General features: G+C 37.0%; 1 pseudogene across 1 annotated transcript; it reads right to left on the bottom strand.

The window, feature by feature from the left end:
- Positions 1-47,821: 47,821 nt before the first annotated feature.
- On the bottom strand, positions 47,822-112,897 carry LOC149194045 (ras-related protein RHN1-like; annotated as a pseudogene). Its single transcript, XR_016254493.1, has 7 exons — positions 112,630-112,897; positions 106,076-106,153; positions 105,803-105,970; positions 103,337-103,385; positions 102,693-102,766; positions 72,682-72,775; positions 47,822-48,103 (listed from the first exon to the last, which is right to left on the bottom strand). The product of XR_016254493.1 is annotated as a ras-related protein RHN1-like (transcript).
- Between the last annotated feature and the right edge of the window lie 31,282 nt (positions 112,898-144,179).

The raw sequence follows: 144,179 nt of genomic DNA, 5'->3' as shown, positions 1-144,179 counted from the left end.
TACAAATCCTTACCTGGGGTAAGGAATGTGGTCACAAGTATGATCGAGTTCAACATTAATCATGAAGGTGTTTGTCAGGTTTGTGCAACTGGAAAACTTAAAAAGGGACCATTCCCTTGTAGTGAAAGAAAGACTACCAATATTCTTCAATTAGTCCATTTTGATTTGTCTAGTATGTTGCCCGTAACATCGTTGGGAGGACAATTATATTCTGAAATCTATGTGGATGACTACTCTCGTAAATTATGGATCTATTTATTAAAGGGGAAGGATGAAGCATTCAAATGATTTTGTTCCTTCAAATCATTGGTGGAAAATCAAACAGGAAAGAAGATCAAGATATTGAGGACTGACAATGGAACCAAATATGAATCAAATGAATTCAATAACTTTTTCGGAGATGTTGGAATTAAGAGGAAGAAAATTGTTCCATGCACTCTTGAGCAGAATGGCATTGCTGAAAGAAAGAATCAAACAATCATGGAAGCCACCCATGCCATGCTCCATGATTAAGGCCTACCAAATTTCTTATGGGGATAATTTTCCAACACTACCATGTATGTTCAAAATAGAAGCCCGCATCAAGCATTGGATTTCAAGACATCTGAGGAGGTATTCACTAGTAAGAAACCTGATGTTTCTCATTTTAGAATATTTGGTTGTCTCGTGTATTTTCATGTGCCTAAAGAGAAAAGAAACAAGTTGGGAGCATCTGGGAAGAAGGGTATATTCGTTGGCTGTAGTGAAAATTCAAAGGCATATAGAATCTATGTGCTTGGTAAAAGAGAGGTGGACGTGGGTCATGATGTTACCTTTGATGAAGACATTTCCCTTGGGAAAGCAAGATGTCTCCCTATCCCAAGGAAGGGCAATGATGATGGTGTGGAAAAACAAGATGAACCTCCGACGGATGAGCCTATGCCTAATGTTGATAGCCCGATGGATCCTGTTGATCCACCTCCTTGTGATTCTTCCACCTCAAGGAAAAGACCTTTATGGCTCAAAGATACTCTCGAAGATGTTGAAAGACATTCATGCAATAAGGAGACTTCGTGAAAGTAAGAAGTCGAACAGGTATCAAGGGTACTTGGTTGCTATGAGTACTCTTGTTCAAGTTGAACCATGCACATTCGAAGAAGTTGTAAAGCACCAAGTTTGGAAAGATGCGATGAATGAGGAGTATGAGTCAATCATGAATAATGATGTTTGGGACGTGGTGCCTAGACCCAAGGACAATTTTGTGGTCACTTCTAAATGGATTTACAAAATTAAACATGGAGTTGATGGGAGTGTTGAAAAATATAAGGTCAGTTTGTTTCTCGAGGCTTCTCTCAAAAGGAAGGATTGGACTATGACAATATATTTGCACCATGTTAGGGTATTAGGTTTTTTTACGTCAAATGTATTTTCCTTGTCCATTGATTTTTAGTTTTTGAAGCAGTTGAGCCTATGACAACAGTTGTTGTCATAGTCTCGATATAATTGTCTGACATCCTTGAATTTATTCCATATAGAGTTCATCTAAAGCATGAAAGAGTGTCAAGTCGGTGGGATTCATGAGGTCACACATGTTTATACATTCAAGTCAAAAGGGGTTATATGTCAGTGGTTCATCGATCAAAACCATCCAAAATGAAGTTTTGTCAGTCTAAAGTTCTGATGGTCATGAGGTTTGGTCATTAAATATGTTTTAAATTCTTGTCCCCTATTCCTATCTACCCCATGTTTCCCTATTTCCTACCCTATTTCCCCATTTCCCTTTATACATACCTTCATATATCATCTACATCCTATCCCCTTTTCACATATCATTTACATCTTATTCACATTACATTTCCTTTCCCCCCCTTCGTTCTAAACCTATCCCCATAACACCACTACCACTTCCCTATACTCATCACATGTACAACCCTCATACATAATACACAACCCCCATACCTAAGAAACATCATACCCCTAAAAATTTAATGATTCCCCATACCTTTATACTCATATCAAGTCAAGAGTGCTAAAAGTAATCAATTCAAATGTTGCACTACAAGACAAAAGACAAGGGGTAATTCAAATTTTTATGTCGCCTTATTCTCATGCCACTGTACACTCATGCAAACTCTGCCTAATCTGAGCACATAGAATCCCTACAGGAGACCACAGACCGATTCTGAGCTAACAGTTGTGGAAAATTTGTTGTGCACAAGTGCTACCCAACCTGGTCGTTGCGCAAGTGGGTATCAACCATTTAGGAGGTTTGCATGAGTTGGATAATCTACTTAAATATTTCTACACCATCACACATACATTTCAATACTACCCATTTGATCCATTTTCCCAGAGGATGTGTGCAACCATACAGAGCATGGAGGGCTACTTGGACTTGCTACACAACTGTTGCGCAAAATACCTTGTTTTAGTCATCATTTTGAAACATTTTTTCCAACCACATGGAGGAAAATTTCAAAAACATGAAAGACATTTTTCTCAAGAAAAGACCAAAGAACAATAAACTCCTTTAGTTTTTGAACAGGTGTCATAGATCGGGATATTCGAATGCATCTTTAAAGCATATTTTTCGGACTGTGTAATTTCTTGTTTTAGCCATGATTTTGGGGAACCTATTTAGAGGATCTGGGGAATAATTTGAATAAACAGAGAGAGGTTTATCTCCAAGACAAGTTCACATACAAAAACCTATCTCAGTGTTTACACAGGAGTTACTGTTTGGGATCTACCGTTGTCGCTTGGAGACCCTTTTTCGCAATTTCTATTAACAAAATTCTACAATTTTTGGAATTCAATTTGTGGATGAGGAGAATTCAGCATACATTCTTGTAGTTTTGGATGTTTTTGGTATATCACAAAACCTTAGATGATTTTCAGTCACTATTTTGTTTGGTTTGGGGTAGGAAGACATGGTGCAACCACAGATTCAAAATTATGTTGCACAACCGATGTGCAACACAAGCTCTTTGTTGTTTCTACTTTTATCTGGAATATGGAACTACATTATCATGATCGAGAAGGATCTTAGTGGATAAGGCTGTTATCTAGATAGGATTAGCGGGATGTTATCTAGATAGGATAGAATAAAATATTTTATTTTTTTCTAAAAAGACAAACTATAGCTTTTATGATTAGCTTTATTTAGTTTTGGTTTAAAAAACAATATGTGGATAATTTTGAATTGATTCGATCCACTTAGTGGATAAATGATACATTGTATCTAGTCTTTTAGTTTCCATGCAGTGAATTCGATGACCTAGTGGTAATTTTGAATTCCTTATTGTATTTAAGGAGGATAAGACATGAAAAATGGTTTGGTTGGGTTGAGAGTGTTAGAGGCTAGACTACTTTTCTGTAAGTTTTGTATCTTTGTTGAATGAATTGAAGAAGGAAGGTGCATATTTATATAGTGATACATGTGTCTGGCTTATTGGTATCTTGTTCCTCTTGTTACTTGATATGTATTATTTTTAGATCTGCTTATAGTTTTTAATTTCATATAGTAATTTTCTTCATGTTCATGTTTGAAATATTTCTCAAAATTCAATAATTTGCTCTGACAAATTTCAGTTGATCACTATATTTGTGTTGTTTCCTTCCATGGAAAGTTGAATTCATCCTTGTATGGATTCTCAAGTTGTCATTTTTCCCTTTCCTCCCATTCATACTATTACTACAACGAAATTGATTGTTCACCCATAGGTCTGCCTACCTTTCCACTGTGTGAATTGCACCATATCCCTGATTCATTCAAACCTATAACAATGCTATGATCTAAGTAGTCTTTCCCTTTGCACCCACCTTAAACAAATAAAAATCAAAACATCCTCCGATCATCATAACCAACCTAAAATCTAAACCATGTCAGTTATTTAGTTGATAGATAGAAAAAACCTAGCGAGAGAGCCCTCTCCAAGGCTAGGGGAGTTCGACCTTAACCTTAAAAGAAGTTTTTGGTTACCTATGGTATTTATCTCCCCAGCCTAGAGAAATTTACAAAGTGCTAACACACTGATTTCCTAATATACCGCTATATGATCTATTATTTCTCTTGTTGCCACTCAAGGATGGAGCCTACATCAAATGGATGTTAAGATTGCTTTCTTTCATGGCTCGCTTAAGGAGGAAGTCTAATTGGAACAACCTCAAGGATTCGAAGTACAAGATTGAAGGACACATGCATGCAAGTTGAAGAAAACCCTCTATAGGTTGAACCAAGCCCCTAGGGCTTGGTATTAGAGTATATATAACTATATTATGACGCTGGGATTTACAAGGAGCTATTCTGATTCAAACCTATACTTCAAGGTTGAAAAGGACATGCCTCTCATTTTGGTCCTTTATGTTAATGATCTCTTTCTGACTGGTGAGGACCCTCTCATTTGTCAATGTAAGAGGGAGTTTACTTCCGAGTTCAATATGAAGGACCTATATTTGATGCATTACTTCCTAGGCCTAGAGATCTAGCAAAAGTCAAGTGAGATTTTCCTTTCTAAATAAAAATACATTTTGAAGTTGCTAGAGAGATGTGGGATGTTCGATTGCAAGTATGTGTCTACTCTGATGGAACTCAACTTCAAGAAGCTAGGTGGAAGTGTTGTTGGGCCTGAATTGGAAAACCCTTATGAATATAGAAAACTTGTTGGGGGCCTAATTTTCTTGGTAAACTCCCTATCGGACATATATTTCGTTATGAATATGTTGAGTCAATTTATGGTTGATTCTCTTCACATACATTGGATTTTTGCTAAGGATCTCTTAAGATATCTATGTGGCACAATCAACTATGGTTTGAGATACACTATCAGAAATTTGAGGCTACATGAATATATTGGTGCTAACTACTCTGGTAGTGTGGTGGATAAAAAAAGCATGTTAGGATGTTGCTTCTCATTGGGATTTTCTTCAATTTCATGGATGAGTGGGAAGAAGAAATTAGTTGCTTTAATCACCGTCGTGGCCAAATATATTGCTGCTAGAATGGCTTGTTGTGACGTTGCCTGGTTGAGGAAGCTTGTCAGTGAATTATTTGAGCACATTTTGGATACCACCATGATCTATTGCAACAACAGAGTGGGATTCGCCTTTCATAAAATCTCGTGTTCCATGACTGCTCCAAGCACATTGATATCATGTACCACTTTATCTGGGATATGGTGCAACAGGGAGCAATAAGGCTCTAACACATCAGGACTAATGAGCGAGCTGCAGGCATCCTCATGAAGCCCTTAGGGAAGGTAAAATTCTTAGCCTTCTAATAGAGACTTGGAACCGTGGAAAGACCCTCCCATAAGGGTCTCGCTTGAATTGGAAATCAATATTTTGGATTTCTTGGGGGCTTGGGGTACTTCTTGGAGCTATGAGCGACCATAGGGTGAATGGTTCACCTTCCCCTATAGGTACGTTGTGTACAGGGTCAGTGGTTCACCTTCCCCTATGATACCCCATGATGGTTGACTTGTGCATAAGGTGAGTGGTTCACCTTCCCCTATGATACCCCATGATGGTTGACTTGTGCATAGGGTGAGTGGTTCACCTTCCCCTATGATTGATGACACGTGTGTAGGGTGGGTGTTTCACCTTCCCATATGATTGATGATATATGCATAGGATGAGTGGTTCACCTTCTCTTGCGGATGCCTCAACATACATCCTACCCATGTAGTCTGAGACTCATGGGAAGTACCTCTCATCTAGCCAATGAGTTGGGAAAAGTGGATAGGGACTTGTTGAAGGCTCAAAATTCTTTGTCTCAACGTTATAAGGGAGACCACCCTATCGGGAACTTAAAGCAACTTCTTTTCCATTTGGATGGTGGTTACAACTAGTTAAACTAGGTCCAGTTACCTTCTCTCTATCTTTACTAGCTTAAAGTATGTATTTTTCTTACCAATAGAGAAGAGCCATTAGATGATCCCTCTTGTTGAGCTCAGGCAAGAAAGTGATCCTTAAGCTGATCTAGGGATCAATGAAGCCACAACTAAAGTTTGCCTCTTTTAGAAAAGGAATTCTAGAATGCAAGATTTAATCTAAATGCAAGTAAAAGGAAAATTATGCAAATACTATCTTGATGGAAAGAAGGATTAGTCCTTCTTTCTACCAAGAGCAAGATATTAACATAATTTAGATTTTAACATGTCTTTCTTAAGATGAATATGTAGCTAATGAAATAGTTCAATTAACTAATATTATAATTACCAAACATGTGTTTCAAAGATCTGGACCACCCGATCTAAAACTTAAAGCAACTCCTTTTCCATTTGTGATGGTGGTTACAACTGGTTAAACTAGGTCCAGTTACCTTCTCTCTATCTTTACTGGCTTAAAGTATTCTTTTTCTTACCAATAGAGAAGAGCCATTAGATGATTTCTCTTGTTGAGCTCAGGCAAGAAAGTGATCCTTAAGCTGATCTAAGGCTTAGTGAAGTCACAACTAAAGTTTGCCTCTTTTAGAAAAGGAACTCTAGAATGCAAGATTTAATCTAAATGCAAGTAAAAGGAAAACTATGCTAAGACTATCTTGATGGAAAGAAGGATTAGTCCTTCTTTCTACCAAGAGAAAGATATTAACATAATTTGGATTTTAACATGTCTTGCTTAAGATGAATATGTAGCTATTGAAATAGTTCAATTAACTAATATTATAATTACCAAACATGTTTTTCAGAGAACTATTAACAATGAATGATGAACCAATAACATTAGGAAGCAGTTCACAAAATACCAATGGAAATTAAATCAGAAATAGATGGAAAATTTCTGAATAAATAGTTACTCGAAAATTTGGTTTTAATATATTAGAGCAAAAGATACAATTAACGCCAAATTCATGAGACAAACAAATTAGATAACTAATTTGTAAGACAATAATTCAAATCGACAATAGTGCAAAATATAAAACCAATCAACATAATTCTAACATCAAGAATGAAATTCACATTAAAAATAATAGTATTTCCAATATAGCTTTATTTGAACCTGTTCTCCTGCTCTAGTCTTTAAATTTGATCTCATACAATCTCCTCCAAAGCATAAACTCTGCTGCTAAAAGCAAGAGTTGCAATAATGCAATCTTTGTCTCTCATACATAGTTCATAATGAAAAGAGACAAAACCCAATAATTCTCATATCTGAGATTGATCCTCTCTACCTACAACATGAAACCCCTATTACAATAGTGCTTTCAGAATTACGAAAATTGTATGAGAAGCCATGTGACTCCATTCTCCAAACTACTATTTATAATTACAAAATGTATTCAAAATAGGAGAGTTGTTGAAGAACAAATATGCTCCAACAATTTTCATTAGTCCATATTCATTTTCTTTTCCTCATCTCTTCAACATTTCTCCTTCCAAAACCAATCAAAATTTAATTAAAATACAATTTAAAATCAAAAATACCAAATCTGGAAAATAAAACATCTTCCAATCAAAACTTAGTTAAATAAATAAATAAAAGGAAATATGAGTTTTTCATTAATCTTTGTAAAGATATTATTCGTCAAAGAGAAAATAGTCGAATGGATCTGCCCTCAGTAGATGCTATGAGCAAATGAAAATGCAAAAAATTAAGCTCAGAAAATTAATTTTGTTTATGAATTCAAAGCTTAATCTTCTGATAAATTTTAGACTCGTTAAATTACTGAATTTGGTCATGCAACCATCCATAAATATTCTTCGTGATTTTATCTATCCAATGATCTATCTTGGGCATCATTTGGCCAAGTAAAACTCAACTTATGAGCTTCCAAAGTTGAAATGTTAGAATTGCCAAAATTCTGGAAAATTTGTTGCCTGGGCTAAAATTAAGAAATTTTAATTAAAATATAATCCTATATTAAATTACAATTATTTCTTAAATAGTATAATATAATTGTAATTACAAAATTAAACTTAAATTAATTACAAACTAATTATATATAATTAAAATAAAAATTAATTAAAAATTAAAATGGATTAAAAGTTAATTATAAGTATAATTATATTATATTATGTTATATAAAAATTATAATTAAAATATAATATGTTATAATATTAATATAATATATATTATAAAAATAAACTCAATATAACAAATCCACTTGACTTTAAGATTCACAAGTGAATGGAAATGAATGGAGGAGAGGCGGGAGGTATAAGGAGACCGACTTTAGGTCAAAAATAAATAGTCACAAAATAATTCATTATCAGATATCGGAACTTAATGGTTTCTTAAGTGCGCACAAACTAAAAACTTGATATCGAAATAAAAATATAATAAAATATCCCTGATCGGGGTGAAGGAAAGGACTCCGGGTAGCCTAATGATAATGGGTAGGGCTTGTCAGTACAAGCCTCACTTTTGGGCAATCATAATAAAGGATGTGAAGGGAGATCACTGCGAGGAGAGCACCCCGAGACATGGCTCCAAGATCATCATGGCAGTAGAAGGGATGGGAAACGGCGGCGATCAGGCGGTAGTGGACAGAAGAGGTGGCAATAATTTAAAGGGAGCAGCAGTAGACATTGATGCTAAGAATTTAAGGACATGCAAGGTGGCGAGGGCGGTGGATACTTGGAGTAAATTTCCTGGAAACAGTTTTCGTAAAGAGCAAGAGACTATGGCTGAGGGTGGCAGGCAGGCTAGAGTATATAGCGAAGAGGGTGGCAGAAGGAAGAGGACGACGAGGCAGCAGAGGATACAGGAGGAAGATAGCTCTCAGGGGACTGATAACCACCAGAACGTAAAGGAAAGCGAGGAGAGGTTCAGGAGGAAGGACCAGGAGGTGACGGCAGAAGAGGGAATATACAGAGAAGGAGAGATGAGGAATATGCAGGAGGAATGCAGGGGGAGAGGGAGGTTCGAGGTCGGACAAGGCAGCCAGGGTATCATCCGTGGTCGGCCTTCTAGGAGAGGCAAGGGCAGAGGAAGCAGGGGACGAGGAAATACCGGGCATGCTGGGGACTATGATTCTGAATCTCAGTCTCCCAACCAACGGAAAAGAGGTTGCCGCACCATGAACCAGATGGCCAGAGATGCGGAGCGCGTGTACAACAATGAGGGCAATGTGGAGATAAGAAGAATTATAGAGAATTTGGAAGAGAGAGTCCTGGAGGAGGCCTCGGACCCTGAGATGAATGAATGGAGCCCTCTTATGCCGGATCCTGGTAACACCAGGGGTCGCCTCTCCCAGTATAAACAGGCCCTGCATATATATTGGGTGATGAAGTGTCTGCTGGCCAAAGCAATGGAACAGATTGCGGAAGAAATGACTGAGATTGCGCAAGGGTACCCGAGCCTGAAAGAGGAAATGAAGAGTCTGCAAGTCGCAATTCTGAAACAGGATAGAAAATTGGAGGATATCCAAAACACTCTGAAGCTGATAACCAAGGAGCACCGCGAGGAAGAGGTGAAACCGGAGATTATGGATGATTGATATGTCTTTGTTTTGCTTTCAAATTTCACCTGATAGGACCAATAGTATCAGTTTTGGCATAGGATGTGGAATGCATAAGATGATAGGGTAATAGTTCCTGCTGGTAGGTAGACTGAAGGTTTTGTTTTAAACTTGTTTATGTATTGTCTCAGCTTTATGTTGAAAACTTCTGACTTGTGGTGGCCCTCCTTCCCGGTTTCCCTTCGGGGCGGGAGGAGGATCCCTGTTTTTGTATATAGTTTCGTTGGTTGATGTTAATAGAAAAGGCCCTACCATAGTTTACAAAAAAAAAATATAATAAAATAAATAAATAATTATATATATATCTCAGGAATATTTTTACATATTGGACATTTTTTTATTGGAGATATTTATATTGAAATTTTTATTGGATATCAGATATCAAGATTTTTATCGGATATCGGATTTTTGTGAAAGAAAGGAGGAGGAAAGGTAAAGTGGGGCCCACTTGCAGTGGAACTCCTCCATTATAAACTACAACCACTTTGGTAATTACACGTGGCTGGAAGCCCTATGATGTGTTGCACATTCTCTAGCGTGGGAGTAATCTCCTCCATAGGTGTAAAGAATGTGTGATGTGTGGGGTCCCAGTAACTCAACAACTCTCTCTGCTGTACATAGCACGATGTGATCTTATTGATCTACATAGCATCTAGCAGCCCACACCATCTCATAAGGCTTACATCAAAATTACGGATTCACTCAACTTCATGTGAGCTATGTGTAATGGGTTTACTTCTATTCACTAAGCAGTTGATTATCGTTAGTTAATTGTCAATCTGTTGTTACTTCCATTTACTTCTATTTACTTCTATTGAACTACAACCACTTTGTAATTTTGAGATTTTGGGTCTCGTAATTTCTTTTAAAATTAGGAATTGAAATCGATTACCAAGATCACGAAAACGCATAATTTTAATTGTTCTACAATTTAGTTGGGTGATTTTGTAGGACCATTAGTGAAAAATGAAAAATTTAGTCAAAATTAACTAAGAATTCATATTTAAAATGAATTACTAATTTACGTACAAAAATTAAAATAATATACATTTTGTACATTTTTTAACCCACACGGTAAAAATTATCGAACTTCGGATGAACACCATTTCTAAACTGTGTAACCAAATGAGATGAAACAAGCACCGATGGAAAGTTGGCCTGAACTCAATGAAGCAATCAAAATAGAAATCCAACGAAAATGAAAAAATAGCAAAATTGTAGGACACTTAATCAAAAGAAAATATTAAAAGGTGATTTAGCCAAAAAATTATAGAAAGGGTCACCATTATTTGAAATAAATAAGTCATAAATGGGGGTGTTGAGTTTTCACTACAGCATGACCATAGCACTACAAATGGATGCATCATGTACTACAGTACTCCCTATGTCTAGGATGCATAGTGTTCAAAAACTTGATCTAGGATCAAAACTGATTAAGGTTCTACCACTGGACTAAATTTTGTAAGTAGAGAGTGGCAAGATCTTGTGACTCATTCTTGATCAATTCCTCTTCACCGTTACATCAATGTTTAGCAGAGTAGATACAAGATGCAGATGACAACATGGTATGATGATGGATGGATTAGTAGGTGGAATTCTCCCGAGTTGAGAGGGAGTGTTAAAATTGGAAACTATGGCCAAATTCCACTTTGGACAACTCATTTGATAGAGATGATGATTGCATTAAATTCCTCTTTTTGAGAGGACCAAAATCGATCTAAAGATCATCAAATTTGGACAAGGGAAAATATATTTTTGAGGTCAAACCCACATGTGAAAATTGTTAAGGTCGGCGACATCATCATGTATGCTCATGAAGCGCAATGGACATGTCACTTCACCCTCAACGGCTTGTATAAATATGAAATATCTCAAACCTCATCTGGCATCATCTCATCTCACACATTCTTCTTTCTCCTCATCTAATTGGTTCATACAACTATTGGGTAGTCGAATTCTTCTCACACACGGCTGGAAAAGAGGATGAATTACAAAGTCGAATTGCAGGACTGTTGCAAGGTCTGGCCAACATTGACCGAGGGGTATTTGACCAATTTTGACTTTTATTTTTGGGTCAAATTTTTGGTTTTGGAGAGTTTCATCTATTGGCACAGAAATCGAGGTATTCTAAGCACTTTGACCAGGGTTGACTACAGGGATGACCGCAGGGTTGACCATAGAGTTTTTACCAAATTTGACAGTTTTTTTCATGACTATTTTGGGTTGAATTTTACCACCTAATGAGGCTGAGTTTGACTAGGTATAATTGAGCTGCATTTTGGATGATTTGTTGTTGTTTTGAACAACATTGACTTTTTGGTTAGGGTCGTTGATTGCTGCAGAAAAATTACAGATTTGACAGGGTTGTTTTGACTTCGATTTGGCAAGTCAATTTTGACTTTTGTACTCTCTCTATCTATGTTGAACATTTGATATAATAATAAGAAGAATTGATCAAGGGTTTTCCCCATCTTGGGGTATTTCATAGACATCCGCCAAATCTGGGGTCTTCTTGTCAATATCTTCTGCATTTTTTTTATTCATGTTTTATCTACAGTTACTAACAATGTGATTTATGGTTAATGTGATTTCTACTGGGATGCTAAATTGGAAATTGTCATTGTGATGCTAAAGAACATTGAAGTAATTGTGCTAAGCATAGAAGATACCATTGTTAACTAAAATTAACACATCCAAATTATAAATTCTAAACAATTTTAATTTAATGTCGCAGAAGAAGAAAAAATCATTTTCTCATGCAAAATTGCAGGGGTCACAATTCAAAGAGGCTCCCACGGAGGAATACTTAAATCTTGCTTTCAAGAATGACTATCAAGTTGTGGTTGAACGTAGGACAAGCTTGGCATCTTCACAGTGTTCCAGCACCCAACCTAACACTCAATCAAATAAAAGCAACGAATAGTATTTATAAATTATTACTTGTACAATCTATTGGTTATTATTTTTGTCATAAAGTAATGTGTTTGATTGTAAAAAGTAGGAAAGCAATGTAGATACAACACATGAGACTACCGACGGTGGAGTGTCTCTTGAGATTGATGTTCAACTCAGTACTGGAGGTATTTCATTTGTTATAAAAAAATTGTAGTATGGAATACAATTAAAAATATTTAGTTGCAAATGGTGCATTAATTATAATCTTTCTTATTTCTATACCAAAGCATGTACAAAATGAAGCTAGAGAAAAATAATATATGGTCACATCCGAAAGTATTTCGCTTCCCTCCACTACCAAAGCGGGTAAAGAACACTTTGCTACTATTTTTATTAATAAAACATTTGTAATAATAATAACTATAAATATGAATTTAACATTTTTCTCTTACTGCAGTTGATTTTTTTCCCCACTTGTAGCAGCATACTCGTAAGACTCAGTCAGCAGCAAGACATACACTAGAGCCCATAACAACTGAAGGGGGCCAAGATCAAGGACTCCTTGCTAACTACATATTTAAAAGGATATAGAAACCTGATAAAAAATGACTACACTTGTTTATTTAGAGTATGAATCTTTTAGTACCACATTTTTTACTGAGAAGTTGAATGTCTCATGGCATCTGCACATGTAACTTTTGACTGTCTTAATAAAAAGTTGTGATTTTTCTGTTGGAAAAAATTAGAACAACCTTGTGATAAAATATTTTGAGATCAATTATTTTTTGGATGTACGAATAAATGATGCCACCCTTTAAGGCATCATATATTTGTGATCTTTCTTCATCAAACTCTGTTATGAGGTTATGATTAAATTATAATGCAAGGAATTGTTTATAAAGGTTCAACCAAAACGCTTGTACATTGAATAAAGGGAAAGGTCTAGGAGACGCATTCTAATATTTTGTCTCATATAAACTTTGTGGATTTTAAACGTTTTGGTATACAAGTCATTTTCAAATATGTACAACCATTATGACTACTAGGCAAACCAAGGAATCTTTCATAGGTTATAACACTAGTTTCCATAAGATTTATAATTAGAACTACCATGCATTGAACTTGTTTCTAACATACCAACATTTTTTAAATCAACCACCCATTTTAGTCTTGGGGATGAGATACTTATAAACATTTCCCTAGTGAAGGATTTGAGTAACTCCAATTCTAAGTTTGTGGACTAATGGATTATTATAGTGCAATATACATGACCTTTAGGATTTTCCATCCACAATATTGTGTTACAATACTTCTAACATTCTTGTTAATAAAAGAGTTGATGCCTTCATTTGTTTGAATAATACCCTTCCCTTAGTTGTGATGCCTCAATCAACCTTCCAAATGAATAGTTAAGGGTTTAATCCTCTAAGTTTCAGTGATTGAATTGTTCATCTTCATGTGCCCCTTTCAATTACATAATCATTTCAACTCATGTGATAATTAACTCAACTATCCATTTGAAAAGATCATGATCCATGAAAGGCAAGCTTTTGATTGAAATATACCATTGACTTGCTTAGTACTACTAACTAAGCTTCCTAATCTACAACTAATCCAAGTCAATTCAATTAAAAAATATTGTAGCCCATTGTCGAGTCACCTCGCGATGGTTCTCAGCCAAATGATGCCCATTCCAATTGAGCTAACTCATTAAATTGGAATTCTTTATTGATCTAAAATGTTTCATCAAAATCAAATCTTTGAAAGTTTGTAGCTAAGGATGGTGGAATAAAATTATAAATTACGCATATTTGATAAACATGGTGATAAGGGGAAGACACCATCCTCAGATAAATCTACAGATGTTGTTGAGGAAGTGCTTAGTGATCCTGATTGGTTTGATGATGATGAGTTGTACATGTCTCCTAACCCAATCGTAACAGTCAATAAGCTTGTGGTTAGAACGAATGAAGAACTTTCTCGTTTGATTCGCATTAGAAATAAAAGTCTTGATATTAAAGATAGGATCAACATGTTCAACCAACATCTTCAGAGATATCAGGTAATAACCATATTTTAAAGTGATTTTTTTAATGTCATAAGTTCAATTATGAATGTTTGTTTTTAACTTTTACATTGTCTAATCGAAAAAACATTTTCTTTCTTATATAGGATTTTTTGGCAGAGTTCACACCACAACATACAGACACCATGAGCCAGATTTCAATGGAAAAGAGTGTCATACATGAGGATCATGTACCATAAAAGGAGCATAAGGAAACCATTCCAATAATGTCGACTAGTGCACGAAAACTCTAATGTTGTTTTTATTAATGAATAATAACAAAAAATATCAATTTAACATTTCTTTTCTTCTTACAACTAATTATCCACCCCTCTTGCAGCAACCTTGAAAACGTCATGAGTACACAATGAGGATTTCAAAAAAAAAAATATGATTGTACTAGTTATATCATTAGAAACATCACGTACCATATTATGAAAACATATTTTTGATGATAAACTTTTTTGAGATTAAGTATTTTGTGTCTATGATTAATGAATGAATGAATATTATATGTTAATGAATATTTTTTATATGTTTCTTTATATACACGACCTTGTTTCATATTATGTAAACATATTTTTTATGATAAAATTTATTGAGATGAAATATTTTGTGGATTTACGAATGAATGAATCTTTGCTATTTGCTTTTTTTGTATATTAATGTCTTGCTTTCAATTGTTTCATATATAGTAGATAGATTGGGTACTGAGGAATTGAAAGCGATGTGAAGGGGGCGAGGGGCCATGAGAGCTTCCACCTTCACATTGTTGGCCCTATTCAGTAGAGAATAAATTAGGATTTGGATAATCTTGGAGCAAAACACCCTTGATCCAATAGAGATACACAAAGTCAATGTTGACTTCATTGTTGCTTTGTCAAGTGGAGGGAGGTTTGCTCCAATATTAAACTACTCCAACAATTTATTCTCGAAACCAAGAGGAGCTCATTCAGGTATTCATGCACTCAAGTCCTTTTAATTATTATTTATTCATGCAATTAAATTTAATATTTGGTCAAATTTAATCTAAGTTTGCCTCATTGGTCTCATGAATATGTGTAGGAAAACTAGTATCAATTCGGATGTTGAAGTCGGACAACTATCTGCAGAAAACAGCTGAAGATAGTAAGGGTTTAAGTGAGACAACAAAATTTGTTTGATATTTGTGTTGTACGTCTTGGTCGAGTGGGAGTTACATAAAGGTTTATAATAAATAAGAAACTTTTCCATGAAAAAAATCATGTAGTATTTGTCTTTCTTTGACCATTGTGTTTGTATTTGAGTGAAAGACCACAAACTCTCATTTTTCATGCAGGGTAGTAAGAGAAACTATTTCTCTATTAATCGAGCATAAGGCAGTAGTATGATTTCTCTTTTATTTTATTAATTATTTATTTCATCTAAATTTTCCTCCTTCCTTTGTTTTGAAAGTACTTTCATTCGCATATATGGTTTTGAAATATTAACTAAGGTTGGAGTCATATACGTGAAAAAAGTATCATCCAAGTACTACTCAAGTTTAGCCCACCAAGTGTTTGGCTACCAGGTGCGTGATTTAGTTTCGCGTTGCATTTGATTTCCAGCAATTTTTTATTTCTACATTACAAATATTCCAAGACCATAGACCCAACTTTTATCCTTATCAACTTCAAATGAGATTTCCAAGACCATAGACCTAAAGACCAACACACCATGATCAGATCAACCACCCAACCAAGAGATTTGCTTCATCAAAGTCAATTGCTATCTTCTGCTCCTTTAGAACTATGGAGACCCTAGAGAATTCACACTTCAAAGGAGAGTGACATCCTTTTACTTTCTCGCTATACTTCCTAGACTTACCAAGAGGATTTGTAAGAATGTCAGTAACCTACTCATCCGACCTGAAATGATGGAGCTTGATTTCTCCCCACTGTACCATATTCAAATAAAGTGGTACCTGATGTCAATATGCTTGGAGCGATTTTGAAACGTGGATTCCCTAAAATGAAATTCCCATTCTAATTATTGTAATATATAACGGTGGTTTCCAGAACGTTCTCAGATATCTCATTAAATACATTCCTCGACCAAATGGCTTCACAATAAGCCATGCTCGCTACTTTTTGTGTGTGTGTATATATATAGATTCAGCCTCAGTGATGCTCCCAGAGCAACAAACTTTTTTCTTTCACCCACGAAATAGAAGTGGATCCCAAGAGATATAGCACCTATATGTGATCTTTCCATCCACCACACTCCCAGCCCAGCCAACATCGGAATATCCATGGAATCTTAGATTCTAGATAGTGTACCTCATACCATAGTTAATCGTATCATAGATATATCTCAACAAGCAGTGATCCAATGAATGATGATTAACCATAAATTGTCTCAATGTATTCATAGAAAGGCATATGTCCGGTTGGGTGTTTACCAAGAACATGAAGGCCCCCACAAGTTTTCTATATCTTGACCAACATCTTTTCCATTTTTTTCCATACCTTTAAGCCTAGGAAGTAGTGCATGAGGGCTAGGTCTTTCATCTTGACTTTAGAATTCAACTCCCTATTACCTCGATAAATGAGAGGATCAACGTTCGTTAGACATATATCATCAATAGTTGCATCTTCCCAAACTAATCACCATATCTCAACCATAGCTCCCTTTGAATATCGGGAAAGTGACCTTGCCAAAACATGACCACCGAGCTATCTGCAACCTGCTACATTTTCTATCATTAATCCATGTGCCAAATACATCCAATCATAATCATATAAATTCCATGCATCTTCTTAGGTAGCAGAGATATATTGAATCATCAGAGTTAAACATCAGAGTCATCAGATCATAATGAGTTGTCATGTCTTTCCTTCATCAACATCCTTTGTCATGGACTTCCTTCATGTAATAAACATCAAGCTATTATTTCAAGGATTCTATAGGTCCCTCTGAATTCTTACTTCAGTTGGTCATCTAGCCTTCATCAATTTTCTCCTCATTCAAAGGATGAGATTCTATCATGTTGCAATTGTATCAGCAAACTTCTAGGAAGCTTGCTTCAAATGAAAGAGAAAAACTCTTAAATATCATCATGGTCCTTCTTCAACCAGAGTGAAGAAATCCTCCCATGAGATTATCCAAAACCAACTACTTTATTTCTCCATTACTAGATGACTTCTACCAATGCATCAATTTTCCCAATCCATTATTCATAAGGAGGTCCTTCTCATCTAGGAATCCATATCCATACGATCATTCTTCAGAAAAATATGGATTTATGCATCAAAGTATCCAAGGATCCAACCAAGATACCAAATTCAGGGTCCTCATAATTCCCTCTCTTTGTTATGTTTTCCAAAACATAGGATCTGCCTCCTTCCAATGATTTCTTCATGAGGCACCTACAATGATCAATGTCAAGCACTACCAAGCACAATATGTGATAATAAAACCATGATGTCAATATAACAATATATGGTTTCTGTGCAACAATGGAGGATAGAATCCTGAGGTTTCCAAATGAAAACCCTAGATCTAGATAGAAATCTAACCATCATCCTCATTAATCATGCCCTAAATTCTCCACAAACGCTAGAAATCAAGGAGTAGGGTTTTCATGAGGGAACTAGCAAAAAAGGGTTTCAGAACCTTTGACTATATATACGTCCCTCAAGGTTTCCATACCTTTGTCCTTCATGATCAAAATCGTTGTTATAAGACCCGCAACAAGATGTCATGCTCTTCTTATTGCTTGTCTTCAAGAATAAAGACCTCAAGGGTAATGCAAACCTTATCCAATATGCCAAAATCAAACAGTGTTGCATTTTATTCAAGACATCTTTCTTGCATACTTCTCTTGCCAATGAAGTGTGTATTCTGACTTCTGGACAAACATTCCTTGCTTCAAGCTTGCTTTAAATAATACAATTGTTATTCTTGACTTATATGAGAGACAACTATAGGACTTCAGGGAGGTCTTCTATTGTTCCTTTTCAAGGATCTTCTTCACCCATAAACAAGTTTGATGTCCTTCAAGGAGATTGATCTTTCTCAACCTCAGAGACACGATTACATCCGCTACTAGATGTTTGTAGTTTCTCACTATCTTCATTGTAAGAGAATATTCTTACTACCTTTGTCCTCAAAATTGACCTTAAGGAACTTGAGATGACCCTTTAGTTAGGGCTTTCAAAAACAATGATATGTGAGCTCAGACTTTAAAATAAATATATATAAATATTCTTAGAACAACAATGCAAGAGAACCCTCATATACTCAGAACTACTTCACAATATTGTTCTCTCTCCAAAGTCGGCTTCAATGGGATTGTTCAAACTTGGCACAATAATATATATGAGTTCCTTAGGACTGTATCTTTTCTCCACAAGTTCTTGGCCTCTTTACAAAGATATAGAACTACAAAATGCACCTTTATGAATTCTCTTGCAAGGTAGTGCTAATGTACCTCCAATCAACTCGTTCTAGGATTTTTATGCGAACATGACTAAAGAAGGGATTTCAACTCCTTTGAGAATGATAACTACTTCTATTTATATAAATTACTTAAGATGCTCCACGGGTCGGCTCTTTTATTTCTTTGTTCGAGCTTGAATTCACATATATATGTGGCCTTAGAACTATTATACTTCTTGTCTTTTATGGCACCACACAGGACTGCAAAACATACCTTAATTAAGGTGACTATAGTCACTCTTTTATCCTTCCATCAAACTTTCAAGGATCTTCAAAGTGATTTGATCCTCTTTTATTACCAAGAGATTTTCTCATTGGACTAGGAAGACTTTCTTGTTCACAAAAACTTAGATATTTATATGCACAAGTGACTATTTGGAAAGAAGTATAGGTCTCTTATGTATTATATCTTCTAGCAACTCGGGCTAGGTCTCTTAGATGCATAGGACAGTAGCATGGGATTTGATCCTTTTTCAAAATGACTGAGGCTATCAATCAAAAACTTTAAATTTATTTTATGCCTAGAACTTAAGGAAGATTTGGCTTCCTTTGTAGCTTCACTACGGAACTCCCAACTAGGAATTAAATTGGATCTTCTAATTCGATTACATAGTGCTTGGATTTATGAGGTGGCTCAGAATTAAAACCTCTGGAGAACTTATTAAACAATGAGATATAGTTTTGGCTTGTTAATGCTCTAAGATGGAGACTGGACATCCATATAGAATTTAGATCTTTTGAAAACTTTGATCACTTCAAGGAGTAATTTTAGACCTTGAAAATCATATTGAAACTATATTCCTTTTGATAAGATGCTTGACCTTGTATGGGCTATTGTGCTAGCTCCCTAGCTTTCTAACACAGAGTTCATGGGTTCTTTATTTTCATCCACAAGACTGTGACCTAATCACTTATTAGAGCTTCAATAATTCAATTTCTTCTCCTTCTAAGAGCTTGGTCCTAGATGACCTGCTTCCTCTCTCTTTATCTTGAAGATTTAGAGACCTTCTCTTCATAATCATTGAAACAAGGGTTTGCAAAATATGCCCACACAATCCAATACTTGAAGTGGAAACCATTTGACAACAAATTCCTTGGTGATTTCTTTTCTTCTCTTTCTCACGTGGGCTCTGATACCATGTTAATTTTAGTTAACATGTTCTTTTCTTATAACAATTACTTCAATGTTCCATATTAGCCCAATTACAATTTCATTTCATTTCCAATATAAATCACATAAACCATTATCACATTGATAGTAACTAAAGAAAGAACAATAAACACAAATGCAGAAGACAAGCCAAGACAAGAGGACACTGAGATTTAGGCTTGAAGCCAAGGAAAAACCCCACAAGGGGAAAACCCACATATATTTTATTCTTGATAATATAAAATGTTTAGAGAAAAATCCAAAAGAGCACAATGATACAAAGTCAAAGTCAATAGTCAAATTAACTTGCTAATATGATGATCCAATAACACTACTCATAGTCAAATAGATGGCCCGGTCAAACTCTGAAATTCTACCCTCATTCAGCAGTAGTCAAACTCTGCCCTAACCAAAAAGTCAAAGTCTAGTCAAACTCTTCCAAAACAACTCGATCAAAAGGGAGAGGAACTCAGCCTCTCGTGATAGTCAAACAGAAGAAAAACAGTCAACTTTGGAGAGGTCAACGTTGCGGTCAACGCAAGTCAGACCTACCCATATTTCCTTGATTCATGTTCCATTCAATGTGGCCTAGTCAAACAGAGTCAACCCTCTAAAAATCACAGTCAAAATAGGTCAAATGAACCTCGGTCAAAGTTGGTCAATGTTGGCTGAAAGAGGAAGTCATCGTAGAGATAAAATGCCTAGTCAAACTCTCGCATGTGTGAAGAGAATAGCTGCCCGTGGAGGCCGAATCAATCAGAAGGGGAGAGAGAAAGATGTTTGATGTGAAGATGCCAAAATGAAGTTTCCTTAACCTTGTATTTGACTAACCTCAAATACAATGAGGGTGTAGAATACCATATATTAGATAAATTTGTGGTATAAGTCAATTAACTATGTTAGGAACACCAAGATCCTATAATTAGATTTTTGTGTTAAACTAATCCTTTACACAATTCGTGCCCATGATAATTCAACCATCTACTACTTTGTATACCTATCCCACTCGACCATACACTACCACATTCCTAATTTAGGTGTTATCTACTCCTGCGTCAATGCATAATCACAACAATTTGTGAATATGATGACAATTTAAGTACATATATGTGTAATTTCCATGATGCGATGTATGAATTATCCTCCCCACGTTCCCCATCAATGATTATAATCTTCAATGGGCTAGCACTGGTCAACCTTATCATCTAAAAATGACCCGAGTTGAAAATTTACAATTGATGTCATCGTCACTTTACACTATCTCATAGATGACCCTTTCTATAGATTATATGCATGAATTTGTGGAAGGCCATCCCCTCTACCTATCTTATGATTGATTCTGACAGTAAGTGAATAAAGGACAATTGATGGATCTTTATTAACAAGATCCCTTACTTTTAAATTGTCCTATATTCACTTATTGTCACAATAAATCATAAGCTAGGTAGAGGTGATGGCCTACCAGAAATTCATGCATATAATCTGTAGAAGGGGTTATCTATGAGATAGTGTGAAGTTATGATGACAAACATGATCTGTCAGGTCATTTTGAGATGATGATGATAGACCAGTGCTAGCCCATTTAAGGTTATAATCATTGATGGGCAATGTGGGGAGGACAATTCATACATCCCATCATGGACATTACACTCATATGTACTTAAATTTTCATCATAATCACAAACTGTTATGAATTGACAACTAATATATGTTAGAATTTTGTTAGACTAATCTATATTAGAAAATGCCACCAATATATAGATTAGTTACAACAAATATAGTAGAAAATATGGGATGTGTGAGCATTGAAGTTTCCCATTGCACTAGCTAGTGCAAATCCAGTTATGTTCCTGAGCTTGTTCAGCTTCAAAAAAAACTTGAACAATTGCCTTCAAAACCTTGATAACAACTTCCTTTGTGATGATAACATCACACACGATTGATTTTCCATGCCCTTCAATCCAGTTCACTGTTTTGGGTTTCTTGTTTACATAGAAATTGCAAGAAATACTCATTAACATCCATGTCATGCAACTCACTTTGAAGGAAATCCAAAACATTATTCACACCCTTGGATATCATATTCATCACTATAGCATCCTTGGTAAAGAAATTTGGTCAAAGAATCTATGTAAATCCTTTGTTTATTTCCAATGTGGCCTAAGAACTTGCTATTAAAAATATCATTTTATAGGATTGAAATCAATTCTATAAAATATGTCTTTTAAATTTATATTTGAATTTAAATCTAACAATATAAATATTGAAATACTATATGTTATAAGCCATTTTAATCTATGGGTGGTCATCTATTTATTAGAATCCTACATTATTAGACACCCGCTCCCCCCAACCCTCCTAATCTGTCTTTACTAACCATTAAGCTTCATAAATATGGTTGTTCAAAGTTACATTAGCTTTAGTATCATTTTCGATGGTTTTATTAGATTGATATATTTCTAAACTTCTAATTTAATGATAATGTTAGTTTTAATATTAATATTGTTAATATCTTTTTATGTATATGTTGTGAGATGTTTTTGGGTTATTTTTAGTGTTTATGTGATGTTGCAAACTATCTTAACACAACATTATGAGTTATTTTTGTTAGGATATTCCGACACATAGGAAATAATTAAGTACAACTTGGTCTAATGTATAATTAGGAAAAGTATGTTTCTTTAGTATGTACTTTTTGTAATTTACAATCTGACGGTCATGATACGTTCTAGACATGAAGTGATCTGACGGTTCATTCTCTCCTCGGTATTACCGACACTTGATGTGTGGCTTAACACCCTGTTATCACTGAAAAAAATTCAAAAAAAAATTGGACAACTGGTTTGGTTCCAAATTTTTATGATTAGTCCTGGTCAAAGTCATTTTTATTGTTTTGTTTAAGGAGTCTATAATATAGAGTGGAGCCTTAACACAATTTTGGTTAGAACATTACCTTTTTGAAGAATTTGTTTATGGATGAATTATGTCAAAGATATGTGGCCTATTAGCATAAGATGAAGCTTTGAATAAATCCCAAGAAGGATAATTTTGAGAAAAAACTGTGTTTTTTGATTCACACAGCAGTGTTGTAGCGCTCTACGAAACTGTTGTAGTTGCAGTTTTGTTTTTGAATTAATCTTCAAAGGAAAAAGGAGATTATTTTGAAAAGGGTGTTGCTGCAGAGATATAAGAAGACCACTTAAGAAGGTTTGAACCCTAAACAAAGGTAGATTCAAGAAATGAAAGACATATACTCATACCAAACCTTGCGCTACGAAATCACTAAAGCAACCTTTTTCAGCAGAAAAATTGTTTTAAGTAGTCAACTTCCAGGAGGTTTTTTGAGCAACTGAAAGAATATTTTGGAAAACTGAAAGAGGTTCTTATTCCTAACATACTGAAATACAAAAACCTCTTTCAGTTTCTTCAAATTCATTATGATCTGGGAGAAGTTGATGACTCAACTTGCGCTATGAAACTATTGTAGGAGCAATTTTTCACAAATCTGAATTTTCCAGTTTACACCTGATATTCAAAGACAGTTTTTGGGCAGTAGGAAAGGTATTGAAAAAAACCAAGAGAGGATTTTTTTTAGCACCGAGTGGTCTACAAAAGCCTCCTTCAGTTTTTCAAAATACATTTTTGATGAGGAGATACGAGCTCTGTCCCAACACCTATTTTTCAGCCAGAACAGAGCAGGGAACAGTCTCCTAGTTTTCAGGACAGATGAAGGAGAAGTTATTAAAGGCTAGCTGGAGGGTTATGGGCATCATCAAATTTGAATTCATGGAGTTATAGGTGTCAAAAGGAATTTTTAATTCCTAGATAAGGTTTTTTTAATCATAATAAAGAGTTACACTCCTAGTTGTATTAGGTCTCTAGGACTGCTAGTTAGCAGCTAGTTGTAATTAATAGTTTATTTAAAGATCAATAGGTGTCGGGTCTAGAGAAATTAAAATCCCCTTCATGCTGGAGGAAGGAATTCAAGCTTGTACGTAAACTCTATATATGACAAGAGATGTAATGCACTAAGGGTTGGAAATTTTTCAAAGAATACTCATACTGTGCTTTTGTGTAAGACTGTGTTTTAATGTAATACAATAATTTGGCTTTGCTCCTCGAGATTCAGAAAGAGTTCAATGTTTAAATTGTCCTATGGTTGTCTTCATTTCATTGCTTGCAGTAGTATGAATTCATGATTACTTAGAACTCATTGGCTATGCTCTAACTTCCTTCATGTATTTGTAGACTGTGTCTTCCTACATATTTCTGATGTGTTACTGATATCTTGAACTCCAGATGCCCTGACTTCCATGTAAAGTTAATATTATTTTCATACTGAAGCATTTCTTGACTCCATAAGCCCAATGGATGTTTATTGACTGTGTTTCAACCATTTACACTTCTTCATTTGTTTCATAGAGTTAGCCATCTAATCCATTATCAAAATCTTTAACCTAGTGAGAGAGCCCTCTCAGGTTGAGGAGGCTAAGCCTTAGCCAAAAGTTGGTTTGAAAGAGTTACACAAGGTCTTCCTGGTCAACAGCCTATCAGGGTTTGGAATTTGTGATAACAATTTGGTGCATCTACCAAGAGTCTGAAGATTATTCATTCCCGAAATCAAGAACGTTGAACTTCTGAAGGTAACAGGAGCTCAGAAAGTTTTCGAGGTTGCAATCTACCTTGGCGACTCCACACATCAAATAAAAAATTAGAAGGTGACTCCACTACTAGAAGATCAATAGCTTGATGAAGTTTCAAGATGATTTCCATTACAATAATGAATGCCAAGTATGCCCCTATGAATCGGTCTCATATCCCTAGTTTTCCAAATCCCATGCCAAAGGTTGATTGGTTAGATGATCTTCCAATATTCAAAGATGAAAAGAAAGACAATGTTGCTCTTCATTTGGTTAGGTTCGATATGCATGTACACAGTCTTAAGGTACATTTCCCTGAAGATTGTCTCATGAAGACGTTTATGACCACTTTAGAAGGAAAAGCATGGTCTTGGTATAAAATTTTGGAAAATTGTTCAATATATTCGCTTGCTAATTTTCATGATGAATTCTATGAGATGTATAAAGAATGTCATCCTTCCTTATTGCTGGTCAAATATTGTTGTAAACATTCTTTGAGTCTTATTCAGTATTTGGAGGATTGTTATGATGATGATGAATTTATGGATGAAGAAATTTTAGAGGCTCTTCATAACAATACATTTCAACAACTAGAAGAAAGGATAACATCCCATGAAATGCAGCATAGAAATCAGCAAGAGTATACCTATGAAAATCATCTTACGTCCTCTGAGATTGATGTAGAGATGCAGCAGACTTGTCAATCTTCGAATCATAATGAAGATGAAAATAATTGCAAACACCAAGAAGAAGTACTGGAAGATAGCTTTTATAACCCTCAGGCAGAGGAAAAGGTTTATTTTTTATGTCATACTTTGCAGCAGCTTACGTCAATGAATGATCTTAATAATGAGGAAAATTACATTGTTTGTGGGAATCATTCAGAAAAGCAGTTGGATAGCATATCAAAGAAATCGTGTGTGGCTGAGAATCAGTTGTCTGAAGATGTAGAATGTTATGATGATCATCAAAATAACCATGTCCTCTTTGACCCTATAAATGAATACATGGCAAAGCTTTGCACACCAGTATTTCATTTTCATTTGCATTATGAAGATCAGGTACATTATAAGTTGATTTGGTCATCTCACTATCATGGTTATTTTGAGGTCGAATGCAGTCAAGAGCCTCAAATATCAGAAAAGACAATTGATTGGCTTTATTGGAAATATCATGTTGTCGAACCTAAAGTGGAAATTGCAGCTGAAGGGTAGGTAGGATGTGAAAATTAGCTCAGGGTAGGTTGACTGAGCATTTGTTGAGTCCCTCTTGCGGAAATCATTAAAGCTTGGAAAGCAGATTGGGCAGCATTTCAAGATTCTATTCTAAAAGATGGATAGCAGCACTGAAACTGCAGGTTCTTAGTGTACCACAAGGACACACTATCCCAAGTGGAGCCACTCTTATCACTGGAAAAAATTTAAAAAAAAATTGGACAACTGGTTTGGTTCCAAAGTTTTATGATTAGTCCTGGTCAACGTCATTTTTATTGTTTTGTTTAAGGAGTCTAGAACATAATGTGGAGCCTTAACACAATTTTGGTTATAACATTACCTTTTTGAAGATGTTTATGGATGAATTATGTCAAAGATATGTGGCCTATTAGCATAAGATGAAGCTATGAAGAAATCCCAAGAAGGATAATTTTTGAGAAAAAACTGTGTTTTTTGATTCACACAGCAGTTTTGTAGCGCGCTACGAAACTGCTATAGCTGCAATTTTGTTTTTGAATTAATCTTCAAAGGAAAAAGGAGATTATTTTGAAAAGGGTGCTGCTACAGAGATATAAGAAGACCACTTAAGAAGGTTTGAACCCTACTCATACCAAACCTTGTGCTATGAAATCACTGAAGCAACCTTTTTTTCAGCAAAAAAATTGTTTTAAGTAGTCAACTTCCAAGAGTTTTTTTGAGCAACTGAAAGAGGTTCTTATTCCTAACATACTAAAATACAAAAACCTCTTTCAGTTTCTTCAAATTAATTATGAGCTAGGAGAAGTTGATGACTCAACTTCCATTATGAAATTGTTGTAGGAGCAGTTTTTCACAAATCTGAATTTTCCAGTTTACACTTGATATTCAAAGACAGTTTATGGGTAGTAAGAAAGGTATTGCAAAAACCCAAGAGAGGATTTTGTTCAGCACGGAGTGTTCTAAAAAATCCGCCTTCAGTTTTTTAAAATACATTTTTGATGAGGAGATACGAGCTCTGTCCCAACACCTATTTTTCAGCTAGAACAGAGCAGGGAACAGTCTCCTAGTTTTCAGGACAGATGAAGGAGAAGTTATTAAAGGTCAGCTGGAGGGTTATGGGCATCATCAAATTCGAATTCATGGAGTTATAGGTGTCAAAAGGAATTTTTAATTCCTAGATAAGGTTGTTTTAATCATAATAAGGAGTTACACTCCTAGTTGTATTAGGTCTCTAGGACTGTTAGTTAACAGCTAGTTGTAATTAATAGTTTGTTTAAAGATCAGTAGGTGTCAGGTCTAGAGAAATTCGAATTCCCCTCATGCTGGAGGAAGGAATTCAAGCTTGTAAGGAAACTCTATATATGACAAGAGATGTAATGCACTAAGGGTTGGAAATTTTTCAAAGAACACTCATACTATGCTTTTGTGTAAGACTGTGTTTTAATGTAATACAATGATTTGGCTTTGCTCCTCAGGATTCAGAAAGAGTTCAATGTTTAAATTTTCCTATGGTTGTCTTCATTTCATTGCTTGTAGTAGTATGAATGCATGATTACTTAGAACTCATTGGCTATGCTCTAACTTCCTTCATGTATTTGTAGACTGTGTCTTCCTACATATTTCTGATGTGTTACTGATATGTTGAACTCCAGATGCCCTGACTTCCATGTAAAGTTAATATTATTGTCATACTGAAGCATTTCTTGACTCCATAAGCCCAATGGATGTTTATTGACTGTGTTTCAACCATTTACACTTCTTCATTTGTTTCATAGAGTTAGCCATCTAATCCATTATCAAAATCTTTAACCTAGTGAGAGAGCCCTCTCAGGTTGACGAGGCTAAGCCTCAACCAAAAGTTGGTTTGAAAGAGTTACATAAGGTCTTCCTGGTCAGCAGCCTATCAGGGTTTGGAATTTGAGATAACACACCCGATTGGTCCATGGAGGTTCATTTGTTAGGTGACAGTTCATGAGAGAAGCTTATGTAAATTTTCATTCTTTTACATTAATAAATTTCATGAAGTGGTCGCGTTGGCTCAGGCCATAAATTGTTTCCCTCTGAGGTTTTTAACCACGTCGAGAATATTGGTGTACTGATCTGTGATCTGTTTGTGAGCGGTGTCCTTTGGTGTTATATCTAAGGAACTTACCATGTAAATTCCTATATGGTATCGGAGCTATTCGAGGGCTGCATCTGTTGGTGATCCAAATCCGAAGCGGTATAACTGCATCTGACTGCCTTTTCCTAGATCTACTATTTTTTATTGCTTTCGGGCTAATAGGACTATTGTATTGTGTTAGGAGCATCTGTTGCAATGAGGAACCCTTTTAGTTTCATGCGAAAAAGTTTCTGGTAGCCCTAGCTACGTCATTTTTAAGATCTAGAGGTATACAGTCTTTATTTGCGATTATAGTTATTTATCTCTCTGTTTATTTCGGTTTATAGTCCTCTATAATTTTTTTTATTACCAAATTACCTTTCATTTCTACGTATGCTATTTGCCCCATGACTCTGTGCGATCTGGACAAATAAAAAACAGAAAGAAATGATTTTTCTTGTGTGTATGCTATTTTCCACTACGCCTTAGTGTGATCTCGGAAAATCAGAAACATTGAGGGAAGATATATAGTTTTCAGCAAAATCTAACTTTACGTCGTAAGGCTTGGATTACTTTTGCGTGTACGTTTTGGTTTGTATGGTTTTTTTGTTTTGTAGGCAAAAAGGGGTTTTTCAAGTAAGTACGCACTCCAAAGCTTCAGTGAGCAAAAAAAAAACCTTTCTTTTTTTCCAAAAATTACTAACTTTTTAAACTAGCTCACTTGGTCCAAAGTTACTTTATGAGAATAGGGGTCTTGGGTTCAAGTCTTTCTTTTTGTTGAGTTACTTTTTCAAAAAGTACATGTAACTTATGTTTTAAAGTTACTTTACGTAAAAATGTTCTCACTCATTATAAAAAGTGAGTCACTTCTAATTCTAAAGTCACTTTATTTAAGTTTCAATTTAGTGGATATTTCATAAAGTACGATTGTAAAAGTGACTTGCAATTATTTTTAAAAGTGGGTTACATAATAAATGAAAAAAAAAATGTGGAGGAATTTATTTAAATATAGCATTGTCATTCACTTCCCAATATTCATGTGATTTGTCAGCATCTTCAACAATGTATCTTCAAAAAGCCATAACTTCTTCATCCGAAATCCATTGTCAAAGCCATTTTTTTAATTAGTCTAACTTTTTGAGATCTTTCCATTGGAACACTTGGTTTCAACATCTACAGCTTCAGTTTTTTTTAAATGGAAATTCCATGCCTAGTTATTCTTAACAGCACCAACTACTTCCATTGGTTATCCTACATTGTGGATTTACTTAGAAGTAAAGGTATTTATAGAATAGCCTCAGGCCAAGAGTCTAAACCTAGAGATGAAGATAAGCAAGCCAAATGGGAAAATAAGCAAGATCAGGCATGTGGGTTGATAGGGATGTCTATTTCTCCGAACCTTAGATTCCATATCACAGAATTTGATACCTCCGATGAAGCAATGAAACAGCTCCAAAAAGTTTTTGGATTTAAAAATGAAATTAGAGCCCATCAACTTGAAAATGAGTTGCTTATGTTGGACCCCAATAATTTTTCTTCCATTTAATATTTTTTGTCCAAGTTCAAGACCCTTAGACTTCTCTTGGAAGGTTTTAAGGTTAAGAAAGAAGATGGTGACCTTATCTATTCCATTCTTACTAAGTTATGATCAGTCTACTATGTGTTTGTTTCTACCTTCCATTCTATTAGAGAAACCTTTATTTCTCAAGAACAAGACTACAAGTCCCCCTCTTTTGATGTCTTTTGTGATTCTTTAATAAGAGAACAAGAAAAACTTTTACATATTGGTCTTTTTAATACTAGAAACTCTTCTAAGAAAGCCTTAGCAGCCCAACAACAACTAAGTTGAAAGAATCCTAAGAAGCAGCATCCTAAAAAGAATGGTCCTAAACCAAAGAAGGGTCCTAAGCAATTTCAGTCTCACAACGAAAAATCAACTTAACAAAATGATAAGGCACTAAAAACAAAGGGAAGAACACTGATAGAAATTGCAACTTTTGTAATCGTGATGGCCACTTAGAATCCAAACGCTTTAAAAAGATGGAAGCCTTACAAGCAGCAATGAAGAAGCATAACATCCATTTGGAGCACTCTTCAACTTCAACTTCATCTTCAGGAATAGCATTTTCTGCGTGTGCTTTTCAAGCATCTCGGTCTGGTTATGCACTAAATGTATCTTCTTCTTCTCATTCTCATGAGTGGCTCATTGATTATGGGGCTTCTTATCACATGGTCAAAAATAAAGCCATGTTTTCTTCTTTAAATGATTGTAACACAAAAAATATATATGTTGGTGATGATAGATCTCTTAGCGTTGTAGGGACTGGAACTATTCATCTAGACAATGGTCAATTTAATGATGTATTATGTGTTCCTACCTTATCATGTAACCTTCTATTTGTATATCAGATAACTCATTCAGGTGAAGATAAAATCGTAGAATTTTCACCTCATGATATTGTAATTAAGGACCTAAGAGATCCTAGACATATTTTAGCTACTGGAATTGTTGATGATTCTACAAGGTTGTATAAGTTTTAACAACTTTGGTTCATCAACTCTTCCCTCGGTATTTTTTGCTCATAATGATGAAGTGAGAAAACTTGGGCATGAGCGATTTGGTCATTTAAACTATCGCTCCCTTCAAAATCTATATAAAGAAAATATGGTGACAGGTCTTCCTATGGTATCTCGCAGAGATGGCGTTTGTTCCGGATGTGTACTCGGAAAACATCATCGGGATAGTTTTGAAAAATGTGCCTCTTGGCATGCCTCAGCCCCTTTATAGATTGTGCATAGTGATTTATGTGGTCCACTTCCAATTGTTTCATTCTCTGGCTACAAGTATTTCTTAACTTTCATTGAAGATTTCTCTAGATGCACTTGGGTATACTTCTTAAAACTCAAGAGTGAAGTTTTTAACATGTTCTTGGCCTTTAAGGCCTTTGTTGAGAAACAATCTAGACATCAAATTCTTAAGCTAAGATCTGATAATGGCGGAAAATATGTTAACGACAAATTCATCAAATTTTGCACTGAGCATGGAATTCAATTGCAACACATTGTTCCATATACTCCACAACAAAATGGTGTATCTGAAAGGAAGAATCGCACCTTAAATGAAATGGTTAATTGTATGCTTCAATCTAAAGGACTTAGTCTTAACTTTTGGGCAGAAGCAATTAATTGTGCAAATTACATAGTAAATCTCACTCCTACTAAGGTTTTAAAGAATATTACTCCAGAAGAAGCATGGAGTTCAATTAAACCAGATGTAAGTCACTTTTGTGTTTTTGGAAGTGAAGCATGGCCCCATATTCCAGATGAGAAACATAAAGCCTTAAAACCTAAAAGTGAAAAATGTATTTTTGTTGGATATTCTAAAGATGTCAAAGGATATAGGCTTATTCAACCTAAATCCAAAAATGTTATCATTAGAAGAGATGTAAAGTTTGTAAAAAATATATCAGCCTACGAGCCTATTTCGACGAATGTGCCACCTCTCTCTATCCCTTATACTTCTGAAAATATTTCTTCTTCGAATGATGACAGTGAGGATGAAAATCCTCCCCAACATTCTCTAGATCCTCCTTCAGCTCCTCAACTTCCAAAATGGGTCTGTGCTACTCGGGATGTAGCAAGTGCTCTTGCAGGTGGTCCTACAAATCAATGTCGTACCTGTTCTCAGTTTGATAGAGCCTCTTCTCTATTGGATCAAGCTTCAACAAATTATGATCCTAACACCTTTGCAGAAGCTTTAGGCCATCCAGATTGGAACATAGCTATGAATGAAGAATATTGTTCATTATTGGCAAATGATACATGGGACCTTGTTCCTCTTCCAAAGGGACGAACACTTGTTAGATGCAAATGGGTTTGCAGAACCAAGTTTGGACCAGATGGAAAAGTTGATGAACGTAAGGTTCGTCTTGTTGCTAAGGGTTTTTCACAAGTTGAAGGCATTTACTATAATGAAACCTTTTCCCCTGTTGCCAAAATTAACTCCACCCGCCTTGTTTTTTTCCCTTGCCGCCTCTTTCAAATGGGAAGTCCATCAGATGGATGTTAAATCTGCCTTCTTGCATGGGGACTTGCATGAAGAAATCTATATGGAACAACCTCTTGGCTTTTTACAAACAAACTCCAACCTTGTATTTCGGCTTAAGAAATCCCTTTATGGTCTCAAGCAAGCCCCTCGGGCTTGGTATTCCAAAATGGATAGCTTTCTTTTAGACACTGGTTTATACTGTCTACACCAAGAAAGTGGGTAAGTCTCTTATCATTCTTGTTCTTTATGTTGATGATCTTATCCTTACTAGTAGTGATCCCAACCTTATAAACCATGTGAAGCCTAGCCTTAAACAACAGTTTGAAATCACAAACTTAGGACACTTGCATTATTTTCTTGGTCTTTAAGTCTTGCAATCCAAAGAAGGCATTTCTCTTTCCCAATCCAAGTATGCATGTGATCTTCTACGCCACTTTCACATGGAAGACTATAAGCCAACCATTTCTCCCTTTCAATCTAGAGCCGAACTTTCAGTCACTTGTACTTCCCCTAAAGTTGATGTTACCTTATACCTTCATCTTGTTGGAAAACTTTTGTATCTGACCCATACTCGTCCTCACCTTTCTTTTGTTGTTGGCCTTATTGCACGGTTTATGAAAAACCCACATGAAAGTCATTGGAAAGCAGCTAAAAGAATAATTTGTTATGTTCGACGTATAGTTCAGTTTGGGATTCATTACAGTGCAGAAGCATCTCCTCTATTAGTTGGTTTCACTGATTCTGATTAGGTTGGTGACCCTGATGATCGGAAGTCTACTATAGGTTATGTCTTCACTCTTGGTTCTAAACCTATTACATGGGCTTGCAAGAAACAACGTGCCATTTCTCTTTCTTCAGCAGAAGCAGACTATCGTGGCGTCGTTGAAGCTAGTAAGGAAGCCATGTGGCTTCGTCAGATCTTGTTAGAGTTCGGTTTTCAGCAACATCCGACTACACTTTGATGTGATAATCAAAGTGCCATTCAACTATGAAAAGATCCAGTCCAACATCAGCGCAGAAAACACATTGAACTACACATGAACTTCATCAGAAAGCTCATTCATGACCATGTTCTTGAAGTGCAATATTGTTAAACCGATGATCAAGTTGTAGACATCTTTACAAAGGCTCTCACAGAGGCGAAGTTTACTAAACTTCGATTTATGATTGGAGTTTAGGAATTTGTCAGTAAACGGGGACAGGATCTAATGCCTCCTTCCTTCTCCTATTGTGTCATCTTTGTACATCCTTCAATCCTATCGCAAGTTGTTCTTAAGGGGGAATGTTAGGATATTCCGACACATAGGAAATAATTAAGTACAACTTGGTCTAGTGTATAGTTAGGTAAAGTGTGTTTCTTTAGTATGTACTTTTTGTAACTTACAATATGACGGTCACGATATGTTCTAGACATGAAATGATCTGATGGTTTATTATCTCCTCGGCATGACCAACACTTGATACATGGCTTAACACCCGATTGGTCCATGATCTCTATTTAAAGAGCATGGAGGGTCATTTGTTAGGTGACCGTTCATGAGAGAATCTTATGTAAATTTTCTTTCTTTTACATTAATAAATTGCCTGAAGTGACCACGTTGGCTCAGGTCGTGGACTGTTTCCCTCTTTGAGGGTTTTAACCACATCAAGCATACTAGTGTACCGATCTGTGATCTGTTTGTGAGCGGTGTCCTTTGGTGTTCTATCTAAGGAACTTACCTTGTAAATTCCTACAGTTTTTGAGTTATGGTCAATGTTTATGTGATGTTGCAAATTATCTTATCACAACAACATGTGCCTAATCATTTGGTGATATTAAATATTCAAGTTTTACATATTGAGAATTGTTTTGAGATAGTGAAGCATGCACAAAAATATTTGTTAATTTGAAATTGACCTTCTAGGTGTTAGATTCTTTCCACATTAATAATCCCTACATCGCAAATTAATAATTTTCCCTCTCCTAACTCTTTGATGGTATCAAGCCATAAAGCATCACATATTATGGTTTGTTTTGGCCTAACAAAGCATACATCAAAAACTTTGTTCAATTGAAGTTCATTATAGATTGTAGGTTTGATTTAGCACATATATATGTGAGCTATGTGATATTATCCTCTCTCATTATAAAATTAGCATTGCAATACTTACACTTCTAATCACATCTATTAGGAACCTATGTGCTTATTATTGAAAGGTTAAAATGAGTCACTTCCCAAACTCTTAAATGCAAAAGGAAGAGTATTAGTGTGGAACAAAATTCATATCATTACAATGGTATATTATCTCTACACCTACCAACCATTAAAGAAAACTCTAAACATCCTTGTGGTATATTAATGCATCCATTAGACATGCAAACTACTTATGTGCCTTAGAGAAGCTCATAACTCTAGTTCCATAGAGAAAACTATGAAGAATAGTACAAGAGAACATTATGCATGTAGATATCATGGACAAAAATAAGAGTAATGAATTGCATACCTAATTAAGAATTGGGATTGTATTGCAGAGGAAGGCTTCACAATTTGTGTTATAGAGACCATTTCAACTCTTGGTTTTTAAGCCACTTTAGAAATCTAGCAAAAAGTTTCTAAATTTTTCGATCTAGAGCATTGCTTAATCACTTGAAACTTTGAGTTTGATGACTATCCAAACTTACTCAAAGTGGCAAAATTTCCTTCCATGTTAACATGATTTATTTTGAGGGCATCAAGACATAGCAGATATCACCTCATTTTTGTGGACTTTGTCGTTTAAGTGAGTGTGTTATGTATAATTTTAGATATATAACAATTATGATATAGGGATGAGTCATAAGGGATTTATCATTGTTTGTCAATTCAAAAGTTGGCTTTGGGGTGCAAATCTAAAAAATGATGAGATATCATTCTCTCACTCTAATAATAATAACACGAAAATTACATTGTTGTATATTGTGACTAATTTTGATTCATGGATTATTGATCATAGTGGTTGAATTATTGAATAGAGATGTTGGTCTTTCACCTTTGGAATGAATATGATGGAGCCATGGAGAAAGCAAGAAAACCTCATGTAAAGCCATCAATTTTTTTCAATGCACAAACACCCATCGGATATTCGACAATACATGGAAGTTATCACATATCCGACTCTTATCCGACGGGGCAACCGTCAAATATCTAACGGAAGAAAGCATTAGACATATAACACTCTAGTCGGACAAAATTGTTATTGCGTCGAATATGCGACACTAAACCATTGGACTTGCTACTCCATACTGACATAACGATGCGTCTGAGATATAAAACTCTCATCGAACTAATTTAATATAACATCGATTATCTGACATTGAAACATCGAACTTATTGCTCCATACCGATGGAAGGAAGCGTGGGAGAGCACACTCTCGTCGCACAGTCTTGTTCTACCATAGATTATCTGAAACCACACTATTGGATGTTCCTATTGGACTAGACTAACAAATCGTTGAATATATGACGGCAAAGTGTCGCAATTTTTGGCTTCCAGGGCAACGAAACAAACCGTGGGTCTCGTCGAATATTAGACACATGTGAGAGTCTCTACTGACATTGTTTCCATCAGATATTTGACAGATGTGAACGTCATAAAACCGACTTCAAAGCATCAGATTTTTAATGACAATTTAATCCATTTTGGGCGTCGGATAATCGATGTCAGTCCCGTCGAATATCTGAAGCTTAATAAAGTGTCAACTATTCGACACAATGTCAGCGACGAGTTGCTCAGCTCCAATTTGTTAGGTAGCCGACGCTAATAAGTCGCATATCCGACGAATAGCCATCATATTTTGGCCCCATTTATACTAGTGTGCCCATACATCAACTCCTAGTTCTTGCAATAACGATCCCATTCTGTCCTTCCAAAACATAAAGTTAGTTCCATTAAATAAAAGTGGCTTGGTGGAAAATACTCCCTCTTGACTACTCATCTTGATAGATCTCCCTTTAAGCGATCAAGTTTCTTCCAAGGAACCTACTCTGATACCAATTAATAGGAAAAATACTAAGAGGGGGGTGAATCAGTGTTTCTTAATTCACTTTAACTTTCAAATTCATATTGAGAATTATGTACACTACTTTTATTCAAACAAACCACGTGTGTACGCGCCTTCAGTGAATTAAACCCACATATATCCAGATTACTAATTTTTCATAATTTTCATAAGTGATTTAACTTAATCATTGCATCATTATTTATTTAGTCATTCATTATGTAGTATCCATGAGAAGTAAATAGTAGATAAATCATCAACACATAAGAAACACATCAACACATATAAACGTCGAGATTTTAGATGGAAACCCAATTTAGGAGAAAACCACCATTGTTGTCATCTTTGTCTTCTTTCTTATTATATAAAGAAATATTCATTACATTTTGTACCAGCGCAAACTCCTACCAGCATGGAAACACCGACCTATAGGAGGCTACAACCTCCACTTGTTCTCTAGCACCCACTAGAAGGGAGCTACAATCCCCTGATCTCATTTACCAACTCCTACCAGAAGGGAGCTCCTACCCCCTCACTAAAGGCTACAATCCTCAGCACCTTGTGGACCATGTTTCAGAATGTTTCACACTGGACCCACACTAGCAATAAGCCCAACTAAGATACCAAATAGAATAACAAAATCTGAATATAATCATTGAATCACCACTAAATGTAAATCATTAATAAATTGAATCACTAAAGTAGTTGAATCACTGAACCAATCCCAAGTTACGAATCAACCAATAATTGATCAAATAGAGGCCAATCAACCATTCAAGCTAATATCCAATCATTCATTGATTAATCACACTGTTAGATACCAGGTCGTCATTACGGAAGCAATGTGCAGTGATTGCAAACCCTGATCAAATTTACTTCATAATATATACGCAATTGTTCTAACAAAAACCCATGTATATATGTGCTTATTGTGCACAAAACATACGTACAGATCTCAACTCACCCAATATTGAATGCATACCAATTGAATCACTGAACCATTGAATCACTAAGTACAAATTCTAAATCACTACAACATCCAGTCACATATATACTAATACTAAATCATTAAATACCCAATCACAAGTTTGCAATATTATTACTAATCAACATACCGAACCAGAACGAGATCAATCAAATCCACACTGTCAAATACAAACCATTTTGATCAAGACATCATTGAGGAACAACAACAAATAAAACAAAATTCATTAATTGCTATCATCACATAGCAATTCAAACCCTGGAATATATACGAGACTTCAATTAACTAGATCTAGGTATATATGCACTTATTATGCATAAGACCCAAGTATGTATTTCAAAATTCTGAATACCAAAACCCAAATTAGGCAGTAATCTAAAACAAATTATTTCAGAATATATATGTGACTACTGTGAGGCATATCTGTGTATGTACGCAATTATCCAAAAGCAAAACTACGTACATATCTTTAAATTATTGAATCAAAACTTCGCTGCAAAACCCAAATCTATGTGCACACACTGTCAAAAGCCATAAGTTAGCAATTATATATATCCATGATCATAGTTCTATCATAATCATAGATCTTGGATTGTTAGTCATTTAAACATTCTTCAACAAGCGAACCAATCAAGCATATATTCAATACAACTTCATATATTTCAGATGTGAGCCTTCTCTTTGCTCCCTAGTGCACACGTGTTCCAAATCAGATCACACAAGAATAAATCATTACATTGCACCCATAACTCCTTGATCTCCTTCTCCTTATATAGTTTGTCTTTGTCAATACCACAAGCAAATCCCTTGGTAATGGTGTTATTATTTGTTGACGGAATCAAATAAACATTGTCGACACAATATTATGGATAATTACTATGGCAATGGCCCCAGGTATCCAGTTTTCCATGGTTTGGATTATGTACGTGACTCTTATTCACTTAACTTGCATATATACGCAACTCTTCTTCATAGGGGTCGTGTATACTTTTTCAAACTTCGCATTTTCATATTCTCTCAAGTGAAACTTGTAACAAGGTTGCCAACACACTTCCTGTACCAAAATTCATGTTACATGCATTAGTCATATTATAACCAATTTGACATCAAGGACTTATATGTCAAGTCAGTTGCCATCAAGGACAACACATTAGCCATAATGCCAACATACGTGAGGAGTCTCATGTCTGCAAATTGAAAAAGGCTTTATATAGACTCAAGCAGGCACCTCGAGCTTGATATTCTCAGATTGATGGATCCCTTATGAGTCTTAGTTTCACCAAGAGTGTTACCGAGCCCAATCTTTACTACAAGGTTGTTAAAAGTGAGCTTGTGATGTTGTTATTATATGTTGATGACGTGTTTCTGACGGGAGAAAAAGGACTTGCCCACGTGACAAAAAGAACAATAGTGGCAAGAGGATGTGCTTTCGTGATAGAGGAAGAAATCATGATTACCACAAGAAGCCCTGCTTCAATGTCAAAGGGAGTTGACCTCTAAGTTCGAGATGAAGGATCTAGGTTTGATGCATTACTTCTTGGGATTAGAAGTATGGCAGAAACCGAATGAAATCTCCCTTGGTCAAGGGAAGTATATTATTACAATCCTTCAGAGATTATGGATGATGGATTGCAAGTCCATGGCCACTCCCATTGTGACCAATCTAAAGAAGTTGAGAGGCTCTGATGACAATTGATTGAATTGTTGATATATCTGGTTAATACCAGACTTGATATTTGCTTTATAGTGAACACTCTGAGCCAATTCATGGTGGAACCTAGGAATGTACATTGGATTGTAGCAAAGCATATGTTGAGATATCAACATGGTGGAGTCAGTTATGGATTGAGATATGTCTCAAATGGTGAAGTATAGCTACAGGAATACATGGATTCTAATTGGGCGGGAAGTGTCGAATACAGGAAGAGCACATCAAGATGTTGCTTCAATTTTGGTTCTGCTATGATATCATGGATGAACCAGAAGCAGATTGTTGTCGTATTCAGCATTACAGAGGTTAAGTATATTGGAGCTAGTTTGTTGAGTTATGAAGCAATGTGGCTTCAGAAGTTGCTCACGGGATTGTTTGAATAGGCGTTGGAGACAACCATGATACATTGTGAAAATCAAAGTTGTGTGAAGCTTTCGGAAAATCCAATTTTCCATGCCAGGTTGAAGCACATTGAGATCAAATACCACTACACCCGAGACATGGTACAAAAGGTAGAAGTGAGGCTCCAAAACATTTCAACAGACGAGTAAGTTGTTGACATTCTCACAAAGCCTCTGTCCTGAATCAAGTTTGTATACTTCAAGAAATCCAATTTTCCATGACAAGTTGAACCACATTGAGATCAAGTACCACTACATCCGAGACAGGGTACATAAGGGAGCAATAAGGTTCTAATACATTTCTATGGACAAGATAGTTGTTGACATTCTCATAAAGCATTTGTCTCAAAAGAAGTTTGTATACTGCGGGGACAAGCTTGGAGTGGTTAAGAATGCCCCCCTCGTTGAGAGGAATTGTTAATGTTTAAGCATCAAGGCAAACATTCTCCCTAGGTCAAGGGTATTGATCGAGTGCCATGTAATGTGGCTCGAGATAATGGCTCAGATATCATTAAGGCTCAAAGTGCTCCCACAGTCAGAAGGTTATGACCATATTGCCAAGGGTTAATTGGCTAGTGGGTAGAGTGAGTGCCTCAAAGCATCGGGCAAGTATTTTTACCATTCAAATGCTATGTGACGACATGGGGGAATGGTAAATGGGCCCAAGGTTTCACAACTGTTCAAGGAAAATTGACCTGGTTCCAAGTGATGACTTGGTTAGTTGGTGACTGGGCCTAGTTTTGTTTTTTACCCCGATCATGGGGTACCTGACCATATCGCCAAAGGGTATTTGGTTAGTGGGTGACTATATCCTTTTCATAATGTTGATGCAATATGTTTTCCATGTGGTTATGGAATGGAGCATGAAGTGGATGGACACATTAACATAGTGGGTTCATTCAATCTTTTCTTGTGATGGAGAAATTTTTTGGCTAAGTAGACATTTGGAGGAAATCAAGGTGAATACCTCCCTAGCTAAGAGGTAGTGTTGATTTTTGGCTAGTTGTGGGAGGTATTCCCCAGTTACACAAGTTAAAAGAAAGAAAGAATAAATTTTAAATTAAAAACAAAACAAAACAAAACAAAAATTTAATTTAATTTTCGAAGTGGTGTGCCTCTTGAGCACCCTAAAATCACTATAAAGACACTTGAACTTCTCATTTTCATACACACTCATTGCTCACTCATCATTCACATTTTCTCTCTCCTTAACACATGGGAAGTTATTTGAGGAAGAGGCTAAAGTTTCTAAGGAGTTCAATTTCTAAGACAGGCAATGTTTGACTAGTTGAATTTTCTATGTAATTACATAATGATATTCTAGAGTGTTTTAAAGTAATATCATATTTTGGAAGTAGTCATTGGTGGTAGAAAATTGTGTTTACCTAATTAGCACTATAAGATGAACAACAAACACTATGTGTCGTGATTTTCCCTGTTTATTTGATTAAGATTGATTAACTTAGACTCAAGATGAGAATTTTCAACAATTATTCTTTTGATGGCTAAATTATGTCTAGTTGAAACTATATTATTATGTTTTAAAAGTACAAATTTATATGATGAGGTGTTTAATGAATGTTATGCAACCAGCTCACAAAATAGAAGAAAAAATAGATAAACGATTTCAAAATCAATCTCTTTGAGGGGGAAACCTCCTTTACATTACACAAATGAGCAATTCTCCGATGATTCAAATGACAAAACCTCATTTCTATATATAGGGATCTAAGGGGTCACAATATAACCAGAGCCGACATAACAATAATAATGTAAGGTCACAACAATAACAATAGTGGGCTTCTATGGGGCACAACAATAACAATAAGGGGTCTACACTAATACCAATGAGGGAATACACTAGTATTATAGGGACCTAACATGCCCCTCTCCTTCAAAAAAAGTGTTGTCCTCAACGCTTGAGTAGTTATGGATGCTTATGTATAAAATGTTATGCAACCAATTCACAAAATAAAATAAAAAATAGATCAACGACTTCAAAATCAGCCTCTTCGAGGAGGCAACCTCCTTTACATTACACATATGAACAATTCTTTGATGATTCAAATGACAAAACCTCATTTCTATATGTAAGAGTCTTAAGAGATCACAATATAATCAGAGCCGACATAACACTAATAATGTAAGGACACAACAATAACAATAAGGGGGCTACATTAATAACAATGAGGGAATACACCAGTATTATAAAGACCTAACAATGAGTTATGCACAAAAGTAACCAAATCAATGTAAATAGTATTGATAACAATGATAATATGTCTCTTTGTGATGACATACAAATTTATAGAATTTCCTTCTACACAAGATTATTTATTTTCTAAACAAAAATGATGATATAATTACAATGACCGAAAGAGAGCCAATTTATTCAATGAATTCATGTAAAGCAAATTTATTTGATAAAGGGTGGTATCTCGTAAATTGATGAATCATGACAAGAATGTTTATGAGAATTGTGGGTTTGTTCTCTCTATATGATGTGTGCTTATGTATGATTTGGGTCCCCATATGTCGAAAGACCAATTAAGGGACAAGATAACATGAGGTGGTCCCTTCATGCCCCAAATCTCAATACTAGCCTGTAAAAATTTTGTTATCTTTGATCCCCACTATGTCAAAAAATCGATGAAGGGACGAGAAAACATTAGGTGGTCCTCTCATGCCCCGAACCTCAGTACTAGTCTATAAAAATATGTTCTCTCCATGTGATAAGTGTTTGTGTTTGATTCAAGTCTCATATGTCGAAAGACCAATCAAGGGATGAGATAACATAAGGAGGCCCCCTCATGCCTCGAATCTCAATATTTACTCATGAGAATTATGATATCATGTGATTTCATTTATTATGTTGATATGTCTCTAATATAGATGCAATGACATTATAATATTATGATGATATTTCATTATATGATGGTATGGGGACAACTCAATCTACTATGGTCATTATTTCATATGCCTTAAAGTCGTGATGCCAAGTTTAAAAAGAAGAAAATATATGTCAACCACATGTTTTCTTTGGTGGCAGGTGATGTTCCTCTCTTGGTGATAGATGCCTAAGATGATATTCTTGTCTTGGTGATAGATGCATGCCTTTGTGGCAGATGATATTCATGTCTTGGTGACAGATGTCTGCAGATGATATTCATGTCTTGGTGACAGATGCCTACAAATGATATTCATGTCTTGGTGACAGATGCCTAACTTGGTGGTAGATGATACCACTGTCTTGGCGACAAATGCCTACAGAGCATATACATGTCTTGGCAACAAATCCCTGCATAGGTGGCAGATGACATTCCTATCTTGGTGATAGATGTCTTCCTTAGTGGTAGATGATGTTCTTGTCTTGGTAAGATATTCCGCCTTGGTGGCAAATGATGTCTTTGTCATGGTTATAGATGTCTGCAAATGATGTTCCTATCTTGGTGACAAATGTCTACCTTTGTAGCAGATGGTATTAAGGAATGATGAAGTGCATGATTAAGTTAACTTCGGGACAATGTTCTTTGAAGTGGGAAAGTATGCCATGCCCCAAATCAATTAAAATAACAAACTACACAAAAAAATAAAGACATAGGGAAAGAAAATTCATGATAAAAGATAATTATGACAAGCAGAATCTTGGAATTGAATCCTTTATAATGGAAGGACTCTATATAAGAAAGGGGGGAGTAAGAAAAAGGCATATTTTAAGGCAAAGAGGAAATAGACTATTAATTTTGGCAAAAAGTATAATAAGGCTAGAGGGTGGTCAGTTGTTGAGATGAGCCTACAGTTGGGAGCAAAGTTATCCCCCATACCTTCATTGTGAAGTTGTTGAAGCGGAGTTAAGAAGAAGAGGAGTTGTTGAAGCAAAATCAAGAAAGAGTTGGGAATTGCAACAGTTCCAAGTAGGATCCATTCATCAAATAAAGGTATGTAACTTCACCTATTCTGCTATGATTTCAGAGAAACCATAAAAGAATAGGTAAAGGTACATAACTTTATCTGAAAAATGGATCATACTTTTGAGATAAATCTCAACCTTTGTTTTGTTATTACTACTAAAACAATTCTAGAATATTCCAAGGAAATTAAATCCATGTCATCCACTTGATAATCATCGATAATTAAATTAAAATTCTAAAAGCCCTATTCCAAAATAGGCACGCCTATTGGAAATATCCTTGAAGAAAATGGGAAATTCTAATTAAAGGAGAAAAAATGCCATACACATTAAGAGAGAAAAATAGAGTAGAAAAATAAAATAAAAAATTGGTGTAACGTCATATCACACCTCCATCCACACAAATGCTTTGCCCCATCATTGATGACTCATCTATAGTCCATTCTAGAAACTACCATGCATAAACCTCTCAGACTGCCACATCAACTTGCTATAAATAGACATGCCAAAAATAACAATCCCCCTTACAAAAAAATAAATAAATAAAATAAAATTGCTCAAAATAGATAAGGGAGCCCTTCCATATATGGTACACCTAAAAATAGGCACTACTAACAATAAAAGATTGTCTACATGTCCACAACATTATACTCGTTAGACTCAAAATCTCATGGAAAATCCAAATAAGTTGTCACCATTGCCATCAAAAGATTGCTAAAAATAGGAATATCACATACTCTAGTAGATTTTAAATTATCGAGGTTTGTTTTCATAGATAGAAAATCCAATTTTCCCACAACGATGTTCGAGAATTGTCGACGTTTCGAATCCATAAGTGTATCCATCTTCAAGACAAAGATTGAAAAAAAAGCAGCCAAGCAAAGGGATAAAAGACAAAAAGGGAATTAATTAAACCTAAAAAAAATGATTAGGAAATCAAAACAAATAAAACCTAAAAACTCTGAAAAATCAAATAAATAGAATTGATCATCTAAATATTTTGAATATATATATATATATATAGTTTTAATATCATGTATCAAGAAAATTATAAATTATATAATAATGATATTAATATAAATTATAAGTCATTAATATATATAATAAAGAAATAATAAAGTGTATTAATTAATATTAATGATTAATATATATAATAAAGAAATAATAAAGTGTATTAATTAATATTAATGATTAATATATATAATAAAGAAATGATAAGATGTATTAATTAATGTTACCCATTAATATAAAGGTAAATTAATAAGATATATATTAATTAATTAAATCATATTAAATTATATTATATTAAATTAATTTTAATATATTATAGTTATGTGAAAGGTAACTTAATAATAATAATGTTAATTATTAAAATTAACATATATTAATTATAATGTCGATTAAAATTAATATTATAGTTTATCCTGTAATAATTATAACAAAAAAAGTTTTAATTATTATTAAGATTAATAAAATAGTATAGTTGTAAATTAGAATTATATAAGCTAGGGAAAAATAGAGTCATACCTAAGAGTTATACCTAAGACGAAGAAAAAACACTTATCCTTTGAAGAGGAAATCGTTTGCTACTAATCTCGATACCATTACCACAATCCCTGTTTAGATTATGCGGATGTTTCATAATCTTCAAGGCTTCCATGATTTTCTTTTTATCATAGTGGTCTTCTCTAGCGATGATTCTAGCATTTTCTAGGCAATATGATGTTCAGTCTTTGACAAATGCTCTGCAAGGGCTGAGGTGTGTGATTGTTCATTTCTAATGTTAGGTTCATGCTCCTTCACTATTCTTTGCAAGGAACAACTCGTCTCCCTGATATAACTTTTACCACACGAACAACCAATCTTGTAGACTCCTTTAAGCTGATAATGAGCTCATTAATCAAATCACCCTCATCGAACTCGAAATGCTAAAAATTGAAAGTGCTCAGATTCTCATGAAACCATACTCGTTGGATTCATATTTTTGTAAAGAATCCAAATCCATGATCAAAATCAACATGCAACATCTGTTAAAAATATAATGTGCTCGCGTGTCCCCTGAAAGTAGTTCAATAGACTCAAAATCTCACAAGGATTCTAAATATACCATTATATCTGGCATGCAAGACTCTAGACAAAACCTGCTAAAATAGTAAGTGAGACGAACGTCACCGAGAGAAGCCTCATTGGAATCTTGAGTTCATAAAGACTAAATATGTAATAAATACCACCATACAAGCCCCAAAACTCTGGTCGCAAAGTAGGAGACTTGCTATAAATAGTAATCTGTGCAAAAGTTACCTGAATAATCATTGAATCCACCACGGAACCAATCTCCCTGGGAACCAATTCCCATCCTAAGCAAAATTACATCTCTAAATTCCAGCTTGATGAAATGTACCAGTCCTTAACCCTCCAAATTTGCAAAGGGAAAATTTAGGGGTTAATAAAGCTGAGCCAGTGCTTGTAGGATACAGACAACAATCCAAAAGCAAACAAAACTCTGTAATATGTTATACAAATCAAGATGTAATATTTGATTAGGAAAGTGAATCAATGAATATTGAAATGGACGCAACTCAAACCTTTGAAATGAAAGAGCACAATTGGTTACAAATGGGCTTATAGATTCAAAAATAATGTTAATAATACAATTTACATAAAATATGGTTAACTGAAAAAGGTTTTGCAGAAAAAGATGGTATCCATTATTAGGAGTTCCCTAAAACAACTGCTAAAATGGCCACCATTACATAGATGGTCAAGATGTCGTCACAATTTAATAGTGTATTCATCAAATGGATGTGAAAAGTACTTTTTTAGTGGCATTAGAAATTGTTTTTGACATTTGGCAACCTACTGTTTTCAGGTTGAAGGTAAAGAAAAATTGCTTTGAAAATTGAAAAAGGCCCTTCAAATTCAAGCAAGCATTCAAGGCATGGTACGCAAGGAATAGTGAATATTCCAGCAATATTGATTTCATAATAAAATTTATTAGATAATCTCCATGTGGAGTATCTAAATGACGTCCTCAAAACTATACAACATAGAATTGCAAGTACATGTCAATATCCATGAAAATGGGTACAAAATTTATCAAAAAAATACTACTTTGTACAGGTAATCGGTGGTGGGAAGTATTATTTAACCTATCAGAAAAAGACATGTCCTTTATTTGAAAAAATTTATTTATCACAAAAAGACATGTCCTTCAATTTGCAATAGTTGTCATATAAAGATTTATGGTAAAGCCTAAGGTTGCTCATTGGAAAGTAGATAAAAGGACATTGAAATCTGTAAAGAGAAGCTTAGAATGTGGAAATGAATTTGCACCCGGTGTGCATGATGTGGTGGTTGGGGCGGTTGGCTTTCGCACCCCCCAACCACGTTTGAATCCTGCGCGTTGCTGCTGCTGCAGTTTGATGATGACATATGTGTTTGATGATGACGTAATGTGATGGATGATGACGTATTCTGCTCGATGATGACGTATGATGACGTATTCTGCTCGCTTCGGCGATATTGTATGATGAATCTGCTCGCTTCGGCGATATAAGATGTATTATGATTCTTCAGCGGGGATTCTCTCCCCCACTGAAAAAAAATGTGGAAATGAATTTGAAACAAATAGTGATATTAAATCGATTGAACATTCTGATGTTGAGTAGGTGGAAAACAGAAAGCCATATAATGTTCCTTCATACAGCTTCAGCAACAACCTTATATTGTGACAATGAAAGTATGATTAGGCCGAAGCATCTTGTTTCCCTACCAGGGCAAAGCATATTCAAACTCATCATCACTTTCAGAGTGAAGGGGTAGAAAGGTCAGCTTGAACTGTCCTATTGTCGCATACAAAGATCAGATGACATATCACTTCACCAAACTATTGATCAAAGGGGAAAGTCGGTCAAACAAAAGAAAAGAGTGATTAAGGGTGGTACTGAAATATTTAAATAAAATATTATAGAGGTCCTCGTCACATTTATTTAAAAAGGTAAGGAGGTTGGCGTGTTTATTAAAATGTGAGGAAACAAATATCAAAAAATCATGATCATATCTAAAAAGGATTCTCAAATACTCGCAGAATTAATTAAGTAGCTGAAATAAATGCATTATAAAGTGCCCTATCAAATGATGCTTCATTCCATGTATTGTTCCATCCATCGAGTCCTCTGTCGTGCTTTGTTATGTTTTGCTAATAGTGTTCTAACCTTTCTTACCGGCAGGTAAGGGAGCTTGGAGTAACCAAGTATAGTCGTCATTTGCCAGCGGGATTATTACATAACTGGGCTTCCATTAACAGAATTATATTGTTCGTCCAGACTCAACGTATAAATAGAATGCAAGTGAACGCATCATTTGGTAAAGTTTCCATTACCCAATACAATCCAAAAAATGATTGCCCATGAAAACAGAAACCCAAACAGTGTAGTGCGTAGAACTTTTCTTGCCTTGAAACTGAGATTAGAAAAGGTGGTTAAAATTTGAAGATGCAAAACGATGGAAGGGATAAGTGTTTACGCATTAATGAGTGTTTAAATATGTAGCACCAAAATCGAATAACCACTTCCATATATAATTACCAACTAAGAACAGTTCACCCAAATTATGTCTTACATTTGATTGCTCCCCCAATTTGAATATAATTAAAATCAGTTTACACATCCATAAAGAAGAAATTTACAAATATTTACATCTTAGAACCAAGATTTCTTTTGCGAGCACCATGTTGAATATGCAAAACCATCTGCCACCTTAGTAATACACCATTCACAAAACAACTTGATCAGACAAGGACCAGCAGTAGGTAATTTGTAAAATTAATGTGACAAATAGAAACATAATAATGTATTACAGATAGTATCTTAAGAACTTCAATCATGGCTTTTCAGCAGATGACAAGAAGAATCTTTTCTAGTAGCTTGTACAGAAAAATATCCACATCAAATCTGCACTGACCTGAATCTGTACAGTTCATAACCTTATCTTAAGCAACATGAACTAAATCTTGCTCCTTCTTCAGATCTATTCCCCAGAAGCAAGCCAGGATTAGATCGCTCTGGCCGAGCTTTTAGTACCCTCTTTGCTGCAAAAGATAAGAAAAGAAAAACATAAATATGTTTAGATAGGAGAAGATGAAATAGTTCTGCAAGGAATCAAAACAAGTTGTGACACACTAAATACAGAACGTCTCATATCTTATATCTACTTCAATGCTATCAACAACATGACATTTGCCACTTTAACCACAACTATAACCATTTATTTATGGTTTTCAGTGCGAAGAACAAAAGTGCAACTAACATTCTTGCAACTCAATTAAGTGTTTTCACTTGAGGAAATTATGATTGTAAAGATGAAAATGAAAAGTAAATCTTTAATGCGACTAATATACCTTTAGAGGCTTGGATCAAGTTGTATGACAATACAAATATTAATAATCTCCCTAAATTAATTTTTGGCACAAGAAAGTATTCTTCAAGCATTGTCACAAATAGTAATCCAAGTATAAAATTATTTTTCAACCATCGTGGTAAACAGTAATCCAAATATTCTTTCAAGATTTGCCATGTAAATCCTATCATAAAAAATTTTATAACAAAAGAAAGCATAAAGAGATAAAAGAACAGTACATCCACTATCAAAATAGCAAGAAAATAGCCATCCATAACATGATGCATCTCAACTCATAAAAGATTCATTACTGATGCTTGGGTATTTACCAATTTGTTGACTTCCAAAGAAGATTTCCAAAAATTGTGGAAGCATATATGCAAGTGGTCAGTAGGACACTACACCATATTCTTGTTGATATACAATTACATTTAAATATTTAGAACTAGAACTTTGGTGATAACTTGACCATGTGCTAGAATTCAGCGCTGTTAAATTATGGTATGTTCTATGCTTAGAGCAATTTACTTATTTTTCTTCTTATTAGCCATAGATTAGCAATCACATATACATTAAGTAAAGTGCAGATAGAACATTAAATGATCAATAGAAAACAAGCCAAGATAAGAAACACAAGATGTGGCCGCTAGCCAGGGACAAACCCCAATGCGGGGAAACCCTTTGATCAAATCTTCTTTTATCTTCAATAGTTCAGCAGAGACAAATAGTACAAAATCTGAATTCTGTAATTTTATATCAGCAGCAGCAAACCCTAGATCAGCGAAGTCAAACTTGGTCAACCTAGTTTAAATTGACCTCTAAAATGCTTGGTCAATTTCCAGTCAACTTGTCTTCGAACAGCCTGAAGAAACAGCCCTTGAACAGCCCCAAAAGTATAGTCAATTTGCAGATTTCTGAAGTCAACTTGCAGTCCTAAACTAGGGCAGTCAATACCGGTGAAACCAGAGGTCGGATCACCTCGGTTTTTGTGCCAAAAATTGTGGCCTGCCTAGGAGAGGCAACCACACCCAATCCGCACTTCTGGATGGTCAACGCTTGGTCAACGTTGGTCAAAGAGATGGCACGCTGCCCTAGCGTCCTTTCTGTGTCTTCCTTGCCCTAGGACATCTTCCTTTCAGCGACACGTGTGAGAGAGAGAGAGGCTCCTTTTATGTGTAGGGGAGAGAGAGAGAGAGGCTCCTTTTATGTGTAGGGGAGAGAGAGAGAGAAGATGAGTCAATGAATTGTCCAAATGAGGAGGAGGTTTGATGGCCGACCTTAACAATTTTTCCATAATCAAAATAAATTCATATCTCCATAATACTTATCGGAGTCGGATGATCTTTAGATCAATCCTACACCTCTCGATGAGAGGAATCTAGGAAAAATATCAGAAGCCATAGATAAGGTGATCCACATGGAGTTTGGCCCTAGTTTCCAATTTTAACACTCCCTCTCAACTAGGGAGGACTTCATCTGCAATCCGTCAGACCGTCGTTGCTATCCATCCATCAAATGCATTGTCCTGCACAGCTTGACCCCACTTTGCTCTGCTCTACTCGAACTATGAAGAAGAAGAAATGGTAGAGGATGTATCATACCATCCTCCACTGACCCGAAGTCAGTCTCGGAGAGTGCACCACTCCCACTGATCCCAGATCAATGGACGTCATCCTAGCATAGGGAGTACGATAGATACAGCGATGCATCCATCGATAGTACTACTATGGTCCTTATCCTCATTTGCCTACTCATTGATCAGATGAGAGGTACTTCCCATGAGTCCCAGACTGCATGGGTAGGATGCCTCGACAGGAGAACTAATCATCCTATCCACAGGAGAACTAATCATCATGTCCAGTGGATGCCACAGAGAACTAATCATCCTGGCCTACAGGAGAACTAATCATCCTATTCCACAGTCGCCACGGAGAACAAATCATCCTGGCCCACAGGAGAACTAATCATCCTGTTCCACAGTCGCCACGGGGTGTCACAGGGGAAGGTTGAACCTTTACCCTGTACATAGTGCACCACCAGGGGATGGTGAGTCGCCCTGTGGTCACATGTCACTCCAAGAAGTACCCCACGCCCCCCTGGAGCTCCCAGAGCTCAATACATCATACTCGACCCTCATAAGAGTGTCTCTGAACAACACCAAGTCGTTCTTGGAAAGTCAGGAATTTGACCTTTCTTAGGGGCTTTGTCAAAATGTCAGCGACCTGTTCATCTATACCAATATGTTGGAGCCTTATTGCTCCTCGCTGCACCATATCTCGAATATAGTGGTACCTGATATCGATATGCTTGGAGCGATCATGAAATACGTGATTCTCTGATAAACGTATCCAACTCTGGTTGTCACACAAGATCACGGTGGTATCCAATGTAAATCCAAATAACTCACTGAAGAGCTTTCGCAACCAGGCTACCTCACATGAGGCCATGCTAGCAGCAAAGTACTCTGCCTCAGTGGTGCTCAAAGCCACCGAGTTCTGCTTCCTGCTCCTCCAGGATATCGAGCCAGATCCCAAAAAGAAACAGCACCCCGAAGTGCTCTTTCGGTCCACCACACTGCCTGCCCAATCAGCATCAATATACCCAAGTAGTCTCACATCTCCGGCAGTGTATCTCAACCCATGAGTGATTGTACCACGAAGATATCTTAACAGATTCTTGGCACCAATCCAATGTGAGTGGTGAGGCTCAACCATATGTTGACTCAATGTGTTGACTGCAAAGCATATATTCGGATGGGAGTTCACGAAGAACATTAATGCTCCGACGAGTTGACGATACTTAGTAGCATTTCGTAAAACAGGTCCGGTAGCACTACCGCTTAACTTCTTGAAGTCAAGCTCCATCGGGGTAGTTACGGGCTCATAGTCCACGATGCCGAATCTCTCCAATATCTTCACCACATATTTTCCTTGAGATAGGGAAATCTCCCCTGGTTTCTGCCAGACTTCTAGTACTAGGAAATAGTGCATAAGTCCTAGATCTTTCATCTCGAACTCAGAAGCCAGCTCCCTCTTACATTCGTGAATGAGAGGGTCTGCACCTGTTAGAAAGAGTCGTCAACATATAGCACCAGTATGAGAGGCTTGTCATCTATAACCTTAAAGTAAAGGTTAGGGTCAGCTTCACTCCTAGTGAATCCTAGCTTCATCAAGTAGCTATCGATCCTCTCATACCATGATCGGGGTGCTTGCTTTGGCCCATAGAGGGCCTTCTTCACCCTGCACACATGAGATTCTCGATCATAAATCTCAAATCCTTCGGGTTGCTCCACATAGACCTCCTCTTTGATCGAACCATGTAAGAACGCAATCTTGACATCCATCTGATGTAGGTTCCATCCTTGCAAAGCAGCAAGGGCTATGATCGAGCGGATGGTGGTATATCGGGCAACAGGGGCAAATATCTCGTCCTAGTCTATACCTTCCTTCTGGGAGAAGCCACGAGCGACAAAACGAGCCTTATATTTTTCCGCACTTCCATCAACTGCATGCTTTATCTTATAAAGCCATTTTGAAGTGACAATTGCTTTGTCCTGGGGTCTGGGGACCACATCCCAAACATCGCTTTTCATGATGGACTCATATTCCTCGGTCATAGCATCCTTCCATACTTGATGCTTGACAGCATCTGTGAATGGCGAAGGCTCATTTTGGATAATCGTGCTCATGATGGTCAGGTATCCCTGATACCTGTTCGACTTCTTACTTTCACGGAAGGTTACTCTGGGTGCAATGTGTCCTTCAGCATCATCAAGTGTCCCCCTAAGCCATGAAGGCCACTTCCTAGAAGAGGAAGGCTCTTGCGGAGGAGGATCAATAGGATCCATAGGTTCTTCCACATCGAGCATCGTCCCATCTTTCTTTTCCTTCGATTCCCCGGTGTCAGCTTCTTTAGATCCCCTTAAAGTAGGAAGATTGTCTACTTTGCTAAGAGCCATATCTTCGTCAAAGGTGACATCATGACTAATCTCGACTTCCCTTTGACCAGCGACATAGATTTTATAGCCCTTAGTATTTTCGCTATAGCCCACGAAGATTCCTTTCTTTCCAGATGCACCCAATTTATTCCTTTTCTCTTTAGGCACATGAAAATATACAGGGCTTCCAAAAATTCTAAAATGAGATACGTTGGATTTCTTACCGGTGAACATTTCTTCAGGAGTCTTGGAACCCAATGCTTGATGAGGGCATCTGTTTTGTACATATACGGCGGTATTTGCAGCTTCGGCCCATAGAAACTTCAGATGTCTTTGATCATGGAGCATAGCACGGACAACTTCCACAATTGTACGATTCTTCCTTTCCGCCACACCATTCTGCTCAAGAGTATATCGTGTAGTAGTCTCCCTCTTAATGCCAGCCTCTTTGCAAAAGTCATGAAACTCATTGGATTCATATTCAGTCCCATTGTCAGTCCTTAAAGTCTTGATCTTCTTTTCGGTTTGATTCTCGATCAAAGCTTTGAAGTGCCGAAACCAGGAGAACACTTCATCCTTCTTTTTCAAGAAGTATATCCAAGTCTTGCGAGAATAATCATCTGTAAAAGTGAGGTAATATAAATATCCTCCCAAGGAGTTCACAGGCATCATACTGGATATGTCTGAGTGAACCAACTGCAATATATCGAAGGTCTTGCTTTGGCTTGAGGGAAATAGTCCCCTTTTGAGCTTTCCTTCGGCACATCCTGGACATACACCTTCTTGCTCTAATCTGAACTCAAGCATCCTGGTCACCATTTTTCTTATATCAGGTAGAGCTTTATAATGAAGGTGAGCAAACCTTCGATGCCATAGTTCAGACTAAAGAGATGTGTCACAAGACATGACACCCAGCGAACTTCCTCTGACCTGATATAATGAATCAACTCGAAACCCAAGAGTAAAAGCATCTTTAAAGTTCTTCTTCCATACACGTACCTTGCCATCGCTGAAGACCACCTTGTAGCCTTTGTCTTCCATTGCCGAAATGGACACCGGGTTCTTTTTGAGATCAGGTACATATAATACATCTTGTAAGTGGATGGTATTACCCTGATTCAATTGAAGAGTGACATTTCCTACGCCTTTCACGGGATATTTTGAATTATCCCCAAGAACAATTTTCAAGTTGGTTTCCTTCTCTATCAGATTATAGAGAGCTTCTTTGTAACCAGTGAAGTGCCTTGAGGCACCACTATCAATAAGCCAATTTCCCAACGAGTCCAGGGGAGTAGTAGTAGATAGAGCTTTTGGTAGATAATATTCATCTTGCTTATAGTTATCAGTGTTAGATTCATACCTGGAATTTCTTGCCTTCTTGAATGGTTGTCCTCTTCCTTGATTTCCGACACTTCTTTTACCTCTGCCATTTGACCTGCCATCCCTTGATTGCCTTGAGAGGGATTTTGATCATCGTTCCGGTGTGAGTCTCTTTTATCAGGGCACTCCCTTACATAGTGACCCAGTTTATTACAATTGTAACATCGTCCTTTTCTTCCACCCTTTGGTCCAGCCTTTCCTTTGAATTTAGTCCCGGAATTGTTTCTTCTTTTAGCATGAGAAGAAAAGGTAGAGGGATGACCTTTAAGTATGGGCATTTCTTGCTCTTCCATCCTTGTTTCTTCTTGAATGCATCTGGCCATTAATTCCTCAAATCCAGAAATTACGTTATTGTTGAGAAGAGTAGTCCTGAATACATACCATTCAGATGGCAATCCTCCATGAGTTGTGAGTGTCATTTCCCTGTCAGGAATTACTTCCCCAATAGATAGGAGATCGTTCTTGATCTCGGTGATCCTTAAGAAATATGCTTGCATGCTCTCATCTTTGCCCTTCTTAATTTCCTTCAGCTTATTTCTAAGAAACAAGACTTGATTTGCATCATAAACTTTAAATAAACTCGCCATCCTATCGTAGATTTCCTTGGAGGTGTTCAGCTTGGAAACATAGACCACCAAGCGCTTGTCGATAGAGTCCCGGCTGATCTTCCTTGCTTTGACTTTTCCCTTGGTCCATTTGTTCCTAGCAGCAGCCGATACATTTGATGGAGGTGTTGAGCATTAGAGAAGATATGTAATTACCACTTATTTCGTTATCTTTTCCTTAAATTCATAACTTCTTTGCGTTATGAAATGGGCATATAGTGAAATATTATGATAAAGTTTAAAAGATTTGTGAGCAATGTAAAATGATTAATAATTACCTTTTCCTATGCAGAAAAAGAGGAAAATGGAAGATCGCCACTCCAAAGGAAAAGACAAGACAAAATCAACTGTTGTCCCTTTGACAGGGAACCGCATCCAAACAAGGCAATCCAGATTGGAGCGTATAAGCTAGGAAAAGGAAGAGGAGATACCAAATTGGCGCAAGAGAATGAAGAGATAACTGGGAAATAACGATATGGCAAATCCCTCAGGATCCTTTGATCCTGAGGGATCATGACCTTAAAGATTATCTGTATCTTTGATATTTCCGCTTGGTTGTTAAAAAAAGGGACAGCATTGCTAGCCCAGCGGGGGGATTATTGTTGTTTTATGAAATTCACTATTGTAACTTAAACTTTGATCATCGAATCTTTTTAAAGAGTGATTACTGTAACTCTGTTTTGATGCTTAATACATAAATTATGTTGCCATTCCGTCTTTGATTCTGGAGTAATCATAGCAGTACGTCCCTGGAGGCTAAGGCCCAGCCCCTGGTGGATCACTTGCTTCCTATACCATTATTTTCCGATTCCAAGTCGTGTGTGGTTTGAATTCTTTTATTTACTATGTTCAGTGATCTGTCGTTCCTTATTATTTCATGTATTGGCTCTGTTATATTTCACTCATATTTGAATAGTAAGGTCATCTATTGTTCATTCTGAATTTGTATCGCATTGTCGTTCCTTTAAAGGTTGATATTATTAACATTGTTGTTCCTTACAGATTACCATTACTGTTCGTTTACGAAGTAACAGTGTTGTGTATTTATAAATCGATACTATTGTCTATTTATCTACAGTTTACCTCCGAGCGTGATTGTTGTTCATTGGGATTGTTGTTCCATAGTGACCGCAATTGTTGTTTCTTCATAATCGTGATTAATAATTAAAAGCCGAAACTCAGATTACTGTTTCCTTCAATATAGACGTGTTGTGTGTAATATTCAATTTAGTTTGTTGTGCATTTACATTTGATTCAAGTTGTTGTTCTATATTTCATAGCTTACCTTAATTCGCTGTTCCATTTTCCGTTCGTTGTTCAAATCATTTCTGAGGTAAAGATTGTTGCTTAATTCCTGTAGATTACAACTACTGCTTCATCCATTTCTGTAGATTAAAGCTTTGTTGTTCAATCTTTTTAATAGAATAGTTGTTGTTCCCTTTCCTGTTATTTGAATTATCATTGCTTTGGTGTGAACAGAACGATCTGAAACTGTAGTGAACATTGACTATTGTTGTCCAGTTCCCAGATTGATGATCTTTTCCTTGATTGCTTTTCAATTACATCAGTTTACAAAGGGAAGAGTTATTATTACTGCACCCTTGACTGATGAAGTGTTGTAGTTTCTTAAATAAATGATTTAGTCACAAGCATTTCAAGTTCTTGCCATTACATTTAGAAGTTTGTTTTCAGTATTTAGTTACTTTTGCAAAAGCACTATACTACTAGCATTACTCTTGACAAGTGACCGCCTCAGACTGAGTACACTCTTTGAGATAACAAATCGTACCTGGATTGATAATTAATGTAGGGTAAATAAAGGTGAAAAAGACTCTTTTTACTGCTCGATATTTTGGCGTTGTTGTCGGGGAAGAGTGTAGCCATTTTTCAGAGTAGTGTAAGTACTTGCTGGGAGAGAATTGGGTTTTAAAAACGGAAGGTAAGAACCTGCGTATGGAGCATGTAACAGCCCTGCTCCCTTGCCCGCTTTCCTGCAGATTTGTTGTTGTTTTGGGTAAAACTTAACATTCGATTTGTGTGCATGACTAAGCAGAAAAAGCCTGAAAAGAATCCTAAACCACTACCCAAGCCTGATAAAGCTAAGGGGCCGGTGACCCTTGGCCGATCGACCTTTATAGATGAAATCCTCAAAAAAGCAGAATCTCAGCCTTCAGTAGGACCTAGAAAAGTTGCTTCTAGACAACCTACTAGTTCCCTTCAGGCCACAGGATCACCATCTGTAGCCTTTGCTGAGGTGCACAACCAAACTGAGGAGCAAGATTTTCAAGAAATTGAGAATTCTAGCCCAAAATCATTACAAGAAGGGAACCTTAGTAATCTCTGCGAAGGGAGAGGTGAAACAGGGGAAACTGAAGAACCAAGATCTCCTCTTGGAGTAATTCAACCATTAAGCAGCCCAGATAAGGGAAGTGCTGCAAAAATCATTCAGAACGAAGTTGAAGAACCTCAAGAGCTAAAATCCCCCCAGACATTAGGAACTCTCATCATCCCAGACAAAGGAAGTGTTGTTAAGGCCATCCCTGCTCCGTCTAACCAACCTAGGAATACCCTCCTAGAAATCTCGGAAGGTTATTGGCACATATTTGACCAAATGGCCCAGAACCAGCCAAACACCCAAACCTCCACACTGCAATATCCCATTGTAGATACTGCAGTCAATGCACCTATGAAGGCAATTCCTCTCCAACATATCCCTACATTTCATGGCCTAACATTGGAAGACCCAAATGCATTTTTGTTTGAATTCGATGTGCTGTGCAGAGGATATGACTATACCACCGACCCCTAAAAGCTGAAACTATTTCCCTCTACATTAAAAGGAGCTATTTTACGATGGTTTATGGGGTTGGGTGGAGGTGTTATAAATGACTGGGATCATATGAAAGGTGCTTTTCTAAAGAAATATCAGGATTATTGTAGATCCAGAGAGTTAAAAGATGAAATATTTCAGATGGTAGCTAGACCTAATGAAACACTAGAAGAATATGTTGAACGTTTTCAGTATAATCTTCAAAGATCCCCTTATGCATCATTACCCTTACCTGACAATGTATTAAAAACAACATTAATTAAAGGTATGAAGGAACAATGGATTGAAACACTAAATATTATGGGAAAAGGAGACATCTATCAAGAAGATTTTGCTAACATCATTGATTTATGTATCAGGAGCTCACAAGGAAGCACAAGGCTAAAACCAGTGGAACATGACAGGTTTACAAGGGACAACAAGATCTCTGGAGAAAGAGTAACTCACGCGGAAATTGAAAATTTATTAGAAAATCTCAAAACTGATATATTGTGGACTCTGACAACGTAGCTCGATATTATTCAAGCCAAACAAAAACAAGCAGAGGCAGAGCAGAATCTAGCAATACTCTGTCCTAGATGTAGAAAGAAACACAACCACAAAGAGTGCCCATTAGATGCGGTTCAAGTTTGCGCCATTTGTACAAAAGACCACTCTATAGAGTGTTGTCCCTCACTTCCTGGTTTGAAAGCAGTATACAAAGAAGAGGAAGAAGAACCAGAACCGGTGTACCTACTTAATAAGCGTTGTCAATGGCAGCCCTGACAATCAGGTATGTTCCCCAATCCAGCTTATTCTTTCTAGCCTCCACAATATCATGCTCAACAATATAATACAATGTGGCAAAAATCAACCTCCCTTCTCAAATTGGTCACAACAACCATTTCCTTCATCATCACCATGGCTAAATCAAGCAAGTCAATCTAATTGGCCAAATTTTCCCTACACCCCACCATATTGGCAAAACAATGAGTATCCAGCACAATGGTCCCCTCCCACTTTGCAGAGTCAAGCCTAGCAGACACACTGGCAAAGACTAATGAATCAGTCAGTAGGAACCATTCCACTCCCTCAACCTACACTTCCAGCACTACAACAAAATCCCCAGTCCAATCTAAGACCGCAACTCCCAGCCCAACCCAACCCGAACCCAAATAACAAACCAGTCCAATCTGTTCAAATAATTGAAACACCAGAGCTAGAAACCGATCTAAGGGAGTGCAATGACCTTCAATTAAGGTCTGGACGCATTATAGAGACTAAGGGAGATAAAAATGTTCAAGTTGAAAATCAGTTACCCACAGAACAACCATTACAAGAAAAAGATGTGGTCAGAAAACAGACTCATGACCAAGCAACCACATCTTCTCCCCCATTCCCAGAACGATTAATTATACCACGTCCTATAGAACATCCTGATTTTGATATTCTGGGAGAACTTAAGAATTTGTACATAAAAAATCCACTCCTCCAAGCTATCCAAGATATCCCAATATATGCAAAGACCATCAAAGAGCTATGTATAAAAAAACCAAGGAGAATAACAAATAACCCAATAGTCCAAGTAGTTGGCACCTTATCTGACCTGTTATCAGGAAGAGAAGCACTTGTCAAATATGAAGACCCAGGAAATCCAATCGTAACAGTGCAAATCAATGGACAAACCTTTTCAAATGCCTTAGTTGATTTAGGGGCTGCAATTAATATCTTAACAACCACCACTTGTCAAACACCGAGCATTACATCAGTAGAACCAACTTCCACTTTATTAGAACTGGCTGATCGATCAATGGTTAGGCCGGAAGGCACACTACATGATGTCATGGTATCCGTTGATTCCTGGGAATATCCTGCCGACTTTCTGATAATAAACCCCAAAAACCGATTTGATGGACATCCGTTAATTTTAGGAAGACCTTGGCTTGCAACCGCTGATACTTACATTGGTTGCCGACAAGGCAGTATGACCATAACTAGAGAGAGTAATATCAAAAACCTAGCCCTATACCCTCCAGCCCAACCAAGTGTAACAATAATAAAAACTAACAAACATCCTGTATCATACCTTACCGAAAACATTAGATCCCCATTAACTATAGAAGATGCCCTCAATTTCAAAGATCAAACAGAGGATGATATTATTAACAACTTTATTAACCAAACGGGAGCCAGATCCCACGTACAATGTCACATGATAGAGGCAGTATTTGATAATGAATTAGAAGAAGATCCTCTCAAAGACACTCATGATCAAACAATACCTACTACCTCTGTTTCAAATAGCAAAACTATAGAGATTGAGCCGGGAAAAACTTTAAACATCAATAATAACCTGACTCTTGAACAAGAAGAGAAGCTGATCCAACTATTGAGAAAATACAAGGAAGCATTTGCATGGGATTATCCGGACATGAAGGGAATCGATCCCCAGCTATGTACACACCACATTTATATAGAAAAAGATGCAAGACCTATTCGCCAACGCCAAAGAAGACTTAACCCTCATCTAAAAGACATTGTAAACGCTTAATTACAAAAACTCTTGAATGTAAACTTTATTTATCCTATCTCCGATAGCAAATGGGTATCTCCACTTGTGGTGGTGCCGAAGAAGAATGGAAAGTAAAGGATTTGCGTAGATTATAGAGAATTAAATAAAGCAACCCAAAAAGACCACTTTCCCCTTCCATTCATTGACCGGATATTAGATACATTAGCAGAAAAGAAATTCTTTTCTTTCTTAGATGGCTTCAGTAGATACAATCAAATTCAAATTGCCCTTGAAGACCAAGACAAAACTACTTTTACCTGTCCTTGGGGAACGTTTGCCTACAGAGTTTTACCCTTTGGCCTATGCAATGCCCCTGCCACATTTCAAAGGGCTATCCTTAGCATCTTTTCAGATTTAATAAATGAAGGGCTCGAAGTATACATGGATGATTTCACACCATACAGAGATGATTTCGACCCAGCACTAGACACATTGGAAAAGGTGCTGCAACGATGTATCGCCACCAGGCTCTGCCTGAGCCATGAAAAATGTTATATGATGATGACTGAAGGACTCATCCTAGGTCATTATATCTCAGCAGCTAGAATACAGGTAGATCCGGCCAAAATTCAAATAATTTTGTTAATACCTACTCCTACCACACAGACAGAGGTACGCAGTTTTCTTGGATTTTCTGGTTATTATAGGAGATTTATAGAACATTTTTCTCAAATAGCTGCACCTCTATACGCACTAATGGGGAATGTTGATTTTGTTTGGACAGATAAATGTGACCGTGCTTTTGAGGATCTGAAAAAGCTTGTGTCAACAGCCCCAGTGCTCAGAGGTCCAAATTGGGACCTGCCATTTCAAATTTCATCAGATGCTTCAGACACAGCTATTGGAGCAGTTTTTGGGCAGGAAGAAGACAAAAAACCATACGCAATCTATTATATTAGCAAGAATTTGTCTCATGCTGAGTTAAACTATATTGTTACTGAAAAAGAATTTTTAGCTATAATACATGCTGTAAATAAATTTAGGCATTATATCACTGGATATCATGTTGTTTTATATACAGATCACTCTACCATAAAATATTTAGCAAATAAACCAATTACGAACGGTAGAGTAACAAGATGGTTGATTTTATTGCAGGAATTCGACATCACAATAAAAGATCGACCTGGGAAATAAAACCTTGTAGCCGACTTTCTCTCACGAATGCCAAAGCCAGTGGACGCAGCAGCAGTCGAGGATCAATTTCCAGATGAACATTTGTTCGTTGTTACTGTCAAAACACCCTGGTATGCTGATGTTGCGAACTATTTAGCAGTAAGCAAATTACCAAAACATTTGACTCCCAATGAACGAACACAAATTGTCCAGTGTAGTACCCGATTTTCTTGCATTGGGGGCTACCTATTTCATACAGGAGCAGATATGCACATTAGAAGATGCATCCATGAAGATGAAATTTTTGACATTCTGAAAGCCTATCATGATGGACTGTGTGGCGGACATTTCGCAGATCGAAGAACTGGTCATAAATTTTTGCAAACAAGGTATTACTGGCCCACAATCTTCAAAGATGCAAAGAAATTTGTTCAAGCTTGTGACAGTTGCCAAAGAGCAGGATGCCCTGGACAGTCCGACGAAATGCCTTTGAACCCATAGCTAGTCATTGAACCATTTGAGCATTGGGCGCTCAATTTTGTTGGTCCGATCAACCCATCATCAAACCAGAAAACATATATTTTGGTAGCAACGGAATATGTGACCAAATGGGTTGAAGCAGAGGCACTGCCAAGAGCTACAGAGGATTCTGTCATTCATTTCCTGTTCCAGATATTTGTGCGATATGGCCTCCCAAGAGACATAATCACGGATGGGGGACCACAATTTGCTGGTAATAAAATTGCTGCAACACTAAAAAACTATCATATTCAGCATAAAATTACCTCTCCATACCACCCACAGGCAAATGGCCAAGTAGAGAGCACAAATAAAGTAATAGAAACAATACTAACAAAAACCATTGTGTCACACAGACGCGATTGGGCTACAAGATTGTCGAAAGCCTTGGGGGCATACAGAACAACATGGAAAAACACTACCTGTTATTCACTATATCAGCTAGTATTTGGAAAAGAACCCCCATCTTTCCAACAGAATTTGAAATACAAACTTTGAGAACAGCACAAAAAGTCAATCTAGATTTAAACGAAGCCCAGATTAATAGACTACAGCAAATCAATGAGCTGGATGAAATCAGGCTCTCCGCTTTTCAACATACCGCATTAATCCAACAATAGAGAGCCAAATGGCACAACGCCCTCATCAAAAAGCAATGTTCCACCAAGGTTCCGGGACGAGGGGGCGAGGGAGCGGCCTATGCAAAAGCTCCCTACCATTTTTTAGGAAACGTGGGGGAGCGTCAGGGTCTTAAAAATTTATAAATATAAAATATAATTTATTAATTGAGTCCACTATGACAATTTGGTTTGAATTGAAAAGCTGCAAAGCATGATCATTGATATGAACATTATCCAAATTTATAATATCATATAAAATAATAAATCTAAAATTCTAATTCAGCTTGGTCAAATTCTAATTTAGATTTTGGTCAGACAGAGGGAGAGCTTCAGCTTGATAAGGTAGCCACTGAATTCTGTGAAAAGGTAAATGAACAGATCAGGAACACTGCATTGGCAGTAGAAGGGGCAACTACAATGGGTTGTCCAGCTGTATTGGATCCAACAGCTAGAAAGTTTGTTATATTATATATAATATAGACAGTACACCATATGCTAAAAGAAGAGTTTTAGTTCCAGGAGAGATGAGAAGATCACATGAAAGAGTTTGTGACAGTTTACTATCAAATGACATTGACTGCAGGATGACCATCTGCGAACCAACTTGGGTGACCAACGATGGCATGGATAATTTGTCTACCTTATTAGAGCAATGCCATGCAGTTCAAACTTCAAACTAGCAGTGTATTTCAAAGGTGAAAATAATTTTCAGACCTAAGAATTCAAGCTGAGCCACTATGCTCTGTGTAAATTTTGTAACTGTATAAATTCATATATAATGACAGTTCCTGAGATTCCTTGTTGCCCATAGTATTTTGTCATGCTTGCAGTAAATGCATGTTAGTCTATAGTCCACCCAATTATTTCCCACATGACATAGGTGCTGCTTCCATAGTTTGTATGTCAAATGTCATGCAAATTAAAAACACAAACTGAATGTCTCATATTCTTTGCCTATCACTCCAGTTATCTCCCCACTGTAATCCAGCCATCACTTGAGAAAAAAAGGAGAAGTTTTAAAAGGGAAAATTAATGTACGTGCTATATGGTCCAGCAAATTTCCATGATACTGACCCTCTAAAATAACGCTTGTTGAAACCAAAAGACAGCACAAGACGTTATCCCCATACAGAACATGAGTAGCTTTGTACCACTTTAGGTCTATTAAATCATAAACTATAAGCAAGGCCATTTTTTTGGGAGCGTGGGGAAACGTCCCCTCAGGGAAGGGAAACGTTTCCCTGGCACGTCCCCCCGAGTTTCCTCCATTTTGGGAGCGTGGGGAAACGTCCCCTACTCGTCCCCAAGTCCCCAGAGCGCGGGGGAGTGAGGAAACTAGACCCCTGGGGGGGGGGAGTCCCCGTGGAACACTGTCAAAAAGAAAGACTTCCGCGAAGGAGACTGGGAGCTTCTATACGATTCCAGGTTTCAGGATTTTCCGGGGAAACTTCAAACTCGCTGGCTGGGACCATATGAAATCCAGAAGGTGCATGATAATGGCACCATTACTTTAACCACCATTGATAGATCTGGACATACCTTTAAGGCAAACGACCACCGAATTCGATTGTACTGCAAACCACTTACTCGGGAATCCTTCTACTAGCAACTCCGAGAAGACCCCGACATGCAGATTCTGGCTGAGGAAGAGAACTCTTCCTCACCTTTGGTTCACCATGTGATTTGATTGCTTTTAAATTTTGTACATAATTCTTTTGTTTTGCCTGTGTAAATTACTTTTTGTGCAGATTTCTGCATTTCTGCAACTTTTGCATTTTGTTGTTCTTTTCGGATGGAACAACATTTTCACCACTTCGCTGTTCCTTCAAAAAGGAACAGCGCTTTTGCATTTTGTTGTTCCTTTTCGAAGGAACAACGTTTCCACCATTTTGTTGTGCCTTTTCGAAGGAACAGCTTTTTCGCCGATTGTTGTTCCTTTCCGAAGGAACAGCATTTTCGTCGTTTGTTGTTCATTTCCGAAGGAACACCATTTTTGCATTTTGTTGTTCCTTTCCGAAGAAACAACAATTCCGCCTTTTTGTTATTCCTTTCCGAAGGAACAGCGCTTTTACGTTTTGTTGTTCATTTCTGAAGGAACAGCAGTTCTGCATTTTTGTTGTTCCTTTCCGAAGGAACAACACTTTCGATTTCTGTTGTTCCTTTCCGAAGAAACAGCACTTTCATTTTTTTGTTGTTTCTTTCCGAAGGAACCACATTTTTGTTTTCTGTTGTTCCTTTCCGAAGGAACAGCGCTTTCATTTTTCTATTGTTCCTTTCCGAAGGAACAACACTTCATTTTCTGTTGTTCCTTTCTAAAGGAACAACACTTTCGTTTTCTATTGTTCCTTTCCGAAGTAACAACACTTTCGTTTTCTGTTGTTCCTTTCCGAAGGGACAGCATTTTCGCATTTTTTGTTTGCGCTTGCTTTCTTTGCTGTTCCGATTAAGGAACAGCTACTGTTCCTCTCAAGGAACAGCAGTTTCGAGCATGTTTTTTTCCTTTTGCTTGCGGTTTTTGTGTGTAAATATTCTTTTGCTATCCCTCTAAAGAAACAGTAGTTGTTCCATCTTGAGAACAACATTTTTGGAGTGCATTTTTTTCTTTTTTTTTGTGTTTTACCATTTAGATCATTTTTGTGAGTCATGGTCATTTAAGGCACAGCTATACATTTATGCAACAATACAAAAACTAGAGGATACTGAAATCAGCAAATTACATAAAAATCGTTATCTTTAGAAGAAATTGCTTTGAATTGATAAGAGAAAAGAGGAAAGGACACAACTATCTATCACCTTGTTGTCATTATTTTACTAATACCAATATGATTGATTATTTTTATCATGATGGTTCTTCCTAAATCCCCATAATTCTCTTTGATCATTATTATTGAATAAGAATAAGGGCATATTTTTATCATGATGGTTCTTCCTAAATCCCCATAATTCTCTTTGATCATTATTATTGAATAAGAATAAGGGCATATTTTTCTCTATTGAAATGTTCAGACTTCTTCCAACATCCCTACTCTTAAGGAGTGTTGAACCACCCTCTGTATATAAATAGGAAAAGTGCTATATAAAAGAAAAAAGAAAAAAAGGAAAAATGTTTATATGATTGCTAACATGATTTGTCAGATGAAGGATAGGAGGTCTCATCAGGAGCCAACCTACCATGATCATAAGGAAGAAAGTGAAGTGGCATTTCCACTATGGCCACCACACCAAGGATATGATCCAAGAGGCACATCACAAAGATAAAAAGTCCTTAGAACAAGAGGTCTCATCACGAGCCAGCCTGCCCACCTTTCACTCCTTGGTGAATGGCATTGTGATTCAGCTAGTTACCAAGCCAGCACAATGGCCTCCATTCTGACATTGAACAACACTTTCCTAGGCATACACAAAGGATTATGGTTGCAAGGGTGAAATAAACAACTCTGTCAAGGTTATGGACACCTGTGGGCAACAGAGCTCTGTTGATGGTATTAAAGTGATATTTCTTATACACCAATGGTAACTATAAAACCCTTCTTCTTATATCTTTATAAGTGGTTCAAATGAGATTACATATATAACCCTTTCAAACCTTTGATACATGAAAATCATTTATCAATCAATTATGACGGTAAAAGTCGATAATGACCGCATAAGAACTTTTATTCACGTCAATTGTCCTATCCTCCATTTCTCGCATCATATCACGGCATTTCCATATTTATTAGCGATTCTATCATATGCCTCGATTTCGGTAATCCGCTTGTCTTTGTAAACATGGCATTTCTCTATACGTTGTTCCTTTATTACTCTGTACTATGGCAGTTCAGCATGCTGCTCCTTTATTTGACGGCCGAGGACAGCCTATCACATTACAAGGGGCGCGGGTGATCTCCATAATTCGCTAGCATACGTGTCAGCTCATCATTTGGAAGAATTATGACTCGGGAATAGCAAGACTTAACGGTATTTTGTTTCCCAATATGCATGATTTGTTGTTCCGAAGCCATTTCTGTGTTTTGCTCTGCAAAAATTAGCAGTAAGTTAGAAATTTGAACAGCTTGTTATTCCGTCATCTTCTCTGTGTTTTTAACAGTGAGCTAAAATTTTGAACAGCCTGTTGTTCCATTGCCGTCTCTGTGTTTTTTACAGTGTGCCAAGCATAAATAAGATAGGAAGAAGATCAATTCGCAGCGAGCCACAGGTGTTGATGGTCTCCGATGCTGCACGAGAAATCCTAGCAAGGGCAGGATGGATAGCTTATCTTAACCGTCTACAGCAATCCAATGAGACGGTGGAAATTGAATTACTACAAAACTTGCAAGAACATCATTCCATGGTGAGAGGGAGACAGATAACAATCACTGATGACATAATTGCAGAAGTTTTGGGACTGTCAGCCATTGGACCTGTGTGGCCTCTGAAAAAGGTGAGACTGCGAGACGCCATGACCATCTTCCAGGATGAAGGGCAAAACCTTACTGTAAAAGGGAAAGGAGTTCTGCCGGCAACTTTGGGAGAGCCATGGGCAAAATTGGCGAGAATTATCCAGAGCTACATCACTTGTAATGGCAAGAAAGACGTGGTAAGACCATGCCATCTCAGACTTTTAGCCGTGTTAAAGCAAAAATGTGTTGTGAATTTGCCTACATTTTTAAATTCTTTATTACATGATGTTACTCGAAGCATGAAGAAATCTTGCCATGTAGAGTCAGTAGTAAGCCACCATGGGTTAATACGACTGATAGTTAGCTACAGTCTTGCCCAACAGCAGAGTAGTTGGGAAGAATTGATTTTCACGATAGACGGGGGACTGGCTTTGCCAGCCCCAAAACAAAAACATATTGCCAGTACATCGAGCAGACCACTGAAACGAAGAAAATCTGTTAGATTGGCAAGGATCAGAGGAATGTTGAGAAATTCCTAGGGAAATAGTAGTCAACCTGTGGAGATACATGATTCAGGAGACGAACAACCCCCACAATTGGAAGGAGGGGAGAACGAAAAAGAATTGGAGGAAAATGATGAAGGAGAACCGGAGGAGGAGACTGAGCAATCCGGTCAGGAAGAAGGAGAGGAAACAGAGCAACGCAACAAAAGTCCACTGCAAAACCCTCTGCAAGAAGATGAATTGGCCCAAATTCTAGCCAATATGGGCGAATATGTCCAACCTCACAACCCACTCAACCCCCATACCGAAGAAGGACCGCAGGAGCACTCTGCTCATGATAAAAGTGCATCCGAGGAACTGTGTGATGAGGAGGAAGAAGAAGAGGATCACTCTGCTCATGATGAGGGTGTATCTGGGGAGAAGAGTGACGAGGATGAGGGAGAGGAACAATCTGTTCCTAGTCAGAATATGCCCGAAGAATTCCACGATGAAGAGGAGGTAGAAGAAGCTACCCAGGAGACAGCAGGACAAACTAGGGTTTCTACCCCTAAACAACTTGATCAGCAGAACACTGAAGAAGCACCCCAAGAAGAAAATAAGGAAATTGGCCAAGGCGAAGGTACAATACCTAAGGTACAAAGCCCAGGCCTGAGTAAACGAACGGTTGTTCCTTCCAAGAAAACGGAGGAAATTAAAAGATTACGAAAGGAACAACAGAGATTGCTTAACGTAATTAAGCAACTTCGACAACAGATAAGAGTCTTGAAAATGGGGAAGAAATCAAAAGGAACCTCTGTGGTAAAGCGTGCAACCACCCAGGCAAAACCCCTTAAGAAAAAGACCAAGAGGACTCAAGTCCAACCTGTCATTCAGAATCGAAAGGAACAGCATCTGGCTGTTGCACATGTAGAAGTAAAAACAGATAACGTATCGACCTGTGATAAGGAAATCCAGACAGAGGCATTGTCCTCTAGTGAGAAGGAAACTCAGACCATAAAGACAAGATGTCGTAATAAGGAGATCCAAGTAGATCTCCAGCCCAAGAGTATCATATTGGATAATGACCCGAGGATAGTAACTCTGCGAAAAGATTTGGCACAAGCCCAGCAAACAATAGAGAAACTTACAGAGTAGACCGTTCCTCAAGAAAAATACGAGAAATTACAACAATAGCTGAAGAACATTAACGCATCAGAAAGCCAGGCCTTTGAAGGATGGCAAAAGGCAGAAGAAAGAGTCAAAAAGGTAACCCATAGACTAGACATAGTCATCAAACAAATGGATACCTTATGTTCTCTGTATACTGACGTCCTAGCGTGTAGGGCACCTGCTAGAAACTATGCTTTGTTTTTAATGGAAAGATATTTACAATTGAAAATTAAAGCTGTCAAGGCAGGAGTACCTATAGAGATAAAAACCATTGATGACTTCATAAACTGTTGTAAGCATTACGGGGTGAAAGTTCAGCGATTGTTATGTGAATTTTATTTGCACAATCTTGTATTAGATGGAGAAACAGAGCAGAACCCTAGCCCTTTTGTGGGTGATGTCCAACTGCAGGCATTTATTTCTTTTGGTGTTAATCAAATAAAGTGGCTTAAAGCCTACAATGTCTTTCAAAGACAGGAGAATGGATTAGATCTATGGGTGAGGGGTGAACCTAGAGACCCACTGCAACTATGGAATAAACATAGGAGCCTAATGAGAACTCAGGGAGTGATCGAGGCATTGGGACCTATTCACACAGCAGTGATTCGGCAAGGGGTAGAATACTTCTTTACCATCAAAGACCTTGCCATAGCAACAACGAAATTCCGATACCAAACTTCTAATCGGAATATCCAAAACAGAGAACCATTCAATTATGAGAATTTTAAGCTAGTTTTTGATCGCTTGGGTATTTATGGTGACCTCATTCTGAGAGAAGGCCCGTCTTGGTTACACTGTAGGTTTCGAAGTCCAGTCATTTGGCGTCCTGCACGACGATATGGAGCGTTATATGAAATGCCTGAAGGTCAGACAGGGCATCTTTTTGAATTCTTAGCTAGGCATCATGGTTGTAGACCAACTACTGAGATCCCTTCTCCAACCTATTCCCTAACTGTCTTGGATGTCAATTACAATGTTTTCATGAGGGCATGAAAAAGGGTAAGCAGGAGGGTGTGTTGAGCAATAGAGAAGGTATGTATTTACCACTTATTTCGTTATCTTTTCCTTAAATTCATAACTTCTTTGCATTATGAAATGGGCATATGGTGAAAGATTATGATAAAGTTTAAAAGATTTGTGAGCAATGTAAAATGACTAATAATTACCTTTTCCTATGCAGAAAAAGAGAAAAACGGAAGATCGCCACTCCAAAGGAAAAGACTGAAACAAAATCAACTGCTGTCCCTTTGACAGGGAACCGCATCCAAATGAGGCAATCTAGATTGGAGCGTATAAGCCAAGAAAAGGAAGAGGAGATACCAAATCGGCGCAAGAGAACAAAGAGATAACTAGGAAATAACGATATGGCGAATCCCTCAGGATCCTTTGATCTTGAGGGATCGCTACCTTAAAGATTATCTGTATCTTTGATATTTCCGCTTGGCTGTTATAAAAAGGGGCAGCATTGCTAGCCCAGCGGGCGGATTATTGTTGTTTTATGAAATTCACTGTTGTAACTTAAACTTTGATCATCGACTCTTTTTAAAGAGTGATTACTGTAACTCTGTTTTGATGCTTAATACATAAATTCTGTTGCCATTCTGTCTTTGATTCTGAAGTAATCACAGCAGTGTGTCCCTGGAGGCTAAGGGCCCGACCCTGGTGAATCACTTGCTTCCTGTACCATTATATTCTGATTCCAAGTCGTATGTGGTTTGATTTCTTTTATTTACTCTGTTCAGTAATCTGTTGTTCCTTATTATTTCATGTATTGGCTCTGTTATATTTCACTCATATTTGAATAGTAAGGTCATCTGCTGTTCATTCTGAATTTGTATCGCATTGTCGTTCATTTACAGGTTGATATTATTAACATTGACGTTCCTTACAGATTACCATTACTGTCCGTTGACGAAGTAACAGTGTTGTGTATTTAGAAATTGGTATTAATGTCTATTTATCTACAGTTTACCTCCGAGCGTGATTGCTATTCATTGGGATTGTTGTTCCATAGTGACCTCAATTGCTCTTCATAACCGTGATTAATAATTGTTATGTTGAAACTCAGATTACTGTTTCCTCCAATATAGACGTGCTGTGTGTAATATTCGATTTAGTTTGTTGTGCGTTTACATTTGATTCAGGTTGTTGTTCTATATTTCATAGCTTACCTTAATTTGTTGTTCCATTTTCCGTTTGTTGTTCAAATCATTTTTGAGGTAAAGATTGTTGCTTAATTCCTGTAGATTACAACTACTGCTTCATCCATTTCCGTATATTAAAGCTTTGTTGTTCAATCTTTTTAATAGAATAGTTGTTGTTCCCTTTCTTGTTATTTGAATTATCATTGCTTTGGTGTGAACAGAACGATCTGAAACTGTAGTGAACATTGACTATTGTTGTCTAGTTCCCAGATTGATGATTTTTTCCTCGATTGCTTTTCAATTACATCAGTTTACAAAGGGAAGAGTTATTATTACTGCACCCTTGACTGATGAAGTGTTGTAGTTTCTTAAATAAATGATTTAGTCACAAGCATTTCAAATTCTTGCCATTACATTTAGAAGTTTGTTTTTAGTATTTAGTTACTTTTGCAAAAACACTATACTACTAGCATTACTCTTGACAAGTGACCACCTCAGACTGAGTACTCTTTGAGATAACAAATCGTACCTGAATTGATAATTAATGTAGGCTAAATAGAGGTGAAAAAAACCCTTTTTACTGCTCGATAGGAGGCTCAACAATCCCGCCTCTCACATGGTCCAACACTTCCTGCTCTTCTAATGTTAAATCAAGAGACATCTTCCATCCGTGATAGTCAAACTTCTCACGGAGTTTGTCTTCAGCAGGGAAGTGTGTTGAGGACCCCATGATTTCTTTAAGATAACCTTGCCAACCTTCTCTTCAATGATTGCTCTTGCTCTTGCTTGGGCTTTGTCTTCACCTCACCTCTGATACCATGTTAAATTATGGTATGTTCTATGCTTAGAGCAATTTACTTATTTTTCTTCTTATGAGCCACAGATTAGCAATCACATATACATTAAGTAAAGTGCAGATAGAACATTTAATGATCAACAAAAAAGAAGCCAAGACAAGAGACACAAGATGTGGTGGCTAGCCAGGGACAAACCCCAATGTGGGGAAACCCTTTGATCAAATCTTCTTTTATCTTCAATAGTTCAGCAGAGACAAATAGTACAAAATCTGAATTCTGTAATTTTATATCAGCAGCAGCAAACCCTAGATCAGCGAAGTCAAACTTGGTCAAACTAGTTGAAATTGCCCTCTAAAATGCTTGGTCAATTTCTGATCAATTTGTCTTCGAACAACCTGAAGAAACAGCCCTTGAACAGCGCCAAAAGCACAGTCAATTTGCAGATTTCTGAAGTCAACTTGCAGCCCTAAACTAGGGCAGTGAATACGGGTCAAACTAGAGGTCAGATCACCTCGGTTTTCGTGCCAAAAATTGCGGCCTGCTTAGGAGAGGCAACCACACCCAATCCGCACTTCTGGATGGTCAACCCTTGGTCAATGCTGGTCAAAGAGATGACCTGTTGCCCTAGCGTCCTCTCTGTGTCTTCCTTGCCCTAGGATGTCTTCCTTTCAGCCACACGTGTGAGAGAGAGAGGGGTTTATTTTATGTGTAGGAGAGAGAGAGAGAGAGAGAGAAGATGAGTGAATGAATTGTCCAAATGAGGAGGAGGCTCCTTGTATTTATATGCAAACGTTGAGGGTGAATAGACGTGACTGTTGGGCTTCTGAGCCTACATAAGTTTGTCGGCCGACCTTAACAATTTGTCCATAATCAAAATAAATTCATATCTCCATAAATACTTATCGGAATCGGATGATCTTTAGATCAATCCTACACCTCTCGATGAGAGGAATCTAGGAAAAATATCAGAAGCCATAAATAAGGTGATCCACATGGAGTTTGGCCCTAGTTGCCAATTTTAACAAGGGTTCATATAAACTTGTCTCAAACAGCTAGCATAAAGTGCCTCTGACTTGCTTTGTTCCACCATCTTCCTTGGTTTTCTTCTTTACCACCTCCTGGTCATTCTTGGACATCATGGCCATAACAACCATTTCAAGATTGTTCTACACAAAATTTGTTGTAAAAATAACATAGTTTATTCATGTCTCTAAATTCATCCTCCATAATATCTGTGCCATTTCTAGGCCTCTTAATATGTTCTTGAAGAGAGAACAAATTTGATGCTTAGACCTCTTAACCCACTGAAAACATATATGCAAAACAATTCGAACTACTACAATAACAAGACCTAAATGTTAGCAAAATATAATATATTACAATATGTCTTCCTCATACACTTGTTCTCTTTAAGGATATGATACAATGTCTTGGATTTTTGTTCTTGATCATGTACATGAATGCACAATACTTTGAAACTCTGCTGTTCACCTCTAGCAAATTTCTAGGTACTTAATGATAATCCAAAACAATTTAGAAACTCACTGAATTCCTCTAAAATCCCATCCTCTTTAACTCTGCTATTACTAAAACATGATTATGCTTCGTAACCCTGTCTTCTAACATAATAGTACAAATAAATCCCTAATTTGTAGTTCTAACTTCTAACATTATTACTCAAAGAAAGAATGAGAGGTAGTTGTTCAACACAGCTCCAGCATATGAAAACAAACTTACCAATGTCATAGAAAAGCTCATTTACATTTTGTGCTGTCTTGGCTGAGGTCTCAATGAAGAACAACCCATTTTCTGTAGCATATGCTTGAGCTTCCTGCAAGAAAAAATATGGCCTCAATTCAACCAATTTTAACACATTATAACATTAAACATATGTAAAAGCACAAGTACATACAAATTCACAATATGATAAGCTCGATACAAAATTTCAGATACTCAAGTCTCTAGATAGTCCTTGCCATAACTATCAGATAAGGTAAACCCTTACCTTCTAGCTTGGATGATATAACTAATGATTTACATAAAGGGTGAACTGTACATAAATAATAGAGGAATGACACATTGTATTGTCCTAAGGAAGCCCTTGATGGACAGCAGAACTAAAGAGCTTGATTACAGATCTGGCCAAATCGCCCACTTGTAGATCAACTTTAACATAAAATAGATCATTCAAGATAATTAAATCAGATGTCTTATGTGGTGTCAAATTATCTAGAATTCCCAAACTTTCAAGAATAGGGTACTTGGGTGGTCAGTGCATAGCAACAGCTTAGCCGTTAGAGATAGGCTCCACTACTCAAGACTAAAAAATGGCTGTTGTGTGATTTATCAGAACGTAGAGATGGTTAAACATGTGTTCTGGGGCTGCAAGGTTGTCAATGCCTTTTGAGAATGGATTGACTGCTGAATTTGCTACTCTCTTGGCCATCCTTCTTCATTGGAAAGTGGTCATTTTTAAGTGAGTATCGATGGTCAGGCAGTTTGGATTAAGTATCTAAAACACTGTCACAATTAAAGGCCTCTCTTTTTATGGAAAAAGCAATGGCGTGCAACTTTTAATGGGGATGCTACCCAGTTTTATTTGGGGAGATCACAACTTTTAGATCAGAGTTGGCAACACACAATTCAGCCAGAATTAGCATTTTCAGAAAAGATGTAAAGACTCTTCAGATTGAAACCAACAAAGATATGCCAGCTCTCCTTGCATGTGTAGGAAGGGTAATCTGTATATCACAGTTTGTCTCCATGAAGTATGGTTCTTGATGTATTTCTTGATATATCCCCAAAACTATTGCAGTGATTATCTTCCCTTCTTTAACACATGTAAACATCTTAGGGTTTTGCAAAAGGAATGTTTTTGGTTTAGCCCAAGGTGTTACCTCAACCTGTCATCACCAATGTTCTTACATATTTGGCTAGTTCCGTGCTAACAGGTGTCCCACTCGAATCCCCCCAGATGAAGTGCACTAGTCTATGCCAACAGGTATACAAAGAATGTCATCCCTTCAGTTTCCCTGAAATGTTTTCCTTGGAAGAAAAGGAATGCTTCAGTAATAAGAAAGTCAACCTACTAAACAACTTAAACAAGACATATATACAAACAAACGAGGAGTGGAACAGCACTTAAAGCTGAGGCAAGAAGGTCTATTCTCACCTGAGCATGGCCACATTTGTTGAAAATAGTAGCGAGAAAGGTCTTCTTGACTTGTCCCTTAGTCAAGAAAGACCTCGATCAGTCCTTTAGCATGCACGAGTTCAAGGAAGAATTCATGGAACAGTTAAATCATGCACAGAATTTGGAGACTCGGTTTTGTTTGTTTCCAAGTGCGAGTTTATATTTGGAAAAGGATAAATGAGAGCATCAGTGTCTACTTGAGGCAAGAACAAGTTCGACTCAGTTAACAAATCAATCACAAGTCCGAGTTCTATAATTAAACTTGCCAGATATAGCATGAGTCGAAAAGCTTAAAAGGATGACGAAGGCACATTATTGTACCATTATTGATGAGCACGAGTTTGTGTAAGAGTTGATTGTAGGAAGAGCGTGTCAAGGAGGAGCCTGTATGCAGATCAGAACAGAGTATTTCCTTGAGGAAGTGCACTAGGATTTAGGATGAAATTGCTAAATAATAGGGACTTGTCTTGCGCAAGGAGATAGGAGCTAGATCAGGTGTGTTTGAAGGGAATTTCATGCTAAGAGTTAGCAGTGAGAACAAGCTTGCTCTCTAGTGAAATAGTGCTACCTTGTAAAGAGATCGATTGCTCAATTTTCTGTCAATAAAATTCTACAGCTAGCAGAGGGTTTTCCCAGTTGGGTTCCCTAGAAAAACCATTGTGTTATTGTTATCGTATGACTGCGTTTTTACTTCTGTTCCTATTGTGCTGCAAATTTGAAGTAGAGAAATCCTGTGTCTTGGTGCAACGAAATTAGTTTCAGATTTGTCATTATAGCAGTTGCAGGATTTCAAGGAAATTCTACACGGTATCAGACCAGAGAACAGCGTAAAGACCAGCACCAAAGGATCAGATTTGTGAAGAGCAGTTCTTCGGACAAGGAGGATAGTGTACCAAGGACTGAGAGTAGATCATTGTTTAAACTTTAGACAGAGCATGGAACTTCTCTTCATGGAAGGCAAGCGTCCCAATAGTGTTGGAGGATAATGGGGTGGGAGAGTTTATAAAGAATCAAATCGCGCCACTCAAAGATCCCCAACAGTTGGCCCAGCATACTAAGAATGATATCAAGGCAAAGAGGATTATTCTAGAGGGGGTCAAATATCATATCATTCCTCGTGTCTATGAGAAGAAGACACCGTAGGAGATATTCAAAGCCATCTTGGATCTTTTTTAGGGTACCAGTGACATCAAGAAGTTAGCTCTCAAGGAGAAACTAAGGACCATCAAGATGAACAAAGGAGAGCCCATCATCTCATATCTTTCAAAGTTCACTCAGGTTCAAGATGAGCTAGGTGTGGCGTCAATGTACTAGAGAGTGACCTTGTGAGCTTTGCCCTACTAGGACTTGATAAATCTTGGTATGGGTTCCAAGATGTTGTCAGTGGCCGAGATAATTTTCTTGGTTGGGAAAGATTATGGTTGATTGTGTTCAAGAAGAGAGCCGGAGAGGATCGAAAGATGGTAGATCAACAAAGACAAACGACAAGGAGAATTTTGCTCTTGCAAGCAAAGCCAAGGGCAAGAAAGAAAAAGGGAAGGCCAAGAGGTGAGAAGAAGAAGAAGGATTTGACTAAGATTAAGTGCTTCCATTGTCATGAGTTTGGATACTATGCTACTAAGTGTCCTAACCAGAAGAAGAGATCCAACAAGGATCATGTGGTTGCATTAGCTAAGGTAGATGGGCTTGCTTCTCAGTTCGAGAAATATTTCTCATTGATAGCTTGCATGACAAGCTCAATAGAGAGTAGCACATGGTATATTGATTCCGAAGCCTCTGCTCAATTCTTCCCTAAGCACTAGAAGATATTCGTTGATGATACATGCGTCGTTTGGCCCCATGGTCATGAGAAATTAGATTTGTAACTTTGTTTCTTAACCATCTTAATTCCCAATCTGACTCCATCAAATTCACAATGGAAGTTAAGGTAGATTGTTGCCTGCCTTTCCTTGATATTCTCCTCTGTAGAATGGATGATGGTTCTGTTTCTCACCATGTTTTCCACAAAAAACCCACACAGAACAATATCTTCATGTCAGTTCTCATCATTTTTCGGCGCAAAAATTCGGAGTTCTTAACGCACTTGCCACTTGTGCTCTAAGTATTTCTGATGAGAATCACTTGGAGGAGGAAAACTCTCATCTTCTGAAAGTTTTTGAAAATAATGGCTATAGCAAGCAATGAGGTCTCAAGCTTTTCAAAGAGCCTGTAAAGAATCGAGGATTAATCCTGCTCATGATGATCAAATCTCCAATGTGCAACTTCTATTCATCCAAGGAACCACTGATAAGATTGCTCATATCCGTGAAACGAATAGAGTTTCTACTACCTTCAAACCCCTTAATACCATTACAAATTCTCTCAGATTTGTTAAAAACCCTGTAAACCCTAAAGACATGAAAGGGGTCTACTCAATCCCTTGTTCTTGTGGGATTCCCTACATTGGGGAAACTGATCGCTCCATTAACCAAATAATCCAAGAGCATGCAGCAGACATTAAGCACAATCATTCTCGTTCCTCAGCTTTAGTTGAACATGCGGAGAAATCTAAACACCATGTCTGCATTGAGGATTCCCGGGTCATTGCTAGGATTGATCGCTTCCATCATAGGAAGTTAAAAGAGGCCATTGAGATTGAGAAGCATGCAATTAATCTCAATAGGGACAATGTTGGAAATTAAGTAGGAGTTGGGTTCCTGCTCTCTTCTTGAATGTTTCATTTTTATTTATTGTTTATATATATATATATATATATGTCAATTCTATAATTTATTCTCTAATCGTTTTTTACTCTCTTTATCCTATTAAAATATTCTCTGATATTTTAATATTAAATAATAATATTTAAAACTAATGGAAGAATCATATTAAACTTATTTTTAATAATTAATATACATATATAAATATATAATTCTTATTTTATAATTAAATATTAATTTAATCCATTTTTCTCTCTCATCTCTCCAATTTATTTCCTTTTTTTTCTTGTTATTTTTATTATTTCTATTATTATTATTCTTAATTTTATTTTTAAAGAGCCAGATAAAAAAATAAATAATAATAAAAAATTATTTCAATTCTCCCAATAGCTAATTTCTAACTGCTAACTCTGGAACCGGATGCATCTTTGTTATTTAAACATTTGGATAGATTGATTTTGTCACCTTTGTCCTGAGGATGAACCAGATTAGATGGTTCAAAACTTCAATCAAAACTTGATGATGTGATTAATCTGACAGACAATCTCATAAATAGGGAGTATTTCAGCGAGTTGAAGGAGAAGGGCATGCAATTCGGATTGAGCTAGGAGATGATGGCAAGTACACATCTAGGGGAGTTGGTACTGTTAGCTTTGAGAGGGATCCGAGAGCCCTCTTCATCTCAATGATGTCCTCTATGTTCCAGGCTTGAAGAAGAACCTTTTTTCAATAGCTACCCTTGATGGCAAGAGATATGATGTCATCTTCCGCAGAGGTAAGGCATACCTCAAGCACTTAGCTTCTGAAGATTCTTTAGTAGATCGCCACAGGATTACTAACATGTAGTTTTGATCAGCATGATGTGTGCAAGGGGTGCACACTTGGCAAGTATACCAAGATTTCTTTTCAAGGCCGAGATAGCAGAGCCAAAGGGATTTTGGAGCCGGTGCATTCAGATGCATGTCGACCCTTCTCATCTCCCTCTCTTATAAGACACAAGTATTATGTTACTTTCATTGATGACTATTCTTAGAAAACTTGGATATTTTTTATGAAGAAGCAGGATGAGGCCTTAACAAAGTTCATGGAGTTTACGGCCTTGGTAGAAAACTAGACCAGGAAGAAAATCAAGGTAGTGAGGAGTGACAATGGTGGAGAATATGTCTCTAATGCCTTCAAGGATTTTCCTGCAAAGGAGGGCATTAGGAGAGAGTTGATAGCACCCCATAACCCACAGTAGAATGGGGTGGTTGAGAGGAAGAACCACAGTATTGTTGGAGTGACCAAGGCCATGTTGCATGATCAGGGACTACCTATGTTCTTGTGGGTAAAGGCATGCAACACTATAGTATTTCTATAGAACAGAAGTCCACACAGGGTTCTTGAACGAGTTACATCAAAGGAGGCTTTCACAGGAAAAAAAGCCTGGTGTTTCACACTTTCATATCTTTGGCACAAATGTTATTGTCGTGTGTCCAAACATAGTAGGAAGAGGTTGGAGCCCACAGTAGAAAAAGATATTTTCATGGGATACAATGAGAAAGCACAGGCATACAAGGTGTATCTACTAGGACCCAAGAAGACAGTTCTCAAGCAAGATGTGAGGTTTGAGGAGTCCAGAGCTCTGAGGGAGTCCTTAGAGAGAGAGAGCAGGTTGCAGTACCTAAGATGGAGGAGCCTCAGCCAAGATCACAAATTGAGTCTTAACTAGGTGGCAAGAGGGTCGCACAACAAGATCCACAGCAGAATGTCGAGCAAGATGATGAGGAGAAGAGACCAGGGCAAGAGCAGGAAGCTACTCAGTTAGAGACTTCTATCACAAGGAAGAAGAGAACCAAGTGGGTTGATAGATTGATTCAGGAGGCCTAGGAGCAAGTTGAAGCTCCTAGCACCATGTTCAGGCAGAGAAAGCAGCCACAGAGGTACACAAGATATATATGGCACTGTTGACAGAGATGGTGGACAATGAGCCTTCTATTTATAAGGAGGAAGCTTCTCAATAGGTTTGGGAGGAAGCTATGGTGGAGGAATATTCCTCCATCGTGAAGAACGATGTCTAGGAGATTGTGCCACAACCTGAGGGCAAATTAGTAATTGGCTCATGTTGGATGTACAAGGTGAAGCATGGAGCAGATGGGAGTGTGGAGAAGTACAAGGCCAAGTTTCTGGCCAAGGGCTTCTCACAGATTGTGGGCATAGACTATGATGAGGCCTTTGCCCCAATAGAACAGTATTCATCCATCAGGACTATTCTGGCACTTGCAGCACAGATGGGGTGGAAGATTAATCAAATGGACGTGAAGACAACATTCCTCAATGAAGTGATTTAGGAGGAGATTTATATGGAGCAACCAAAGGGGTTTGAGCAGTTCTGCAAAGACACACATGTGTGCAGGCTTAAGAGAGTTCTTTATGCGCTCAAGCAGGCTCCAAGAGCACACATGTGTGCGGGCTTAAGAGAGTTCTTTATGCGCTCAAGCAGGCTCCAAGAGCATGGTACACTCGTATTGATAGCTACCTTCGAGAATTTGGCTTCACTAGGAGTAAGGTGGATACCAACCTATACTACATCATGGTTGGAGGGCTTCCGCTCATTCTAGTACCCTATGTTGACGACCTTATATTGACTGGAGTCAATAGCTTGATCCAGGATTGCAAGGAGGACCTTGCAAGGGAGTTTGAGATGAAGTATTTGGGGCTTATGCACTATTTCCTTGCCTTCGAGGTTTGGCAAGGTGATGGTGAGATCTTTGTGGGGTAGGGGGAGTACACTACCAAGATTTTTCGGAGATTTCATATGCAAAATTGCAGGCCCTGGCCACACCTCTAGTCACAAACTGGAGGAAGGTGGGTGCTAGTAGAGTAAAGCGAGTGGATGCAATAATATACAAGAAGCTCATCGGTTCGTTGATGTACTTGATCAACACATGGCATGTTATTTGTTTTGTAGTCAACCAGCTGAGTCAGTTCATGATGGAACCGACTAGAGTTCATCGGGTTGCCGCGGAGCATGTTTTGAGGTATCTCATAGGAACAACAGTTTATGGATTATGGTAAAGGCAAGCTGATGAAGTGAGGCTTGAGGGCTTCACAAATGCAAATTGGGCAAAGAGCCCCACAAATAGGAAGAGTACTTCAGGTGGCGTCTTCAGCATTGGGTCAATAGTTGTTTCTTGGTACAGTAGGAAGCAAGGATCAGTAGCACTCAATTTAGGAGAGGCAAAGAACATGGCTGCCAGTTTGGCCACATGCGAGACTATTTGGATGACGAAGTAGCTTGTGGGACCTTTTAGATAGGGGATGGAGCCTATTGTGATACATTGTGATAATCAGAGTAGCATTAAGCTCTCTAAGAACCCATTGTTTCATGATCGCTCCAAGCATATCGAGATCAGGTATCATCATCTCATAGATTGTGTGCCGAAATGGATTATGAAGCTATTGTACATTCCAACAGAGGAGCGGACAGCAAATATCTTTGACCAAGGCATTGGCAAAAAGCAGTTTTGTTCATTTCAGAGATAAGTTGGGAGTTGTACAAAATCCCTTCCTCACTAAGAGGGAGCGTTGAAAATAGTAGCGAGAAAGGTCTTCTTGACTTGTGCCTTAATCAAGAAAGACCTTGACCAGTCCTCCTTTAGCATGCACGAGTTCATGGAGCAGTTAACTCATGTGCAGAATTTGGAGACTCAGTTTTGTTTGTTTCCCTTGTCCAAGTGTGAGTTTATATTTAGAAAAGAATGAGTGAGAGCCTCATTGTCTAATTGAGGCAAGGACGAGTTAGAAGAGTCAGTTTGACTCAGTTAATAAATCAAATCACAAGTCCGAGTTATGAAATTTAACTTGCCAGATATAGCATGAGTCGAAAAGCTTAAAAGGAGGACAAAGGCACATCATTGTACCATTACTGTTGAGCATGAGTTTGAGTTAGAGCTGGTTGTAGGAAAAGCGTATCAAGGAGGAGCCTGTACGCAGATCAAAACAGAGAAATTCCTTGAGGAAGTGCACTAGGATTTAGAAAGAAACTCCTAAATAATAGGGACCTGTCCTGTGCGAGGGAGTAGGAGCTAGATCAGGTGTGTTTGCAGGGAATTTCATGCTAAGTGTTAACAGTGAGAACAAGCTTGTTCTCTAGTGAAATAGTGTTGCCTTGTAAAGAGATTGATTTTTCGATTTTCTGTTAATAAAATTATACAACTAGCAGAGTGTTTTTCCAGTTGGGTTCCCTAGAAAATCCATTGCAGTATTGCTATCATGTGCCTGTTTTTACTTCTATTTCTATTCCACTGAAAATTTAAAGTAGAGAAATCCTGTGTCTTGGTGTAACGAAATTAGCTTAAGATTTGTCATCATAGCAGTTGCAGGATTTCAAAGAAATTCTGTAACGTTGTGATTCAGAATATCTCAATGCATATCAACCCAAAAATTTACAAAAGTATTGAAATAATATGTAGAAAAATTTTCCTTTATGAGCAATATAGTGGGTGTCATTTCATAAATGTCTCCAACAGAGGTGGGCAATGTTACCATAGGAACTTTCCAGTAAAGCTTCAATGAAGCAGCACACCTATTACAATTGAAGTCTAGTAAGTCTAATAATTTTCCTAGTATGATGAGAGCCAATATGATTTTGGAACCGCTGTGATAGTTGGCCTTAAGAGTTGACTGAGCTATAATACTGGTATTCTTAACAGACAATATTACCATGCAAGATTTTCTAAACAAGGCATGGGGTATGTGCGTGTGTATTTAGAGGGTGTCAGGTCAGTAAGTGTGGAGCATTGGTATATCACCCCCAGTTCAGGGATATGTCCACCCCTTACAAGCCAACATGCTTTGGCAAGGGGGTTGTTGTAAAGCAGTTGAGCTTGGCCATTATATCGAGCCACACCTCACCATTGATAAGTTGAAGGGAATCACACCCCTTGATAGGCAATAAATGCTTGAAAACTTAAAATTGGGTCTCGTACACTTCATATTGTATATACTATGAAGTTCCACATTGATGGAGCTTGTTGTTGATAAACTTGGAGCCTTTTGGATGGATTGGGTGTGCACAGTCTTTCTTCGCTTGTAGATGCTACTTCTTGGTTGAGTTGGTGTTTTGGGTTGGAGAGAACTCACTTCTCCTTGTTGGGTGATCATGCTTGATGATTTATGGTTGGTCCTCTCACATTTGCATGCCTTTGATTGATGGATTACCCTCTTGGAACAGATTTGATGGTTATGCCACTTCATCGTGGTGTTATCTTAATATAACTGTTCAATGTTCATCTGAAGAGTGATACACATTATTCATGTATGATGGTTGTAGCCCCTCCAAGGGGTTAGATGTTGTTGATGTGAGGTAGTTGCATCATATTCTTCATGAAGCATTTTGGTGACTAAGAATGATGGTGATTTGTTATTGACATCAGTAGGAAGGGGTATTCTACATGATCCCCTTTTATTGAGTGCCTGATGGGGCTATACTGGATGTTTGATGGAATCAGCACTTTCTCATGTCACTGTCCTATGGTGTTGACATGCTGTAGTTACACATGTTTCCTTAGTATGATGTTCCTAGGCAATTTAACATTGTTACTCGACATCACCTAGGGGTGTTGCATGGGTTGACGATGTTAGTATTTTAGAAGGGGGTTGCTACATGGGCTTTCTATGGTGGGTCTATTTTCTTCTTGATGATATATTGTTGAGGTATTAGTCCTTTGGTAGTGGTGTGCCCTAGGTTCAAGCATAGGTAGAGCTTTTATTTTGTTGTTATATTGATATCATGGTGAGGTTTTGCTAGGGATAACAACTTTTATTTACAAGGTATAACTCTTTGATGGATCACACTAGTGGCACACATGTTCATGTTGATTTAATCATTCAATGACTATTTGGAGGTGGACTATGGTTATATTCGAGCATAATCCTTTGTGCAGACATGTGGAGGTTGATTTAAACATTCAATGGTTAATTTAATTATTTTTATCTCGGCGAAGGCTAATCATTTGAGCATCCTACCTCACTGGTTTGCTTTCACGCATGATTAAGGTTATTTGGGGGTGATTTGGAATCTTAATGGAGTGTTCTCCTCTTTTGCATAGAATTCATGGCATATGGAGGCTTTTATGTTTGCGTTACTTTTCATATGTTGTTAATTATTATAAAAATCCTTGTAGCATGTTATGAAGGGCTTGTGATGGGGTATCTAACATTTCGTTTAACGTGAGGATATAATCCCTCTTATGTCTTTTGTTGTTCTTTTATGCTTGCATCTAACAAGCTAAGTTGTTGCTAGAGTAATATGGCACCATCATCATAACAATGTTTAGGAGTAGCACACCTAGCTAAAGTGGCTAGTAATAAAGGTCACATGTATTTTGTGACCAATTAGGTTTATGTTAATTGTTAGAAATGGTAATTAGGGAAGATTAGGTAGACCAACAACGTAGATCAAAAATTAAATATTAGGTAGACTGAAGCATAAAAATTGATAGCTTGTAGACTTGAATGTAAAAATACACGAGGTATTTAATAATAATAATTTATTATATATATATATATATAAATGTACAAGTGATAATTGTTTTACAATGAGGACCCGCATTTATATACCTAAGTAGGTGTCGTTTCGTGAATGGGCATGTCTTTTAGACATGCCTTTTCACTTAACTTAATGACTATTTAACCTAATTAATATTTAATTATTTAATATTTATATTTATTTTATTTCATTACTCGTTATGAATTATATTCATAACATAGCCCCTTCCTTCAGAAGTTTTGTCCTCAAAGCTTGTTGATGAAAGGACTTTATCTGCCACGAATGTCTTCTTTTCACCTGTCCACTAATACTTTCTTCATTTGACTGCGTCATTGGTAACTCATCTTGTATGATTTGCTGGTAACTCTGATGTGAGTCCAGGTTTCGATTTTTATTTTTTTTAATAACTCTAACTTAATTTTTTTTTTAATAATATATATATATAAGTAATATTTTTTTTTTAATTAAATTATTATATATATAATTTAATTAATTAAATTTTATTTAGTTATTACGTAACGATAATGTTCCACCGTAGTGCATGACAGTGAGCACCTACGTAATATATTCATCTGGGCAAATAATTATTTGTTGATCCATTCGTATGAAACGACGCCAGGCAACCACCTATGTTGTTGACCCTTCGGACGAGACGCGATGATTGACGCCTACGCTGTTGACCCTTCGACCGGACGCGATGATTGGCAGTTGTGCTATTTATTGTGTCTCTGTTGGACAGTGGCTCTCAAACAGCATTCCGCTGCGGCTCTCAGACAATGTTCCACAGCGGCGATCAGACAGCCTTCCACCCGAGAGGTGATGATTGATGCCTACGTCATTGACCCTTCGACCGGGGCACGATGATTGACGATTGCGCTATTTATTGTGTCTTTTTTGGACAGCGGCTCTCAGACAGCGTTCCGCTACAGCTCTCAAACAATGTTCCACAGCGGCTATCAGACAACCTTCCACCGCAATCACTGAGTATGTGCATCCCTGTAGATTGTTTACACAGCGGAACGGATTTAGGAGTGAGGTCAGGACGCAGTGGAATGGACAACGAGTTGGACAACGTGATGATGTAGTGGTCTCCAATTTGTTATGCGGCAGTGAATGTTTTATAGCGGATGGCAGGTTTGATGGTTGGGGCCGAGTTGTTGGAGTTGTCGGGGGTGCACGACATGGACACAGTTCAGCAGATGTAGCCGAATGTCGGAAATGTTTGCGACAACAGGCCGAAGTTTCATGATTACATGCGATTGGGTGTTGAACAGTGATCGGGTTTTGACAGCAAGAAACAGGAACGATTTGGACGCAAGGTACCTGTCATTGAAATCCAATAAAGATGAGTTGGCAGGTATGGTTAGAAGACTGGAAGATAGTCGACGCGTTATGGAATCATTTGATCTCTGCATACATGAGCCAACGGTGTCTGTCTGGTTTATTATTTTTCCCTCAGAATTGCCTTGCCCCACCGTAGGAGGCTGCTTCTCTATGCCCTTGCATTTCAAGCACTTGGAGCATTCCTTGGCACACTCAATGTATAAGACAACATAATCTTGGGAGTCATCATAAATTGATTTTGAAAACATTTCCATAGGTCCAAATCTGGAATCCACGTTGCCATATCTTTCATTGGTTGAGATTTCTACTAGGCTTGGTTCCAATCTTCCTATGACTAGCTGAAGCTCAACACTAGAACTCAATATGCTCCAATTATTCCAGCCATTTGGCTCAATTAGGCTTCTAGAAAATGCATTAGCATGATGTTGGAAAGGCACATGAGAGAATTGATAATTAAGGTTAGTTTGAGTTAGTTCCAGCAATCTAGAATTAACAATTGCTTCTTTTTTAGAAGAAATATATGAAGTAAAATCATCCCCAACATGGTCCAAATACATGAGTTGTTGTCTTGAAGATGCCAAATAGGAATTTGTATAGAATTCTCTCTGTTTTAGCAACTCCAATCTACCATCACAATCTACTGAATTTACCTTCCACCCACAAGGTTGTGCAAATCCAACAAGGTATGAATTCCATTAACAATTGATACACTTTTTTGATTACCAACAAAATTAGAATCAGAAATTGCACGACCAAAACAACTAGTCCCTATTGAACGTAATTTTCTTAGCTGTACAAACAAGCATTGTTGTAATTATGGCTTGGGTTCTTCTTTTTGGCTTGATCACTTCTACTGTTACAAAAGGACCCTTTAGACCGCCCTTTTACTTTAGCTGGATTTTCCAAATTCAGGAACAATTTTGCTCCCCTAAAACTTTTGAATCCTTTTGAACTTTGCCACTAGTAGTTATGGGCAATGAACCCCATAATGCTCGTGTTCTAGCCAAGTCATCTCCAGTTTCAACATTCAAGTCATCAGCAACTTGAGAGGATGCCAACCATTTAAATAGTTCAATTATTCCATTGTCTAAATCCTTCAGTTCAGTACTTTGTTCCATTTGAGACCTTACAACATTCTCATCATTTTTATCATGGTTTTCTTCCTCCTCTTTCCCATAATCCACTTTTTCCTCTTCATCATCACCAATGTCTTCTTCATTGTTATGACATTGTACGTCTTCTTTCTTCTCAAGATCAACTTCATCTAGATTTTCAACATCATAGTCTTCTTGATCTATATCAACTACATCAGAATTATTATCTAGATCATTTTCCTTTCGACATGCTTTAACTTCTGCACATGAGTTTTCTAAATGCTTAAATGCTTCTTGAATTTTACTAAACTGCTCAACGCCTTTATGATGTGAATGTAATGGCACATTGTGTTGCGAACAACGTTCAAAGATCCGCATGATTATATCGTGTGCCATGGGTCTGATACCATTGAAGCATAAAAATTGATAGCTTGTAGACTTGAATGTAAAAATACACGAGGTATTTAATAATAATAATTTATTATATATATATATATAAATGTACAAGTGATAATTGTTTTACAATGAGGACCCGCATTTATATACCTAAGTAGGTGTCGTTTCGTGAATGGGCATGTCTTTTAGACATGCCTTTTCACTTAACTTAATGACTATTTAACCTAATTAATATTTAATTATTTAATATATATATTTATTTTATTTCATTACTTGTTATGAATTATATTCATAACATAGACCAATTACATAGATCACAAATAAAAGGATGTACTTGAATTGTATCAATGACTCCTCCGTTAATGAATATTAGGGTTCCTAATTAATCTCTATAGTGTATCATTTCTTTTATGACATTGTATTAGAGAAGTGATATTAATCTTTAAATCTGTGACTGAAGTCCGAGGAAAGGAGTTTGTGTAGTTCGTAGTAGAAAAAAAGTCCGAAGCATATCCAAAAATATGGCAAGATAGAAATTTAATGTCTTAATAGAGTGAAACATTAAAATGTTTAAATTTTTATGGAGTTAACAAAAGTTAGTTTATGGAGGGTTTGAACTTTGAAAGGGCACTTAATATCCACAAGAACTATAGAAAAAGAAAGAGAATGGGGTTGCTATATAACAAAATGACAACTGGACTAAACAAAGAGAATTGACCAACCCAAATGACAAAGAAACAAGAGAACCTACAACACACAGACACAAGCATGCCCAACCTGACATACAAACAGACAAATGCAGACAACCCAACAACACAAATCAGAATCACCTATCTTGTGCAGGAAACCAAACCCTAATGTTAAACATGAAGAGAAAACATATAAAATCTCAGACGTGGTTGCTCCATACCCTCCCATAACCCCAACATTCTTTGACACAAAGTGCTTAAAAAAATTGCAGAAACCAGTCTAATACACTAAATGCTAAAATATATAGCAAAAGCCATTCTCAAGGTGAGTCAGGCAACCTTGAGTACAGCAGAAGCCAAGGGGAAGTAACAAAGATGTGCATAATTGAATAAAGGAATGCTTACAAGGTTGAATATCAGATCTGGTGCAGAGAAGCACCATACACCACCAAAACACACATTGATTTTTTGCCCTAAAGAAATAAACATCCAGTGACGTCACATGGAGGCTAGATATAATTTTTATTTTCTGAAGATTTTTTCAGTAATGTAAAGGGCAAAACTAGACAGGAAACTGTTTGATTATTTTTATTTCTGAAATTGGAGATGTTGACCACACATTGTCAACAGTCCAAGAAGGCAGAGTTCAAAGAATTGGAGAAAAAATTTCAAAGATCAAAGGCAGCCATCATTCATACATTGTAAACCCAATTTCTGCAAAGTTTATTGTAAATGATACTAGTATGACCATTTAATTATGTAACAACACCTAAGTAAGCCTCTGAAATTGGCAAAGGATTTCATCCTAGGAAGTTTTTTAATCTTCCCATATTATGTGTGTTGGTAAACATGTCTAATTGACAGAGTTTTCTTCTAGCCTAAACCCCAAAGCTAGGGTGGAATTCATTGACAAGGTCTTAGGTGAGTCCTAGTGTTTTATTGAATTTACTGTAAAAGTGCGTTTAAGAATAATTTTAGTGCATGTTCCCTCGCAATTAGAAACCATGGCTAAATTATTTTATTATAAGCACACTTGGTTGCATACTAGATCATATTGTGTTGCAAAATTAGGTAATGTCTTGAAGGTCTGATCTAAATGTGTATTTCCCCTTCTAAGGGTTGAATTAATTGTAATATTTTGATGTAAAAATATTTTAGTGCATAGTCCCTCACAATCAAAAAACATGGGTAAAATATTTGAGGGTGGAAAAAATTGTTAATACCCTCTAGAGTCAATTAATTAATTTTCCTAGCTAAATTAAATAAAAATACTAAGCCTAAAAATTAATTAATTGAGTCAAAAAATAATTTTAGAGAAATTAATTTCTCTCCAAATGGAAAATAATCAAAAATTCGTGGGTCAAAAAGAAGTCAAATTTTGGAGGGTCCTCCACCAAGGGAAAAATAGATATTTTAAGAAAATTTGAGCCCTTGGACCTTGGTGGTTAAGTCAAAATCAATTTTTTTAGGAAATTAATCCAAAATATTAATTTTTGGATTAATAAAAAATGGTTTTTAAGATAAATTCGAATTTTTCCTCAAAAATAAAAATTTGACAATGGAGATTAAAAGATGATCAAGTTATTTTCAACAATCGAGATTATTTTGACGAGGATCAAGCCAACTAGTCGTTATTTTCCACTTGGAGGGGTTTTCTCTATATAAAGAAGCTATTGAGCTTATATTTCCCATCTTTGGATGAGGTGATTATGTAACATTTGTACTAATTTGTTGCTCTGTTAGGAACATTTTTTATCATAATAGAAAGACTTTGGGGTTCAATTCATGATGTTTTTCTATCTGTTCATCTATGGTATGTGTTAGCTATGTGTTTATCCTATATTGTGCTAAATATTTTTTAACTGTTATTTCATTTGTTAGTCAGTGATAAGAACATTCTAATGGTACATGTTATCTTAGGTGATCTGATTCACTATATGATCTAACAGTCTATCTTGAGAAGAGTCGACCTTGTTTGGGCTCTAAGATTTCATTGTGGTGAATTATTATGCAGAACGGTTTTGGTTGGTCTATCTTTCGAAATCATTCATTCATAAAATTTATTCAAAAAAAATCTTCTCCAAATTTTATTTGATCTTGGGCTAAAAAGATTTAATTTGATAATGAGAGCAAATAATTTTATTTTGTAAATATTGTACATTTGTAAATATTTGTAAAATTATTTCTAGCCCTTGTTTTATTTTGTAGCACTTGGGATTTTGGGGGTTTTTGAATTTTTTGTATATATTTGGGGTTTTTGGGAAATTATTTCATTCATTTTGCAAGTGGATCTTCAAGCCTCAAAGGAAATCAATTTTTTTGTGGAAGATCTAACCCTAAGGCTAGGGTTTGATGGGTTTCACTCCTCCAAGTGAGACGTCCAGCCTAATTGAGCATTTTCGTTGGGGTTTTGAGGTTGATCTAGGTCTAGGAAGGCAAGATCTAGCTTCTAGCCTTCCTCCAATCTCAGCATCCAACGCAGAATTGAAGATGTTGGCCCTAAGGAAGCAAATTTTGGCATTTTGGGGTAATTTTTTTGTGATTGCAGAATTCTAAAAAAAAAGTAAGGCCTCTAAGGCCTACCATCCCCTCTTCCAACCTAGTCGTACCCTCTCCTCCCTTTACGTCAGCCTCTCTTCATTGTTTGGGTGAGCCGCAAGGCATTTGTGGCCCTTTTTCCTAAGGCCGCAGACCCTTAAGGGCCCTAGCCCCTAGCCACAACCCCTTGTGGGGCCTCTCTAACCCTTTCGCAGCCCTTTAAGGGTTGTTCCCTCAAGTCGCAGGACATTTTTGGCCTTGCTATGAGCCCTAGAGGACCTCTAACCCTCTCGACCCCCCCTTTTTGGCCTCTTTTCCTTGGACAACAACACTATTGGGCTTGTCTCCCCTAGTCGTTGCCTCCTCTAGCCTTTCTAGCCTCATCGTTGGCTTTCTACTAGCCCTAGCCTCTTCCTCTTGCCCTCATTCAGTCATTCTTCAGTGATTGAGTTGGTTTGCATTAGTATATTATCTCTAACAATTTGTCTTGCAGCGATTTTGGAGCTAATGTTGTAGTTGCAGGTGAACAATTTCATTGGAAGCCAAGCTACTCATCTACAAGGCCATTAGGCCTCTTGGTTTGCTCCCTAATCCCTCATTGTCATCACTGTTTTCATCTTGAATTCTGAAGCATTTTATGACAGCAGTATATTCAGGGCATAAACACATTCAAAATAAGCCTAAATTCACTAATCATTAACTTAAGCCTTTAAACACTAGATCTGATATGTTTGCTACAATCATCTAAAATCACCTACAACAATGATAATCAACTTGCAATCATATTTTGTCATTGGTTGGGCTTGCACTTCTTGCATATTTTGTCATTTCTTGAAGGTTTCCATATAAATCTGTCTGCTATAAACATAACAGTAGTGCCAAAATTTGTTGATAGTCATTTAATTTCATTTGGCATCCTTGTGCATCTTGAATAGGTGTTTTCTAGTGAAATTGGGTGTCTTTCTTGCTGCTGCAATAATTATCTCTTGGCTGCCATCTCTTGCATCTCATTGCATTCTTGCACTCAAGCATATCACTATTTGCATTCTCATTAACAAACATAAGCGCTCTTATTGCGCTAAAGAATCATATTGTGGATTAATGCTCTCTTTCTCTCATTGATAGCTAGTATTATTGTGCTATTGTTTCTAAAGGAATATTTCTAGTTTGCCATTGCTATTATTGGTTAATGGACAAGTGAATATGTTGCACTTCATTCTTATCGTAAGCACTCCCTGTGGATTCACCGACTTGTTGCAAGTAAGCTTCACAACTAAAGTTTATAATCTTGCAAATCTAATTCACTCTTGAAAGCACTTGTCTAATCATAATTCTGAGAAGAGAAATTTTGAGTAATCTAATTGTGCTCATAAGGAATTCAATCTTTCTCTTTTGTATCTAGTGTTTTAAAAACCGGTCGGCTTGAACCAGAAACCAATCAAACCAACCGGTTCATTGGCCGACCAGGTCAAACTAGTACAAAAACTAGGTTTATGCCTCCTCTTCATCCAAAATTCACAAAAACCGGTCCTAACCAACCGATTTAAGACGAAACTGACCAGTTTATGGTCAAACCAACCAGTTCAATCCTAAACCAGTGAGTTCACTGCCAAGGTCATGGCAAACCCACACAGTGCAATTTAGGAAGGTTCCGCGGTGTTTTGGAGGGAAAATAAGGTTGTTTCCTTCCAAAAACACCCTCTCCAAGCCTTTAAAAGGAGCTTACCCCTCCCATTTGTGTCACATCTCATTTGGAGTTTTTGTGAGTTTGATTGGGAGCTTGGAGAGTGTTGAGTTTTTGTTAAAATTGGCAACTAGGGCCAAACTCCATGTGGTCCATCTTATTTATGGCAGCTGATATTTTCTTGGATCCCTCTCATCGAGAGGTGTAGGATTGATCTAAAGATCATCCAGTTCCGATAAGTATTCATGGAGTTATGAATTTATTTATGTTATGGGACAATTCGTCAAGGTCGGCCAGCGACCAAATAACCCCCACATGTGCTCAACATTTTAGTATAAAAGGAGATGACTTGAGAGTCATTTTACACACTTCTCTCTTGATTTCTCTCCACTTGTCTTGGGTTTTAGTGTGAGAGAATTCTAGGAGGAAGAAACCCTAGACGTTGGAGGAAAGGAGGCTGCCCTAGCCACAGTAAAAAAGACAGACCAACTAAGTTATGGAAGGGATCTACGTTGACCTAAAGGAGCTCATGGAATAAGTTTAATGCAGCTATCGAGGAGGCCTTAACAAGCCCTAACCACAATTCTAAAGCAGCCCTAACGTTGTCCTAAATTTCCCCTAACCGCGGGTCTGTTCAAGCCCTAGACGCAAGTCTATTGAAGTGTCTTGGGTGCAAGAAAGGGCAGTGTATGATGCTACAAGAAGAGGCCAAGGCAGCGAGGGAGTTAAGGTCTAGTTCAAGGCTAACCGAGCTAATGTTAGAGGACCAAGGAGCTGAGCTTGGAGGCCGAGTTGAAGAAGGGTGAACGCGGGATTGTTTGGGGTAGCGAAAAGGTAATGGAAGTCTGTTTTGAGTGGGTTGTAGGTGACAGCGTGGGACCACTTCAAAACAGGGACAGCGTGAAGAGGTTTTGGGTCAGATTTGTGCCCAGAACAATAGCACGTATGTGGAGGACTCTTCCTTAGTAGGGCCGCAGAGATTAAGAGTCGTTTTGGTGGATGGTTAAGGGTTGTTGCAGCATGACCAGATGCCCTAACCAATCACAGTATAAACAGCAGCGAAAGCATATAGTTGGGATAGCAGTTATGGCATGACACAATTGATGGAACAACAACAATACAACTGGGACAGCAATATGAAAAGAAAGATGCATGGGCAGCATGTTACAATGACAGCATCATAGCAGCAATGTTACAATGATGGCATGGGACAACAATGTAACAATGGGACAGCAGCAAAGGCATGCTTACAATGAAACAACAGTATGGTAAGCCAGGTGCAGTAAGCACATGGTGGCAAGCATGGTGCAGCAAGCACATGGGACAGTATGGCAAACATGGCACAGCAATGGCACGTGATGCAGTACAGTGATGGGTTCAAAAATGATTGATGAAGCATGATGAGATGCAGCTTAGTGATGATGGGTGCAGCATGGTGCAGCACGGTGTGGGACAGCAGCAAAGGCATGCTTACAATGAAACAGCAGTATGATAAGCCAAGTGCAGTAAGCACATGGTAGCAAGCATGGTGCAGCAAGCACATGGGACAGTATGGCAAACATGGCACAGCAATGGCACGTGATGCAGTACAGCGATGGGTTCAAAAATGATTGATGAAGCATGATGAGATGCAGCTTAGTGATGATGGGTGCAGCATGGTGCAGCACGATGACGAGGTGCAGCACAATGATAGGTGAAGGAGTCACCTTGAAGAATCAGTTGTAGCAGCATGTCTTCAACTAAGTTCAGCTATCTCATGTATCATCTTCTTAGAGATGATCTATGCTCTTATTTGGATAATTCAAATTGTTGACTTATGTTGCAAATGTACTCTCTCTCTCTGCTGAACTATTGAAGAACATATAAGAAGAATTGATCAAGGGTTTCCCCACATTGGGGTTTGTCCCTGGCTAGCACCACATCTTGTGTACTCTTGTCTTGCTTGTCTTCTATGATCTATGTTTATGTTCTATCTGCAATTTAATTTAAATGTTGATGTGATTGCTAATCTAGAAAAGGTATTGAGCTAATTATGAAAATTGAAATAGATTGCTTTAAGCATAGAACATACCTAAAATTAACATGGTATCGAAGCTGAGGTGAAGACAAAGCCCAAGCAAGAGTGAAAAAGCAATCACCAAAGACATTTGGGAAAGGACAAAAAGCTCAATGGGTTCCTCATCCCTCTTCAAATTCACCAAGGGTGAAGTCGAAGCAGAGAATATTATCAGAATGATGCAGCAAAAGGTCCTGATGGCCTACAGATCACTTCAATAAGAAGTCTAGATCTAAAGGTGGAAGGAAAGACAAATGCCTTACTTACAATAAGTTCAACCATTATGCAAAGGAGTGTCCAAATAGTAGGGACACATCACTTGATGAAGATGAAAATCATTCCAGGGACATCTTCAATGATCGGAGGAATGACAAGTAATGCAGGTCATCAAGGAAATAGCCGGCTCTTCAAAGAAAGCAAGGAACCCCAGGTATGAAGAATCAAATATTGTTTCTGATAAGATAAAGAAGCGTTATCTTGTATTGGCCCTCTCCTTCAGACTCTTTGGGAATCTGAATTATTGATTGTAGTGCTTCAAGGCCCTTCATCGAATAGAAGGGTGCTCTCTCTAATTTGGTAGAGATGGAAACAATTGTGGGATTATACTTGGAGTCGATGTCACCTATCCCGGAAAGGGTGTAGGGAATGTTACCCCTCAATTGAATGAGGGTAACTCGATTCATTTACGAGAATCTCTTTATGTACCTGATCGCAAGAACCTAGTGTCCATTTCGGCAATGGAAGTCAAAGGTTTTAAGGTGGCATTCATCAATAGAAAGGTACGTGTTTGAAAGTAGAATTTTCAAAAATGCTTTTACTCATGGGTTCAGGGTTGGCAATTTGTATCAAGTTGCAGGAAGTCCATTGGGAACCATGTCAGTTGACATCAATGTTGCAGTTATCGTTATCGAGATATTATCGACAAGGGATAAAATCGTAAAAATCGGGAAATAATCGAGAAAAAATCGTAAAATACAATAATATTCACTTTTTTTCCAATTTTTTTAATATCTAAAGCATCTACAACATAAAATAAATGCATTGACACATAAATATGATAAAATAACTAATATATAAGATGTGTAATATCATTTCTAGTGCTACATCACACATAACAGTGAATCATGTCCTGAATAGTAAGTCCTGACTCCTGAGTCCCAACTCAGCCTCAAAATATCAACAAAAAATATAATAATGTATCTCATATCATGAGTCATAATTTCATATACAATGAAATGACTTGAGTTTGATTTCCTCTACCCCTCTTGTGAGAAAATGCAATAGCTTTCCCTTTCCCTCTAGATGTAGATGTCGGTGGAGTTGGCAGCGGACTCTGCTGTGCTCTAGAAGCTGAAGAACTAGGAGCTACAGGAGGTAGACCATGTCCTCCACTGGTGACAAGGGAAGTCTGGATAGGTTGTGTCACCTCCTCCTCCTGTTGCTCCTCCTCCTCATCAAAAAATCGGATAAAGAAAAGAAAAGAAAAAATTCCAAGAGTTTTCCCTTTTGGCAAAAAAAAAATTAACGTAAAAATCAGGCGATAATATCGCCAAACTCAAAAAATCGCGATTTTCCGATATTATTGCGATAATATCACGATTTTCGCAACACTGGTTGACACATCTCATCTATAGCACCGAAGATCTACTTTATGGGGCCCTACCTGATGTGAGTCAAATGGTGACAGGGATGCTTGAATTCAAAAGGAGCATGAAGGTACATGTCTGAGATGTACTGAAGGAAAATCTTACAAGGGGACCATTCCCCTCATGTAGCAGGTCCATAGGTTTGGAACAACCCGAGGGGTTTGAGATTCATGATCAGGAATCTCATGTATGCAGGTGGAAGAAAGCCCTCAATGGCTTGAAGCAAAACACCCCGGGTGTAGTATGAGAGGATTGATAGTTGTCTAATGAAGCTGAGACTCACTAGGAGTGAAGCCGATCCAAACCATTGCTTGAAGGTTGTGGATAATAGACCTCTCATACTAGCACCTTCTGAGGACGACCTCTTTCTGACAGGGGCAAACCCTCTCCGTTACAAAAGTAAGAGGGATTTGGATTCTGGATTTAGAATGATGAACTGCAAGCCCATGACTACCTCGATGAGCTTAATTTTCAGAAGTTATGTGGTATGGATACTGGACCTGATTTGGGAAATGCCTCTGAGTTTCACAAACTCATACTAGCATTGATGTTCTTGGTGAACTCCCATCCGGATATATGTTTTGCAGTTAGCATGGTGAGCTCATAAGTGGTTGAGCCTCACTAAATTGGTGCCAAGAATCTTCTCAAATATCTTCGGGACACAATCTCTCATGGATTGAGATACACTGCCGGAAATATGAAGCTGCATGATTATTTGAATGCTAACTGGGCAAGCAGTTTGGAGGATCTCAAGAGCACTTACGAGTGCTTATTCTCTTTGGGTTCTGCTCGATATCCTGGATGAGCAGGAAGCAGAAGACGGTTGCTTTGAGCACCGTTGAGACCAAATACATAGCTACGAGTATGACCTTGTGAGAAGTTTCCTAGTTGCAGAAGCTCTTCAGTGAGTTGCTTGTACACATTATGGATACCACCGTAATCTTCTATGTCAACCAGTGGGGCATTCGATTGTTGAGGAATCATGTATTCTATGATTGCTCCAGCATATAGACATTAGATACTACCTTATCTGGGATATGTTACATCGATGAGCGAGGAGGCTCCATCGCATTGAAACTGATGTACAGGTCGTAGACATTCTGCCGAAGCCCCGAGAAAACGTCAAATTTATTACTTCCCTGAACAACTTGGAGTCATTGAGAGACCCTCTTATGAGGGTCCTGCATGATGCATGCATTGAGCTCTGGGAGCTCCAGGGGCTTGAGGTACTTCTTGGAGCAACAAGTGACCATAGGGCGAATCACCCTCCCCTAATGGTGCACTATGTACAGGGTGAATGGCAGAGCCTTCCCTTGTGATACACTGTGACGACTTAGGGACAGAATGAGTGGTTCCCCTGTCGAGGCATCCTACCCATGTAGTTTGGGACTCATGGGAAGTACCTGTCATCTCGCCAATGAGCAGGGAAATGGGGTTAGGGACCATAGTAATACTATCGATGGACGCATCGTTGTATCTACCGTACTCCCTATGCTAGGATGACCTTCATTAATCTGGGATCAATGAAACTGATCTAGGATCAGTGTGAGTGGTTCGAGACATTCTCTTTTCTTATTGATTTGGGATCAATTGGAACTAGACTTGGGTTAGCAGAGAATGGGATGAGACATTCTCGATCAATTCTTCTTCTTCATGGTTCAGCAGAGCAGTGCAGGGCACTAACGGCAGAGATAAATCCGATGTTCAGATGGATTAGAAGATGGAGTTATCCCTAGTTGAGAGGGAGTGTTAAAATTGGCAACTAGGGCCAAACTCCATGTGGGCCATCTTATTTATGGCAGCTGATATTTTTCTTGGATCCCTCTCATCAAGAGGTGTAGGATTGATCTAAAGATCATCTGATCCCGATAAGTACTCATGGAGTTATGAATTTATTTATGTTATGGGACAATTCGTCAACGTCGACTAGCAACCAAATAACCCCCACATGTGCTCAACGTTTTAGTATAAAAGGAGATGACTTGAAAGTCAATTTACACACACTTCTCTCTTGATTTCTCTCCACTTGTCTTGGGTTCTAATGTGAGAGAAATCTAGGAGGAAGAAGCCCTAGACGTTGGAGGAAAGGAGGTTGCCCTAGCCGCAGCAAAGAAGACAGGCCAGCAAAGCTATGGAAGGGATCTATGTTGACCTAAAGGAGCTCATGGAAGAAGTTTACGCAGCTATGGAGGAGGACTTAACAAGCCCTAGCCGCAGTTCTAAAGCAGCCCTAACACTGTCCTAAATTTGCCCTAACCGCAGGTCTGTTCAAGCCCTAGATGCAGGTATATTGAAGTGTCTTGGGTGCAAGAAAGGGCAACATATGATGCTACAAGAAGAGGCCAAGGCAGCGAGAGAGTTAAGGTCCAGTTCAAGGCTACCCGAGCTGCTGTTAGAGGACCCAGGAGCTGAGCTTGGAGGCCGAGTTGAAGAAGGTTAAACACAGCACTGTTTGGGGCAGTCAAAAGGTAAGGGAAGTCTGTTTTGAGTGGGTTGTAGGTGACAACGTGGGACCACTTCAAAACATGGACAGCGTGAAGAGGTTTTCGGTCAAATTTGTGCCCAGAACAATAGCACGTATGTGGAGGACTTTGGTGGATGGTTAAGGGTTGTTGCAGCATGACAAGATGCCGTAACCAGTCACAGTGTAACCAGCAATGAAAGCATACAATTGGGACAACAGTTATGGCATGGCACAGTTGATGGGACAGCAGCAATACAATTGGGACAGCAACTGTGTCATGGCACAATTGGATAGCAGTTGTGATGGGACAGTAGCAATAGCCAGTTGGGACAGCAGTACGATAAGAAAGATGCGTGGGCAGCATGTTACAATGACAATATCATAGTAGCAATGTTACAATGATGGCATGGGACAGCAATGTAACAATGGGACAGCAGCAAAGGCATGCTTACAATGAAACAACAGTATGGTAAGCCAGGTGCAGTAAGCACATGGTGACAAGCATGGTGCAGCAAGCACATGGGACAGTATGGCAAACATGGCGCAGCAATGGCACATCATGGTACATAATGCAGTACAACGATGGGTCCAGTAATGATGAATGAAGCATGATGAGATGCAGCATAGTGATGATGGGTGCAGCATGGTGCAGCACGGTGAGGTGCAGCATGATGACGAGGTGCAGCACAATGATAGGTGAAGGAGTCACCTTGAAGAATCAGCTGAAGCAGCATGTCTTCAACTGAGTTTAGCTATCTCATGTATCATCTTCTTAGAGATGATCTATGCTCTTATTTGGATAAGTCAAATTGTTGACTTCTGTTGCAAATGTACTATCTCTCTCTCTCTGCTGAACTATTGAAGAACATATAAGAAGAATTGATCAAGGGTTTCCCCACATTGGGGTTTGTCCCTGGCTAGCGCCACATCTTGTGTCCTCTTGTCTTGGCTTGTCTTCTGTGATCTATGTTAATGTTCTATCTTCAATTTACTTTAAATGTTGATGTGATTGCTAATTTGGAAAAGATATTGAGCTAACTATGAAAATTGAAATAAATTGCTCTAAGTATAAAACATACCTAAAATTAACAGTTTTTTGCTGGAGTAGTGGAACAGTGGAGAGTTTGAGCTAAGTAGTAGTCATCATGCCTCCAAAAGCCAACAAAACTGCATGGGCTCATTGTAATGTGATTGATGGCAAAATGATCTGCAAATATTGCCAAAAATCTATTGCAGGAGGGGGTATTAACAGGTTCAAGCAACACATGGCTGGGACAAGAGACCATGTAAAGCCATGTGGGGCACCAAATGAATTAATAGGGCAGATTAGGGCAAGATCCCTTCAAAATTTTGAGACAAGTCTCTGAACCAATAGAGAAGTTTGTTAATCACGCAGTTGCAAAGTTCAGGGGTCGAGGCTCAACCAACTAAGTTTGATCATGATGAGAACTTTCAAGTGATAATTTTGATCACTAATATGATAATATCATATATGTAGATCTGTAGCAGGTCAGCGGCCCCATAGTTTGTAGGCTTTGTTTTTGAACTCTAGAGGCCATTTAGAGCCTAATTTTTTTTTATATTTTGTTGTTGATATGTATTGCACTTGGTGCCATTTTGATATATTCACCTTTATATGGTATATATATGAGTAAACTTTGCATATTTCCTCTATTGGTTTGGAATCATAGTTTTAAATCTTAAAAATAGTTTTTTTCAATAAAAAATAATTATTTCATGTGCTTTTTTTAAACCGGTTCATTGAGATCTAACCAATCCCAGTTTGACCGACTTCAGTTTGAAACCCGGTTTATTAGGTGTATCGGTCTAGTCACCGGTTCCGATTTTTAAAACTATGTTTGTATCTAATTGGCACATTGGTATTCTATTGTTAATGTCAAAGAGTTGTTAATTGTGTTTAAAGATCATCATTATCTAATTGGCATTCTAGCATTGTTGAAAGAAGCATTGAAATTGCCTATTTATGGTCATTTCGTGAGCAATTGTCTATTAGTAATCTTGGCAAAAAAAATTGACGCCATCTATCTAGTTCATTGAGCACTTTTCTTTGGTGAATATTGTCATTGCATATTGTTAAGTACTTTATTGTTCTAAATTGAATATCATTCTAATTTGTCTCTAAGTACTTGAAACATTTTAAAAACTTCACCTTAAGAGTAATCACTTATATTTTGCACTTGCATTTTAGGACTAGTCCTGCACTAATTAATTTACCTCCAAGCATAAGCTTAGTTGATAGAAAGATAAGACCACCTTTCTCACCCAGCTTGCGAAGCCTATTGAAAAATGTAACTAGGTTCAGCCTTCATAATGACATATGTAATCATGATTTTATGTATTTGATGTAAAGAGAAGAATAAAATTATTATTGTTATTCTTGAGGCATGGGTTTTGTGCCCAAGGTTATTTGATTTATAGGTCAAGCATGCATTGAGAGTTTCTAGGACTTGTGATTGAGTCTACAAGTCATAAGAGTCATTGTCATGTATGGAAGACCCTTTTGGGCATGTTACATATTGTAAAGAAAATTTATTTTAGTCAAAATTAGAGTCAAAGACCCTCCAAGACCTTGTCAAACAAGAAACAACAAATCAGCCTTCAAGAAAAAATGAGCCAGCCTTATGAAGGGGCTATTCGACCTGCCAAAAAGACTATATTAGAGAGCTCAACTTCTTTTGGAGAATCATCAATTTAGCACACAAGAAGTTCGATCTAAAAGGAAAGAAAGACCTAGAAGGAGTGAAGAAGAGGAGAATCCAAGGAGGAGAAAAATCGAAGCAAAGAAGATTGTTTTTGGGCCAATTTCTCTCACACATGTGGACTGCAGCTAGGGTTTCTAAAGTGAAAAATTGTAGACCTCAAAAGAAGTTAAAACCTAGCATTAAAGGATCATTCTTGCAAGCTGAATTCATGAGAAGAAAAGTCCAAGCAAAGTGAAGGAGAGAAGCCTCTTAATTCTGCCCTAATCAACTCACACGTGCGAAGTAGCAGTCATTGCAGGAGGCCGAAATTACAGTCAAAGTTACAGGTTCGAAATCTTGGTCAAAGGAGAAGTGGATGTTGTTGGAAGGCACATTTGACTTGGGTTGACTTTGAGAGAAGGAAGTGCTTCAAGGAGAATTTTGACTTGGTCTTGGAGGAGTCTTGGTCAAGGGTCATAGGTCTTGGAATTCGTCAATTGAAGTTCTATAAGAAGAGGAGTTCTTGTGGGTTTTCCTCTCAAGAGAAGAGGTTTATGCCTTGCCTGATAGCCTATATCTTGTGTCCTTTTGTCTCATTGTTCTTTATTGTTCGGGCGTTGTTTGATGATAAGAACATTAATTATAATCAAGTGAAAGAATAAGCTAATTAAGTTACGTATAATTACATCACAAACAATTATCGAAAAAGAGAAATCACCTAACCTAGCTGCCCTAGATTTCTCAACAAAGCCTAGACCCTCTTTTGTGTTTAACATGGCGACCTTGCAGTCGTCAGAGCCACAGTCTCTGCAGTGCCGAAGGCATCGAATGGTTAGATTTCCTGGAGAGGTATCGTTAATATAGTCATTGTTATCTTTCCCTAGACTTCTCTCCACAACCTACTCTAGAGACTAGTTTCAAAATAGCTAAGGGAAAGGATTCATCTAGTTAGGCATCTTAACTTAAAATTAATCAAGATCCTACATTTCACGAAAGTTTTAGGTGTTGCATTTCATATAGGATAGTGAAGCATCCTAAGGCAACAACTATTCATTTGGTGGCTTGGTAGATAATTCATTTTAAGCAAGTAATTTGACTCCATTTAAGGCAATGCTCTTCCAAGATAATCTAATTAAATCACTAAACTTGCTAAATTAACCAAGTTGCTAGGTCATTCAGTTGTGTCCCCGGGACTTGTTGGTCGTTGACGGGTCTTTCATTTTCACATTTCATAGGGATTACCCCCCATAGCCTGCTGTTAGGAGACAGCTAGAATGAAGAGAGTGGGGATCAGAGTGACAGCCCCCGCCTTAAGCGTTGCCGCATCTTTCCTATACAACTTGGGCTACAACAGGTGAAATATGCATAAGAGAAATTCATTTATGGAAATCTCCATACCTGGAAAATTAAATTACAGCTATAATTAATACATTTAGACTTGGTGGAGTTGAAACAAACCCTTAACAATCGGATCAATTAATTCAGTGGACATAGAAGGATGACAAGGCTAAGTCTATGATCACACAGTGTATGTCAGATACGCAACTCCATCATTTATAGCTAATAGTTACAAAGAGATTTGGGATGAGATAAATAAGTTTCTTGGTTTGAAAGCACAAAATGCCAAATTTATATTCAGAAAATAATTTTAGGGATTAAAAATGGCTTATGGCAAATTATGTCCAGCCACATAAATACCTTGAAAACACTTGTCAGGAGTTGGTTGAAAGTGGCATCAAGATCGAGGATGATGATTCTAAAGCAATGTTATTAAACAATTTGCCATCAAACTGTAACAACATCGTGTTCACACTAAGCCAAATCACCTCACAATCTTTAGAAGCCATGATCTCAACCCTCGTGTTTGAAGAAAAGCAAGTGGATGAAGAGGAGGTTGGTGAGAATGCTATTTCCAATAAAGGCAACGGAACAAAAACACATAATAAAGGTAGATGCAGCAGCAATAAAAGTAAAAATATTTAATGCTTCGGGACCGGCCACTATAGTACCGGTAGTACAAAATCCAATGTGGTAATGAACTGGAGGATAACATAAAACAGAAAGAAGGTTGCAATATAGAACGAGATTTAAATTTCAGACAAAAAAGATTCAAACAACAAACAGGCTGATGAATATCATGATGATGTCCAATCAGATTCTACCTTCAAAGAGAGATGATTATGGCTGACTAAGGGGAGAGACTGCCAAGGGGAATCAGACGGAAGCCTACCTTCAAAGATAGAGTTATGCTAGTCAGATAGAGCACCAGGAAAAGTCCCACAACTAGAGCTACCTCACATTTCTGAAGACAACAAAAATGTGATACAAGTTTGTAATCATGTTTTAGTTGTTCAATCTAGTAATTTTCAGGAGTACTGTTTTATAAAATGTAGTATTTTGTGTTAAGGGGAGATGTTAAGATAAATAATAATTGTGAATCAATAATACGGATTAGGAGTCCTAATATAAAAGGCAGCTTGTAATAAAGGTCACATCTGTTACGTGACCAGTTAGATTAATATTAGTTGCTAGTATTGGAAGTAGTTAGGTATTATTAGGTAGACAAACCACCCAGATCAGAATTAATCCTCCATTAAAAAATAATATATTTCCTAATTTATCTCTCTCGTGTATCTGTGCTTGTCTAACAAACTTAAATAGCTGATTATCAAACTAATGCTTACATACAGTTGAGAAAATTTCACAAATACCTCTGGTTCCACCTTCCTTTTTGCTGTCAAATCAGCCTTATTTCCAGCAAGTGTCATCACCATGTTTGGATTGCCTGCATCCAAGATCATCAGCTAAAACCAGAGTAGAGATAGTTACAAGTAGAATTAAAATTACTTGTTTACCTCATTGCAGATATAAAACCAAAGTGATGTTGCCTTATTAAAGTGATATAGGACCCATTTCTTGGGAACTAGGTATAAATTATAATACGTTTAGCACCTCCGTTATGGCTACAAAGTCATGTTTGCCACATAGCCTGGATCTAACAGCTTAGGAACTTTGTCAATAGACTCACGAACTACAAGGCTAAGTCAATTGAATAGAACTTAAGCATGGATCATGAAAAGCAAAGTGTAAGCACTTGCAATACTGGACAGCTTGGCAGAAGATTTCAGCAATTATGGACAGAATCCATGTTCTACCACAACTCCACCAATTAACTGACTATAGTGTACAAACCAAAAACCAAGTCGAGATCCAAATCCAGACTAATACAAAAGTTTCACAGAGAAATATTTCACCACTACTAGCACTTGCAATCTCATATGAGATTCTGCCCTACTGTCACAACTCAATGTGAGAGTAAATTGATTGATGAAATGTGGAGAACAGAAATAGTTACCCTGTCTTTGAAGTTCCTGCACCCATTTCTTTGCACGATTAAATGAATCCTGCACACATAAACCCTTAGAATCAGAACTGGACATTACATAATAAATTTTAAGGCTCATGCCTTGGATCTTGGCAATCTTGGCATGATATATATTGACAGAAAAATATTTTTCACAGTAGAATTTAAATGGATTTAATTTGAGATATGAATAGAATACAGAAGTATATTTTTGTGCTTTAAGACTTGATTGAAGCGCCTGATAGAATTTTAAATTTTAATTTATCCAGTATAGCAAATGTTAGCACCTGAAAGTGGATTACTTTCTATGGAAGTAAAACTTGGCTACAAAATTATATTCTTAATGAATGTGAATTAATCAATCAAATTAATGACAACAACCAAAATTTCATTTATCGTTGTTATGGTGCTTTTGTTATGCTGTTAAATCTACTTACAATGATAATGATTCACATAGGAGTCTTAGGACTGCGTTGAAGTTTGAACATTCAAAAAAATTGAAATAATTAGTATAGATCCATCTTAAATCCAAAGCTATTATGTGTTAAGAGGGAGCAACATACTTTAGGTGCAAATCTCAATGTTTTTCATCCACAAAGACTAACTGACCTCGTTGACGGTTATTCTTCTCAGTGCTTTATAAAACCAGATTTAAAATGGATCTATGATACTTTTTTTCATGCCCATTGACTTTATTATTTCATTCATGTCCACGCTTTTTTTCCAGAGAAATATAGTCCTTTGCCCACCCAGGTATTAAACGTTCCAAGTGAGAATGCAGGTACCTTGCCAGCCTCATGGACAACAACAATAAATGGTAACTACCAATGGAGATACTGACTAGTAACCCCAACAGTCTAGATGGGATTTGAAACTAAGAGATCCGTGAATTTTTGCAAAAAATGCATTTCCCAATCGAGCTAAGCCTTGGAGTTGCATATATTCTTTTTATTAATGTAGCCTACTGACTAGTAACCCCAACAGACTCGATGGGATTTGATATTAAGAGCTCCATTAAATTTTGCGGAAAAAAGAGAAAAAAAAAATCAAGAAGCATTTACCAACCCAGCTAACCCTTTCAGGTTGCGTACACTGTTTTTTTTATTAATGTATTTTTTAAACAAAAATCTGTTAAATAATTCCGTCAAAAAAATTGCCTTCAGTGTCAATAGTTCAATTATTCTTCAGTATAGGTAAAGCACTTAAAGAATTTTAGTGTGAATATTGTAACATATTACTTGTCATATAAATTATCCTATATAATTCAGGACATTGGTATGTACCAATTAGCCCTTTTTAGTAAGATGATTTTGTTAGTAGTAATCCATCCTCCAAGGTAATATAAATCATCTGGTTGTCGTTATCCATTCGCATGTTACTCTCATTTGATGCCCCGTGGATTGTCACAAAGAGCATCAAATGTCTAGAAGTAAATCCATGAAATGGAATGAAATTGAACAGAATCCAGATACTCCAAGGGAACTAACAGTGCCACAAAAAGCTACTTTTGTCTGCTTGTATCCTCTCCATACAAACAGAAGCATGCAAAACCAGGTCAGTTCATTAGTCAGGGACTCATGGCAATATATAAAACTGAATTCACAAAGGCAGGACAACAAAAGACTAGTGCTCAACCAATTCCAATCAAATCATTAAATTAATTTTTAAATAGACCTCTTACCATTTCAAAGGCACCTATGCCTAGCATAGAATCAGGAAGGGTACTACACCAATCCAACCAATAATTCATATAATCAATCATACCGTTGATATATGGGGAGACTACAGGGACTGGTTGCTCAAGACAAAATTATATTTGATGAAAACAACAATCAAAAATAGGTATTTTCCATAGTTTTTAATATCTATTAAAAAATTCAACAAACACTATGACAGTTGGTGATATTATGAATGTTGACTACAACTATAAATTAAGATTTAACTATAGAAGGTAAACATCTTCCTCCTGATCATGTATTTAGCTTTCCTCAATCATAACTTCACTTACAGGTTTAACTTTTCAAGCCAGTATCAGTCGAAATGCTTGAAATATTGTCTTTACTAGAAACTATTTTAAACTACAACAACAGTTATTTCTCAATCAGCATAGTAAAAAACTGCATCGCTGGGTCAGTGAAAACAAGGTGCTGTTACGGCCCTCAACTAGGTTCAAGCCTCCCGAGCAACACGATGCCCCTCGAAACATAGACATAAGGATCAAGATTCAAAACTGTATCGACATAAGCTTACAATAGGAAATTATAATTTGTAAAGTAGGAAATAAACCAATGTGTCATTCGCTCCAGTCAAATTATTGATTTTGAAAATCTTTAAAGGGCATGTAAGTTCACAGTATGTTTTAGATTAAGAAACATATACCAAAGTTCTAAAACAGAGATATAAAACTTACAAACAGAAAAATTTAAGTACCAATTTGAACGACAATGCATTGCTTACCAAACTTGTGACATCATAGACAACTATAGCTGCTGCTGCACCACGGTAATACATGGGAGCCAAGCTATGATATCTTTCCTGCCCTGCAGTGTCCTATATCTCAAACTTGATCGTAGTCTCATTCAAAGCTAAAGTCTGAGAGAAGAACGCTGCTCCTATGGTCGATTCCTGAAACAATAACATGCCTATATAAGCTTCGAAATTAATTTTTATATGCATTTGAAAAAGAAAAAATAGTGCACAGTCGATAAACGCATACTATCTATGCAATACCTGATATTCAAAAAATTGGCCTCTGACAAACCGCAAAACCATGCTAGACTTACCAGCTCCCATATCACCAAGAAGCACCTGCCATATTACACAATTTGGTTGTTTAGTCTATCCCATAAAAATTTAAAATAGAATAATGTACGTTTGTAAGCAAACTTCAAAGTTAAATGCATCCCAATTCCCCTTTGCCATGCACATCCACCCATGCTGTTGGATTCATGTATGTACAAGACAGATATGATGGGGGTTAAACACTTGACCAAGTGATTGCATTGAACATCATTTTTAACCAAGAAACCCATAACCAAGTTGCTTATTTTAGTCCTGTGCACATTCATCAAAACTTTGGCTTAGACAAGACAGACAACACCAAATTGCTGTCATATCATAAAAAAGGGTGGTCTTTCATAGGGTAGATATTTTAGCATAAATAGAATATCAGCCTATTTCTCTGTCACCTCAAGCAGAGAAAAAGACAAGATACAAAACCATACAGGTTTCAGAAATGGCACTTTCAAGTTTCAACATTTTAAGAAGGAAAAGGACATCTATATATAAATATCTTAGTAGGAAGGAAACTGTTTTATATACGTAGCGTGCATATAGATGTATGGGTAGGAATTCTCATATTTTCACTTTTCTTAACTCTTCTTTATTTATTAATAATCATTTCTTTTATTTTAGTTGGTCAGTGGGGGTCCATCAACGATTGGTTTATAAAAAAGAATTAAAAACAATGGCGCATTTCCATGCATCAATCTCGCACAAAACTTCTGGGAAGCCTTTCCGAAAAGTTTCCAGAAACGACACGTCTGGGCACTATTTCCCATAAGTTTCCTAAGAGTTTCTGCACAGGAAAAAACTTCTCTGGAGAAACAAACCGCAAGTTATAAGTTTCAGTTATGTAGACCTATTGCACAAAGCCATCTTCCTATTTTTAAATCCCCAAAACGCATAAGATGAACAATACTACTATTCACAAAGCCAAGATTGAAAAAAAGATGATCCAGATAGAACTCTAGTTACTCTCTTGAAGTTGGGAGGTAGTTCGATGGGGTGTTGGTCTATCTGCCACTATGGTGATGTGCGGTTAGAGAGCTTGTCCGCCATCTCCAAACTAATCTCAAGGATATCATTGACCTCCCAAGGGGAACATTGAGGGGAGATACAATGTGTCACCACCCTATGGTTTGGAATACTTTCAAGATCCCTCTATCTCTTACTGCCCCAGTCCAATGAGGCAACATGAAAATATGAGATGATCCTCATAATAATCTCATGGCAGGGCAAGGCATACAAGAACTGGGATCTATGGCTAAGTATCTCCCGGGTGAAAGAGGGCTAGGCATCTTTGGTGACAATACTGAAAGAAAGTAGAAAGGAGCTCCCTAAGTCCCTATAGGTGCAGTGGTATCGCCCTCTGATTTCATAGTATAAGGGGCACCTGAAAATGAGGTGCATCTCTATCTTTGACTCCTGAAGGTGGCAAACCTAGCAAATCCTATTTGGCCAAGGAATATGGTGAGCGGTGTCCACCCAAAGTTTATAAGAGCCAACTTGAAGCTAGCTTAGACAGATCCTAAGTGAATGCATCCAGTGTCTATAAATGTATGTGGGACAAACAACAATGCCATTCTGCAACTCCAAGATGTGCTCTAGATAGAAAGCCATCTTTGAGCCTAGGTCCTCTCGAGGTGAGGTCTAAGTAACTTAGATATACAATCTATAGTTGTCTTCTCCGATGGCTTGATTCAACTTCTGTCTAGTAGGTAAAGATGGCCTGATGCATCTAGGGAGACTTTTTAGGGAGAAGGGGCCCAGAGGAGGTGGCCATCGACTGAAAAAGTCTGAAAGGCCACTGGTAGCATTATTTTGTAGTGAAGCAAATTGACAATGTATTGCAACTTGATGTATCACCCAGGGTTGCAAGGGAGCGAACCCCCCCCCCCCCCCCCCTCACGAAACCGCTCTCAATTCGCACTTCTGAAATCGTTCTCAAAGGGGGAGCGATTTTAGGAGCGCACTCCCTTTAAAAAAAATGCTACCTAGTCTTTTTTGCAAAACAAATTTTGCAGTAACATTCCAAATGCAATTTTTTTCAAAGAAACAAATAATTTTTGAGTGGCCTAATGATCAAGCCTGTGGCCGTAGTATTGATATGTGATTCATGGTAATGTTAAATTGTTAAAGTAACATTACCATGAAATGACTCAGGATGTTTGAGAGTGGTTCTGACCTCATTGGATTTCATATGGAGAAAGTAGAATTTTAGATCTCATTCAAAATCCAGCAGACTTATCAGTTTTTCAGGATTTCAGGATTGGGGGGGTTGCAATGTTTCCATTGAATTGTCATGTATTGAGGTATGGAACTCGTATTTAATTAAGAGCACCAATCCCTCTATGCACCTTGATGTTAGTGACATTGGTTGTCGAACTCCTCTATCATGACCCTACTAAAAATGTACCCATCACTCGAACAAAATCTTGACTTGACATGCTATGTTTTTTCTATCTTATGTTAATTCTTAGAGGGTGATATTAATGACAAAAATACCTCTGGATATTAATGCTTAGAGGGTGATATTAATGACAAAGATCCTTATTTTCTAACAAGACTAAAAAATTAGACATTTCTTGTGGCGGCAAAAGGCCCAAGCATTAGCAATAGATAATACATTTACTTGTCTTTTCTAGTTTCTAATAGTTTTTGTAACTGTTGACTCTTTCATATTTATTTTGATATTTTTTGTAAAAAGTATATGATAATTTAAGTTTGAAGTTGGCAATTATAACTCATTAGTAATGAATTATGAATATGATGCTTCGTGAAAGTTGAAAGTTGTTTCATTTCATTTCATGTTAGATATTATTTGTTGTAATGGTCACACTTAGCTTACAAGTACAACTTTGGTGATCAATGATGATAAATGTTATATATTGAATTTTGAAAGCTTGAAACTTTAAGATTGACGAATCAAGAGACTCAATATGTTGGATGTTACTATGTTACTAACTTGTGGACGTGGTTGATGAAGATTATAACTTCTAAATGATTGTTGTTATATGGTTCAATCTATATTTTTTATGCTTTTTATATCTAATTCATCATTCTACATGCTTTTGTTGACATATATTCATCAAAATATAAAATAATAAATATTAAATATATATATATAAAATCGCTCCCAAACCGGGAGCTTCTGAAAATGTCGCTCCGGCTCCCAAGTAACCTTGGTATCACCACAGTATTAAGAAGGCACTGAGAATCATAATGTTTAATAAAAAAAATGTATGTGAAACCAATCCACAGATAAGATCTCATCGCCAAATGGGGCTTTGGTTCTGTCACTGATGAGGTCATCATCCAATATAGTTCCCTTCATGTTGTGGTCTACCCCACCTGAATGGCAAGAATCTCAAACGGATGAGGTTCGGTGCAAATCCCCAAGTGAATTGGGTAAAATAGTTACCCCCAATGTTACTTGGGAGCGGGAGCGGAAGCGGGGAGCGGGAGCGGAAGCGGGAGCGGGAGCGACCATTTTCAGAAGCTCCCGGTTTGGGAGCGAATCCCGGAGCGATTTTTAAAAATATATATATTTTTTATATTTTTTAATTTTTGATACATATATGTCAACAAAAACATGTAGAATGATGAATTAGATATAAAAAACATAAAAAAGCATAGATTGAACCATATAACAACAATCATCTAGAAGTTATAATCTTCATCAACCACGTCCGCAAGTTAGTAACATAGTAACATACAACATATTGAGTCTCATGATTCATCAATCTTAAAGTTTCAAGCTTTCAAAATTCAATATATAACATTTATCATCATTGATCACCAAAGTTGTACTTGTAAGCTAAGTGTAACCATTACAACAAATAATATCTAACATGAAATGAAATGTTATAAAATGAAACGAAATGAAACAACTTTCAACTTTCATGAAGCATCATATTCATAATTCATTACTAATGAGTTATAATTGCCAACTTCAAACTTAAATTGTCATATATTGTTTAAAAAAATATCATAATAAATATGAAAGAGTCAATAGTTATAAAAGCTACTAGGAACTAGAAAAGAGAAGTAAATCTATTATCTATTTCTTATGCTTGGGCCTCTTGCCACCATGAGAAATGTCTAATTTTTTAGTCTTGTTGCAAAATCAGGATCTTTGTCATTAATATCACCCTCCAAGCATTAATATCCAGAGGTATCTTTGTCATTACCTTTGTATCTGTATAGGGCTCTTTGTCATTAATATCACCCTCTAAGCATTAACATAAGATAGAAAAAGCATAGCATGTCAAGTCAAGATTTTGTTTGAGTGATGCGTACATTTTTAGAAGGGTCATGATAGAGGAGTTCGACAACCAATGTCACTAACATCAAGGTACATAGAGGGATTGGTACTCTTGATTAAATATGAGTTCCATACCCTAATACATGACAAAATTCAATGGAAACATTGCAATCCCCCAATCCTGAAATCCTGAAAAACTGATAAGTCTGCTGGATTTTGAATGAAATCTAAAATTCTACTTTCTCCATATGAAATCCAATGAGGACGAAACCACTCTCAAACATCCTGAGTCATTTCATGGTAATGTTAAAAATTTAAGTAAAAGGATGAAAATGAAAATTAAAGAAAATGTCACTTTTACTTTAAGAATTTAACATTACCATGAATAGCATATCAATACTAGGGCCTAGACTTGATCATTAAGTTGCCCCACTCAAAAACTATTTGTTTCTTTCAAAAAAAATTGCATTTCAAACATTACTACAAAAAAAAAAAATGCAAAAAAGGAAAAACGCTCCCGAAAAGGCAGGGAGCGAAAAAAATTTTAGGGAGCGCGCTCCCGAAATCGCTCCCTTTTCGGGAGCGATTTTGGGAGCGCGCTCCCGATCCGCTCCCAAGTCGCTCCCGCCCGGAGCGCGGATCGGGAGCGGGAGCGAGGGGGGGGGGGGCGCTCCCCCGCAACACTGGAACTTACCCCAGACCTGGCAACTAAGCTAAAGGAAGTCTGCAATATGCAGCGCAGCCCTTGGCATTGGGGTGTGTTTCTCAAAACACATCCAACAAAAAAACAAAAAATAGGAAATCGCCAGCAAGTATAATTAACATTTAGTCACTAGCATTAGGCAGATCTAAGACAATGAATGGCAAATTATAAATGGTCAAACCATATGAACATGTCACTAATGCCTAAACACTAAACAGAAAACAAAAATGCCTTGTAGGATGGAAGAATAGTTTCAACACACCACCCAAACTATACATGGCAAATAGTGAAATGGTTCAAGCTGATTTTGTATTTGGCTACAGCCCTTGTGTACAGACACCAAAACTTCCCTTTGTGAACGATCTATGGCTATAGAGTTCCATAAGATAGACCATCTTAAACGATAAACACAGGCAGCCTGGGAATCAGAGCCAAATGATCACTGGTGACTGCCATATGTAAAGCTAAATACTATTGGGTCAAGCATGGAAAAAAAAATTGTAATCCACTACAAGTATTTAGGGTTGAGAGTCCAGCATAGGTAGACGTTTGACAACGCGGCAATTTGAAAAGGGAATTGTAAATAATAATAACTCATAAGAAGAATTGAGACCCAGCTTCAAACATTACCAAGTTAATTAATGAAATTGCATAAAGATTGGACCTGAAGGATATGAAAAATCCCAACAACATTGAATGCATATGATTCCCTTAAAGTGCCTTGAAAATTGCAAATCATTTCAAAAATTATTTTAGGGGAATTAGCTGAAGATTGCCTCGAGATTCAACGCAACCTAGATCGTTTTAATGGAAAACAGCCATTTGCCTCGGAATTCAAGGCAACCTAGATCGCTTTAATGGAAAAGCAGCCATTTGGCTCAGAATTCAAGGCAATCTAGATGATTTTAATGGAAAAACAACCGTGTGCCTCAAGATTCAAGGCAAAATAGATCGTTTTGAACCGTTAATGTAGGATATTCTGCATTTTGTTGGCCGATTCCAAAATGATCAATATGTTAGATCTGGTTAATCTATTGGACTCAATCAACTATTGATATTTCAAGTTTCAGGATGCAAGTCCATGAATAATATTCAAGAGTTAAAGTCCGCCCATTAAGTTTTGATTCACTGGTAAGATCAACGAAGTATTAAGTCATCCAGCAGAGTTCCATTCTCGCCGTGGTCTACCCCGTTTAAAAAGAGATTGAGATGGAGGATAAATACCAGAAAATTGTCATCTGCCCCATTCAAATGATATAGTTTACAATGGATGACGCCTGTTATAAATCCGAGCAATTGTGGCAGAATAAATATCCATCAAATCTGGAATCTACCCCCAATATGTTTCTTACAGGTTCAGCTGATATAGTTTACAGATGGATAACGCCTGTTATAAATCCGGGCAATTGTGGCAGAATAAATACGCATCAAAACTGGAATCTACCCCCAATATGTTTCTCACAGGCAAACATATAAATACCCTTGAACCTGGCAATCTGACCCAATGTATTTCTCAAATAAATGAAAAAGGCTTACCAGCTTCGCCGACATATTGTTGGCGCCCATGGCATCTGCTGAAATAACTCCCTGAGAAATTCTTCGCAGGAATCAATCCCCGATCGCTGCTGAAATAACTCCCTGAGAAATTCTTCGCATGAATCAATCCCCGATCGCTGAAACCTGTAGAATCAGACACAGAAAATTCCGATAAAAGGATTATCTATCCAGTGCGCGTTAAGACACGAGGGTTCTCCGACAGTGGCGTGCACAAGTCCCTAGAATGAACGAAAATCTGATCGATTGAACTTACACGGTGAACCAATGAAGGGCGTGAAGAGGCTAGATATTCTTTTCTTCTGTTTACCGCCTCGTGTCGGCCATTCGTGGCGTACCGTCTAAGAACACCGGCAGAGGGGGTTTCGAGGTTCGAACCTAGGACAATTATCCCATAAGATTCGCACAATGAAATGCGCTGGTTAATTTGAAGGAATTGATCATGTTTTGTGCCTCTCTATCTATAATTTGAAAATAAAGAAGTCAATGGATTATGGTGGGCTGCACAGGATGGTGGCTTGTGACGTACTGGAAGGTAGTTGGAGGATGACCAATTTGTTACCGAGTTCAATTTCTTGTTAATTTAGATAGGGTATTATTTGTCTCTTCTATAAAATACAAATTAATAAATTGACTGAGTTAAATATATTTTTATATATAATATTTATTAAATTATATTATATAATTGTCTATTAAGTCTGGAATAGATAGATTGATAGGGTGCTCTGTTAAAACATTTTTTGATGTGAAGTCTCCATTTCAATTCTCCTCTTTATCAAAATGATATATTATGACATAATGAAAATGAGTCTGGCCAAGCTTACCAAAAAAAATTATATAATTAAAAATGAGTCTGGCCAAGCTTACCAAAAAAAATTATATAATTAAAAATAATAATAATAGAACTTCAAAAAATATTGAAAATATTATATTTGATGTTAAAGACAAATTTTGTATAAGAGATGTTATGTTATTAAGTTTAAATGCGTTGCATTCTAGTTAAGGAGTATGTCATTATTTAACTTAGTATGGGGAGATATTGTCATGTTTTCAAAATGATATATTGCACGTAATGAAGATGAGTCCCCCAAGCTCGAAAATTATATAATTAAAAATAAAAATAATAATAAAACTTTAAAAAAAAATATTGAAAATATTATATTTGATGTTAAAGACAAATTTTATATAAGGGATGTTATGTTATTAAGTTTAAATGTGATGCAATCTAGTAAAGGAAGATGTCATTATTTAACTCAGTGTGGGGAGATATTGTAATGTTATCAAGTGTAGAATGCTTCGCAATTTAGTAAGGATGTTATCATGTTATTGTGCACAAAGGAGAAGGGTTGAGCTAAAAATACAAATCAATTTAAAAATTTAAAAAAAATATATAATAATAATAATATGAGTAAAGTTTAGATTTATGTTTTTGAATTAGAATTAAAAATAAAATAAAATAAAAAATCATTAATTTTAATAATATTATTAAATATTTAGCTCATGGGGCTTTGGATTGACAGTGAATGGGTGCACTATTAAAGCACTGTCACTAGTTCAAATCCCCCATAAATGCTTACCTACCAAAAAAAATATTATTAAATGTTTGCTTTTTAATTATGTATTAGTCATGGAAGTCATAAAAGAAAAGATATAATTAATCAATTTGTAATAAGAAAAGGAATCAAAACTTTTATTAATTGATAACTAATCAAAAACAAAAATAAAATAAAAACTCTATTTATATTTACACATATTTACAGGCAATGTGGCCAATTGATCTCCAATGAATATGGAGAGATGTTATAAATCTAGATTTAAGATAAATATAAGCTGAATTTTATATATATATATATATATATATATTCTTGTTATTAGATCATGTTTACATGCGAAAAAAAACTAATAACTTTCGTTAGATATAAAAGTCATTATGTAGATAATGTTAAATAGTTACCCTAGGTGCGATCTATTTATAGTTCAATATTCTTTCCAATTTCAAATCAGTAAAAACAATCATTTTCATGAATTTTACTAATAATATATGAATATAAATAAATTTGCATTTCTTTTATATTATAAATAATTTTAGATTTAAGATGAAGTTATGTTCTTTTAATTAGATAGTTTGTATTTTTATTTGGTACATAATTATTTATTAAAAAAAAAACTTCAAAATATATACATAGAAGATAGTACCTTTTTTTTCAAATTATTTTACTAATACTAATTTAAAACCTTAAATTTTATTTATTAAAATAATAAAAGATATCAAACTTCTTAATTAATTAAAAATAAATAAATCTTTCATGATATTATAAGAAATCTAAATTTAAAATAAACTTATATTAATTTATATATATATATATATATTATTTTTAAATTTATTTTTTTAAGTATAATGTGTCAAATAAACTTTTATTGATTTATATACATATATAAATATTTAGTTTTTTAGTATAATGTTATATTTTTTTCAGAGAGAAAAATCAACATGTATATTATATTAAGGAAATATAATGAGCTGTAACATGAGAGGCCATATTAAAATCAGCCAAAATACAATCCTGATTGATTTATATACATATATAAATATTTAGTTTTTTAGTATAATGTTATATTTTTTTCAGAGAGAAAAATCAACATGTATATTATATTAAGGAAATATAATGAGCTGTAACATGAGAGGCCATATTAAACTCAGCCAAAATACAATCCTGATGACAATAGAGGGACTGCCTCTGAGCCTATAATAAGACAAAAACTGTTCCAAAAGAGGTCTTAGACCATACCAAAAATCATAACCATATTCACAATGGCCATCCAAAACATTATAACAGAGTGTAGAGAAACACAAAGATTTAAGCAGGATCATATAGAGAGGAAAAAAACATGTCAATCCGAAACAGTCAGAGCAGATATGGAAACCAACACAGAATCAATTGGAGCATTTGACTCCTGGAAAATGCGGGCATTTCTCCACTTCCAGAGAAACCAGCAGGTAAGGATAAACATCGATCTCCAAGCTGGACACTGATCACCCCACCACTTGAAAGCATCATGTACAGAGGAGAAAACTTGATGAGGAAAACCATGAGTTAAGGAAAGTTCATACCATATTTTGGCCGATGCCAGACATTGAAAACATGTGGATATTTGATTCAGGCGCTTGACAGCACATGACACATCTACCAGGACCCGTCCACCCTTTTCTTTGCAGAACCTCCCATGTGAGGTTTCTATTGGAGAAAACCAACCAGGAAAATAAAATAGCCTTGAGCGGGCACGGAGATTTCCAGAACTTTGAAGGAAAAAAGGGCATAGGAAGCGGCTGAAGAGTTGAAGAGGCAGCTGCATATAAATCTTTTACAGAGACAGGCAGAGAGGAGCGCGACTTCGACCATACCAAAACATCATTGGTCCCAGACTGTTTAATTCCTTTTTCATCAAAACTCTTTACCGCCGATACCCATAGATGACGCAGAGAGGAAGGCAAATTGAGATCATCAGCGCCCTTCCAAACAGGCGTCGATGAGGACCATGCATGAATCAGCTTGTTCCATGTGAAAAGACCCCGTGAGTGCAGGAAGGAAATAAGATCAGGAGAGAGGGACCCTTCCAATCCATGAACAGTGGGTTCCAAGCCAATAAGAATACTGGAGCCCGTATTGATGCGCCATCTAAGGAAGTCAAAAAAGAGCTCCTGTATCTTTCTGTAGCCGAGCCATATAGCAGATCCCCCAGGTGACAATATAGCGGATAGTATAATGTTATATTGACAATATGATTTATAACATATTTGTTATATTAGATAAAAAAACCACTTAATTAGCTTATTATTTTATATATACAATAATTACATTAATATATTTATTTATTAACCATTTTACTTTTATAAAATATAAAAAGAAATTTTTAAGTACACCTATTTAACCTAAATAATATTAGGTATAAACTTCTAAATATAATTGTAAATTATATTCAATAACTCTCCTTACTATATAATTTAGTAAAAATGTTAAATGATACCCATAATTAACATAAATTACTTTGGAAAATTATTAGGAACAAAACTTAAAACATATATTATTTATAGTTAATTTATTAAATTTAAAAACAATTCATTATTCAAAATAATAATAACATATTTTATAATAAATTTTATATAACTTTAATTTTGCTATTGCGCAAAATACATTTTCATCATAAATCAATTTTCTTTAATACTTATCTTTACGTTTGGCTTTTCTTCTGGAATTCTCCTTGTGAATGTGCAAAATAACATCCCTACTCTATCGTGTATCTATGTGTGTGGGTATCATTTATGTTTTTGTTTTTTCCTACCACTTTCTTTTCACTTGCTTGTTGGTTTAGAATTCACCTATGTTGGAGAAGGGAAATATTATATTTGGTATATATGACCTTGTATCTTATAAACCCTGTAAAATGAATTTCCCTTATATATAATTATTATTTTATAAAATTAATTTTAGTGTTATAGATTATAAAATAGAAGGTTTGATAAATTAGTAAAAGCTAGTGGGTGTTTTGTTTTTCATGTAAAATTTTTGAAAGTTGATCTTTTACCTTGGTTAATTTTATTGTGTATATTATTTAATATTGTTATTAAATCAAGTATTATAATTAATAGATATTTAAAAGAAAGGGTAAAAATAATATTGTTTTATTTATTATATTATTTAAATGATAAATAGTATGAATATTATTTTGAATAAGTAGAGTATATTAATATTTATTATTATTTATTTATTTAGTTTATGATATTGTTTTATAACTAAAAGTTAGTGTTTTTTTCTTAATGTTTATGATATTGTTTTTGTATTTAGTTTATGATATCGTTTTTATAGCTAAAAGTTAGTGTTTTTCTTTTTAATGTTTATGATATTTTTTCTGTGTTAAGGAATCTTTATGATTTCAACAAATAAGTAAAGATCTAAAGGTTATGATAATTAAATGGAAAATGATTACTTGCACTAATTTTATATATTATAAACTATATATTCAAGGTATTGGCTTCATCTTAATATCTTGGAATAGATCTTCATCATAAGTTTAATTTGAACTATAGTATTGAGAAAAAGATAAAATAGAGAGTGGAGAATTTATTATGGACTTGAAAACAATTATAAATAATTGGATCATTGGTTAAAGGATAAATAGAAACTCCTTTGTGAGAGACTTGTCACCTTGGTATCTTATATAGTTGTGAAGTTTGGGATTGCATTAACTCTGAAGAATAATGGAGAGAGATAAATCAAATCCAAAAGTTCTTTATAGCAAATTAAAAACAATATTCACCATCATATCCACCTCATATGAGCATTTCCCTATTCATACTACAATTATAAGTACATAATATACAAAAACAAGATAAATAGCATGGAAGATAAGAGGCTTCATAAGGTTGCGTCAAACTCTAGTGAAAACATGATGGCATAAGGATATAAATCTTAACTAAATCATCGGGGAATAAAGGAAGAGGTCATTTTGTAGAATAACAATGATATTAAAAAAATAGTATTACATCTAAATTTAAGGATAAATTGTGGTGCTATGAAGAATTAAAGGATAAATGAAAATTAAGATACTATAAGGAGGTTATCAACCCTAATTTTTAAGAAAATCAACATTACTAAAATCAGAATAAACTCACATGAGCTCCACAGTGAAACAATGCATTGGAGAATTTCCAAATTATGGGTTGGAAGAATTGTCATATTTGTAACACTAAGAGGGTTGAAGATGAAAATTATTTTCTCTTACAATGTGTTGCAAACACCTACATCAAGTCATAATTTCAAAATATTTGGTAAACAACAACCTTTTTAATTTTCCACTCATCTAAACTATGGTAATTTACAAAAGCTTCTTTGAATTTTTAAATAAGTCTAAAATAAATCTATTGAATCCTTACCTTTCTTAAGATCTAATAAACCAAATTTGATCTCAATGGATGTTAACCACCACCACCACCATTTTTGTAACATACCTACTACTAAACCCAACAAAAAATTTAATACCCATTTATGTATGTACTTAAAACATACCAAAATTGCTCATGTAACTAATAAGAAACATTAAAAGCATGAATGTAATTCTATTTATACAACATGCATAATACACCATAGAATGTAACAACTAATCACAACATAAAATTCATAATTAATAATAAAGATAAGAATATTTATCTTAGTGAACAAATCCCCAACCAGTTGCAAACAATGAATATAGATCTTGAATATATATGAGGATTGGGGATCTCAATAAACAATTATACTAAGACTTACACTTTGTTATAGAATTTACACCTAACCTTAAACATGGGAATCATAAATCTCATTATGATAGTTGGCTCCAAAAATTATATAAGTCATTAAGTTTCAAATATCTTTTTAATGGACTTTTTTCCAAAGGATTATCTAGGTTCATAATTTTGTTTTATGGAAATCAAGTATTATTTTGAAAAGACATAATGATCAAGGAGATTCATGCATCAATTAAACAATGTCCTTAAAAATGGGGATTTAGTTGTAACTGGTGATTTAAGTCACTAGTCAATTCTTTATTAGTCCCTACCAAGGCAGGACTCTAGCAATCGATTTGCTTGTTGACGACTATTGGTTTAGCATTGACGAATGCAAGTTACAATGTCTAACTTCGAAAAACAAATATTTATTTTTCAATATTATTGAAAAAAAATCAAACATTTGATTGGACCATAATTTGAAGGTATTATTGCATCTTTGTGCCATGTGGATAAATTTTTGTTGTAATTGCAATATTTATGTCATGATTTTAAATATTTGTGCAATGATTTTTCATTGTTAAGTTTCATAGGAAACCACCTAAAATTAAAATCCTTGAAAATAGCGCATACTGACATAGATAGCTTATTTACCATTACTTACTGTCCACAATAATTTAAGCAAGTATTTTCATAAAAAATGAATACCTAAACAAGATGGAAATGAATATATCTATTGGGAGTTACTGCCTACCATTATTTATGTTTTATCAACACTTTAACATGTAGGAGTAAAAGTGTAAATGTGAAAACTTAGTAGTGGTTACTACCCACCAAAAATTTATGCAAGTCCTTATCCCTTAGTAGGCAATTAAAGGATAAAGGCTTTTCATGTTTGAACATAAACAATTTTGTTTATTTTATATAATGTTTTAAGGATATAAAAAATGATAATATTTTGTTCATATATTTAAAACAACATGACAAACAAATGAAGCATCCCCCCAAACAAATAAATTCAACACATATACTACATGCTTGGTTGAGGGAGTCATGTCCAACAACCCTTGCCTTACAATTTTAGAATCTAAATGGTTGTCCTAACTATTTGGATGTAGATTTTAATTTTGGTTTTGTCCTTCTATTTTTTACTCTTAAATTGCAGTTAATTCCATTATCATTGCAAAACATCGGATTCTTCATTGATAGTAAGTATTGATATGAGCATGTCATTATGGGTTTTTGAGTTTTTTTTTTAAGTCTTATAAACATCTTAGGTTCTTTCATTCATTGTGAAATATATGTACATGGTGTTTTATGACATTTCTTGTGTTGTTTTAATCTGTCAATATTTATCTGTATCACAATGAGTTTTCAAATTTTCTATTCCTTCATATATGGTTTGGGTTGTTTTGGTTTTGTAATCCGTTTGATATTTCTAGCAACAAGCAACATTTTATCACAATTTTCTTTCTATAATAATCTTAGTACTTTGTGAATCTTATGGTGTTTGTGACTTCAAGAGATCTCAAATATTGCAACAATTGATTTTATCATGCTCTATAGAAGAATTTTGAGTCACTTAAGCTGTTGAATAGATATTTTAGCTAGTCTAGTATAAGATTAAAAAAAAAAAAAAAATAGGGTTTGATATTGCCTTGTACACATATATCATAACTTGCTCCTATGGACATTATGAAGATAATTGTATTAGAAGGGAAAAAAAATCATTGTCTTGCATTGTAATGTCTATGCAAAGAGCAGTGTTATCTTGGGTGAATTAGTGCCCACACGATTTCATCTATTACATTTGTGACATCTATGATAGATTTAAGAATATTTTTCTTAATTTTTTTAGCAAACATTGAACACAACTATCAAATATTAGGTTCCAAATGATTTGATGTCACAGTTATTCACAAGAATTTTCTCCATCTCAATATATTCCATTCCAAATTAATTGATGTGATGCTACCCTGTTGACAATTGCTCGTATCTGACAGTTGTTGGTACAAGAGATAAATTTGAAGCTTTGAAGTCATTGTCTCTTGTTTCTACCTTTGCCGCTAGTGAGCTTTGTGATTTTGAAACCAGTAAGAATACATTATTTCCTTCAATGTTACCATACATTCGTAGTCGATTGACAATATGCTTAATTTGATCGACGCTGGGAGTGTGAATTTTTTTTAATCTAGCCTTCGTTGTACACACGTGCGGTTAAATTTTTCAATATAATGTCAATTTCCTTGACATCATATATATTATTGTTTATTGTTGAATATTGTATGACTTTGAATATTATGGGAAGTGTAGATAAGAATCACAAAAGTTTGTGATTCCTTTCTGCTTACTTTATCAACCAGACAAAGCAAAAACAACTCTCATGTAACAGAGAATAGTGTGTATGTATGTATATATGGAGAAAGTGTATATATTCGGTCACAGTTGAGCATGTCTTGATGTTTTGGTAGCCAAAATCATTAGCATATTGTGCTTTCACAAGTCTCGAGGTTAGCAGGTGAATATCACCATAGCCTTTTTCGTAATGTTTTTCCTTGGCATATTTTGTAATATGTAAGATAAACATGGTTTTATTTGCATTAATTTTGAAAACTTAGATCTAATAAGCTTTTCAGCAATAAGGGATTAGGGTGATTAAAACGAGACATTCAACAGGTCTCAATAGCTTCTCTTTGCTTTAAAGGCACACCATTATTTAGAAAAATGGTTGATATACTACATTATTATGTTAAAGATATAACTTATTTAGAAAAAAATTTCATGTGATTCTTTCATAGATATATAATCTTTCTTTGGAAAACACTTACAAGATTACATTGTTACTTTTTAATATATATAGTTTTATTTAGAGAAATGTCTCATATAACATTGTTTTTTTTAAATATATGTATTCTGTTTAAAAATGTGTCATGAACTATATTGTTGTTTTACATATATACAATTTGATTTTTTAAAAATGGTTTCCTACATTACATTATTGTTTTAAACATCTAATTTTCTTTTTCTTTAAAAATATATACATTTATTCCCTAAAATACTTATGCTTCATAAACTATTTTTGTGTTTCAAAAATAAACAATTTTTTTAATAATCATTTTTCCTGGCCATTTAAAATAAACCTCATTGCTATAAACATAAACCCATTTTATTTAAAAAATAACTCAAATATTATATTAGTATTCCATATGTACACAATTATTTTAAAAATATATAATAATAATGTTATATAAGACATTATTGTTTGTTTTAAAGATATGCAAATTTTCTAAAATGCCTTATATTTTATGTTGATTCGAAGATATACAATTTTATTTTAATGAAACATACCTTACATATTACATTATTGATTTAAAAAAATTATATATATATTTTTTTTGAAAATGCCTTGCATATGTCATTATAATATTAAAGATATACCCATTTTGTTCCAAAAACATGTCTTTATAATATTAAAGATATACACATTTTGTTCCAAAAACATGTCTTGGGTCCCATAAATTATATATTTAAGCTTTTAAGATTTATCGTTTTAAAAAAATTCTCAAACATGAGATTACTGCTTTAAAGATATTTCTTTTCAAAATTGGCTTATATGGTATTCATCATTTTAAGTTTTTGAAAAACATCTCATGTATTACATTATACGGACAAATTCTTAACATGAGATTATTGCTTTAAAGATATTTCTTTCCAAAATTGGCTTATATGGTATTCATCATTTTAAGTTTTTGAAAAACACCTCATGTATTACATTCTTGTTTTGAACTTTTTATATATATAGACAAATTCCTAAAATAAATTGAATTGATTTCCCTTATTCATGATATTCTTGATTTAATTTATATAGAGACAAATTTCTAAAATAAATTGAATTGATTCATATATTGTTTTAAAAGGTAAAGATATAAATTATTTTTAAAGTTGTTTAATACAGAGAAGTTGATTTCACTATATAAGTTTCACTATATTATAAATTATGGTTTTTATCATTTCTATTTTAATGAAAGCAATTACAAAAGAATAATGCTTCTTATTAACATAATAATTTATTTTATTAGTTGAGATGTGAGTGTGTTTACTGTACAACTTTCTCCTCTTTCTTTACTAACAAAAAAATATTTGTAAAAATAATTCACAACTCTTTTTTCACATACCTTTTACAAAATACTAGTTACTAAATTCCATACTCCTATATATATTTAGGACATAAACATTTCTCCATTAAAAATATTACTAGACAGATATCAACTCTTTTTTTTCTTGATAAATGCCTCATATATTGTATTACAACTAATTGTTATGTTCTGGAGTCAAAGAACACTCATTGAAAGCCCCTCGATTTGTACAGGAGTAAGAATATTTGTATTGGCTCGAAGTTAAAGGCAATCTAATTTCCTAAAAATGATAATCCTCACATATAACTTGATTAACAAATCTAACATACATACAGACATTGCTTCTCAAAGTTTTTCATTATCTTGTATGCAATGCAGATTTGTTCTAATTAACCACAAACATTGCTTCTCAAAGGTTTTTCATTATCCTGTATGCAATGTAGACTTGTTCTAATTAACCTCCATGGAGTTGATACACCACTACATTACAACTAATTGTTATGTTTTGGACCTAAAGAGAACTCACTGAAATCCCCCTCGATATGCATGGGAACAAGAATATTTGTATTGGCCCGAAGTCAAGGCTAATCCAATTTCTTGAAAAAGACAATCCTAACAAATAACTTGATTACCAAATCTAGCATACTTATAGACATTGCTTCTCAAAGGTTTTCATGATCATTTATGCAATGTGGAATTGTTATAATTAACCTCCATGGAGTTTATACACCACCATTTAATTTGTAGGTAATGAAGTAATGGGTTCATATGTTAAATATCATTATAAGAAGAAGAGAAAAGATTTAAGAGAGTTTAAATAAATAGAAATTTGCTATGTTAAAGGGTATCAATGACACAAACTAAATAATCTTCCTCAATGTACTATGGAATTTAAAGAGAATAGTTGTGTCTTTGTGTATATGTTGTTGAAATAAATTAAAAATGTGTGTTCTTTAGAGTCTCGTTAACATTGAAGTAGAAATAATATCAATAAGAAAATAAATAAATAATCTCACTTATCATTTATTAAAGTGCTTTTGTACATTATAACTATACATTTGTTTGACTCGTAACATTGAAATACAAATGAAGTTTTTCCACTTCATTTATCAATTTGCAATTTTTCTAAAATAATAATTTCCACTTGAATGGGACTACACTACCCTACAACACTTGTGTAACTATATGTTTTTGGCACATGGAGCATATTTGTTTCTACTCATTATTGGTGTAGATGCACATGTTCTTACCATTTTCATTATTTGGGAGGACTATTTATGTTATGTTTATTTATAGCATGTCTACTTATAGTAGATCTTTTATTAGTGGGTGACCTTTTTATAGCATGTCCATTTTAACAGATACTTCCATGAAAGATGACATGTGTCAGTGACATGGAATCATTGTCCAATAACATTATCCTTGTCCTCCTATTAGGCAAGTGCCCAATTATCCATAAAGACTTCAATTTTATTCTTAGAGTTCACCTTCTCCCCTTATATTTTTATTCTTGGATACACTTTATCCATGAGACTTTAGTCCTATTTTTGGAATTAGATGTATTAGAGTTCCATGCATTTTCCTCCCATGCATAATATGTAATACCATGGGTCGCAAAAATCATAGGATCATAAACCACCATTGGTAAATAGGTTAGACCCCACTTTCTAGGAGGGAAAGTGCACTTCACTTGCCTAGTTATGTTTGCTTGAGTTCTCACTCTACTTTGGGATACTAACTCTATTTATGGCTCTAACTCCATTTTTAACTATCTAACTCCATTCTTGGGCTAGTTAACTAAAACTAAGGGCGGATTTATTTTTGATTACATGTGCATGAACTAAGGAACCACACCTAGTGCACAATGTTCCTCTCTACAAGGGAGTGTCATAATATGTACTCATAACATTTAATACTATATAAGAAATTGCATTGGTCTATTTATCTCTTTGGTTTAAACAAGGGCATCTCATTCTCTCTTCTTTCAATTTTGTGTTAAGTTTGCAATTGCTAGAGTTGTTTATTTGTCACAACTAGATTCTTGTGTGCTTGTGATCAAAATCTAGCAAGTGAAAGATTTTATAATAAAGAGATTCAAAAATCTAACATGGTATCAGGGCATAGGTGGAGCTTGTAAGAATAAGCACATATATTTCATTGTAGGTGACATAGGATTGAATAACACATAGAGAATGTACGAGCCCATATCAATGATCTACTTAATTCATTTACTTTGAATGGAATCCAAATGTTCTGCTTCCATGAAGAAACAAAGGCCTTTATTGTATTACTATGGGAACAAAACCAAAGCCTAATTTAGCAATAGAGAAGGCAAAATATTTCAATAGGATAATTGAAGCTTATGGTTTTTTATGCTTCTCTATATGTCTAAATTTGCTTTTCCATGTAGAATATTGTTCAACACTTAACCATGTATGGACCACATTGGAGGGTTTGTTCAAAAAGTAGAATGAACTAAGATGACAATAAGTGGAGAATGAGCTCATATTATTGAGCCCAAGTAGTTTTGATAGCCTATAGGACTTATTCTCCAAGTTTAAGACTTTGCTTCAACAATTCAAGGTATATGGTATTGATAGGAAAGAGGGCCAACTAATCTTCTCTATTCTTTCTAAGCTAGTTACTGAGTATTCTATCTTTGTTTCTTTTTTTCATACTGCAAGGCTATCAATGGGAAAGGCTTAGAATATGCCTTTTTTAAATGGCTTCATTGAATTACTCATATAGTATCAAAATAAGCTGATACAAATGGGTTGTCTCAAGCATTCCAAGGCCCATGCACTTGAAGTATAGAAAAACAAGGAGAAATCAAAAGATAAGAATGATCTTGATCACAAGAAGGGAGAAAACAATGAAACCATTGAGGAGTCTTTTAATTCTAAGGAACGAAAGTTAAAAAGGGAGAGAATAAAGTGTAGCTATTTAATAGAGTATTTCATCTAGAGAGTTCATGCATGAAGAAGATCAATCATCTTACAGCATAATTTTTTCAACAACATAACCTTGGAGGTTGCATGCTAGACAATGTCGAGAAGAAGTATGGAGATAATCTAATCGAATATCAATGTAATTTCCATGTTTTGATTGCTCCTTATTCCTCACCTAATGCTTGGATCATAGATTCTAGAGCCTCTCATCATATGGCTGCTTCAAAACATATTTTTTCATCTTTGGAATCTTGCAACAATCCTCATATTTTAATGGGAGACAATATTCATGCAAAAGCACATGGTTAAGGTAGACTAAATCTTAATTATGGAAACTTTCAAAATGCCTTGAATGTTCCAAAGTTATCCATGAATTTACTCTTTGATCTATCATATCACTCATTCAAGGACAAGAAAGTAGAATTCACTTTAGATTTAGTGCTTATCTGTAAGATTTTGAATGGTTCCAAAGTTGTACTTGGGGAGGTGGATCACCATTCTAGGATATATATATTTTTCTCATTTTGTTCCTCAATCTAATTATGTTATGTTTCTAACACATGCAAATGAAGAAAACAAAGAAAAAAGTGTCAAAATAGAAGAATGTCTCTTGCATGCATTCTAAGAGGAACCTACTGCAACTTCTACACATGTTCATGTTAGTGATCTCAAAGATGATTCTTTGTACTCTTTGGATCTGAATTCTGATTATGATTTAGATGAGCATGAGTGTGATACTGAAAATCTAGATCTTAGAACGCAATGGGCACAAGAAACTCTACAAGTAACTGATGATCCAGTGACTCATCATGCCAATCCATAAAGAACCATATTTTAGTTTGGGGGTGCTCCACGAGCACTCACTGCTATTGTGAATAATTAAAAGTTTTGACATGTATCCAAGTGCTTCTCACATGATGGGATAAGATAGATCAAAGGGCATATCCATGATTGGGCCATATATTTGTAACATTATCCTTCTTTAGAGGAAGTTACAAACATATTCACAAAGACCTCCACTGAGCAATAATTTTCAGCCTTGTGAGACCCCTTCAGGGTGAAGGACATAACTACATAATAGTTGATATTGTTAGCATTGTATTTTGAGTTAGAGGGAGATTGGGAGGGGTCCCTCTCTCCCTCACATTTTTTCATATTATGTTTTGCATAGTTGTTGTGTACATTGGTGTTGGGCATGGGATCCCCCGCAACATGTTTTTGAGGCTCAAAGCCCAAGTTTTGGTCAAAGTACATTGTAAGACTCTGTGAATTGTGGGCGCGGAGCTCGAAGTCTAGGACAAGTCATACCGTTGTCCGCCCTAAAATATTGTAATTTAATGTAAAGATGTGTTAGCCTACCCATGGTCCACGGACCATGGGATTGTATAAATAGAGCAAGGCTCTAAGTGTAAAGAAAAGTAAGAATGTAGAGAAAATGTGAAGGCATGGTTAGAGCGTAGAGTTGGATCTGAAGTGTACTAGGTCATAGTAGTAGTAGGAGGCTCTGCAGTTGAGTGTGCAGAGGCCTAGTAGAGTCCGCAGCTGAGTGCGCAGACCCCTGCAGCTGAGTGCGCAGGGCAGAGTCGGGTCTGTAATTGGGATTGAAAGTTAATAAAGAGAAGTTTACTCTGTGCATTTGTTATTGAATCTGTATTTTGATGTTTTTCATTACTTTTACTCTGTTTATTTATTGTGCGCACTTGATAATTACTTGTATGAATGCTTATAGATGAAAATAATCTAAGTAATCAGCTAACAAAGTCTAATTAAGGAAGACTTGAGTAAATAACACAGGTTGCGTTGCGGCTAGAATTGCGTGAGGACCGCATCGCAGGGCGCGGGGTTCCCGCTGGTACACGTAGCCCAGTAACTGCGAAGGTTGGACTGCGAGCCAATCACCTCATATCATACATCCCTAGGGTACGGAAACCTAGTTCTAGCACCCTCCCATACTACTTCAAGTGAGACCTTAGTCTGTGCTCCACAGATTGTTGCCGAAAGGGCCAGTAGTACCGGGATTTGCTTGGCTAAATCACTTATGAACCTGGGTCAGGCCCCACTAAGCCAACAAATGGTTTCGTTGCCAGGACTAGGATCTGCATAAGGGATGTCTGATGTTGTGCCATTGGAACCCAACAAAGAAGGAAATTGAAGAGTGGTTGGACGAAAAGATTCAGGAGTTCGCAACACACAAAAATAGAACTCCGCACGTATCTAAGGAAAAGTGGTTGGAGCGTTACATATACACGGAAATCCATGAGATTTTCTTTGCATCCTTTCTTTCAGAGTTGTATGAGTGGATCGTGAAGTTAGCCGACAACTAGGGAAGGTGTAGGCTCGACAAACCAATAGTGTGGACTCCAGAATTAGTGCACAGACTAGAAGCATCAGAAGATAAGATCGCACGAGCTGTGGACCATTGGCTTGACCGGATAATAGGGGGATTTATCACTAAGTTTGCGGTAGACACGACTGTGAGCTACAGCGAGGCAAAACGACGCTTTCTCAAAGGACCGCGAGGTAAGTATATTAAATCTTTGAATACTTGGATTAAGATGCTATTGTGTGAAAAAAGGGTCATGCGAATACATTAATGTTTGGGACTACGCGAAGTGGAAAGATCTACAAAAGTAGTGAAGAATTAGAAAACAATCCCTTAATTTCACCCTCGTGAGAGAGTGAGGAAGAGTTTGCTAAGGTCTCTCCGAGAAGCGCGGTCAGTTTGATAAGGCAACGTATTCCGCAGTTACCACCCACACCCACACCCACACCCGCTTCACCTCCCTGACCTCCATCTCCACCCACCCCACCTCCACCACCTCCACAGTTCAGTATGGCGAGCGTGATTAAGCTACCAGTATTCAGGGGAGTAGGGAATGAAGATCTGAACCAATTCTGGTTCGTGGTAAGAGCAGTATGGGAAGCACAAGGTGTCACGGACGACAATATTAAGAAGGCTACATTGGTGAGCGCACTGCAGGATCACACATTAACATGGTATATCAAGCACTCTAACGACCACCCAAACGCAGGGATAGTAGAGATCCAGACCGCGCTGAACAGAGAATTTAGCAGGCCAAAGTCAGAAACACAATCAATCATTGGGTTTAAAGAAATCACGATGCTCCTGGGCGAGACTCCCTAGGATCTGGATCAACGGCTGAAGAGTACGATTCGTGAAGCCAATATGACGTTGACAGATGGACAACATCGCGCATGGTTTGTAGCATCTCTGACACCGCACTTGAGGATGGCGTTGTCACAACATAAAATTTCCACCCAGGCCGAAGCGTTGGAAATGGCAATGAGATTACATGAGACCCCAATACAAGACCCTGGGTTGGGAGTTCAACAAATCCACACGCAACTACAGAATCTGTGTTTAGAAATGCAAAGTTTGAAGCAAGATAGGGCACCGCGGCCAGAGGCGCGTGAGGAAGTATGGTGTATAAAATGAAAAGGCTAAAGCCATGACAAGGATCACTGTCTAGTGTTTGAAAACTACTTAGCAGGAGGAGGGCCAATGCCGTTGAGACTGAAGGCACAGGCAGGGCCGAGTGCAGCACCCACTTTATGGTGCGCGATCTGTCAAATGAGGGGGAAGCACGCGACGAATAATTGTCATTTGTTGTAGAAGTATACACAAACGCCCCAACAATTGTTTTGTAGTTTCTGCAGGTCAGTAGGCCACGATGAGCGCACTTGCCGCAGTTACGAGCTAATGATGGATCAGACCCCTGCTTATAGGATGCAGACTGAACCGCGAGCCCTCAACCCAAATGTGGGGATGGCGCGCGCTGGATTTTAGGGGCGAGGTCAAGGATGAGGTGGAATGGGGCCAGGAAGGGGCCGCGGACAATTAATTTGTTACAATTGTGGAGGACCAGGGAACTATGCCCGCGATTGTACCAACCCGACAAGGATATCCTATTCGTATTGTGCTCGGTTTGATCATGAAACAATAGACTGTCCTACATTGATCATAAGGATGCGGGAAAAAGGGGTCTTCCAGCCTCCTCCGACTCAAAACATACAAATGATGAGGTCTGAACAGCGCGAAGAGGACCCGAATGTAAACATGATGCTCAAAAGTGGTACGACCATGGGGGAGGATACGGTGAAGCAACCAGAGGAAAGTGTGTGGGTTCGTAAGGCTCCTGCAAAGGAACCCGAGTTTGACTTAGAACACGCAAAGGAACCCGAGTTTGACTTAGAACAAGCAAAGGAAACATTCATGGAAGCTAAGAAGAGCTTCACAGAGGCCTCCACTTCAAGTAGTAAGGATCAACTAGAGTCAGGAATGGATCCTTCAATGCTCACTACCTTTCTGGAGACATGCATGAAACTACTGCACGACAGCAAGGCAGTTAAAGGACTACAAGAGCTGATCACCAGGTGTGCGGGGTCAGGAGAACCACACGTAGTCCGAAAATTGGGGAAGCATGCATTATGCACTGGAAGGGAAATGAGGTTGACTGCACAAATTGGTGAGTATGAAATGGATAAGGTAATCTTACATCTAGGTTCGGATGAAAATGTATTACCGAAGCAAACATGGGAACGCATGGGCAGGCCCGCGTTACAATGGTCCCCTATTCAGTTACGAATGGCAAACCGAAAAAAGATTTTACCCATGGGGAGGTTGCAAGGAGTAACAGTTGATAGTGAAGGCGCAAGCGCGCAGGCGGACTTTGAGGTAATAGAGATTGTCGATGACAACAATCCCTATCCTGGGTTGTTAGGAATAGATTGGGCCACCGATATGAACATAGTCATCAACCTGAAGAAACGTAAAATGATCTTCGAGAAAAGGTCACTACGCGTAGTAGTCCCGTTAGACCTAGCCGAAGGAGCGCGTTACACTGAACCTGTGCGCGACAATGATCTGGATTGTATTTACAAGATAACTGCGTGAGACCAGGATTGGGTGAATCTGACTGCAGATGGGAGACTCTCGTGGGAGTGCGAAAGCTCCTGCACTTTAGATTCATACGAAGAGGTAGAACGATGGCAGAATTGGTTGCACGAAGTAACAACGCTGAATTGCAACACGATGGTTAGTTCACTGTGTTGCGTGACAATAGAGGTAAGAGAGCTGCCGACATATGATGGATTGACAACGGTGGACAAATTCCTGAGCAATTTTGAAAGCGCAGTGCCAAAATAGCAGTGGTTCGATGCGTTGAAGTGGGCACTGCGCGCAACACTCGCACGATTGTGGGGTACACATCAAGGAACTTTTAAGGACTGGCGCGGATGCATAAGGATGATGTGCCTACGATTTGGGAAACCACAACTATGGTTAGAAGAAAAATACGATGGACAAGAAGACCCACGCACGCACCTCGCAAATGGACCAAGGTCTACAGGGAAGAACCACAGCTTGAATGGGTACATTTATTCTACCATACCCTGGATGTCATACCCATGAACTGGTATACTGAGACATAACTCCGACATGGTACGAGCGAATGGGATGTCTTGTGCGAGGGATTTTTGTTAACATTCACATTTGAAGGTTGGTCGTCGGATACTATTGACGATGCGCTGCAAGCAGTAAAAGCCACCATCTTCAAAATACCACAGGAGCCACTGGAAATGCTTCAACCAGTATGGGCGACCCAGTTAAGCAACGCCCTAGAATGTTATAACGTGCAGGTAGAGGAGGATGATGACGACCCCCGAAATATTAATATTCCAGAAATTGAAGGTTGTCGCGAGGTTCGAGGACCATCAATTGAGGATCCTGACATCACTGTGCCACTAAAAACAAAGCAGGTAAACATTGGCACAGACGCGGAGTCGAAGTATGCGATGCTTGGGGACTACTGGGACGATGCTACGGTAGATAAGGTCGTTGAGTTACTTTGTGAATACCAAGAATTGTTCCTGACCAAAATCACGGATTTAAAAGGGATCATTGGCGACTTAGGGATGATGAAGATCACTCTGAAATAGGACGTGAAGCCAATTAAGCAACGGCCTTACTGCTTGAACCCAAAATATAAAGAAAAGGTCTGTGACAAATTAGACAAAATGCTCGCAGCCAGAATTATTGAACCAGTGGAAGAATCCGATTGGGTGAGTCCTATGGTAGTGTAGGAGAAAAAACAGAAAGGCGAAATAAGAATATGTGTGGACCTCAGGAAGCTTAACGATGCCTGTGTTCACGATCCATTCCCAACACCATTCACAGATGAAGTATTGGAGAATGTTGGTGGTCAAGAAGCTTACTCATTCACGGATGGTTTCTCAAGGTACCATCAGATCAAGATCGCGCCAGAAGATAGGAGAAAAACAACCTTCGCAACAGAATGGGGCTGCTTTCAGTACACCGTTATGCCCTTTGGACTGAAGAACGCGCCAGCAATATTTTCGCGCATAGTGGTGGCGGCGTTCAAAGAATACATCCACAAGTTCTTGGAGGTCTATCTGGATGATTGGATTGTCTTTGGATTAGTTAAACACCATGTAGTGAGCTTACGTTTGATGCTGGATACTTGCCGCCGACACCAGATTGCGCTGAACCTTAAGAAGTGCACTTTCCTCATTCCCTTTGGAAACCTGCTGAGCCATGTGGTCTGCAAACAAGGCATGATGGTGGATCCTGTGAAGATTGTCGCTATTCTGAATTTGGAAGCACTGCGAAGTGTCAAACAACTGCGCATTACTTTGGGGCACACTGGTTACTATAGAAAGTTGATCAAGAGCTATGCCCAAATAATAGTGCCAATGGAAAAACTATTGAAGAAGGATGCTACATATTGTTGGAATGATGATTGCATGAAAAGTTTGGATGTCCTTGAGGAGAAACTAGCATCCGCTCCCATCCTGGTCTTCTCGAAATGGGATGTGGAATTTCATGTCCATGTTGATGTGTTGTGTATTGTGCTGGGAGTCGTGCTCACGTAGGAAGGTGCAGAGGGCATGGATCACCCAATCGCATTCGCAAGTTGGAGACTGTCCAAAGCCGAAAAAAACTATTCTACTACTGAGCGTGAAGGGCTAGCAATCATGTACGCGCTCCAAAAATTCTGACACTATTTACTTGGCGGACATTTCAAGATGTATACCGACCATTCCGTGTTGAAATACCTGGTGAACAAGCCTGTGATGGGGGGCCGCATATGCAGATGGCTTTTACTGTTTCAAGAATATGATTTTGAAGTCATAGTCAAGCCAGAACACCTAAATGCAGGACCAGATCACTTGTCACGAATTGAGATAGGCAAGGAACCAACAAATTTGGAGGAGGGACTACTTGATGCACAACTCTTTGTAGTGCGCATTGCAGACGACCATTTCAAAGACATAATCCATTTTTTAACCACAGGAACTGCACCGAAGGAATACTCCATCCAATAGAAGAAGGAGTTGGTGGTGTGCGCGACGGAATTTTCTGTCATCATAGAGCACCTCTACAAAATGGGAGCCGATGAGATATTATGAAGATATGTACCTGAATTTGAACGAGGTCAGATCCTCGTGGAAGCACATGGGGGTGCTGCAAGAGGACACTGTGAAGGACGCATGACTGCAAAGAAAATTCTTCATGCCGAAATGTGGTGGCCAACCCTGCACCAAGATTCAAAAGCACACTGTCGAGCCTGCCACATATGTCAAAGGACTGGAAAACCCTCACGACGAGACGAGATGCCCCTACATCTGCAAATGACACTGCAGTCATTTGAAAAATGGGCAATCGACTTTGTGGGACCGATCAAACCTCTGGGAAAGATGGGAGCGCGCTACATCATCATGGCGACGGAGTACTTAACACAATGGGCGAAAGGGCAGCCTATTAAGGACTGCACAGCCACTACGGCTGCGAAGTTTTTGTTCGACGACATGCTAACACGATTTGGTTGCCCAAAAATCTTAATGAGTGACCGTGGAATGCACTTCCTGAATGAAACCATCAACGCGCTAACCGAGGAGTTCCAGGTGTATCATCAACAAAGTACACCATACCACCCGCAAGCTAATGGGACAGTAGATGCTTTCAACAAAATACTGGAGACTGCACTGACCAAAGTATGTAACACACAACGAAACAATTGGGACCTGTGCATACTTGTCGTACTGTGGGCGTACAAAAAATTGACGGGTCAAACCCCTTTCCGGCTAGTCTATGGCGCGAAAGCTGTTATGCCAATGGAGTACATCGTACCTAGTCTACGCATAGCAGCACTCACATGCATGTCGGACTGCGAAGCCTTGGAAGAGCAGCTCGCGCAATTAGAAGAACTCGAGGAAGATCGATTTCTAGCAGGATTTCATCAGTAGGTACAAAAACAACATGAAAAGGCCTGACACGATCATCATATCAAGTTGCGTACCTTTAAGGTCAATGACTTTGTACTGATGTACGAAAGTAAATTCGACAAATTCCCGGGAAAATTTAGAATGCACTGGCTGGGACCTTATGTTGTTAAGGAAGTTACATACAGAGGCATCGTCCAGTTAGGTAAACTAAATGGCGAACCCTTCCCCGGCAAAGTGAATGACAGTCGCTTGAAGCTCTATATGGGTGGGTTGGCTACCTAACTAACCAATCGCGACACAGTCTTGGCGACCCGAGGGACCGGACTAGGGCGCAGAACTATAAATATGCGTAGCAGATGCCGGTACAACTGTAAGGAAATAATTCAGACATGGTGGGCTCAGAAAAATCAGATGCCACAAGTTCAACCAACAACAACTCTGTACACTATGGACCTTAGCGCAACACAGGTATAGTTGGAGGGGCTTTGTGCCAAGATCGTCGCACAGTGACTCGAGACGAGTCACGATGATTGTGTTGGGGGCCTGTTGGGCACGAGATCCCCCGTAGCATGTTTTTGGGGCTCAAAGCCCAAGTTTTGGTCAAAGTACATTGTAAGACTCCGCGAATTGTGAGCGTGGAGGGCGAAGCCTAGGATGTGTCATAGGGTTGTCCGCCCTAAAATATTATAAATTAATGTAAAGATGTGTCGGCCTACCCATGGTCCATGGACCATGGGATTGTATAAATAGAGCAAGGCTCTAAGTGTAAAGAAAAGTAAGAATATAAAGAAAATACGAAGGCATGGTTAGAGCGTAGAGTTGTATCTGAAGTGTACTAGGTCATAGTAGTAGTAGGAGGCTCTGCAGCTGAGTGCACAGAGGCCTAGTAGAGTCTGCAGCTGAGTATGCGGACCCCTGTAGCTGAGTGCGCAGGGCAAAGTTGGGTTTGTAATTGGGATTGAAAGTTAATAAAGAGAAGTTTACTTTGTGCATCTGTTATTGAATCCGTATTTTGATGTTATGCATTACTTTTACTCTATTTATTTACTTCGCACACTTGATAATTACTTGTATGAATTCTTATAGATGAAAATAATCTAAGTAATCGGCTAACATAGTCTAATTAAGGAAGACTTGGGTAAATAACACGGGTTGTGCTGCGGCTAGAACTATGCGAGGGCCGCATCGCAGGGGGCGAGGTACTGCTGGTGCGCGTAGCCCAGTGAATGCGGAGGTTGGACCGCAAGCCAATCACCTCATATCATACATACCCAAGGTGCGGAAACCTGGTTCTAGCACCCTCCCATACTACTTCGGGTGAGACCTCAGTCCGCGCTTCGCGGACTGTTGTCGAAAGGGCCAGTAGTACCGGGATTTGTTTGGCTAAATCACTTCTGAACCTGGGTCAAGCCCCACTAAGCCAACAACTGGTACTTAACATGGTTGCAAATTTTTGGGATTCATTTATTGTGCAGACCCTAATTTTGCTTCTGGGAGGGCAAGGGGGTGTTGTTGTACACGCATATTTTCCTACATTTTTCCATTTTCAAGAGGATTGCCATTTATAATATGCCTGTTTATTATTATCAAGTGGCATATTTATAACATGTCCATTTTCAGAAGGTACTAACATGTAGGATAACATGTGGTTGACAAGATCATGACATGGCATCATAATGCATTAACGTTATTCTTACTTTAACTCTCACTCTATTTTGGGTTGTCTAACTCTATTTATGGCTCTAAATTCATTTTTTACTAGTTAACTCTATTCTCGGGCTAATAATTTGAAACTAAGGGGGAGCTTGTTTTTTCTTACGTGTACATGCACTAAGGAACTAGACCTAAGGTCACAATATTCTTCTATTCAATACAGTGTTATAAATATGTACTCATGGCATGCAATATAATATGAGAAATTCCATTAGACTATTGGCACGCCATAATTCAAATTGGTCCTTTTGTCTCTTTCATCTAAAGAGTGGTCTACCATTTCGTCTTCTTTCTCTTTTGTTGTAAGCTTGCAATTGCTAAAGTTGTTTCTTTTTCTCAACTAGATTCTTGTGTGCTTGTGATCAAAATTTAACAAGAGAACTCTTATGAGATCATAGATTCAAAAATCTAACACTCAGTACAAGGTAAAGTTGTCAAACATGTAGGGACCAACCCTATATCTATATATATATAAATCACAATAAAATACAACCAGAAGAGAAAAACATTGGGAATTTCAAATTTATTCAGCACTATCTAACACATCCCTGAATTTCATTTCACTGAACATATCATAAAATTTACATATATTTAAGTAAGGCCATAAAGAAATCATACAAAATAATATTGTAACACATATGTACCATTCACCAGAAGATGAGACTTCACTTGATTTGTCGTTACTTGTCTTCCCTTGTTGCTGGCCACCTCCGAGTGTGAATGACGACATACTTAATCTGAATGCATGACCCACCGGTTAACCTCCTAGCCTACTCCTTGGGTACTCTTCTTCCCCGCGGACCCTTGAGCTGCAATGGGGTTGTACAATGGAGGAATGCAATAGCTAGTAGAGGAGAGCACTGCTTGGCTCAAGAGTCCCCTCTCTAAAAGCCTCTACCTCACCAAACTCACTATAGTTTCATAATCACTACTCTGACATAGTCTCATCCATCCAACAAAAGGGTTCCCAAGAAGTCCCTTCTCCCATGGGTTTCCCCTTCTTTTATAGGAGTCCTCATAGGTGACACTTGGCATTTCATGCATAATTAGTTATTTTTTTATAGTTCAATAGTTTGATTATTCACCCACCCATGTGTCACTCTCTCATCAAGGGTTTCCAAAATTATTTACTTAAATTTTAATTTAAAACTAATATTTTCCTCACTTCAACGAGATTCCTATTTCTTCTCCTAGTTGCCTCTTGATCCCCCTTTTTACTCCTTAATTTGTGTTCATTACTAAAGTCAATTAATGAGTCAAGATTTGATCCCTTATCTACTCCCTAATTTAACTCAAGTTATCTCTTAGATGGATATTCTTATGTTGGTTGTTGCCACATGGAGGTTCTCTACATTTCTCTAAAATTTAATTTATTAATCTTATTTTAATTCACCATCCTCTTCTCTTAATTAGGTTTAACTATTTTAGGATTAATCTTTATCCTTACAATTATGTCCCTCTTTCCCCTTTTACCTAATTAAACTACATAATCTACCTAATATTTTCCAACATGGGAAGGGTAGAGTTTTTAAGGTAACCTATTTTATTTCTTCCTATGATCCTCTTAACCCAAGTTTTATTTTTGATTTAATTACCTTGGTTTCTAACATCATTTACCCTTGATGCAAATTTACCTAGTTTTCATTTCTTTCTTTTTTGTAAGGTACGGTAGTTCCTTCTTTGTTCTATTTATAAAAGCAAGTTGTTCCATATACAAAATCTTGGTGGCCTCAACTTGCCCACATGGGAAACCAAGTCTGTTGGGCACCTTAGTCTGTTATAAGTCATCTAGTAGCAAAATTTTACAAGTCTTTCAACCCAAGCTAAAACACTTCACAACTAGATACACAGTTTATGCACTGAACTGACATACAAAGACAAGAAAAGTAAATTCTATCCGCTAAAAGTCCGGTAAAACCTGGAAGGAAAAATGATATTCCTTGCTATCATCTTGTTCGGAATCCACGATAACCAGTGCTGCAGCAGAGTCACCCGGCGTTGGAGACAGCTCCATCATTCGTTGTTGGATCCTATCCAGCTTGCTATCCTGCATAAACATTATCATTTGCAGATTCTTCATATCCTTTTTGAGGTTGGGCATGCCTTGGGCAATTTCCGCCATCTCCCCCGCCACCTGTTCCAGAGCTTTGGCCAACAAGTGTTTCATGACCCAGTATATGTGCAGGGTTTGTTTGAATAGAGACATCCTGCCCCTGGTATGCCCTGGGTTGGGGACAAGGTCCCCCCATTCTTCCATTTCCGGCTCTGAGTCTTCCTCCATGATACTGTCCTCCATCTCCTGGATCAACTTACGAATGTCGGCATCCGTTCCTTCTTTGTATGCTCTTGCTGCCTCATTGACTGCCACCTCGATGGGTTTCCTACCCTTTCTGGGCCCTGCATTCTCCGAAGTGGTAGGTTCTTTTTTTATTGTCTGGCTCTGGCGCCCTCGACCCCCTCAACCCCTGCCTCTGCCTAGGCGAGCCATCTCTTCGTTTTCAGACTCCTACTTACAATTATCAACATAAAACGTTAGATTTGGAAACTCTTCATACATCCAGTCCTGCAACATTTTCTCCTTTCTAAGAATTCCCACCCAATTCAATCGCCCCCCCCCCCCCCCCCCCCTCCCGCTCCCGTCTCTCTGAAGAGTCATGGCTCTCTCCCACCTTGGTCTAAGGGGAGCGGTCATGCAATCTAACCTCCAATCCTTCCGAGAATTTTCATCCTTAGTTTCCCAGGACCGACCCTTTATCCTGAAATTGCCCTCCCCGGTCATGTTTGTGCCCTGGCTTCTATTATGCAGCTGATCTCGGCCATCTCTCTGCCTCCCATCCCTGTCCTTAGGCCAACCCTGTTGCAGCCCCTTCCCAGTGTACCTAAGCTTACACCCCTCATTCAACATACTATACTTCTTAGTGGGAGTTACAGGAAGTAAATGTGAAGAAACATACTCGGAAATATGCTCAGCCCATGAGGTCCCCAACATTTCCACTGCCCTGCTCTCGTCTTCTCATCTCTGCGTTCTATGCTCTCTCCCTCATCTTGCCATCCTCATGTATCCCTTCCCACCTACCCTACGTCCCATCCGTCTGTCGTCGCCGTTCTTGCCAACCTCTCTCCTCATAATCATGCCACTTCTCTCCATAGATGCTCCCATGGTCATGCAGGACGCCACCACGCCCTGTTGTTCAAGCATGAGGACTTTGGTCGACCATCCTTGCCGTCCTCTCTTCCTGTTTATCTTAATTCCCGTGCCCTCCCACTTTGTCACCCCGATCGGGGGCACCTAGTTTTCATTTCTTGATTATATTTATCAATTAATTTATTTTTAATGATTCCAAGGGTGCCAAGTTTGGTCGTGCCCTTCAAGAACTTCCCTTGAAGTTCCAAGGGTGCCACGCCTAATAGTTTATTTGTGATGCCAAGGGTGCCAAGTTGGTCGTGCCCTTCAAGAAATTCCCTTGAAGTTCCAAGGGTGCCACACCACTTGCCCTTCAAGAATTCAGTGACTACGAGGGGAAAGTATAGGTGCAACGACATAGATCACTATCATCTCTTATGTTTCCTGCAATAGTGAGACTAATGGTGTCGAGGATCAAGGAATCTGCCTTGATGCGCGCCCCCCAGTAAAATCCTCATGAGCGACCCAACTTTGGGACTTGCCCTCATGACATCGTGATCTTCAAGGCGAAGGTGTTTCAACCTTTCTAGCCCAAGTCATGGTGGAAGTGCTAGTGAGTTAGATCAGGGACACTGTCCCACCCCTCCCATGTAGTTCCATCCACTTGTACAACCCCATCACCCATATGTGAGTCATTCAGCCAAGCAACTAATTTGTGTTTGCAACCACTAACATCTCATCAGAATATAGATAAACATATATAGCAGGTTTCAAAATTGACTTTGAATTTCAAAGATAAAATAATATATTTTTTTTTCATCAAATCAGTTGTCGTCAACTTGTCATATGCGAGTACCTATGGTGGTTTCCTGCCATACTCAATAATCATCAGTAACAAGGTTTCTCAGTGTTAGTCATTGTCATAATAACATCATTAACAACACCTAGTCATTCACATCATTGTTCATTGTAAGCCCGAACTAATGAAAGTAGGTAACATAGGGGACACATCCATCATGGCTATCATCATCAAAACATCAATGGAAACATACATATCCATTAAGCTATCAACATCGTAACATCAATAGAAATATACCTATCCATCAAATTTATCATCATCATGATTTTAATAGAGAGCATACATATCCTTTACTGCCATCATCATCATAAATTCAATAGAGACCAAACTTAACCATTTAATGTTACAATCATCATAATACCAATAGATAACATACATAACCATTCATGCTATCTTCATCATAATATCAATGGAGAGCATACATAAACATCACAACCATGAATATCTCAATCACTAATAATAGCATCATGTGCCCGGATCCTCAACTTGAGGTCCTCAAAGAATAATGTGTGGGCCTTAGGGCTAAATAAATGTTAGTGACATATCATTGCCAGTCAACTAGAGCGGGGCACTACATACACCCCCTCTTAATAATGGACTTCGTCTCAAAGTCCTTGGAATAGGTAAGGAAAATGGTGACACATCTCTTCGGTGTCCTCAAAAGTAGCTCAATTGGGACTATAGTTGTCCCACTAAACCTTAACCTGGTCCACTAACAGTCTTCTAAGCTACAAAGTTCATTGATCCAGTATGTGAACTGGTTCGGTGATCACTGTTCCCTCATCTAAAACCTGAAATGACCAAAGTCAATAACATGCGAAGGATCTTGAAATATAATGACGCAAAACAGAAACATGAAACACATCATGCATACACGCTAAAGATGGAGGTAAGGCAAGCCTATATGCCACCGAACCTTTCCTTTCTAAGATTTCAAAAGGTCTCACAAAATGTGGAGACAATTTTTCTCTCTTTCCAAATCTTATAGAGATTTTTTTTTTTTTTTGGGCCTTACTCTCAGGAACACCCTATCTCCCACTTCATAACTTCGGTCTACCCGATGATCATCAACATAGCTATTTTGTCGATCTTGTGCTTCTTTTAGCCCCCCCCTTAATCATAGTCATTTTTTTTCTTCCATCTCTTGCACCACTTCTGGTCCTATTAATACTCGGTCCTCTAGTCGGTCCCAACTGAGAGGTGTTCTGCAAGGTCTTCCGTATGAGAACTCAAATGGCGCCATCTTGATGGAGCTTTGATAAATATTATTGTAAGAAAATTCCACGAGGGGTAAAAACTCCTCCCATCTCTTTTGTTGGTCCATCACATACATCCAAAGCATGTCTTCGAGGGTGATAAGTAGTGCTTAAGTTCAACTGGGTTCCCAAGGCTTCTTGGAAACTAGTCCAAAACCTTCTTGTAAACACTGCCCCCCTATCAAATATGATCTTCCTAGGCACTCCATGCAATCTCATAATCTCATCAATAAAAACTCTGGCTATTTCTAGTGCCTTATATGTAGTCTTAATTGGTATGAAATTGGTGCTCTTGGTCAATGTGTCCACCACTACAAATATGGAATCATGTCTTCTTTAGGTCATTGGTAGTCCCACAATGAAGTCCATTGATGTAACTTCCCATTTAGATTTTGGTATCTCATGGGGTTTCAATAACCCTGTTGGATGTCTATGTTCAACTTTTACTCGTTGACACTCTAAGCATCTTGCTACCCAGTTCATGATGTCCTTCTTCATCCCTTTCCAAAAGAAGAGTGGTTTCAGGTCTGCACTCATCTTCTTAACACCAGGGTGTGCCATGTATACTATGCGATGTGCTTCATTCAAGATTAACTGGCGTATATCTTCATTCGGTGGTACATATATCCTTCCCCAAAATCGTAGTAGCCCATCGTTATCAAGGGATCATTCTTCATATTTTGGGACCCTCATTTCATCCTCCCTCAAACTTTTGTTAACCTCCTGATACCAGGTGTCTTTAAATTGTAAATCAAGCAGTTTCTCCCTCAAATTTGTCTTTAAGGGAATCACTGAAAATATCTGAGGCCTCCTACTTAAAGCATAAACCACCCTATTTATCGTTCATTTTATGTAAGTGATATCAAAATCATATTTACTAATTAGCTCAGACCATCGTCTTTGTCTTGCATTTAAGTGGTCTTGAGGGAATATGCGTTGTAGCCCACCATGGTTAGTCCTAAGATCAAACTTCCTTCCTAGAAGGTAGTGTCTCCAAATATTTAGTGCATAAACAATTGCTGCCATTTCTAGATCATGGGTTGCATAGTTTTCTTCGTGGTTTCTAAGTTTCCTTGATGCATAAGCTATTACTCTTCCTTCTTGCATCAACACACAACCCAACCCTTCCTTGGAGGCATCAGTACAAACCAAAAATTTCTTATTCCATATCCGACACCTTCAAAATTGGTGTTGTCGTTAATAACACCTTTAACCTTTGAAATATCTCTTCACATTTTTCAGTCCAAATGAATTTCTTGTTCTTTCTTTGGAGCTCGGTAATATACTTCCAAAGGAACAATTTATGTATTTATAGGTTTTTGATTATATAATTCACCTATCAATTTCAAAGATTCCTATAAGACTTAATCAAAAGAATACATTCAATCTACTCAACATAGTAGGCTTAGACTACATTATGTCATGTAAATGGTAGGGTGGTTGATAGCATTATCATAACATAAACTAAGATTGTCATTAGTAAAAAGAGAGAGAGAGTAAGTTTCTAATGTTTTATGATTTTAATAATGGAAGTACCAAAAACCCTAATATTAATACTAAGCATAGGTAAATATTGTGTTATATAACATACCACTAGAATAGGGTAATTATTATATTACATGCATGTATGATAGGGATACCAATTTGAAGCAATAATTAATCTGGGCTTACATTAATGATATAATATATAAGTGCTTATATAGCTAAAAGTGTATGATATGACACAATGTTATACTTTGGTATATAAGATATCTAAGAACAAGTATTAATAATGAAATCATATATAATAATAAATTCCATTATTTATATGGAAAAATAATTAAATAATGAAAATAATGTAATGGTTCTCACAATGTTAAACTAGCACTATCAAGAAGTGTAAATGACTAAAATAGTGCAAGAGCTATTTGAGATACGTAAATGACTAGAATAGTGCAAGAGCTATTTGAGATATTATTTACGTTGAGGTAAAGAAGCATATTTACCCATAGTTATTGCCCACCATTATTCATGCAATTTTTTTTTTTTGCATAATTTAACTTTGAGTAAAAATGTCAATATGTGGATTTACTATGGTTAATGCCCACCAAAATTTATGCAAGTTGTTGAGTAATTTTAGATAATAAAAATATTGATGTTGTATTTACAAGAATCTTGTTGTATGACCAAATTGTACATTAGTATAAAATATTTTTATAACTGACAAAATATTATTACCATATTGTAATATCTCAAATTCAATATATTATAATTTGTGAATGACCATAATTAAAAATTTAGTAAAAATAGATTCTTTAAAAACTTTTAGACTTAACATTATTTTGCAACTTTAAACACAAGACACAAAAAGTCGAAATATTTATATATGATTTGCTTTAAATTCAAACAAAAATAAAAAATGCTTTTCATTTTTCACATTCATCATTCATTCAAAAATGTTGGACGGGTTTCTTGAGTTCAGTTTCACTGGACTTTGGGATCTTAAAAGTTAAAAAAAATTACTTGACAATTATTAAGAGTCAAAACAATTCACATAAAAAGATTTGTGGAGGAAGATCTCATCAGAATGTGGAGGATGATCTTCAAGAAAGTGATGGAGTTTTAAAAGCGCATATGTAGTTAATGCACCAAAGGTTATTACTATGAATTTCTGACCAAATTTATGACTCAAGTCTAGTTAATTTGACTATAATTTTAAACCCAATTCAATAATGTAGTGAAGCATTTGTTACAAATTTTTATTTTTATTTTTGCACTATGAATTATTAGGTGAATGAATAAACGCTTTCCAAGCGAATCTACCCTTAATAATCGTGTTAAATATCTTAATATGAACAATGAATCTCGTTAAGCATGATCATACTTTTTGATTCATATTATTTTATTGGTGTGTTAAATAATTAAATAATTTATTACAAATAGACATCTTATTAAATACTAAAAGCATGGAGTATATAAGATCTAATACC

The sequence above is a fragment of the Pinus tabuliformis genome, chromosome 2_2 (genome assembly GCF_031772625.1).
Source record: "Pinus tabuliformis cultivar Carrire ecotype Pingquan chromosome 2_2, CPIR1, whole genome shotgun sequence".
Taxonomy (NCBI): Eukaryota; Viridiplantae; Streptophyta; class Pinopsida; order Pinales; family Pinaceae; genus Pinus; species Pinus tabuliformis.
This window is presented reverse-complemented; position numbering and strand designations above follow the sequence as displayed.